Source organism: Callorhinchus milii, unplaced genomic scaffold (assembly GCF_018977255.1).
Source record: "Callorhinchus milii isolate IMCB2004 unplaced genomic scaffold, IMCB_Cmil_1.0 Scaffold1, whole genome shotgun sequence".
NCBI classification, from domain to species: domain Eukaryota; kingdom Metazoa; phylum Chordata; class Chondrichthyes; order Chimaeriformes; family Callorhinchidae; genus Callorhinchus; species Callorhinchus milii.
In genome coordinates, this window is record NW_024704742.1 from 33636518 (window position 1) to 33750479 (window position 113962).

The 113962-nt window shown below is 42.5% G+C and overlaps 3 protein-coding genes and 2 non-coding genes across 5 annotated transcripts; 3 read left to right on the plus strand and 2 right to left on the minus strand.

The window, feature by feature from the left end:
- Nucleotides 1–7485: 7485 nt before the first annotated feature.
- On the minus strand, nt 7486–42683 carry larp7 (La ribonucleoprotein 7, transcriptional regulator). Its single transcript, XM_007897010.2, has 14 exons — nt 42528–42683; nt 41251–41301; nt 38407–38630; nt 37883–37983; nt 36741–36824; nt 35675–35839; nt 33515–33623; nt 31888–32262; nt 30321–30459; nt 24407–24561; nt 15953–16077; nt 10722–10881; nt 8295–8386; nt 7486–7802 (listed from the first exon to the last, which is right to left on the minus strand). Exons 3-14 carry the CDS (start codon nt 38606–38608, stop codon nt 7722–7724), a joined length of 1788 nt encoding a protein of 595 aa, XP_007895201.2. The 5' UTR covers nt 38609–38630; nt 41251–41301; nt 42528–42683; the 3' UTR covers nt 7486–7721.
- Nucleotides 16488–16559, minus strand: trnat-ggu. Its single transcript has one exon. It is a non-coding gene; the product is annotated as a tRNA-Thr (tRNA).
- Nucleotides 42684–42724: 41 nt separating the features above from the next.
- On the plus strand, nt 42725–88989 carry LOC103180897 (protein ZGRF1). The gene is made up of 30 exons (XM_007897009.2): nt 42725–42799; nt 43784–43854; nt 44258–44338; nt 45207–45266; nt 47161–47346; nt 47477–49040; nt 49673–49752; nt 53041–53133; nt 54747–54846; nt 55659–55777; nt 56630–56780; nt 57199–57821; nt 58660–58798; nt 59496–59680; nt 60040–60239; nt 62498–62643; nt 63607–63753; nt 65080–65194; nt 67135–67379; nt 68127–68286; nt 69083–69160; nt 69898–70039; nt 74870–74997; nt 75391–75514; nt 76422–76598; nt 81685–81819; nt 82484–82748; nt 83722–83870; nt 85940–86028; nt 87297–88989. Exons 2-30 carry the CDS (start codon nt 43834–43836, stop codon nt 87541–87543), a joined length of 5949 nt encoding a protein of 1982 aa, XP_007895200.2. The 5' UTR covers nt 42725–42799; nt 43784–43833; the 3' UTR covers nt 87544–88989.
- On the plus strand, nt 53689–53760 carry trnap-ugg. The gene has a single exon. It is a non-coding gene; the product is annotated as a tRNA-Pro (tRNA).
- A 13934-nt stretch (nt 88990–102923) lies between the features above and the next one.
- On the plus strand, nt 102924–103532 carry LOC121850265 (neurogenin-2-like; the record flags this gene model as incomplete). Its single annotated transcript, XM_042341048.1, has 1 exon — nt 102924–103532. A coding segment is annotated over one exon (609 nt), but the record flags the coding sequence as incomplete, so codon positions are not given.
- Between the last annotated feature and the right edge of the window lie 10430 nt (nt 103533–113962).

Here is a 113962-nt window from a genome sequence, read left to right on the forward strand (position 1 = left end):
ATTTGTATAGCGCTTTTCACATCAGGAGGATGTCCCAAGGTGCTGGACAGACCTGAGCTGGGGGCTGGGGTTGGGGAGGGTGGAGGGTGGGGGAGAAGCAGGGAGATCGAAAGCATGGTCGAAGAGGAGGGTCTTGAAGGTGGCAAAAGAGGGGGCGAGGCGAGGGACCTCGGGATGGAGTTCCAAAGGGTGGGGGCAGAGTGGCGGAAGGCCCGCCTGCCAATAATGGGGCGGGTGAGGCAGGGGACATGAAGCAGGCTGGAGCTCGCTGAGCGGAGGGAGCGAGGAGGATGGTAGGGGGTTAGGAGGTTGCAGAGATAGTGGGGAGCAAAACTGTGGAGGGCTTTGAAAGTGAGGACCAGGATCTTGAACTCTATCCTCTGTGTGATAGGAAGCTAGTGGAGTTGGGCAAGGATGGGGGTGATAGGGTCACGAAGCCTAGTGCGGGAGAGGACACGGGCTGCAGAGTTCTGGATGATCTGCAGCCTGTGGAGGGAGGAGTTGCGAAGGCCAACAACCAATGAGTTTGCATAGTCGAACCTCGATGTAATGAAAGCGTGCATGAGGGTTTCGACGGCTTGTGGTGTGAGACAGTGTCGGAGCCGGGTGACGTTGCGGAGGTGGGGGAGGGCAGAGTGGGTCATGGTGCAGATGTGGGGTAGAAAGGGTTTAACACTAATAGGAACACTAACCTGAGATATTTTGTGTGTGTTTACTGGGATGAGATAGACAAGAAAGAGACAAAGGAAAAGCACATTAATGGACAGAAAGCAACTTTGCTGTTGTTTTTAATATTTTTTGATATAATCCCCACATCCCAGGATACTCTTCTATAAATCCTGGGATTTTGGGAGCATCATTAGCGTATGGGATCCCAGGATCTGGATTCTCAGGATTTCAACCCCTGGATAAAACATTAATCCGAGGCCTACTAAAAATTCCATGATACCATTCAAAAGAGAAGGGAGAGTTTATCCCAGTGTCTTGGCCAATAATCTGCCAGCTAAAATTGGTCATTTCATGGCTGTTTGTGCGAAATTGCTGTGCAGAAATTGGCTGCCACATTTGCCTACAATTGTTATGCTTTATAGTAAATCCTGTGAAGCTCTTTGAGCTATTTCAATGGAATGATAAAAGGCGGTGCATTTTCCAATGCATAGGTTCTTCTTATTATTTTTAAACTAAGGACCTGGCTATGTGTTCAGGTGGATGTTAAAGATTCCAAGACAATAGGTGGAAAGAGAAGGGAGTTTCTCCTGGTGTCCTGACAGGCAATACTCCAGATGAAATTAATCATTCTCTTCATGGCTGTCATGCCTGTTTGTGGGACAAATTGGCTCTTGTGTTCCCTACAAATGTAGCCACTACATGTACAGCAATTACCTTTGAGACATTATTGCACCAAAGAATGATTCTGGAGACTTGTAGTTTAGTGATTAGAGCGCTAGCCTCACAAGCAAGAGGACCTGGGTTCAATTTCCAGTAAAACAAAACATTGGGCAAGTTTCCTTACTCCACGCGCCTCTGTTTACCAAGCAGAAGGTAGGAACTCGGTTGTTAGTCGATTGGTGGATCGGTTTTCCGGGGATAATAATCCCTTCAAAAAAAATTACCTCTGAGTCAGAAAATTGTGGGTTCAAGCCCCACACCGGACTTGGAACTCATATCATCTAAGATGATGCTCACTAAATGGCTGTTGTGGGACATTGCTGTGCACAACTGGCTGCTGCATTTCACTCACAAAATACAAAGTATATTATTGTTATTATTATTGGAACCAAACTGACACTTTAACCTCAGCTCTGCTTAAAACCTTGATAACTGATATTTCTGTGCTTCCTTTATCAATTCATAGCCTAGGAATTTAGTTATCCCGAGGCCAAAGCAACTGACATACGACTATCTCGGTTTATGCATGTTTCATGTCAGGAATGTGTGGAATGCCTTTAAATTCAATTGACTTTGGCACAATGCACAATGCTAATTAGATTGAACTAATCCCATCTCTGGGTAGATGATGGACACTTAAGTCTCGCATACATCGTGCATTTTTCTAATGGGACTCAAATGGGTAAAGGAACTGCTTGTATGCATCCTCATTAACAAAACAGCAGTATCTTTCAGTGTCATCTCCTTTCTGCTGCCCTATATTTACTATGTAAATACCATTCTCTCCTACTTTTATATTAACTTGATTCAATTCAGTCTATCCAACAAGTCTAGGTTTTAACTTATTTATTACTCATTTGTCAACATATCTGAATGGATTAAATTCCAAAATTCCAAAGAGCAAGCTGGTGATATTGAGTCCAGAGTCCTCTCACATCACATAATTGGCCGGCCAAAATATGCAGATACCTCAATTTTATTTGGTTAGCTAGGTATCTGACACATGTGAAACCCATCACCAAGCTTAAGAGTATCTAAACCAGAGTTCTACATTTGTATACTACCTACAAGTGTCTAGAATGGAATACACTCTACTTACCTAATTCCAGAGGGCATCACACATTTTGTGTCCTGTATCTTAGTGGTGAGGGCACTCGCCTCGCAAGCGAGAGGAGCTGGGTTCGATTCCTGGCAGGACGAAACGTTGGGCAAGTTTCCTTACTCCGCACGCCTCTGTTTACCTAGCAGTTAGTAGGAACCCGCTTGTTTGTTGACTGGTGGATCGCTTTTCCGAGGGTAATAATCCGTTTTTAAAAAAAATGTGGTCACTCAATCAACGACTGTTTCTGGGACATTACTGTGTTGAATTGGTTGTAGCGTTTCACCCACAAAATGTAGCCAATTCACTTACAATATAGTCCGTGAAGTGCTTTGGAACGTCTCAAAGATATAAGGCGCTACATCAAATGAAATTATTATTATTATGTTGGCAAGAACCAAGGCAGGAGAACCCAGAGTGTGTATTGTGGTACCACTGAAATGTAACCAGCTAAAAGCACACAGCTTGTGATTGAGCATTGTCTGGCAAGTTTCCCACTGCTAGAACTATTCTATTAGTTAGGGCTTTGATGTTCAGGACTAACATTTGTCAAAAACCTTAAGCATGGCATTATGTTTCCACATGTGTCAGACATTCAGCGGTCAAAGAAAATGTAAGCAGTCAGAAACGTATTCTTAGAGTTTCTTTTTATTGAGAAACCTAGGTGATGGGCGATGGCCCATTCAATATGTAGGGCACCATCAAGGCTTAAAGGTAACAAATAACAAGGCGACTTTCACGTTCGGAGGACATAATAAAGTGTTGCATACAGTCTGAGTTGGCAGTGGGGAGCAGTGTAGCGAGAAGCGGGAGAAGAAAGGTGGCCGAAAGCAGTCAGAGAATTTTTATGGCAGGTTTTAAGTAGATGGGCAGGGAGTAAGATGGAAGCACTGTAAACCTCAATCTCTCCTCCTTGCACCCTATCTACCCTCTTTCAAGTTCTGCCTGTAGACTTTCCTGTTCAACCGTGCTTACAGCCACCTCCCCCCGGCTCGGAGTCAGGCTCTGCCACTGTTAAGCGCTCTGAGACGCTACCCTGCGTGGAGGGTGCTATATAAGTCCAAGTTGTTGTTGTTGTTGTAAAGAGTGGGGACAGAATGGCTTAAGCCTTGCTCACAAATGGGCACGGTGCAGATGGTGAATGCAAAGCAGATTTTTCGTAAGTGGAGGAAATTGCTGGAGTAGTCACTGATGGGTCAGTGATCTTGTTAAATACAATATATTGTAATATTATTATATAAATACAAGACTTGCCTGTGATATTTATTCACAAAGTTTCAAATGTGAAATGTCTGCATTCCCTCTTTAATTTTTTAAATTAATATAACATTCTCGGTTAACAACTCCCAGTTAGTTGATTGGTGGATCGCTTTTCCGGGGGTAATAATTCCTTCAGAAAAAAATTGGGCACTCAATCCACGACTGTTTGTGGGACACTGCTGTGCAAAATTGGCTGCCGCGTTTCACCCACAAAATATACAGTCAATTCACTTTACAGTATGTTCTGTAAAGGGCTTTGAGACGTCTCAAAGACGTGATAAGCCACTATATCAAATGCAAGGATTATTATTCATTGAATCTTGTAAAATTTGCAAATTACCACCTTCCACTACCCAATTCATCATAACTTGAATTATGAAATTGTGACTGTAATCTTTTTACAAAGGATGCTAAGAACGTGAAAAATCATTTTTTTAAAAAAATAACTCAATGGGCAGCAGTTTTATTAGGATTTTTCCTATTATTAGGATTTAACAACATAACAGTAACTCAAAAGAATGAACAAATATGGATCACAAATAGTATGCGAGGCAAATACAATTTTTCTTTTCTATAAAATTTGTCTCGTACATTGTTTTTCTCAAATCTGTGCTGCAGCGTTTAATTGAAGAACCAGTGTTCATTTTAATGGTCAAACTGAACCCTGACAGATGCCTAGTCAGACCCATGTAATTGGAACTCATTATAAAATGCACCCATCATCTGGGTAACCCAAGCACTGTATCAGTCTGCTCATTCGTACTTATTAAAGTATTTTTCTTTATCCCCAGGTAAGAGAATAGCCATAAATCATTTTTATTACTTTCAACTGTTAAGAATATTTTTGCAACGCAATGGAAAGTGTCCAAATTAAGAATGAATTTAAGACGATTTCATTTCCACAATTTTAAAACAATCCTGCAGGCTAAAACGAGGTGGAATGATTCGCCTTTTGATGGCTCAATAATCATAATATGGCCTCAGCTTCCCCCTCCACCTAAATCTGGAGGTCCAAGGACTACGGACATGAACTTTCACTCCACCAATACACAAACCAAACATTGCGAAACACCGAGGCGAGTACTCAAGATAGCTTCAGCAAGACTGAGAAAGCTAGAGATTGTCGTGGTGCCTGTGGTGCTTTCAGCTTTCTAAATTATGGTGAATAGTTTCTCAGCATTAATAACTAACAACATAACAACATAAACAACAACAACATAAAAACACTTTCGTGGAATTCTAAAAAAATCCTCATGTTAGTTACAAAATAAAATCAACTGTAAAAAAGCATATTTCAGCACCCACCTCTACCGCTATGGGTAAAGGTACAACCTGAGACAGCAAGACACACAAGCTAGCAGGTCATAGGCTTGAATTCCTCAGAATCTGTGCTGAGTTTATTCATTTTAGCTGAAGTGCCGCTACAATTGTCCACAGCGTTTTGTGATTTGGAAGGGAACATTAGTGAGGGCTCTCGTTCCGGAGAACTCTGCTGGAAGGAGCAAGTCTGAGGCTGTGGATGTGAACACGATTGGGCTCAGCTGTGATAATCCTGTGCTCAAAAAGCCTGACAACACTCATAGGCTTACACGTGAATAACGTCCATTTGGATGAGATAGCGGAGGGGAATTGGCTCCTATGAACCCATATTAGGTAGAAGGAAATATGATTCACTCAGTTTGGGAGGGGGGGGGGGGAAGTGAGTAGAGAATTAGAGCTGTACATAAAAATACATGAGAAAATGTTTATCGGGAGCAAAACTCAAGAGGTAATAATAATAATCCTTGCATTTGATATAGCGCGGTATCACGTCAATGAGACGTTTCAAAGCGCTTCACAGGACATATTGTAAAGTGAATTGACTGTATTTTGTGGGTAAAATGGTAGATGCACACTCATTCATGGAAGCCGCTATTTGTTCATCATTAAAAAAATACAATGTAAAATTTAGTTCTCAAAGTGTGTATTCTACAAGGTACTGTATTTTGGCTTTGCAGTGCCAAACATTTTGTGTGGGTGTGGAGTAAAGCAAAATGCAGTAATTTTATAATAATTATTCACAGCACCTGGTTATTCTTTCCTTGCGATTTACAACTTCAACCTGGCAAACGATTTCATGCAAAATATATATCTACCTTCAATGGTGGAAGCTGAAGGGGGGGGGGGGGGGTTTGGGGGTGGAAGTGGGGAAACTGAGGAAAAAAAGGAAGTACTCAACTGTGAATGACCCAGTGAATACTAAACACATTTACCCACCTCCTGAGGATCAGGAGAGAATGACATTCCAATAGATTTAAGAGTTAAGTATCCCTTGAAAGCAGATTCCTTTCTGTAGGAGCAGTGGTCTTCATTCATCAAATTAAGGCCCACCACATGCAGTGAGTCAATCCCTGCATATTAAAAGTCTCCACCACATGCAGTGTCAATCCTTGCATATTAAAAGCCCACAGGAAAGCACAGGAATCTACCTCCTTGAATGTCCATATCAGAACATCCCACCCCTTCATATGCAATAGATTCAGCTTCCCCTACTGTTCTCCCTCTCTCCACAGGCTCCATTCACCCTGAGCACTATTCAACCAGTTGCCTATTTCCCCTCCCCCATCACAAGATCTGGGGGTGGGGGGGAGAGAAGAGAAAGATTGTTGGCAGATGATTCCAACTTACTTTATCCAAGGGTTCTGTACTGAGTAGGAAAGTAAAGGCTGTAAATAAAAACCTCATCTGTAGAGGATCCAATGCTGTCCATAAACATAGGTAGATTGTTGAAGCTTGTGAAAATATGATGAATATGGGGGGGGAAATGTTCCACATGGAGTGACAATCAGCTCCAGGAGGGCAGTGTTGGCTAGTTTACATTCAGTCATTTCACAAACCATCAAGAAAATAAACAGAATTGGGTGTATTTTTTAATACATTTAAAAAATGTGTTAATTTTAACACTTAAAGGCACAAGTTCCCCACACAGACATCCGCAAAGACACCTGGAAATGGGGGAGAACTCAAAACAACACTCTGTATCAGCAGCACAGGCCTGTATGGTCTCAGTATCTAACAGGGAGGGAGGTTTTTACATCGCTTCAGTAGAGCATATACCATAGCCAGTTAAATATAAACAATGCATTTTTTTAAAAAAACACATGTTTATTAGGGTAATAATAAAACGTGTTTTTTAAAAAAAATCATATTCAACTCTCACCCCCATGAATTTCCTGTCAATGTGGCTCAATACTGAATCTAGAAAAAGATTCAGACCTGATTTTCTGAATATTTGTGTAGATCTATCACTGTTAACAAAGCAGCACACAAATGCAGTTATGCATGTTCTTCACACATGCCTGCTTGCAAACAGGCATTTACAATTAAACACTATTCAGCAAAGTGAATCTTAGGGGAATGGATTTAAATCACAAGTTTAAAATGATTATTTTAAGGCTGTGCCTTCAGCCACTATGCCCCAATGCTCTGGAACTCCCTTCCTCACTCCCTTCGCCTCGCCCCCTCTCTTCCTATTTTCAGGTCTCGGGTGAAGACTTTCTTTTCGACCACGCCTTTGGTCATCTTCCTCCCCCTCCCCCCGGCTCGGCCCCGGGATCCGTTACTATGAAGCGCTCTGAGACGCCGGTCCGGCGTGGAGGGTGCTATATAAATCCAAGTTGTTGTATTATTCAACCTAATTTTCCATTGTAACATGTCTAATATACCTACAGCTGTTTTAAAAAAAACGTAAACGATCATTGGAATCGATTTATGCCTTTATGTCAAAGAATGTACAACAGATCCAATCTCACACAACTCAGAGAAGTATAACAACTCAGTCAATTTTTTTTTCAAATGTGGCTGTGAACAGCTTCTGCACAACAATATTTGCATGTACAGTAACACGACAATCATTTAGAAACTCCCTGAAGTACAGTTTGCAAAGTAAAAAAATAATCATTTTGACTGAAAGAAGACATTAGAAACTGTGTGTTCAGTCTTCCTGGGAAAAACGAATATGTTTCCCAGTTTTCTGTGTCCTGGCAGCAATTATTTTTTCCGCCTTGACAATCAACTGCAACAGAAAAACATTTTAAAGTTTATTTTTTTCACCCCTACTTTTAAAAAAAAGTTTGAAAGCAAATGGCATATTCTTTATATTGAAGATTTTTCTTTCACAAGTTAAAAAGATTGATATTTGTGCAGCCAGATTGCCCTAGCTGTTCTTTTTTTTGGTTTGCAGGACTGAGGACAGGTCACCACCGACTTTACCATGGATTACTACTATGCATCTGTCTACCCTTGACAGGTAAGTTATAACGTGGGATGTACTTTCACGTGGGAGTTGCTATACAAATGTAATTTTGAATTGTATCTGATAGGGGGGAGCCTATCAACTCCTCCAAAGAGTAACTCTGTATGGATATGATACTCAACCTCAAAAGGGTGAAGCCGTGTGGACCTAGGGGATTCAAATCAAAACCTTCCACTCTCAAATCTGATGGATCTACCCAGCATGGTCAGGCCTTTGATAGCAACAATAATGCTGTAAATTCTTTACAACTACCTTCTCCATGCCTCTTTTTTTGTCCCGTGGTCGGTTTAGCTTTGCTTGTCTATCCACCAAAATCTTCTGCCAGTAACGTTGTTCCCCATCACCTAGTTAGACGAAACAAGACAATGAATAAAGCAAACAGAAGAGGCAGCATTCTTTTACCTTGCGGAAAATAAACCAAGTTTGATCCCTGGTTGTGGCAGGATGTTTTAATTCAGGACCAGATTTACTTATTTTATCTTATACTTTGCAAAATAAAATTCTACACCTATAGTTATTTGGATCACTGTGCAAACTGTGTTTGAACATAAGAAATAGGAGCAGGAGTAGGCCATTCGGCCCCTCGAACCTGCCTTGCCAGTTAATAAGATCATAGCTGATCTTCTAAGCTAAGTCCATTTACCCGCCCCATCCCAATTATGAAATATGAAATTTTTGTAAATATGAAAACCTTTAGCACACCAACCCATTATTTTGCTTGCCCTATTCTTTCTCTTTCGCTCTAGGTGCTTAACTCATTTGTTGTTCAGCTGGGATACAGTTCCACAGGGACTGGTCACCTCCTGATAACTCTTGACAACTCAAAGTGTCCACTATTCATAACTGAGCCTTGATCATGATCAGTGGCAGGCTATTGAACTGCAATAATGTCACAGCTGAAACTAGTCCTGTATTTCCTTAATCAATATCCACACATAAACATGCCATCAGCAGGGAGATGTGCATATAATAATCCTTACATTTGATATAATGCCTTTCGGGTCGGTATTTCACAGAATTTAAGAATAGTGACTGAGAATGCAGGTTCATATCCTATTCATAAGAACATAAGAATTTGCTCGTCAAAAAAAGACCAAGGTTCATTTAGTTTGCCCTCCACAATCCTGGCAGTCGCTTGACATTCTCAGCCACTGGGTTCCGTTTTGCTCGGAACATGACAAGAGACTGCAATGACTTCCACAAATGCTCTATTTCCTCTCAGCCTGCCTTATAGGGAGTTGTTGAACCTGCACCTGGCAACACACTGCAGTGGTCCTGCTAAGTGTGGTAAAAGTGAGCCCCCATCCCACAAGGCACCGAGAGGTGTTGGCGCTACAGTGCAATGCTTTATTCATTACATTTTTATCATTATGTAATTATAGAATGAGAAATTAGATATTTTACCACAGCTCTTCCAATGTACATGTGATAAATGAATTGCATCAGGGCCTAAACTAAATGATAATAATAATAATCCTTATATTTGATATAGTGCCTTTAATATGAGGAGGACACCTCAAAGCAGTTCACAGGAGTATATTATAAAGTACTATAAAGTGCTGTGAGTGTATTTAGTCCTGGATGAGAGCTAACTTTCTTCAGTTGAACGTCAACAAGACCGAGGCTCTCCTGATTGGCTCCCGTCAGCGCCTCCTCACCTCAGGCGCTGACAGCATCACCATCCATGGTTGCACACTCCACCTTACTAATCCAGTCCGGAACCTTGGGGTCTTGTTTGACCCTCAACTATCCTTTCTACCCCACATCCATGCCATGACCTGCTCTGCCTTCCCCCACCTCCACAACGTTGTCCGGCTCCGACACTGTCTCACACCGCAGGCCACCAAAACCCTCATACACGCCTTCATTACATCGAGGCTCGATTATGCAAACTCACTGCTTGTTGGTCTCCCCAACTCCTCTCTCCACAGGCTGCAGATCATCCAGAACTCTGCAACCCGTGTCCTCTCCCGCACCAGGCTCCATGACCCTCTCATCCCCATCCTCGCCCGACTCCACTGGCTTCTCATCACACAGAGAATACAGTTCAAGATCCTCCACGGTCTTGCTCCCACCTAACTCTCCGACTTCCTAATCCCCTATCACTCTGTTAGCTCCCTCTGCTCAGCAGGCTCCGCCTGCTTCACGTACCCCGTCTTGCTTGCCCCACTATCAGCGGGCGGCCTTCCGCCACTCTGCACCCACCCTCTGGAACTCCATCCCGCAGTCCCTCTATCTTGCCCCCTGCCTTGCTACCTTCAAGACCCCCACCTCAAGACCCTCCTCTTCAACTGTACTTTTGATCTCCCTGCTTCCCCACCTCTGCCCACCCCCCTCCCCCACCCTGACCCTCAGCTCGGGTCCGTAACTCTGTCTGTCCAGCGCCTTGGGATGTCCTCCCGATGTGAAAGGCGCTATACAAATGTAATTTTGTTGTCGTTTTTAAGTGATATCAATAAACACTACAAATAGCCTCAATATTGATGGACTAGGGAGAAGGGGTACAGCAATACAACAATTCTATGTATAACGCCAGATTTTTTGTAAGAAGTTCTATTCCTTAATTATAATAGAGTGGTTTGGAAAAAAACTTCTCATGGTCCAGACATACTGACATCCTCTCATACAACTTAAACCTTTGTTCACACTACAACAAATAGGATTTTGATATTTGCTGACCTGTGAGAAGCTCAAGTTTCCAGTGGTACTTGTCCTGAATCTGCCGGTGTGCAGCAAGCAGAGTCTGAGCATCTTCTGGACATTTGAACCGAACATGTCCTTCAGTATCTCCCTCCAGCAGGTCCACATACAAAACCTCTGATATCTCCATCAATGCGTCCTTCACAAAGAAAGTTAGTTTATTATAAAATGGAAAAGTGTTTCATTTCCCAGCGAAACACACTGAAAACAAAACCTAGAATGTTAACTGATGTTTCCTCCTATGGTACACTGGCGTAAAAGAAAATTGTAACAATATCAATAATTATTTTTACAAAACTGTACCAGGAAGAGTGGCTGAGGCCAGGACATCGGACTCATTTCAGAAAAAGTATAGTGCTGTAATAGAAGGGTGGTATGCTGAGTATTCTGGAAGAATGAGATTAAATAGGTGTTTTCTTCTTCCAAACCTCGCATGTGATCCCTGTAATACCTTATTTGTAATGAATTTTCCATACAAAAAGCTCGACACCTTCCAAGGTAAGGGGGTTCGCTTGATTTGAAGGTGAGGACGAGGATCTTAAAGATAATAATAATAATAATAATCCTTGCATTTGATATAGCGCTTTTCACGTCGGGAGGACGTCCCAAAGCGCTTCACAGAACACACTGTAAAGTGAATTGACTGTATATTTGTGGGCGAACGCGGCAGCCAATTGCGCACAGCAATGTCCCACAAACAGTCGTAGATTGAAAATGACCAATTTAATTATTGTTTTTGGTTTTTTGGAGGGATTATTATTAGGCGTGTGGAGTAAGGAAACTTGCCCAAGGTTTCGCCCTCTGCCTGGAATTGAACTCAGGTCTCTCACTTGCAAAGCGAGTGCTCTAACCACTGAGCTACAGGACTCCACAGATTGTTTGAGGGATAGAAAGCCAAGGGTGCTGGGCAAGGTTGGGGAATTGTTGGATCATGGAACCAAGTGGGGGAGAGGAAGTGGGCTGCATCGTTCTGGCTGTTGGTTGTTCTGTCACATTGAGTTTGGAGATGACAAAGGTGTGGATGAAGATTATAATAGGTTTCTGCTGTGTTAGGGTCCTCGTAATAATAATAATCCTTGCATTTGATGTAGCGCCTTATCACATCTTCCAGACGTCTCAAAGAGCTTCACAGAATATACTGGAAAGTGAAAATGTTCCCCAAAATCAGGCCATCCCTGGAGCTAGATATCACTGATTTGCTTTCAAACACCCTGAGACATTGTTTCATTTGTGGAGGAATAGCAGAATATGAATGTGATCAATGCCTTCTGGACCCTATTTTTAAACGAGGACTAATAAAACGGTACTGCGACATTTGCAATATGCAGGTTCATTCTCACATGAAGCGGAAGGAGCACCAGATCAGAAAGTTCCCAAGTCCAAATAACTTCTCGGTCAAACCTCCTTTTCCACGACATAAGATGGAACTGTTTGCAGTACTTTGCATCGAAACCAGCCACTATGTTTCATTTGTGAAATATGGGCCAGGGAAACGATCGGGGGTTTTCTTTGACAGCATGGCCAACCGAATTGATAATGAGAATATTCCAGAAATAACAGATTGTCCACAAGAGGGTGATTATTTAATGATACCAGAGGACGAGCTGCTTCATACAGACCTAAAGCAGCTTGATGGATTGGCCAAAAGACACTTCTGCGATGCCTATATGTGCATGTATCAGAGCCCCAAGATGTGCTTGTATAACTAATGTGCAACAGAAACTAACCTGATGGTAAACCAGCAGCTTCTAAGTAAATGGCAATGTGTTTTCAGAGTTTTATATTTTTGTGGAGCGTTGCATTTAAAGAAAAATTACACAGGAGTTCAAAGCTATATAGCCTTTCAGTTTTCACTCAAAAATGAATTTCATGGTTTTCACTAAATGTGTAGAAAATAGAATGTAATGTGCAAATATTAGAATGTGCAGAATAATTCTGCCATGTTCAATACGCAAAAGCAGATGCATTTAGCCATGGCAGTGTTGACTGTTTAAGCAACAGAACGACTTGGGTAACCGCTCCAACTGGAGTCCTGTAGCTCAGTGGTTAGAGCACTCGCTTTGCAAGCGAGAGACCTGAGTTCAATTCCAGGCAGAGAGAAACCTTGGGCAAGTTTCCTTACTCCACACAGAGCTCTAATAATAATCCCTCCAAAACCAAAAACAATAATAAATTGGCCATTTTCAATCTACGACTGTTTGTGGGACATTGCTGTGCGCAATTGGCTGCCGTGTTTGCCCACAAATATACAGTCAATTCACTTCAGTGTGTTCTGTGAAGCGCTTTGGGGCGTCCTCCTGACGTGAAAAGCGCTATATCAAATGCAAGGATTATTATTATTGTTATTAATTGACAGCATATTTTGTGGGCGAAACAAAAATGGTGGAGGCGAGCAATGGTGCAGAAAAGTGGACTTGTTCAGAATATGGATAAAAGTTTTGTAGGAGTGTTGCACAAGATGTGGAAGTTCCATATTGGCTGCAACGGAGTGAGCAACTGTTGAGGTCAACACAGTTCTGACGAAAGGTTATCGACCTGAAACGTTAACTCATTTTCCTCTCTCCATAGATGCTGCCTGACCTGCTGCGTGTTCCCAGCCACTTCTGTTTTTATTACGGTCTGTATTGAGGTTAGAAGCCGAATGGGATACATTTGCTTATACAGTGCAAGTTAATAATAGTAAAAGAAAAAAATCCATCTCAATTTACTGAACACCATAACATTAATAATCTTTGCATTTGATACAATGCCTTATTACATCGTCACGCCATCTCAAAGTGCTTCACCGGATATGCAGTAAAGTGGTGTGACTGTGTATTTTGTGGACATACGCAGCATACATGTCTACAGTTTTCAGCTAAACTTGATAAACAATTAATAAAACAGTTACTGAGTTTTGTTACTCCAGTTTGCTGAGCAACAACTAGGCTTAGCTATGGTGAGAGGCCGGTAGAATTATATTCCCTAGATCTCAGGAGGAAAATGATTTGAGACTTTTAAAATAAAAGAAAATTGACAATTTATGTAGTAAATGACTCATCTCAAGAGGAGGAAATCGAGAGAAAGGGATTGAAACTTAAAATTAGAGCTTTACCACCCAGAAGTAAATCTAGACAAGGACTATGAGAACGTGAACTTCACTGCCCCAGAAGGTCACAGATGCAGAATCAATTCAGGTGACGTGAGGGGGAGACAGATAGATACCTGAGAAGTAACGGTATAAAGGCATGTGAGGAAAAGGCAGGGAAACTGTATTAGATAGAAAGAGCTGCCATCTACGAATAAAATAAGACAAGGATACACAAGTTGAAAGGCTTATTTCACTTCCTAGGTTTCTCAAACTGACCAGGCTTTTTTTGGTCAGCTGGGTGTCTGACACATGAGCAAACCCATCACTGTGCTTAAGAGTATTCGAACCAAACCGAGAGTTCCATGTATCCCACCTACACATGGAAATGTCTGTGTTTCAGAATGGAATGCACTCTCTTTCCATAGACACATCCTGCTTACTTAATTCTAGAGAGAGTATTAGGCTCAGGGATGGCAAGGGCCAGGACTTGGGGACCCCCGAGTGTGAGTTGGGGCACTGCTGGAATTCAACCAGCAAAACTTCATAGCTTGCCATTGAAAGCACTGCCTGGAAAGCTTCTCACCTCTTGTTCACCTCGGGTCCCTACCCAATTAGGTCTGGCTTGTAAGGTTAACATGAACTGAGTGGGAAGAATCCCTCCCCAAGTCTGCCCCTCCAAGTCGTGCTGATGAGCCAGGCTGGTTGGTGTCTGAAAAGAGCATTCTCCTGCCATTGTGTATGGATGTTGATCAAGTATACGATCGGGCATGGGTAGGTTACCCTGCATGGTTTAACATAATGTGCAACACTTACTGTCTTGCCTCATGAATGAAAAACTGCCACTTAAGTGACAGTGGCACTGAAGGCAGCTGTTGAACAGCACCAGATCATCAACAGTTCAGGAGGAGGAGGAGGGGTGGAAAATGAAGAATCACTTTCATCTATGTACACAAAATAATGTCCTGCTGTGTTTACACTTGAGGCTTCAGCTCAAAGCCCAGTCTCACAATCCAGTGCAGTACTGGGAGAGCACTGAATTGTTGGAGGTGTAATCTTTCAGATGAGATGTTAAAGGCCTATGTGCCTGTTGTTCCTCAGGTGCCTGTTTTAAGATCCTGTGACAGTATTTGAAAAGATGAGGGGGTCTCTCCTGTTTTAACCAACAATCCTCCAAATTAAATTGGTCATTTGCCTCATAGCTGTTTTGGGGAGCTTGCTAACACAACAATTTGCCTAAAAAATACTGTGCGGCATTTTGCAACATGATAGGACGCAATTGCAAATACAAGGATTATTTATATATATTATTTATTGCAGTGCTGCTCATGGAATACATGCAATTTATACCAGCATTGCAATAAAGTGGCCCTATTATCTCTGGTGGTGATATCTCTCAACCTCTGAAAACAGCATTCCCTCTGCTGTTGTTCTGTTCTGGCTGGGAGTGACTAAAAAACAAATAGATTACCATTGAAAGCACCGTCTGGCAAGCTTTCCCACAGCTTGTCCAGGACCACCCTTACCCATCAGGGCTTTGGTTGCGGGCATAATGGGAGCTGAGTGAGAAGGGTCCCTGCCCCAGTGTTTGATCTACCCTTCAAGGCCTGCTGATGAGCCAGGCTGGCTGTGCTGTCAACAGTTGAGCCCTGGAGAACTGTGGACCCACTTAACTCAGGAACTGGACTACCGAGACCACCAGAGAGTGGACTTGATTCTGATATTCCATTGCCAAGCACGTCACCTTGCAGCCATTTCAGCTACAAGGAGATCCAGGTAACCTTCTCCCGGAGGAGGATAGCCCAGGCCTACAGGCTAGCACTGTGGTTCTGTGCACTGCTGCCTTATACAGACCTTCAATGTGGAGCAAAGTTCAGCAGCCAGACAACAAACAGAAGCAACAAGGAACAACTGCACTCATCGGTACGTTCTCAAACAGTTATTCCGACATTGGTGCCAATGCTTTAGATTTCCTCCAGGGTAAATAGGATTGAATTGAATTCTATTGGGAGGCAGACAAGGGCAGCTCTTTATTTAGTGTGTTTGAGATTGAAACATCCTGCAAGGTAAACATGGCATGACAGGGTTAAAGCTTTTTTCTGAGAACCAGTTCTAAGAGACTGGCCTGAGGGCACATATTTACCTTGATCTGTTTCCTGCCCAGCAGGGGTTCAGTGCTGGTGATCTTCACAATGACTCCACTCACAAACTGCGGCCCAAGGGTGTTAACCTTCACAGAGGGCTGGGCTCCTTCATCGTTAACCTTTCCTTCAATGGAAGAGAACAATATGGCCCATATCAATAGCTTTGAAATTCAGACACTTCACACTAATAAATTCATTCACAGAAATCCAGCATTTCTCTTCTCCATTTCCAACTACCTGAGGACATTTACAAAGCCTTGTTTTGTCCGTAAACTATTTGCGTGCTAATTAGACTTACATTGTGCAGCATCAGATTTGCGACTGTCCCACAAGACTGGGGAAGAAGTGTAATCAATGTAGTGATTAATAAAAATAATAATCCTTGCATTTGATATGGCGCTTTTCACGTCTTCTAAATGTCTCAAAACGCTTCACGAATATACTGTAAAGTGAATTGACTATATTTGTGGTGAAATGCGACAGCCAATTGCACACAGCAGTGTCCTACCAGAGTAAGGCAACTTGCCCAAGGTCTTGCCCTGCTGGGAATCAAACCCAGGTCTTTCGCTTACCAGGCGAGCGCTCTAACCACTGAGCTACAGGACTCCACATAATTTTGATGATAATTTCGTTAGGATCAAAGATAACCTCATCCCAATTTCAAAGATAAAAACTGACTGGAATGTAATTTAATTATCCAGTGTAAATAGGTGACAAGCATGTTGTCAGTTTAGCTCAGTCGGTAGAACTCTTGGCTTGGAGTCAAAAGGCTCTGAGTTCAAGCCCCATGGTGGGACTTTGAGCTCAAAGTCTAGCCTGACACTCCATTGCAATGATGGGGGAAGTGCTGGCCTTCAGCTGAGATCTTAAACTGAAATCCCATCTGCCTGTGCAGTTGGACATTAAAAATCCCGTTGCACTGTTCAAAAAGAGATGGGTCACCTGATGTCCTGGCCAATAATCCTCCAGATAAATTGGTCATTCACTTCATGATTGTTTGTGGGATATCACTGTGCATAAATTGGTTGACATACTTGACTACAAAATACAGTCACTACAATTCACAGTAAAAGCCTGTAAAGCACCTTGAGACACTTCAGTGAGAGATGCTTGATTATCAGGCAATATTGCTCCTGAGATTTTTCTGAGATTTCTGTTTATGTACCACTTTTGTTTGGTCATCTGGGTGTCTGGCACATACAGAAGTCCATCATCATGCTAAGAGAAGCCAAATCAGACAGAGTTCTATGCATCCCACCTACACATCAAAATTCCAGTGTGGAATGCACACTCTTCCACCGAGGAAGGGATCCTACTTAAATAATTTCAGGGAGTATCAGGCACATGTTGGCCTGGGCAAAGGTTTAGGGACCCCAGAGTGCATGTTAGTGTACTGCTGAAATCCGACTAGCTAAAATCGCAGAGATTGTTATTGAAGGCACAGTCTGGCAAGTCGTCCTGCTGCTTGTCCAGCTGGGACCACGCTACCAGTTAGGGCTTTGGCTTGTAGGGTTAACAGGAGCTGAGTGGGAAGAATCCCTGCTGATCACATCCTAAATGCAATTTCTTGTTGTCGTTGCTGTTAATGAGCCAGGCTGGTTAGTCTGTCATCAGCAATGTCCTGAAGTACTACAGACCGGCCTGCTCGGGCACTGGACTACCGAGACCACTGTAGAAGATTGACTCAATTACAATGTTTCATTACCTGTCACCCTGGCTAATAACCCTACCTGCATAAGAAATGAACTTCACGGTGTAGTTAGGATTTGGATCTGACACTACACTATGAACTCTAGATTATTATTTTCTCCTTTTCACCTTTTCTCAAGTCTGTGGGTCGTGGATATTGGAAAAGACATTGTGTGGGGTTCATCTGGTCAGTTTCAAATTTACAATAAACATATATAAAAAACAAAGTGCCAGACAGGTAACTTGGAATTATTGGAAAATCAAAGTATCCTACAATTCAATCAATATTCTACTCAATTCCTTCTAACGGGTTTTGCCCACAAATATACGGTCAATTCACTTTACAGCATATTCTGTGAAGCGCTTTGAGACGTCAAGAACATGTGAAAAGCGCTATATCAAATGCAAGGATTATTATTATATTATATACTATTATATATATTAACTCTCCCAGTAAAACATTTAATTTTTCCTGTCGTACTTATAGACTTTCTTTGATTTCTCTCCACCATTCCCCCACACCCTTCCCACCCGAGATGAGATCCCGTCTGCCTATTCAAGTGATGTTAAAGAACCCACGACATTATTCTAAAAAAGGGAGTTTTTCCATATATACAGTCCTCTAAACTGTAAAGTAATGCAAGGATTACTATATGATTTTTTCAAGTCTCTTCTCCAAAAGCAGTGATTGAAGTTAGGTATAGTTCCTTACTCTCTGGCTACGTTTACCAAATGGCTGTTCATAATGTATGAGCTTTGAAGGCAATTCAATTCAAGTGTGAAGAAAAAAAAGAGGAAAAAAATTGTACGCAAATCCGTTATGTTTTCTGCATTTGTACATTCCTACTTATTTTTCAGCATTCCTGTGTTCCTAAAAATAGTTGGTTATGGTACAAATGTCACATATGTCAAAGCTGTAGTCAGAGTGAATTCACAAGTGTAAATAAGGGATTGTAGACTTTGCCAAGATGCCATCAGTTAGATTAAGCAGAGAATGGAGACAATGAATGCAATTTTTCTTTAAATGGGGACAGAAAGGAAGGAAAACTGACTCTATAGTTGCATCTTAAACAGTGGAGCAAAGTCAGCTAACATAGTATGCCTTGAAGCATTTAAATAACAAGTTCAGATTGATATTCGGTGTTTACATGTATTAAATTCTGTTAGGTTCTCCATGATCTATACATCCAACTTCCTAAAAGATTACTTGACACTTGTCTCATCAGGTAATAACTCTAAATCCTTTTAATTTCCAGTAACTACAAATATATTCTACGGATGTCTAACATATTATAATACTTGCATTTGATTTAGCACCTTATCACATCATCGAGACATCTCAAAGGGCTTCACAGAATATACTGTAAAGTGAATTGCCTATATTTTGTGGCCGAAACGCAGCAGTGAATTGCGCACAGCAGTATCCCACAAACAGTCGTTGATTGAATGACCAATTTTTTTAAAGTAAGTATTACCTCCGTAAAAGTGATCCGTCAATCACTAACAACCGTATTCCTACTTACTGCTAGGCAAACAGAGGTGTGTGGTGTAAGGAAACTTGCCCAGCATTTCGCCTTACTGGGAATCAAACTCAGGTCTTGAGAGGCCCTTGCTCTTACCACCGAGCTACAGGACTCTACAATTCAGAAACACATCACGAACAGAACCTTGGTTTAACATTTTCTCTGAAGCACGACACCTCCAACAATTGCAGCACACCCCCAGTACTGAATTGGAGTATCAGCCAAGACTATATGAGTTGCAAGTTCCAACATCAGGATTGAACTCACAACCTTCTGATTCAGAGACAAGAGTACCACCAACTGAGCTAGGCTGACACACTATATTGGGTGCTATATAAATGTAAGTTGTTGTTCTTTCTGCCTACTTGGGTGCACATTAACAAACTCATGGCGCTATTCAAAAAAAGAGCATTTTTCCCAGTATCCATCAATCTCCTAAATAAAAAACATGCTCATTACTTTCATAGCGGTTTGTGGATCAATGGTGCGCACAAATTGGCTGCCACTTTCATCTACAAATGCATGGATTATGATTATTATAAGTGCCTTGTAGTACTGTGGACTTGCCTGGTACAGGACAACCAAGAACATTGACTTGATTCTAATATCCCATTGCAGTCATCTTGGCACAAAGGAGGCTCTGTTTACCTCCTGTCAAGGATCCAGAAACTTGTTTTATTTCTTTTTGAAATCCTTCAAGCTGGCTCCAAGGTGACACACTTGGCAATGGTATGTCAGAATCAAGTCAATTCTGTACGCCAGTCTCGGTAGTCCAATTCCTGAACCAGGCAGGTCTGCAGTACTCTTGGGGATTGCTGATGACAGACCAGCCAGACTCATCATTAAGCTCTAGAGGGTTCGATTTCCAGATACCTGGAGTCCACCTGGCAAGCCGGGGTTACTGTATGTGTAACTCAGTCTGGTTTAGATACTCTAGTCTAAAGCATGATAATAGGTTTCTACATGTCAGCTGATCAAGAACAATTTTTAATCATATATCTAGCACCCAAGTTTCACTCTTGATTCTGTGACCTTGAAGTGGCCACAGGATTCCCACAAAAGCGCCATTTTATTTATACTGCTTTCACTTTGTAATTTCCGAATTCAGAAACTGGCATGAAAAAGAGGTAGTTGTTTTTATATTGCATGAAGTCTCAGTACTTCTTCAGGCCACTCCAGTAAATTTTGTTTTGTGAATTCCACTAAGTAACATTATCAGAGGCTGCAAATTATACCCCTAAAGAAAATCACACAACTTTGCTCCAACCTTCCCCTCCTCACCACATTTTCACTTGCTTTGAGATTTGCGGAGATCTCCACTTTCTCCCACCTTGCCTTCTTCAAGTTTCATCTCAAGACTTTCCTCTTTGACCAAAACGTTAGTCATCTCCCCCCCACCGCCCTTGGAATCCACCCATCCGAAATGCAACCATCAGATCAGGTGCGAACCCTCAATTGTCCAGCACCTTGGGATGTCCTCCCAATGTGAAAGGCGCTATATAAATGCAATATGTGGTTGTCATAAATCCTGTGAAGTGCTTTGAGACAATCTCCTCAAGTGAAAGAAAGGCACTATATCAAATACAAGGATAATTATTATTCTCTTTTTTATGTGTGTCTGTGGGTGGGTGGGGGGGGGATGGTGGGGGGGCAGAGACATAAGGTCAGATCTTACACAATTTGAAGTCAGGAAATCCAGCCATTGTACCAGTTGCCTCTTGAGACAAATTCCTTGTATAAAAAGCAGCAATATGCAGCAGCAACAGCAGCACCACAACAGCAACAGAACATAAAAAGGGCCTTTTGTATTTGATATGTCACAGAGATAAGTCAGTACCACAACTACGTTAAACCAAATGTATCAAAAGTATTAGCTCCGTGATGACATCCCAGGAAATGACAGAAAGCAAAGATTTGGTGCTTTCATCAGCATAAGCTATTATGGTACTGAATTACGACCCACAGTTCTTTTAACACCTCTCTGCCTGTCTGGAGAGATAGCAGCACCTACCTCAAGATTCTTCACACTTTTAAATTACCTGCCATTACTTGTTGCTTCATTATGGTTGCATTTTGAATAAAGTTTTTCAACCCTCTCAGCAATTTGGTTGAAAATATTCACAGTGAAATGTGAAATAATGGACTCTGTTTCCCTCAAGTCAAAAATAATATAATTAGTTTTCTATGGAAATGTGGGTAGAAATTAACCCGAGTCTAGATTTACTCATGTAGCATTTTACCAAGCGTGTAGAATTTGGCAAATTGTTGAATTAGTCTTAACTTTGAAATTGGTTTTCTGAAGTTCTCAAAGGTGGCTTCAAAATTAAGGCTTTGTAAAGAATTTACCAACATTTGGGACTCTGAAATGCTAAGTAAATAGAATAAATTTAGAATAAATTTCTATTTACTCATGGAGTCCTGTAGCTTAGTGGTCAGAGCACTCGCAAGCGAGGCACTTGGGTTCGATTCCCGGCAGGGCAAAACCTTGGGCAAGTTTCCTTACTCCACATGCCTGATAATAATCCCTCAAGAAAAAAATAATAAATTGGTCACTTCAATCCACAGCTGTTTGTGGACACTTGCGCAATGGCTGCTCTGTTTTGCCCACAAGTATACAGTCAATTCACTTTACAGTATATTCTGTGAAGCGCTTTGAGACATCTAGAAGACTCGAAAAGCGCTATATCAAATGCAAGGCTTATTTATTATTATAAATCTAGATCTAGGTGTCAGCCTAGCTCAGTTGGTAGCCCTCGCACCTCCAAGTCAGAAGGTTGTGGGTTCAAGTGTCATGTCCAGACTTTGAACTCAGTCCAGACTAAAACTCTAATGCAGTGTTGTGAGTGCACTGCATTGTTGGATAATAATAATAATAATCCTTGCATTTGATATAGCGCTTTTCACGTCGGGAGGACGTCCCAAAGCGCTTCACAGAACACACTGTAAAGTGAATTAACTGTATATTTGTGGGCGAACGCGGCAGCCAATTGCGCACAGCAATGTCCCACAAACAGTCGTAGATTGAAAATGACCAATTTATTATTGTTTTATTTTGGAGGGATTATTATTAGGCTCTGTGTGGAGTAAGGAAACTTGCCCAAGGTTTCGCTCTGCCTGGAATTGAACTCAGGTCTCTCGCGTGCAAAGCGAGTGCTCCCCCATATGCTATCCTTTGGATAAGACTTTAAACCTAGGTTCCGTCTCCCTGTTCAGGTTAATGTTAAAGATCCTATGGCACTACTTAAAACGAAGAGGGAGGGAGTTGAAAAGGTCAGGGGCCTAGGATCTGAAAGCAGCCACTGATGGAGAGAGTGGGGGCCGCACAGCAAACCTGAGTTAGCCAAGCTGAGGAATAGGGATAAATGGAGATCAGTGTAATAGAGATGTGCTAAGATATGGAGGGATTTGTAGGCGAGGGCGATGATTTTGAAAATTAAGGCCAAAGAGCTAGGATACACATTGATAGTGACCACTTGTGTGAGGTGAGGGAGAGTGACTAGCATCTATAGAATTGTATCCCAGTAAATGAAAAGAAATAAGCACCTAAAGGAGAGGAGGGGAGAAGTGAAAACATAATTTAATGCACAATAAGAGTTCGGTCCTCTTGTACAAGGCTGGCAATGCAAAAACTTGCAGAATGGAGACGATGGATGGCCAAATCTAAAATCAGTTTGCTACTTTGGCAACAGTTGTTCTTGTTTTGTGTTTGCGTAAAAGTTAGTGTTCGCCCCATTGGCATGCATTCTTCCCTGCAGTGTAAGCAGATCAAATCCACAGCACTAGCAGCCAACTGCAAAATAGAGCTAATCCTTACTAATGTTTCACCTTGCAAGCTCATTGCACACTGGAAGCAAATGTGTGTATATCAGAATTAAATCAGAAGAGCATCCACAACCATATCTTGGGATTCACAATGCTGGCGTGCAGACATGTTGAGACACTACACATGCCTGGAATTCATTTCACTATGTACAGGGTCCGATGGCGGGAAATAATAATGATAATCCTTGCATTTGATGTAGCCCTTTATCATGTAATTGAGACGTCTCAAATCGCTTCACAGGATACAGAGTGAAGTCGATTGATTGTATATTTTGTGGATGAAACAAAGCAGTCAATTGTGCACAGCCGTGCCCCTCAAATCCTGCCCTTTGTTTCCCAATTTTTTCAGAGGGATTATTATCCCCAGAATGAAATCCGCCAATTGACTAACAACTGGGTTCCTACTTATCGCTAGGTAAACAGAAGTACGTGGACTAAGGAAACTTGCCTAAGTTTTCGCTCTAACGGGGAATCGAACCTGTGTCCTCTCGCTTGCAAGTATACTAAGTACTACACTATGGGACTCCACAGCCAGAGAGCCAGCAATGCTCTTACTGTTGCAATCCTGGCACAAACCAGGCAGAAAGATGTCCTCTCTAGGAAACCTGCTGTTCTGCACAAATATTTGTCCGCAGTCCACAGCCATTTTAACCCAAGCCAAGTCTCATGTTGTGCAGACTCAAAGCAAACGGACTTTAATGAAGTAAGGAGTGTTGATGATCACAGTAAATGACCTAACACTATTCACAAAAGATTGGTCTGAAGCTGCAAATGAAATATAAAATGGGACTAAAATGCACTCTGTGCAGCTCAGCAAAAAATTTATGTTCTCGAATTGTAATAATAATTTGATGTAGCACCTTTCACCTCAGGACGACATCTCAAAGCTCTTTGTTCAACAATTTCTCTCAGATGGCAAGGGGATAATCAGTAACTCACCACATGAAAAAGCATCCCATTGTTCTTTGGCACAATGCATGTACTGTTGCAAATACACATTGGAAAATCAGGTTTCTCATGAGATAAAGTGCTTGTTGGATAGGTTCCTCCATGGCTCCGTGAGTTTATTTAGCGAGTAGTTGACCTGCACAGAATGTGGAAGGTTCCAGGGTGCTACAATTCAAAAAAAATCAGCTAGACTATACATACACTGTTCGTTATCTAGTAACCCCTGCTGAGGGCAAGGATCAACCTTGGTTGGGACCCCCACTCCTGCTTTCATCAAAACACATACAAATATACATGGTCAAGCTCACATCTTGGGCAAGATAATGGAGCGTATTGATGGAATCAACCGTGGTAGTTGGGAGCGGTTTGTCAAATGCCTTCATGAGAGAGGTACAGAAAAAAAAGAGGAAAAAGAAATGGTTGCGAACAGTTTGGGTAAAACTCACAGGGGATGGATTCAAAGATACTGACCTTTACCATTTTCAAGTTCCTGTTTGACTTTGTCTGTCACCTCCATTGTTTCACCCTCATTTTGCTGTTTGATTTGTAACATTGTTTTCTTGAGATTGGACATGCTGGCCTTCTGTAGTTTTAAGTATTCCTGCTTCAAATCTATCCACTCTTTCCTGTGAAAAAAATACATAAAAAGGATTATTCGTATCATCACAAAAAATATCTATAATTCTATGTTGTGGTGTCAATAGATTGGCAGGAATTTTCAATTCTTCTGTGAAGTTTCTTCCCGTACACTTTTTCCCCCTGAAACGATGGTGGGATGTGGGAGAGTCAAAGGCCTTCAAGGAAGATATGGAAAAATTGGCACAAAGTATAACAAGATTAGAGCTTGTGAACACTTCACCCTGTGTTGGACTTTTCGACACTCCAGTGTAGTGATGTAATACAAAATTAGATTCATCTTTTTGTTCCACACCACAATGTGCTTAACACCTGTACAATATATATAAATGCAGGTTGTTGTTATTGCATTTAACGCTAACATGTGCAACTGAGAAGTTCAGACAGGATCATCCTCGAGTCATTTTAAAGCAGAGCATTTTCTACTGTTTTAGTTTCAGAATACAGCATTCCACACCAATAAACATTTTATCCAAAGTACACGAAACAACGATTTGTCAAATAATGGATTGCAACCGAGGAGTTTCTCTCTGAAACGTTTCAAACTAACGGTTTCTGGGAGGAAGCCAGTTTGCAAGTGAATTTTCACCCTTGAAAAACAGTTTAATAGTTAACTGGAAATGTTCAGAATAATAGCTAACTGTGCCACATTGTCTACAAAAAATTGTGTGTTAATGTATCATTGTGCAGACTATCTAATGCCATTGAACAAAAGCAGGAATTGAGAAAGGCCCTGGGTCTTCTTGTGATGGCTCTAAGTTCTGCCATTTACAGCTTGTTAACATGCTAGCACCACCCATTGAGGCAAACAGATTTAGATACACCAACTAGACAATGGAAATGCAAATGACCGTCCCCTTAAGAAAAGGTGCCTAATTAAAATCAGAGGATGAAAGATATATAAATATCAGTGACTGAGAAGTCACAGGGAACAGTAGCCTCGAAGACCAGATGGATCGACAAGGATGACGTAAGTGCAAGCATGTAGCAAGCGTTACTTGTATTTTTAGGTTGTGTGTTTACCTTGGGGTTTATACAGTTGGGAGTTTGTAACTGTGATCCATGGAACCAGAGTTTGGATTTCATCATTAACTAGAAGGAGCAAAATCTTTTTGTGTGTCGCCTGCTACGTCAACATAGAAGCCTTTCTGTGATATAATTGAGTAAGTGCTTTTATGTTGAAGTGGCAGTGGGTGCTTGATTCTTCATTTTAAAACCTTCGCTAGTGCCAACATGTGTTTCTTGTCTTGTTATTTTTCCACAAATTCTTGGGGGAAACTTTTAGCAAGCAAATGCCCTTGTGTATTTATTTCAGTGCTTTTCTTAAAGTAACATTAACATGGTGCTTAAAATTTCAGGTTTACGCCAATGCAGAAAAGGAGAAAAAAAGGATGTACTAAAAGTTGGACCACCGTTTTAGCCAGGCATTTCTGTTAAGCGAAATTTCAGCAAGTGTTTTATTTTATGCGATGCTGTGTTTCTATATTCTGCAATTTTAATTTTGAGGTATTTAATTCTAACTTGGATGCTTTTCCAAGTGGGGTGACTGCTTGGAAACCCAATGTGGAGTTAGAAGCAACAAGTAGATTGCTTATTCTGCTACATATATACTTTAAGAGCAAAAATATGAATTGTTCTTTCACCATAGCACCTATGGTGTACCACCACTGCGATCGTGCAATGCTGTTTCTCTGTTCTGGTATTGCACTTCAGCAATGGTGATGCACTGTACAGTACCTTCATTCTCCAATGCAACACTGGTGTGTCATTTTGTGAAAAATAATCTGGATTGTTGGTAAAGGAAATTGTACTATTTTCTCTGCTCCCTTTTTCCCTCCCAAACCTTAAAAAGCCACCTTTTACAACGTTATTGATGGCAAGTGGCTAGTTGCCATCAATAACGTTGTAAAAGGTACATGAGCATGTATAGAATACTGGAATTTTGCATGTAATATAATTTCTTCTAAATGTTCTCTTATTTTAATGAGCTTTCCAACCTTACTGCCTTGTTACGTATCGATACAGCAGTTTTAATGAGAATGTTTTTCACTGTAAATTTGAGAGCCTATTGATCTGGATGGTTTTAGTATGATGCATTTAACCAAAAGGTGTGATGGCCATAATGCAAAATTCAGTGCTGTTACTAGTTACTCTCAACAAATGAGACTTGCTGTTGAGTCACGTAAGTACTCGTATGTTCGGTTCTCTAGTTTACAGGTTTGGTATGCACACCCAAGAAATGTTTTGAATTTGTGTTCTCCAGCTCGCCTAACAGTAAAGCCTTCCTTTATAAGGATCTAGTAAGTGCTTTTCTGTTAGGGAAACTGTAGAATGCATTCTCATCCTGGGAAGCCTTTTCAAGTGTGTACAATACTCGGCAAGTTTAGCTTTTATTTTCTTAAAATCCTTTCGTAAGATGCAAGCGCTGTCCTGGTAAATTAGCCAAAGCACAATGCTCGGTTCAATGTTGGTGCTAATTTTAAACTCAATTCTGAGGTGGGATGCTTTCTGTTTATTCTCTGTAAATAATACTGACCTTTTATGTGTCTTTTCAGACGTTGACATTACTGGTGTTCCTACTGTGCAGATTTACTTCACGCAGAACCTGGTGTGTTCTGTGCACCTTTATACGAATTCCAGTATACAACTCTACTACAATTCTTCCTCAATTTTAACGTCAATGACCTGTGACCTAGTGATCCCGATATGCAAGTACTTGCTGTATCCAAGATGAAGTAAGTGCTTATCATATTGGGATTTCTATTGTAGAACAAATGACCCATTGGTAATTCAGAAAAATCCTGGATCGTGTTGCCGGATGTTTTGAGCTGTGCCAAGAGCTCCCAACATGCTAGCACATGCTGTGTATTGCTCTAGTAAGTGCTTTTATGTTGGGATTTCTGGAGTCAGATGAACTTATTGTGCACCATAAAACGCCGTTTTGTCACGTCCTGTGTTTTAGAGCCTCTAACATGTGAGTTCTTGCAACCTTACTAAGTAAGTGCTCCCATGTTGGGATTTCTAGAGCATAGACAAATTGTAAAACTTCTTCCCAACAGAATTTGTAAACTTGTACCTGGTTTGCTTCTTAAGCACTAAAACCTTGTTATTTAATGCTTTTTGCAATAAAATGTTCTTGTGCTCCAATATAGTTTCTAAATAAAGTCTTAATGCTGCAGAGCCTCTTGTGAAAACTTGCTGCTCTCAGGATTTCTCCTCTCAGGATTTCTACAGAAGAATCTACAGATGTACAAAGAATTTCATCTTAGGAGCAGCAATAGTGTAATTTGGAAGCACCAAGATGGAAGGCTTGCTGTTTTTATCTTCCAGTAAGTGCTTCATATTGGTGTTCTTAAATGCACAAATAAGAAGTTATTGGCAAGAAGCCAATCTTTTCATTCTTGTCCTGTAAACTGATGATGGAAAGCTGTTGCTTTGTTTCTTGTCGGATTTTAAAAATAAATGGATTTACAACTACGATTTTGTTTTTACTTGTCCACTTTTCACATCAGACACTTTTAAAACTTCCCAAGGCGCTTAAATTAGGGAGGTGTTTCAACCCTCTGCAACCAGCAGAGGCCATGCTGTAAATGGGTTCATACTTGTGGTGGGGTGGAGTGTGTTGGTGGGCGGGGGGGGGGGGAAGGAAAGTGAGGAAGTCAATTGTCCGAAGAGGCCAGGCCTCAGAAGGCACATGCGACAATATTGTCCGAAGGGAAGGTTCAGCACGAAAAAAGTTTGGGAGCTGCTTGAGCTGCTGGAGGATTGTTAAACCAGGTCTTTTGGATTCTGGTTCGCCATCTTATTTCTAGTTCTAATTGCACTTCAGCCTTCTACTTCTATGAACTCTTGCATTTTTACTTCTAGACTATATTCTTATAGATCTCGTGGGAGACGTACGGTGAGGTTTACTGCCCTGGAAATGATCTGGGGTCTGATAATAAAACACATGTAATCGGTTTTAAAAAATTACACTCACAATTGTTTTGCTGAAATTTTCACATTGCATCCAAAGCAATAAAAGGATTTACTGTAAAGTGATTCTGGCACAACGTCCCTCCGGCCTGCGGGCTGACCACCTAGCTCCCGGTCTCTGCGTGCGCATTGAACCCTGACCAGAAATGCGCCCTCCCACCCCCGCAGAAATGCTCCCCCTTCTCGGTCCTTCTCTCCCACCACCCTCCTCTCCTGAACCCCATCACTGGCCATCCTCTGCTCCGGCTTGGCCAATCCTCCACTAGGCCTTGGCACTCACTCTTCTCCCCTAGAGCCAGTTTCCCACTTGCTGACTTTCTCTTCAAAATGTCTTAAAGCCCTCCTGATCCATGACTCATCCTGAAGGGGAACATGGACATTCTTGGACTCACTGAGATCTGGCTGTCCCCCGGTGATTCTGTCCCTTGATTGAAGCCCCCACTCTGGATACACCTTTCACTTCCTCAACCTCTGCCCAAACTTCCCCTGGCTCTACTATTCCTCCGGCTCCTTCCCATCTTTTGAACACTTAACCCTGTACCATTCACCCCCTCTGCTTCAAAATCCTCATTTATTGTCTTCCCAAACCGCCTGGTTTCTTCATCTCTGACATTTTCTCCCTCTGCACTGAACTGAACCCCTGATCATAATGGGTGATTTCAACCTTTACCTAAACTCCCCTTGCCCCATTTCCTCTGACTGCCTATGATCACCTCCCCCCTCCCTGATGTTTGCTCAGCCACTGTCAGTGCTCTGGGACACTACCCTGCATGAGGGGCACTGTAGAGCTGCAAGTTGTTGCTGAAATGATTACCAATTTTTTTGCAGGATACTGGGAGAAACTCTTTTATGATCGAATAATGCAATGGGATCTTTAACTTCCACAGGCAGACAAGACAGTACCTTGGTTTAACGTCCCGTCCAAAGGATGAACATCTCTGACAACACAGCACAATGCAGCACCTCACTGGAGTGTCAGCCCAGACTGTATAAATTGAAAGTTCCGACATAGGGCGAGGAGTTCAAAACTACAATCATTTTTGTCCTTTCTGTCAATTTCCGACCTTGCAACCTCCCTACCCCCAGCCCTGCATTGTAGTGTCATCTTAGACGATGTGTTCCCATTCAATGAATCCATGATCCATGTAAATTCCCGAAATTCACCTTCTCTTCTAGAATTAAAATGAAGATTCAGCTAAACAAGGAACCCAAATTACCTACATCTGAAGGTTTGATTCTCTTGCCTGTGGGTCCGTTTGATTTACAGGAACTAGCAATGGCTCTGGGGAAAGCAACCATATGTGGTTCACTCAAACATGTTACCATTATCAAACACTATAAAAACCCCTGTATTCAGAAATTAAATGAAGATGAATGACATCATAAGCGACACCCAATTGTTCCCCCTACATTGTTCCACCCCGAGGTGGAAACAATCGTTTTATTGCCAGTAGATTAACACTGAATTTAGGAGGTTCCCTTTTCAACATTACAGGATAGCTGTAGACTTTACCGTTTCCCAAATAATACTAATTTAATTTAGTGCTACAATGGGATATATGAGACCTGTAAAGGTCAAATCTTGATTCCATCAAGTGATACCCTTTCTCCATGGTGAAAAATATGCATGTGGGCATCTAATGAAACAAAATTCTCAGGTCGACGATATTCATAGGTGAACAAATGATACATTAAAGCAGTTACCCTGCAGTCTGGGAGGGGTAATTACATTTGACTAAATTCCCCCCTTAATTGTATGATTAATTTAACTTACTTGGAAAATACTCTGAGAGGAATGACTTCTTCTTCCAGCTTGTGTCTATCCTTGTGTTTCTTCTTCCGCTTCCTCTTGCTCTTAGACATGGACTCGTCCTTCTTATCTCCAGAACCTCGCTCATCTTCTGTCGAAGCATCTTGGAAATAAAATGATCATTTCATTTCAAATTTGAGCATCTTCTTAGTTGGCTTAGCCAACAAGTGGTAGAACTGCCAACTTTCTGTTCCAGTAAAAACAACTCTCAGAACTAAACCTCATTCTTGATTTCGAGTGATTTCTAAACCCTCTCCATGGCTCTGACATCCTTCCTAAAATAGAGTGCGCAAAACGTAGAAATATCCAACAAGCCTAACAAAAATCCCAACAGGCCTAACCAATGATTTGTACACGTTTAGTACTTATCTCTTAATGAGGGAGATAAAAATAGAGGACTAAGGGGCAAGGATAAGAAGTGGAGGGGAAAAAAGGAGGACTGATACCTGACCGGGCATAAATACTTGCACAAACATAATAATCATCACATTTTGCAATAGCTGGGCCAAATTGCCTAGTTCAGTGCTGTGTGATATGAAATTCTTTGCTTCTGTGCACTCGTGCTTCGTTTATAAAATCTAAGACCCCAATTCAATCCACAACTGTTTGTGGGACACTGTTGTGCCAATTGGCTGCTGTGTTTCGCCCACAAAATATACAGTCAATTCACTTTACAGTATATTCTGTGAAGGACTTTAGAGATGTCTCGAAGACGTGATAAGGAGCTATATCAAATACAAGGATTGTTATAATAGATTTCTTAGTTTAGTCAACTTGCTGTCCCACATTTAAATATTTGAGCATCTGAGCCCCTAGATTTCTTCCAAATTTCCTATCATTCCAAAATATTTTTCTGCATTAAAACTTCATCTGCCATCTATCTGCTCTATGAATTGACTCGTCAGCAGCAACTTGCACTTATAGTGCTTTTCAGGTTGATCAGTATCTCAAAAGTACTTTACAGAACCAGGGGAAACTAGATTAAGTGGGGGTAAGGAAGGAGGTTGCCGAAGGCAAGGTTTAAGTGGTAAGTATTTAGAAAAGATTGAAAGCAGAGAGGGGAGGTGCAAGGCAAAGGGATTTGGGGAGAGATTTCCAAATTAGGGGAATAGTGGTTTCAAGCTTGGCCACGAATGGTGGTATTACACTGAAATCAGTTTGAGATGCTCCTTATTTCTGTGTCACCTACAAATATTCGTGTTGTGCCCCTACACCTCCACCTATAAAATTTTATGACGGATTTAGGACAAGTCTGAAATGGTCTTTGGATCTGTGATGCATCAAAAAATAATAATTGGGTCACTCGATCGATGACTGTTTGTGGGACACTGCTATGCACAATTCGCTGCTGCGTTTCGCCTACAAAATGCACAGTCACTACACTCCACAGTATACCCTGTGAAGGGCTTTGAAACATCTCTAAGATGTGATAAGGTGCTGTATCAAATGCAAGGAGTATTATTATTAGCAGAGATGCATCAGTCACCATTATCCATTAGCGATCCATACAGTTTAGAGAAAGAAAATTCACCTTTAGTCTCCTTTTCTCGTGCTGCTTTCTTTTCCTTTTCTCGGCGGGAGCTGCCCTTGTCACTTGTTTTCCTCACTTTTGCAGACACTCCGTCTTGTTTTTCAGGACTTCTCTTTCGCTTCCTCGCTCTGCTCTCTTCACAGGATTCGGTGCTTGCAGATTTATCCCTTTTCCTTGACTCCCCTTTTGACGAAATGTTCCTGTGCCCATCGGTTTCTGAGCAGTCTGAAGTGGCTCTGCTCCCTTTCCCTTTCTCCTTTTCCAAGACTTCGGTGCTTGTTTCTCTATGGGAATGTTCCATTGCCTCTGCTGCAGACCGGCTGGGGTTTTCAGTCTTGCTCCGTGATTTCTTTTTCTTTTTTTTCTTCTTCTCATCTGAAACGCAGATCAAAATGATACTTAAAAATAAGAACTCTGGCAAAGCAGTGATGTAATTGTTTCCTCAAATAATAAGATGGAAATAGAATGTGTCAGGCCAGGTGCAACACTTCTGCAGTGTTTGAAATCACAAAATGATTTATAAGGTGGATATTAATAGACTGTTTCACCTTGTTGGTGAATCCAAACCAAGGGGGGAGGGGATATAAATAATAAATAGCTAGTAGAAATTAAATAAATTAAATAGTCCACAAGAGTGAGCCTTGTGGCTCTTAAACTCGATCCTCTGGAGAAATGGGGAGCTAGCGAACCTGGGGAAGGTCATAGTGCGGGAGAGGACACGAGCTGCAGAATTCTGAATAATCTGCAGCTTGTGGAGGGAAGAGTTGAGAAGTCTGGTGAGCAGAGAGTTAGCATAGTCAAGCCTGGACATAATTAAAGCATGGATGAGAATTCACTTTACAGTGTGTTCTGTGAAGCGCTTTGGGACGTCCTCCTGACGTGAAAAGCGCTATATCAAATGCAAGGATTATTATTATTATTATTGGTAACCTAAGGGGAGAGGTGGTGGTGGAGGTGGACAATATTACGGAGGTGGGGGAACGCAGGACGGGTCATGCCATGGATATGAAAGGCATTTTAAGTGCAAATTGTTGCTGTTAATGGCTCTTTAGTGACCCCTGCTGGAATAACGTATGCCATTAAATGGATTTAAATTATAATAATAAATATAATCGTTGCATTTGATATAGCGCCTTATCTCAAAGCACTTCATAGAATATACTGTTAAGTGAATAGAGTGTATATTTTGTGGACGAAACGTGACAGCCAATTGCGCACAACAGTGTCCCACAAACAGTCGTGGATTGAGTGACCAAGTTATTAATATTTATTTATTTATTTTGAAGGGATTATTACCCCTGGAAAAGCGATCCGCTACTCGACTAACAACCGGGTTCCTAATTCCCTCTAGGTAAACAGAGGCGTGTGATGTAAGGAAGCTTCTCCAATGTTTCGCCCTGCCTGGTAATCCAACCCAGGTCCTCTCGCTTGTGAGGTAAGAGCTCTAACCACTAAACTACAGGAGTCCAAAATACTGTAGTTAAATTCACTTTACTTAACTATTTCACTCCTCTTTTATGCCAAAACAAATGTCATAGAAGGGAAAGAGTATAAAATAATTTTAAAATAGTGAGCAACTTAAAATACAATCAAGTTATTGGCTGCTATATCATCAGTTGGTACATACCATTAGCACTGCAATCACTGGAGCTGATTACAGTAACTGGTTTGTTCTTTACTGTCTTGGGGAAAATGCCAGGTTTCCTTGGTGCATCTTCTGGAGGATTATTCAACACCTTGGGAGACGATAATAATAGCTTGAGTTTGTGAATGACATAACCTGCAGGAATTTCCAGACCATTCCTCAACTAACTATTGCAGAAATATAATTTTCCTTGTTCCATCTCACGCTTGCCCCACTTCGAACAAGCCGATTCATTGAATGGACTCTTCAGCGATACTCTTAGAAACAGTTCACTTCCGCAAAGGATACCGGAAATTAAATGGAGGGTGAAATGAGCAACCAAAGTGGGAGTTTCAGTAGATATCCATAAATATAGCAAATGGATTTCTAGGTTTTATATATCTGGAGTTTGGGATACAGAACAAGGAGACAGTGTTACATTTGTACAAGCCTTTGTTGGTTGTTGTTGGGTGTATTGGGTTCAATTTCTGAGCAGGCATTATCCCATTCCAGAAAGGAAACCGCAACCACAAAGAGCATTTTCTTCGCTAAGAACATTGAATGCTTTGCTATAAATAGTTGTTGAAGCCAAGTCCATAAAAGTATTTAAAAGGGTATGGGATAAATAATTGAGTAAAGTAACATTGAAGGATATGGAAAAAGAATAAAGGAATTGAATCAAGAGTAAATAGCTCAAATGGGGGAAGCTAGCACCATCTCCCCCAACTTACATGATGTGCCAAATAGGCTTCTGGTAAACATTCTATGATTCGATGGAACAAGCTGAGCGAAGGCGCAGGATAGAGGTGTGGGGTGTGAAAAGATAGGGAAATGCTAGGGCATGAAATTATTTGAAAATGAGAGTGAAGACCTTGAAATCAATCCATTTTGTAAGAGGGAGCCAGTGGAAGGCAATGGAGTCTGGCAAGGAATGGGTTGATGGGGGTGCGGAGCCTGCTACGGGCAAAAACATGGGCGGCAGAATTTTGTATCATTCAAACCCTCTTTCTAATAATAATCCTTGCATTTGATATTGCGCTTTTCACGTCTTCTAGATGTTTCAAAGCGCTTCACAGAATATACTGTAAAGTGAATTGACTGTATATTTGTGGACAAAACGCGGCAGCCAATTGTGCACAGCAGTGTCCCACAAACAGTTGTGGATTGAGTGACCAAATTATTATTGTTTTTTTTTGAGGGATTATTATCCCCGGAAAAATGATCCACCAATCGACTAACAACCAGGTTCCTACTTACTGCTAGGTAGAGACGTGTGGAGTAAGGAAACTTGCCCAACATTTCACCCTGCAGGTAACAGTGGAACAGGGGAAACTGGCTAGGAGTGCAGTGGATAAAACATTTTTGGTGGGAGGTTCGAAAGTGTTGATGAGGGTTTCAGCAACAACAACTTGTATTGATAGACCACCCTTCACCCGTGTCACATCTCGGACAGCGTAACAGCAGCATGGCTTGATGTCAAACAGGAAACGGAAGTGAGATGACTGAAGGCACGGTTGAAGAGGAAAGTCTTCAGGTGTGATATGAAGATCGACAACAAGGAGGCAAGATGGAGGGATTGAGATGGATTCTAGCAATTCGGGGCATAGTGGCTGAAAGCACAGCAGCCAATTATGAAGCAGAGGGGACGAGGGACATACAGAATATTGGAGATAGCTGAGTGAAGGTGGTGGGTAGAGGAGTGGGTGCTAGCAGTGTTTGATGCAAAGTAGGGTTGAAGGTGGGTGATGTGGTGGAGGTGGAGGAAAGCAGTTCTGGTCAGGGACTGGATGTGGGTTAGGAAGGACAACTGGGGAACGAACCAGACGGCAGGGTTGTGTACAGGTTTGGAGATTCTGAGAGATAGGCAAGGATGGTTAAGGATTCCAGAAATGCAGGTGAGAAGATATTGACAGGAGAAAGGCTTCCATCTTGACCATGTTCAGTTGCAGAAAGTTGGCATTCATCCAACTTTCTGCAGCACTTGATTGCTTACTTTAGTTAAAAAAGGTCATTTAAGATTGTCTTAAAAAATTGTGCAGTTGTCCCTCCTCTTGCCCTGTAGAAGCCCTGTACCTCCCTAAAGTAAAAGTTTTTTTTAAAAAAAACACCTCCATCAATAAATAAAATGCATCATTACTGAATTTCAAAATGATTTTTTTTTACCTCTATGGCTTTCTGTGCTTGGGTTATAGTTTCGAATTCCACAAATGCAAATCCTTTTGGATCACCAGACGTTTTGTACCGAGGGATGCTGACATAGACCACGTTCCCACATTTACTGAATACTCGGTCTATCCAACCATGTGAGACGTTTTTGGGTAGCAACTCCTAAAATGTAAAAAATTAAACAAAAAATTAGGTTTTTAAATGTCATTTTTTTAAAAAATATATAAGACATCTTTGCATATGCCAGTTAAATACTGCTTGTCAAATTTCATTTTTTGGCCACATAATAAATTCATCGGAAACACACTCAAACTATTCTCGACAAACTCATTTGAAAACTAATTCCGACTTCTATTCAGTTCAACTTTAAGATAGCTATAATAGGATAATTTAAGGCAGAGGTTACTCTGCTAGAAGAATGATGTTGTAGCTATGTTGCTTTACTCTCAGTCCAACATAAACAGGGCAGTTCCACTGGTACAAGTGTTCGCTTTTGAAAACCCTTCATATTGCTTTCCAAACTGTTCATTTGCCAAAACCACAGCCCATTCTGAACCTGAATCACAAGTGCAATGCCTGGCCTGCGCTAGGTTAGTTGACTAAGACAGCAGCAGGAGCTTTCTTAGTAGGCCAGGAAGGGCAAAATCATCTGTAATTACTGCTCCTCATTTCCATTCAACATTGGAAAATTCATGCACAAATATGTAGTTGTCAACCGGCCTCAGTTGGCAGCACTCTCGCCTCTAAGTCAGAAGATTTGCGGTTTAAACCCCACATCAGGATTTTGAGCTCATTGTCTTGGCTGACACTCCAATGCAGTGCTGGGGGTGCGCAGATGGGAAAAATTGCACCATATTACAATTTGTACTATCAATCTGCTAAACATAAGCAAAACGTTAAATGGCCATTGTTGAAGGTGTCCGGGAACCTTTGAGCAACCAGTCATCATTTCTGTTAGAAACTATGCTAACTTGTGCGAGTTGTTCCTATCAACAGATTTTTAATACATTGATGAGGACAAAGTACTGAAAATAAGGGTAAAAAAAATTATGATCTTTCATACCACATAAACAGTGCGCTCCTCAACATCTTGCGGCCGATCTCCCAAGGCCTGACGTCTTCTTATTTTCGTTCCTTCTACATTCAACTGTAAACAACAACTTCTAAGTGTCATTTCAATCATAGAACTAGAGAATAGTACAGCAGAGACAGATCATTCAGCCCATTCATTGTGTGTCGGTGCTTTTCAAGACACAGGTCACTTAAGTCTAATGAGCACTTTCAGCAGAGGATGGGATGCGTGGGAAGAACATTACGTTGATGTATTAAGCTTTGTTTCTGCCATAAGTATGTCTACAAAATAGTCACTGCACTTCACAGTATAACCAATAAAGCACTTTGAGACATATTCTCGATGTGAAGGACGCTATAGCAAATTTAAGTTTTATCATGATCAATAACAAATGGCATTTATATAGTGTATTTCACATCGAGAGGACATCCCAAGCGTCGGAATATGAGCAGCGATCCTTATTATGATAACACAATCCTTATTGTAATAATAAGCAACAGCACTCCTTAGGATAACTGCATCATCTTAGCTCCTTTATAACCCTGTGGCTAAAGGCAATTCCCATTGCAGCATTAATGTGGTAAAGCAATGTATCAAATGAAAGGATTATATTAACCCAGAAGTTCACAGTTTCAAATTCAAAAGTGGGCTGAGTTAGCAGTTCTCAGCAGTGGGAGTGCTAAAATTGATCTGTTGGAGAGAGGAACATTAGCGATGGTTTCTACTTCCGATCATTATTCAGAGAACCCCCACACATACTGAAGATACATGGATGAGGGCAAGATTGGACTTGACTGAAATGTTTCCAGTGCTCAAACTACCATCAAAGCTCATACACAATTAATGGCAAGGTACCACAAGAAAGTACTTGTTTAATCACATCCCAGTGTAAGGAAGAAAATAAGTCAATTACCTTCAAGAAAGAAGGAAAGGAGAATATCGGAGAAGAAATGTTGGCAAGAAACAAAAAAAATTTCCAAGCATAAAAAGAGAAATGTAAATCCTTGTAAGTCGTTTTACCAAGAAAGACAGTACCAAGGATCAATAATGTGACCTTTCAAATTGTACAAAATTACATAAAGATATCCTTTGATTAAAAATTAAGACCATAAAAAGAAATGATTCATACTCACTTCAATAACTTCTGAGTTTTTTAATGCCCTAGCCATTAATTTAACATCTGTGGTCAGTTTTTTCATTTTGTTGAATGATGTCAGCACTGAAAGGTCAATATCTGTGGAGGGTTTTATTTAAAAACAAAGATTTATTAGACCAGGAACAATGCGGGTCCTAAACCTTCATAATGTTAAACTCTGAGAGATACGATACTACAGGGGTCTTGTAGCGTAGTGGTTAAAACGTTCGCCCCACAAGCGAGAGGACTCAGGTTCAATTCCCGGGCAGGGCAAACCATTATGCCTCTGTTTAACTAGCAATAAGTAGGAACCTAGTTGTTAGTCGACCGCTTTCCGGGAGTAATAATCCCTCCCCCCAAACAAAATTCAATCCACAATTGTTTGTGGGACATCGCTGTGCGCAATTGGCTGCCACGTTTCTCCCACAAAATACACAGTCAATCTACTTTATAAGCGCTTTGGGATGTCTCAACGACATGATAAAGCGATACATCAAATACAAGGAATATTATTATACTCACATCCATCCCTGGACTTCTGTAACTGTTCCTGAAGGAATCGGTCCTTGTGCAAGTTCACGTCACCAAACCAAAACTCAACCTGCTTCTTTATTTCTGAAAGCACCTTGTTGACCCTTGATCTCTTCTTTTTCTCCCTTTCTTTTTTTTGTATGCTGGATTCAGTCTGGGCTGCATCATTCGAGGCTTTATCCGTTTCCCCCATATTCAGACAGCAATCCGATCAACTAATGGGAGAAGAAAACACAAATATTTGAAAGCAGCTGTTGGAAGGAGCCAACTTTTCATATTTAGTACAATCAAAGAATTCCACAAAACTGCAATTTGCACTATTATGGCACGTTTCATGTAAGTAGAATGTCACAAAGTACTTTACAAGGTCGGAGTGGGAGCCCAATCTAAGAAAGAGATGGGGGAGGTTGTTGAAAGCAGTCAAAGGGACACATCCTTTGAGGCATTTTGAAGCAGAGAGCTTTGAAAAAGAGGATGAGGTGGAGGAATTTCATAAGAGAGTTCCAGAGGTCAGGGGAAAAGTTACTGATAGCTCGTCCACTAATGCACTTTCCCACAACTATTTTTTCTGTGCTTTTACCTGGGTGGCAGCAAACAAACCAATAATAATAATAATCCTTACATTTGATCTTAGGGAGGACATTTCGAAGTGCTTCACAGGTGATACTGTAAAGTGTAGTAAATGCAGCAGCCAATTTACGCACAACAATATTCCACAAACAGTTATGAAATAAATAACCAATTTTATTTGGGCGAGTGTTAATCAGGACACCACAAGAAACTCCACTGTCATCATATCCATCTCAACAGGCATACAAGCCGTACCTAGATAGCAGCATCTGACACATGACCCCGTGTAGTATCTAACATATTCCCTGGCACAATGTCAAACACATTACCCTGTGCAGTATATAACATATTACCACCTGGTGCAGAATGTAACACATTACCTTGCGCAGTCTCTCAGACTCCTTGTAGCTCAGACTCACTGGACCCATTCCACTAATTGCCCCATCTCCAACCTCCCTCTCCAAATCCTGGAATGAGTCGTTGCTTCCCAGCTTCGCCCCTTCCTCTCCCGCCACTCCCTTCACGAACCCCTCCAATTGGGCTTCAGTGCCACCCGCAGCACAGAAACAACTTTGGCCAAAGTGACAAATGACATTTTGTCCATCTACAACCAGGACTCCCTCTGCCTTCTTGTCCGCCTTAACCTCTCTGCTGCTTTCGACATCGTTGACCACTCTGCACTCCTCCACCATCTCTCCTCTCACCTCAACCTTTTTTCCGGCTCTGTCCTTGACTGGATCAGATCCTACACATCACACCATCTCCACTTCATCTCCACAAATGGCTTCTCCTCTAGCCCTCGCACCGTCTTGTGCGGTGTTCCTCAGGACTCTGTCCTTGGGGTCCCTCCTTTTCAATATCTATATGCTCCCTCTTGGTGACATCATCCACAGACATGGGGTCAACTTCCATATGTATGCGGATGACACCCAACACTATCTCTCTGCTCCACCCTCGACTCCAGGATCAGGTCCTGGATGAGAGCTAACTTTCTTCAGTTGAACATCAATAAGACCGAGGCCCTCCTGATTGACTCCTATCAGCACCTCCACACCTAAGGTACTGACAGCATCACCATCCACAGATGCACACTCCACCTACTAAGCCAGTCCGGAATCTTAGCATCTTGTTTGACCCTCAACTATACTTTCTACCCCATATCCTTGCCATGTACCACTCTGCCTTCCCTCACCTCCGCAACATCACCTGACTCCGCCATTGTTTCACGCTGCAGGCCGCCGAGACCCTCATACACACAATCATAACATCAAGGCTCGACTCTGCAAACTCCCTACTTATCAGCCTCCCCAACTCCTCCCTCCATAGGCCTTCTGCCACTCTGTCCCCACCCTCTGGAACTCCACCCTGCAGTCCCTCTGGTTGCCTCCCTCCCCTGACTCCTTCAAGACCCTTTTCTTCGACTGTGCCTTTGGTCACCCTCCTTTACCCTTGCCCTCCACTCTCCCTGATCTTGACCTGCAGCTCTGGTCCAAAACCCTGATTGTCCAGTGTCTTGGGATGTCCTCCTGATGTGAAAGGCGCTATACAAGTGTAATTTTTTTGTTGTTTTCATCTCAGGAAGGACCCAGTGGGGCCTTAGCTCAACAACACCACTGACTGTCAGCCCCACATACATAAAAAATGCAGGAAACTCAATAACAACCGTTTGTGGGGCACTGCTGTGCGCAATTGGTTGCCGGGTTTCGCCCACAAAATATACAGTCAATTCACTTTGCAGTATATTGTGTGATGCGCTTTGAGACGTCTTGAAGACATGATAAGGTGTGCAAATGCAAAGATTATTATTATTGTTATTAACACTGTTGCCAGTCACTGACTTGTGCACAGAAATACTGTACCGTAAACTTAGTAAGAGCACTGGATGTCAAGTCACTGACATACATAGAAACACTGTACAGTAAACTCAGCGATAACACTGGGTGTCAGCCACTGTTAACTTAATGATGACACCAGGCTGGACTCAGGGTCTCTCACAACAACAATAGCAACTTGGGATGTCCTCCCGACGTGAAAGACGCTTTACAAATGTAATTTTGTATTGTATTGCGCTTGTACCCGAATTTGGTTTTAAAAAATATAGTCACCCTATGTATATAAAAAGACTCCACTTACCTACGCTTTCAGCAGCACATTTCCTCTTCTTGTAATTATTTTATGTGTACAGTATATGTAAAAAAGATAATTTTGAGCTAATTTTTGAATTATTGTTTCCTACTTTATATATTTTTTGTTAAAAACTCTTACCTGCGCTATCAGCAGCACATTTCCTTTCTTGTAAGTTTTTTCAATGGGTAACTACAGCGAAGGTAAAAAACAAAACAACTTTGAGATCATTTTGAATTATTTTATGAATACCGTTATTACTTTCGCCCATAAATCATAGTCAATTAACTTTACAGCGAAGCATCATGAAGCGCTTTGAGACGTCTCAAAGACGTGATAAAGCATCGTATCAAATGACTGGTCAAGCGCCTTTCACGTCTGGAGGACGTCCCAGGGCGCTGGACAGACAGGGAGTGGGGGGCAGGGGTGGAGAAGGGTCAGGGGTGGAGAAGGGGCAGGGATGGAGGGTGGGGGGCAGGGATGGAGGGGGGGAGGAGGGATGGAGGGGGAGGGATGGAGGGGGGGAGGAGGGATGGAGGGGGAGGGATGGAGGAGGGGGAGGACGGATGGAGGGGGGGGAGGACGGATGGAGGGGGGGGAGGAGGGATGGAGGGGGGGAGGAAGGATGGAGGGGGGGGAGGAGGGATGGAGGGGGAGGATGGAGGAGGGGGAGGAGGGATGGAGGGGGGAGGAGGGGCAGGGATGGGGAGGGGGGGAGGAGGGGCAGGGATGGGGAGGGGGGGGATGGAGGGGGGGAGGAGGGGTAGGGATGGAGGGGGAGGGATGGAGGGGGGGGATGGAGGGGGGGAGGAGGGGTAGGGATGGAGGGGGAGGGATGGAGGAGGGGGAGGAGGGATGGAGGGGGAGGAGGAGGGGTAGGGATGGAGGGGGAGGGATGGAGGGGGAGGAGGAGGGATGGAGGGGGGGAGGAGGGGTAGGGATGGAGGGGGAGGGATGGAGGGGGGGGAGGAGGGGGAGGGATGGAGGGGGGAGGAGGGGGAGGGATGGAGGGGGGGAGGGGGGGGGAGGGATGGAGGGGGGGGAGGGATGGAGAGGGAGGGATGGAGGGGGAGGGATGGAGAGGGGGGGAGGAGGGGGAGGGATGGAGGAGGGGGAGGGATGGAGAGGGAGGGATGGAGGGGGAGGGATGGAGGGGGGAGGAGGGGGAGGGATGGAGGGGAGGGAGGAGGTGAGGGAGGGAGGGATGGAGGGGGGGGAGGAGGGGAGGGATGGAGGGGGAGGGATGGTGGAGGGGGGGAGAGGAGGGGGAGGGATGGTGGAGGGGGGGAGGAGGGGGAGGGATGGAGGGATGGAGGGGAGGGATGGAGGAGGAGGGGGTGGAGTGGAGGGGGAAGGCTCGGTGGAAGAGCGTCATTATCATTGTTATTGTTATTGCAGTAACAGTACGCGCCGCTCACGGGGCTCTCGGTGATCGGTAACGAGAGGCTCAGCGGCAGCTGCAGTCACACCGACTGGTGGTGGCGGCGGCGGCGGCGGTGTCCCTGTCTGTGTCTCACTGGGTGTCTGGTGCGCCTGCGCCGGGGCCGCCGCTTGGTTCGCTGACGCGCTTTGATGAGGCACTGTCCCGGCGGTCGCGCTCTGATGACGCGCGGCGGCAGTGGGGCGGGGGGAGGGGCTGCAGACTGTGCAGCAGAGAGGGGACCAGAGCCACAGCGTCAAAGTCGTTTGTGTGTGTGTTATCTGTATTTATAGATTATATTATTATATATACATATATATAATTTGGTATTTGCCCCAAAGAATTCAAAATTGTTACAAAATACACAGTCACTGGGACCTGACGGTGTCACCTGTGCAGCACTTTGGGACGTCGCCGCGACACGATTGAGGCGTTGCATCACCTGCAAGAAATATTATTATTATTATTATTATTATTATTATTATTATTATTTGCCCGAACTGGACTGGAGACAATGTCGCTTGTCAATTACCCGATTTGGGGCGTGTTTTTTGCTGTCCTGTGTGTGTGTTTTTAAAAAGCGCTTTGTCCGGGGCCTAATTTAAATCAAGACGATTTAAATTCAAACCCGCGAAACCTTCTCTCACAAGGTTTAACCCTAAATCGGCTTCTGTGTGTCTGTGTCAGATGAGGCTACTATTTTGGCGAGTGTTTGGTGGGGTTTTGGGCTGCAAACTGCATTTTAGTTTCTGGCAAACCTTTGCTCGGAGGTTGGTCAGGGGATGGTCAGCTTGAGATGTTTGTGAAAGTCCTCTTGGTTGTTTATTAAACAATAAATGATGGGCAGGTGCCCGGGTAAACGTGGCAGAGCTGCAGTCAGTTGCAGCCACTCTTTATTGGGCACTAACAATTGGTGATGCTTAACCTGACTTTAGAGAAGCTTGTTGACGTATGGGAGGCATGAATGCACTGATGGGGAGGGCAAATAAATATTTTTTCCAGAACTTTGTTTTTTGTTGAAAGAATTCTACTTAGATTCTCGATAATTACACATTATGATTGTCAGACGGAGGGGTATACAGTTACAACAGCTAAAAATTGTCTACTCTGTTACTGCACTTTGATTAAAAGTAAATCATTTGCTGTCACAGTTTGATGGGTGACAGAATAGCTTTAAAACCTGCGAATACACAGCATTCAATTAAACCACTGAAGGTGCACGTAAGCTAACAGGTTTGTTTTGTTCATTTTTAGCCAATGCAATTGAACAATGAGCTGAAGTGTATATTACGTGACCGAAAAAGATGTACTGCCGAGAGTTTGTTGTAAGTAAATCAGGACATGGTGGAAGGAGAAAAGGATTTATAATTGTTTATTATTTGTGATGACTGAAATGGCTTTGTGTATTTTTAAAAGTTTTTTCATGTTTAAATTGATTATTTTACTTAAGACTTGTTATATACCAGCCAAGATGTTTGTTTTTTTACACTCTAGTACTTTACAGATTTCAGGCCTCACACTTAACCCTAAGTTTTAATTGTAGTAGTGAAATTTACAGAAATGTCCGTTACATAAGTTAAAATATATGACCAACTAGTGACCATTTGGTGATGTTGGAATCGAGCCAATCCATCTGGCCATAACAAAAGGTAGATTATTATTATTTGTAAGATACAAAGGTCAATTGGAGTTTCAATTGTCAAAGTTTTGTTCTGATTTTGATTGCAGGTGTTATACACGCATCAAAAAACAAAAAAGGCTAAGACATGGCATGATGGGATTTTGAAGATCAGTTCTTCTGGAAGCAAGGTACAGTTATGAAATATTGGTAGAGACACCAAGTCATGAAATGTTATTTACCCGTGGGTTGCAATTTGTTTTGAAAATAAATTATTAAGGATAGAAGTGTTTGACTACAATAGTTTTGGATCCCTTTTAGGAACTTGGGTTGACTCCTACACAAAAATAGAATGAACATTTTTAGTCTGATAGCTGTTTAATCTTTGGAACATTTTAGAAGAATTCATTGGCAAAAGTGAAACAATAAGAGTTCAAACAAAATATACTGATTACACATTTGAAAAAGCCCAGTGTGAAAATGAGCCTCGCAGATCAGGAAGGTTTCAGGAAGGTCTCTGTCTGGGACTCGAGAGTTCACTTCGGTGTTCCCTGCGCTAGGGAGCGGCAATATACCAAGATTCGAGTCACCCAAACTATTTTGTGAGTGTCCTCATGCAGACAGCATCAACAGCAACAACAACAAGATTACATTTGTATATCGCCTTTCACGTCGGGAGGACATGAAAGGATCAACTTTGGCTGTGGTGCTTCATCTCCCCCCACCCCCCGCTCAACTTTTTGCTGTATAGAACAAGCAACAATGTCCTTTGTGTCCCACCCTTATTGATCACTTGGTTCTCTGATCCTATTCAATTTGTGGGATCAGATTGCAGTGACACATTTTAATTTGCTGCAGTTTGAACCCCAATGTTTTAAATGGATTACCTGAGAATTCACTGTGTAATTCATGTTGTAGTATTGTGTGACAGCTGTCACTGTACGTCAAAGTAACTCATCGTGTGAAATGCCTTGCGTTGTTTCAACATAAGAAAGATCTCAAAATAAAGTAGTATTATATTAAAAAAATACTCATTACTCATTAATCTGTTCTCTTCAGGCAACATTGTTTGACGAGAAAGGACTCTGCCTGGATTATGTACATGTCAAGCCTGAAGAGGTGCTGTATTATTGCATTCATTTCCTTCTGTGCAAAGTAGAAATGTTTTGTGTGTATATTGCTGACTCTAACAAAAATTCAAGAATACTGTATTTTGTGGGTGTGTGGTTGTGACCCTAAAAGAACTAACATATATTAGATTTGCCAATAATTTTTCAATCGTGTTATCTACAAATATGTTTGCTGACAAATACAGTTACTACATTTAACAGTACTACAACATCAACAACATGTAATTCTATAGTGCCCTTCACATAGGATAATGTCTCAAGAGCACTTTAAAATGTGGTGGGTTGGACACCAACTGGTGGTGGGGGGAGGGGGGGGAAGAGGAGGTGACAAACAGACGTGACAGCTTTTCCTCCACCCCCCGCACTGTCTCGTGTGGTGTCCCTCAGGGCTCTGTTCCCCTCCTCTTCACCCTCTATATGCTCCCCCTTGGTGACATCATCCGCAGACATGGAGTTAACTTCCACATGTATGCGGATGACACTCAACTCTACCTTTCCTCCTCTACCCTCAACTCCACGACCACCGATGTCCTGACAGCCTGCCTGTCCGACATCGAGTCCTGGACGAGAGATAACTTTCTTCAGCTCAACGTGCGCAAAACTGAGGCCCTCCTGATTGACTCGCGTCAGCGCCTCCGCACCTCAGGCGCTGACAGCATCAGCATCCAAGGCTGCACTCTCCACCTCTCAAAGCAGTCAGGAACCTCGGCGTTCTGTTCGACCCTGAGCTGTCCTTTCTTCCCCACATCCGCACCACAACTGGCACCGCCTTCCACCACCTCCGGAACATCGCCAGACTACGGCATTACCTCACCCCTCACGCTGCTGAAACCCTGGTTCACGCCTTTATCACCTCAAGGCTGGACTATGGGAACTCTCTCCTCGCCGGCCTTCACGGCACCTCCCTCCACAAGCTGCAGGTCATTCAGAACTCTACAGCTCGTGTACTGTCCCTCACCAGACTTCGCGACCACATCACTCCCACCCTCGCTCGCCTCCACTGGCTCCCCATCCCCCAGAGGATCGAATTCAAGATCCTCATCCTCGCCTACAAGGCCATTCACGGCCTTGCTCCCTCCTACCTCTCCGACCTACTATCCCCCTACTTACCCGCCCGTTCCCTCCGTTCCTCTGGCTCCGGTCTGCTCCACATCCCCCGCCCTAACCGCCCTACCATCGGTGGCCGGGCCTTCAGCCTCTCAGCCCCGAGGCTCTGGAACTCTATCCCCCAGTGCCTTCGCCGCCTCCTCCCTTCCCCCTTCAAGGCCGGTCTCAAGACCTTTCTCTTCAACCGTGCCTTCACCTCCCCTCTCGACTTTCTACACCCTCCTCGCTCCCTCCCTTCCCTCCCCTCACCCTGACCATTTCCCCCCAATGCTTGGGTCCTGACCCAACTGTCCAGTGCCTTGGGACGTCCTCCCGACGTGAAAGGCGCTCTGTAAATGGAATCTTGTTGTTGTTGTTGTGATCGCAGAGATAGGTTTTAAAACAGGACTTAAAGACAGATAGAGAGGTGGTGAGATAGAGGGTTAGAGGAAGGGATTTACAGAGGTTAAGGCATAGAATCTGAAAGCTCCGTCTCCAAAGGTGGTGGGGAGAGAATGAGGGACACTTAGCAAACATGAGTTAGCTGAGGGAGGGGGTGAACAGAGGAGTAGGATTGGAGAAACTCAGAGATAGGGAAGTGCTGGGACGTGAAGGAATTTATAGTTGAGGATGAAGTGAAGTTGATTTGCTGGGAGCCAGTGAAATGTGGCAAGAACGGAGGTAATGGAGAGTAAATTCTGTGTAGTGCTTTGAAATGTCTTTTCGACGTGAAAGCCATTATCAAATGCAACGATTGTTGTTATTGTTAGCTTCATTTATGTTTTCTGCATTCATAGATAAAATCGGGAGATGATTTGGAAAGTGACCGATATTTGATCACTGTAGAGGAGGAAAAAGCTCCCAAGAATGATCAGGCTGCTTGTCCTCACCAGAAGGAGGCCCCGAAGCTTGGTACCATCAGTAAAAGGCCTGCAATTCCCACTCGGTGTCACCTACCTGTGGGTCTGAAAAGGAAGTACACTGTATGTACTGATTTTAATAATGATTTTGTCGCAGTTATGTAATAGTTCATTGTGTTTTAGATGTGTTTATAATTTTACAAAGGATTGCAATGATTTTGCATTCACTGTGCTTCATTTCCTCCTCTTATAGGGTTTTCAGGGTCCTCGGGAAATACAGTCACAAAAGAAAGTCACAGTAGAAGAAAAAGACATAGTGGGTGTAGTGATGAAGTCCCAAGAGCATAGCCTTTCTCTTCCTCCTCAGTTTTATGCTACCTCTCCCCTCTTTTCTACTTCATACATGAAGGAAAGGATGACTTCAGTTTCTGGAGTTTCGGCACTTCCATCTGTGAAAGACAGCACAGCTAATTTATCAAGGGAAGTTGCATCCATCTCGTCCTTACCCACTGCACCTTATTCAAATTCTATTCAGAAATCGAATCCCAAGGAAGAAATCCATGCTTTTTATTCAACGGCAGGCCCCAGGATACCCCAGACAAGTTCCATCAAAGGGCTATGCCAAAAACTTCAGTTTACTGTAGCAAATAGCCGCCCTGGAGCACATCCCCATCCTGAGGGAGTGCAGGAAAACAGAAGGAGCAAAGCACAGATTTTAGCACTTATTGACTTAAGTGCATTGCCGAGTCCTGACGTTTTGGAAACCTTCAACACTAAGCAGCAGAAGTCTTTGCCTCGTGGCAGAAGCACCACGTGCACAGTAGAAAATGCTACTAGCCATCCGGGGGTAAGTTGTTTTGATCGTTCTTGCAGTGTTATTGAAAATGAGAGTCCAAGATTGGAAGAGACTCGAGATGCAATGGAATCTCACGACTCCAGTGATAGCTTAATGATGGATTTATCTGTGGACATGGGTGGGTCGTATTCTTACCAGAATAGACCAGAAGTGGAACATCAATGTGAGGAAGACAACCTGTATTCTAGTAATGCAATAGCAGGGGAAGAGTCTACAGATCAGCAGATTGATGTCACTGCTGATTCGAGGGAAACATCAACAACTGAAGCATCAGAAAAGCCTGTGAAAGCACCATTTGTAGAGGTGTTTTCCGATGCTGGTTTCTCATTACCCTCGTCTGGTAAGAACGCTGAAGAAACCGTTGTACCAAATGAACCAGACTCAGGAGGCAGTAAACCTTTTGCTGACATAAGCTTTGACCTGCTGGATGACTTTATCCTGGATGAAATGAGAAGTACTGATTTGTGCACAAACAATGCTGAAAAGTTATTGCAACCAACATCCAACAGCTGCACCTCCTATAAGAAACTTGGAAGGTATACTTCAGCTGAAGAAAAGAAGTTTGGAAATGATTTAGAAGCTAGTTGGACTGAAGGTGAGGAAATGGAAATGAGATTTCCTGTTGCTGCTGAGGAAGAGAACATTTCTCAGCTAATGCGGGAGGAATGCTGTGACAACATTAAACCAGGAGCTCTCCTAAAGACTGAATCTTCAATGGAAGCACAGCCTTCACCGAGTCGAGAAATACCTGTTCTTGAAGCAGAGGAAAGCAGAACGAGTGCTGATGTGTACCCTTCTCTACCCGAACAGGAAGGTAGCATTTTGTTACTAAAATCTTTATCGGAACATGTCACTGCATTAGAAAGCTTGAAAAAATTAACAGAGTCCAAACATTTTGAAGACTCAGTAATTAAGGGAGGCTCAACATCAGCACTTCTGATGCAGGAAGAGATTCCTGGAGGTAAGATTTTCTTATCATTACTTTGCATTACTAATGTTAACATCCTGACCTCTCGGGGCACGTTTACTTACGATAGATTTTGCAACCTGTGGGTTCTAAGTGGATCCTTGTAAGCTCAAGTCTAGATAGTGGGTGTTAACAGCATATTTGATCATGGAGAGCATTTGAGTCCTGATATTCATAAGCACATGTACACTTTCCAGTAGGGAATGGTAGTAGCCCTTGCAGATTCCCCACACCATGGCTCTTGGGCATTAGAATCTTTTTATTAAAAATCCACATTTGTAACACAGGTTATTTGACATTATAGAGGAAGACTTATGTAATCATTTTACTTATTTTTTAAAAAACAAACTGCTGTGGTGCAGATGTGCAAGTAGTTTTATTCTAAATGTTCACACATACTTTTGTAACTATTTCAGATTTAGCCGTTTTACCACCAGGTTAAGTGGATTCTTTGGATCCAATATCATTGCAAGCTGGTGTTTTATTTATGTGCCTGTAACCTGCAATACAGTTGTTCACGTTCAACTTTTGACAGATTTATTTTCAAATTCGTGAACACATATTTATTTACGCCTGGAATGACCTGTGGATCTGAGTAATCATTGACATCTTATTTTGTTTCCCAGCTCTGAGCGTATTTGAGTCTGACTGTCCTGTGCTTGCTGTGAAGAGTTTGCCTGCAGGTTATAGCTGGGCTCCAGCTGAGGTACAGTAGCTTAGTTTGAAGTTGAGTTTTGTTGTTTCCTTTCTCTGCAGTGTTAAACCAACGAAAAGCAAATTATTTCTCTACAGCTCTCTTTGTCAGGTTTAATGCTTCCCCCTTATTATAATCTTGATATAGAATCATGAGCATGTAAATTGCTTCTATTGCTTGTAAAATGGCTCTGTGATACAGTATAATTAGATTTTACAGCCGAAAGGATGATGGGAACAAGAGGAACCTATGGGAAAACATTTATCAAAATTCAATTAAAAAAAACGAACATAATATTAGTGAATATCCTGATTGCTGTCCAAAGCCCTTTGCTGAAGGGTCCATGCCAGCGGATGGTTGTTGGCGACTACAGGATCATGCTCCACAATGGTGCCCCCAGTGGCCAGATGTCTAGCTTCACACATGAATAATGGCCACTTTGACAAGGTTTCAAGAGAGCAGCTGGTACCTATTGAGTCGTAGCCCACAAAATCATCAACGCCTTCAAGAGAGGAAGGAATGGCGAAAAGTAGAAAGAAAATCCACTGAATGGAGGGCTTAAAGTCACTGAGTCAAGGTGTACATAAAAGAATCTGGGCTGAACCAATTCTTAGGACATACATATTCCCAGCCTGTCTGCTGAACTACATTAATTTCATGGTCATTTTTAAAAAAAGATAAAGTTATGGTGCCTTTACATTGTGTTTCATGTACAGATACATTTTATTTTTGAAAAGCAATTGAAGCTATTAAAGTTTGTTTTGTGAACTTTTTCTCTCCCAATTCGTATTCCCTTGTTTTTCTTGGAGTCCTGTAGCTTAGTGGTTAGAGCACTCACCTTGCAAGCGAAAGGACTTGGGTTTGATTCCCAGGCTGGGTGAAACGTTGGGCAAGTTTCCTTACTCCACATGCCTCTGTTTGTTTAGCAGTAAGTAGGAACCCAGTTGTTAGTCGATTGGTGCATCACTTTTCTGGGGGTAATAATCCCATCAAAAAAAATAAAATTAATAATAATTTGGTCACTCACTCCACGACTGTTTGTGGGACATTGTTGTGTGCAATTGGTTGCCGTGTTTAGCCCACAAAATATACAGTCAATTCACTTTGCAGTATATTCTGTGAAGCATTTTAAGACATCTAGAAGACATGATAAGGCGCTGTATCAAATGCCAGAATATTTACACTAAAATGCAGGTCTGAGAAAGGGAGATCTTACTTTAATAGTCAAGATCCTAAGGAGTATTGGCAAACTGAACCCTAATAATATGTTTAACACAGTCAATACACTAGAACAAGGGGATTCAAAACTCTGCTATTTTCAAGATTCATGGGAACCTGAATTTATGCAGTAATTAGTAAAAGACAAACCCAGGGAGCAGGGTGAAAGCAAATTGTGTCAGCAAATTCAAAAGGGAATTTGATAATTATTTGAATACTTCAATTAAGGGGTATAAGAGAGAAAGAAATGTTTCATTGTGTTTTGCTTTAGTACTTTTTCCAGTACTGTAGTTTTCTCTCTACTGCTCTGACACCGTGTCAAAGTAGTTTATATTTAGCACAGATTTAAACATGCAGGGTGAATCAGATATCCTTACTCATAAAATGTTTTTAATTATGTGTTTTTTTTAAGACAACATTTGTAGAGAATATGCAGCTATGACAGGAAATGTCTTTCATCGCTTTTGTGAAAGTTTTTTTTCACTGAGTTGATACGTGTGAACATCTACATCACTTCAATCCGTGACTGTTTGTGGGACACTGCTGTGCGCAATTGGCTGCCGGGTTTTGCCCACAAATATACAGTCATTTCACTTTACAATATATTCTGTGAAGCGCTTTGAGACGTCTAGAAGACATGAAAAGCGCTATATCAAATGCAAGGATTATTATTACATGGCCTGCAGTTTGAACATCTCATGTAGACCTATGAGTAAGGACTTTTGACTCCCCCTGTATGTGTGTGTATAATATATATATGAAATATAATCAAGGAGGTAGTTTTAGGAAGAGCTGTTCTGTGTTTACTGAACTTTTGCCAATAAATGCACAGTTAATAGGCATTTACATTATAGCACCCGGGGGTTAATATGTTGAAACAGAAAGTCGTTCCGCTAATGACAGTGTTTTGACTGCAAGTTATGGCAGCCAGTGAGAGCCCTCTGCTGGTCAGTCGGCAGAGCTGTGAAGGGAATTAAACTAAATGGTGCAATTTTTGCAAGAGGTTCGTTATGAAGAAGCTCCGGTCTATTTGATTTCACCTGATAAATACGGAATCACCACATTTTACAATAACATCTTCTGAAGCACTTACAGACATCCTCCTCATGTGAAAGGTGCTATTTCAAATGCGAGGATTATCATCTCATCTTTCTAGAATACCCACTCCACCTTCCTCCCATCACGGCATCAAGCTGTTAAACCACTCTTCCTGGTAACATTGTTTCAATTGTTAATTACCCTCTGGGCAAAGAAATATCATGAGGATCATCAGTTCTGGTGCCCATTCTTGGTACCATAGAAGCAGCCACGTTTATATTGTGCATCAGCTTCTTGTGATAGTTACAGTGTGGAGATTAAATCACTATTATTTGTCGTTATTTAGTCAGGGGTACTGTGGAATGCAAGTAACAACATGAGCTGCTTCTTAAAAAAAAAATCCTTATATTTGGTATGGCACCATTCACATTGGGAGGATGGCCCAAAGCATTTTACAGGATATATTATGAATGGAGTGACAATGTGTTTGTGGGCAAATGTGGGAGCCATTTTGCACACATCAATATCTCACAAACAGCCATGAAATGAATGACCAATTTTATCTGGAGGTTTGTTGGCCAGGAACACTGGGAGAAACTCTTTATTCTTTTTGAATAGTGCCATAAGAACTTTAAAATTCACCTGAACAGGTAGACCATTTCCCCCCTGCTCGTGTCCCGACCCAACTGTCCAGCGCCTTGGGATGTCCTCCCAACGTGAAAGGCGCTTTATAAATGCAATCTTGTTGTTGTTGTTGTAGACAGTTTAACATCTCATCTGAAGGATGGCACCTCCAGCAATGCACCCCCACCCCCCTACACCCCAGCACTGCATTGGAGTGTCAGCATGGACTATGAGTACAGGTCCCAAAGTGGGGCTTGAACCCACAACCTTCCAACACAGAGGCGAGAGTGCGACCACTGATCCCAGGGTCTGTGTGTGTTTGTGTGTATGCATGTATAATTGAGGCTTTAAAAATATAGCTTCTTATAGCTTTGTTTTCTTCATCTTGTCTTTCTCAATGGTACATATGTATTATTTTAGGCGACAGGAAGTAGACAAATACTGCAAGAACATGTGGATGACTATTGGCCGGAAGCTATTACAACAACCAACAGACTACTCAGACCTCCAAAGGTAGCAAGACGCTATATTACATAAAAGTCATTTAACAGTTCAGAAATCTTTACATCTGCTGAAATATTTAGCTGCAACTTGTTTGAGTTTCATTAATTTTCCACATTGTTCAACTCTGCTCTGGTAAGCATCTCGGCAAAGGGAAATTCTGGAGAGATATAGTCCAGTGCCTTAGAGGAGCTACAGTTCAATGTCAGTGCTTTCAAGATTAGAACCTCTCTTCACCTATGTTACAGATGTGGGCTGCCTGTCCTGTGATGGATTTTATTTCTTTTCAAATTTTCTCTTACCAATTTCGGACCCTTTTCATACACTGGAGTATATGTCCAAGTGGCCATTATTCAAGTGTGAACTTTTACAGTGACCGGTGGAAAAAGATTCAACTTGGGGTGGGGGGGGGGAGGGGCGTCATAGTCGAGACAGATTGTGCCGTAACCAACTCCTTCATACGTTCACCTTCCACCAGTATAGTTTCTATGAATGGTCAACAGAAGCAGGAACCCCAGCTGCTTTTTCCCCCTCCTCTCCCTAGCTTGAGTGCATTCTCTCCAGTGGAGTCCTGTAGCTCAGTGGTTACAGCACTCGCTTTGGAAGCGAGAGGCCTGGGTTCGATTCCCGGCAGGGCGAAATGTTAGGCAAGTTTCCTTACTCCACACGCCTCTGTTTACCTAGCAGTAAGTAGGAACCTGGTTGTTGGTCGATTGGAGGATTGCTTTCCGGGAGTAATAATTCCTTAAAACAATAATAAATTGGTCACTCAATCCATGACTGTTTGTGGGACACTACTGTGCGCAATTGGCTGCCGCGTTTCTTATTGAGGTCACTTTTAGTGTCTTACTGCCATTCTAGCTGCGATCAGCAAACTCAACCGGCAACTAACCAACTCAGCTGTCTGGTTTTGTCCTACCAACCCCAGACAACCTACTGTTACCAACTTATAAAAGTTCTAAAATGCATTCTTAACCAAGCAAAATGATATGACTGGAGTTTTTCTTAGTAAACCACATTAGCTTCCGTACAAAATGCCTTGTCTGTCAAAGCTAAATTAGGTCATATTGTATGCAATGTGAGGTTTGGGTAGATTAGGTAAGAGAGTGAATAGATGAGGTAAAGTGACAATAATCATTGCACTTGATATAGTGCCTTAGTGATGGTCTTGCTCTGGCATGCTTTCCATGTACAATAAGTTTTACATTTGCAATGGTTGCCAGGGTCCAAGAGGTCAGTTTCCTTATAGTTTAAGTTTGAATAGGATCAGACAAAAATATTTGTAGATTCAGTATTTTACTTTGGTGTCTGGCAAGTTAATGAAAACAGTTTTGGTGTATTTTTACAGGCTGCTGAGTTTAGAGGGCACCAAGTGAAGGGCTCTGCCACCAGTGACCTGGTAATTAGGGTACCGCAGAAAAAGTTTGAATACCAGAAATGCTTTGATAATTTGTATATGCTTCAGGGAAGGCTTAGTGCAGACTCTTTTGGCTATGTAATGCCTCCATCGCCAACAAATTCTACACTTTTTCAGGTAAAGCAAACACAAAAGCAGGTGTAATCTCACTGGAAACGTGTGCACAATTACACAGATTTTATACATACTATATACATTTTTATTAAAGCTTTCAGAACCAATTGTACCACCAATTGGTGCTCCAAGTTTCCATGAACAGAATTTAGAAGCTAGTGAAGACATCTGTCTCTGGGATGAAGATGATCATGGTACGTGCTTTTCTTCTTTAATTGAAACGGACGTGTGTTGGAATATATCTATGATCAATCATATTCCTGTGTGTCTGTTAAATTCCCCACCCCGGGAAATACCTCATTGTGCTGTTTCAATGATTTATCAGGAATCGGCCTGGCTCATTTGGTACCCTAACTCTAACCCTAACCCTAACTCTAACACTCCTGGTTCTGAGTCAGAAGGGTGTGGGTTCAAGGCCCACTTTGGGACTTTTGAACTCATGGTCCAATTGATATTCTATTGCAGTTACTGCTGCATTATTGGAGGTGCCATCCTTGGATTAGATGTCAAACTAAGGTCCTGTCTGCCTGTTCAGGTGGACATTTTAAATTCTCTGGTACTATTCCAGTGGTGGCCCAAGCTTTATGGTTGCCTAACAAAATACATTTTCTTAATTGAATATTTCTTGATTTATTCCATAAATATATGGGGTGCTTCTTGACTGTCCCACAGGCCACTTCCGGCCTGCAGGCCACAGGTTGGCCACCATTGCGCTATAAAAGGAGAATGGTGTTTCTCTCAGTGTCCTGGCCAACAATTCCACAAATAAAATTCGTCATTAACTTTGTGGTTGTTTGTGGGACATTCCCTTGTGCAAATTAGTAGCTGTGTTGGCCCACAAATGCACAGTCACTACATTTCACAGAAACATCTTTGAGATGTCCTCAACATTTAAGCGCTCCTGGACGCTACGCCGTGTGACGGGTGCTGTATAAATGCAAGTTGTTTTTGTTTTATTAAAGGCATTAAACCAAATTCAAAAATATATATTTTTATTCTATCCTAGAGCCCATCTTATCATCAAAGATCCCTGCCTGGTTGAGTTCACCTTCTGCTTCAGAATCTGACTTTGGATTGACGCAATGGCCATCATGGGATTCTCACAAGGTTAATCTATACGGACAGGTGCTGTTTGTTGTAATTAGTGAATTCCCTGCACCTTGTTTTGTTTGGCAAAACTATTTATACAAAATTAATGGCACAAGCCTGCATTGAATATGAATGCGTTATTTGCGTTGCATTATTTCTGAGAGCAGTGTGTTCTGTCAGGATTTGCCACTTTAAATGCATTGAAGATTTGCAAATATACCGCTGAAGAGAAAATAACACTTACCCCTTTTGAAATTGAATTTGATGTTTGTGTATCTAGGAGTTTTTCTAAAGAAATATAAAAATCAACACATAAGTTGTACGTATTGGATAATGGTCAGTGATCTGAGACCCTACTCTATATGATGGACGATATATAAATGCTAGTTGTTGTGGTTGACCACGAGCTAGAGTTCTGTAGAAGACACGGCTGGATTTGTGTCCACTGGTCATATGCTGCATTATGTGATTTAACAAGTTTGGTACAAATACAAATACATTGTTTATTGCTGTGTTTCAAGGATTGTAAGATAAGGCACATAATGAGGTTAAACAAAAACTGATCCTTCAATACCTTGTGCATTTTATTATGCAACACCAAATCCATCTACAATGTTTACACGTTTTGTGCCCCTTCGCCTCATTAGTACCACATAGCTCATTTCTTATGCAGAATTATACAATAAACATTTAAGATTCAGAGTTAAATAACCTTTTTGAACAAATATACAATCAATTCGCTTTACAGTATAATCTGTGAAGCGCTTTGAGATGTCTCAAAGACGTAATTGGCACTATATCAAATGCAAGGATCGTTATTATTATAAATAAGGCAAATTAATTTGATTACATCTAGCTCAACATATTCTCCCCCCCATTTATTGCAAGGTAAATTCTCCGGTACAGCAGGTGCCTTCAGTGATCCCGGCCATGAGCAGCATCATCAGACATTCTAGGGATAATCTGCTCAATAACGTGGAGGAAGAACTTGAGTTTTCAGTGCCAAGCCACCGATCCGTTACCAGTGGACCCCTCTTTGGTATGTGACATATTATTAAATAAATTCAATTTTTTTTAAACAATTTTGAATATGTGATATATTCAACTTTTAAAGCGTCACATATTTGTGGTGTTTTCCGGTCAACAATCCCATATTTAAAAGTGGTCATTCGCTTAATACTATGCACAAAATTGGCTATCATGTTTGCCTTCGAATACACAGTCACTGTACTCTACAGTAAAATACTGTGAAATGCTCTGATGTTTCAACTAAAAGACTCTATATGAAAAATAATGATAATTATTATAGAATATCCTCCCTACATTATCCTCCACCATTCCAGAGTTCCATCTACAATTTCTGAGCTCTTCATCCTGAATGTGGGTCCCGCTGCCTTGGCTTATCTGAAAGTAAATATGTTTTGTATAAATTTATGCAAAATTCTTGTCTTTCACAGGAAAAGAAGAGTTGAAGGCCAGAGAACCTAGAATCCGACCAGCTTTGAGACTAAGATCTCCACTTGTTACTGTGCCATTAGCCACTGGTGTTGACTGGCCTGCTCCTAGTTTTGTGGACAGTTTTTCAGATGCAAATTGCGCCGATCATCTTGAGCAGAGCTCAACTGTTTACTCACTGCACAGCATACAAGGGTGTTCACGTGGCATTGATGCTTCCTATAATAATACTGATGTATTGGTCCAAGAGCTTGAACAATCAGTGAATCCTCAAGTGACGTTTGAGAGTCAGGGTAGTAAATGGCTGAAGTATGAAAATTCGGCACAGCCCAGTGGAGTGTCTCAAAGAGGTGATGGCCTTGCTGAAGGAGATCACAACTTTAGTGGAGATGTTATGTTTGAAATGCCGACCTTTGAGGAAAGGAACAGAAAGTTTCTTGAGATGCAGAAACATTCAAGTGATTCACTTTGTGCACAGCTGATAAAAGAGAAACTGGTCAACCAACACGGAATTTCAAGCAGAGTAAACTTATCGGAAAGGACCACTTTGTTAAATGCCATACCTACAAATATGGGGCACGGTTTATCAAACCAATCAAATAATCTCAGCCCAAAAGGATTGCAGGTAAAACTGACTGTTTTGAGTCTGACTTAATATTTGTCATGCTATTGTGCGGTAAAATGTGACAAAAATAGTTTCGTGAAACATTGCTCCCCAAATGAATATATTCTTCATTTACCAACCTCTTTTTTNGGTCAGCTGGTTGTCTTGACACATGCAGAAACCCATCACCATGCTTAAGAGTATCCAAACCGAACTAAGAATTCCATGCATCCCACCTACATGGAAATTCCAGAGATATGTTTTTGGACTGGAATGCGACCTCTCTCCCTGGAGGGATGATTCTGTTTACCTAACTCCAGAAAGTATTAGGTGCAGGTTTGCTTAATCTGCTGGATTTAAGGCTTAAATTGCTGGTAGAAACAGTGTTCAAATGACCATTGTCTGTCAGAAAATTAATATTTTACATGCCTGCTCTATTTGTGTAAGTTCAGGGATAAATGATGTTGCTTATGAAAGGATGGTATAAAATTGATCAATAAAACCCTGAGTTTTTTCAGGCTTTTGGGGGTCTATTCTTTCGTTTGAAAAACAGGCAAAAATTAAGAGTGGGGGAAATGATGCACAAAAAGCGTAAAAAAACAGTGAAGTGAAATTTAGTATTTTTGAATATCAACAACTCAAGAAATCAAGCCAGATATTAATAAAATGTTAACTTTTATTTAGAAGAAAAGCAACTTCATAAATCAGATTAATTTTTTTTGCTCCTGTGCAATGTGATGCTTGTACTTACCTGCCTCTGCAATATGATGCAATGTAATAAAAGCTGTTTTAGTATCTCTGATAAAGATGGCCTTTCAGCAATAATATTCAATGATTGGTACTTTTGCTTCTATTGCAGAATCTCTTGGTGTCAGAGTTGTCTTTTCCCAGAGCACAGGTTTTGCAAGGGACTATGGTTCCTAAGAGACAAGTCACCATTCCAGTCACCTTCCTCAGTCCTGCCCATTACAGGCAGGTTTTCACCGCAGCGTTAACAGGTATTACATAGAATTACATAGAACGTTGCAGCAGGGAATCAGGCCAATTGGCCCAACTCATCTGTGCCAGTGTTTATACTCCACAAGAGCCCCGACCCCTCCTCATCCCCTAAGACCTATATCCCTCTTCTTCCTTATGATTGCATTAATTTTCCCCATTATGTCTTCAAACATTATGTTTCTTCAAGTATTATCCAACTCCTAACTTCAGTAGGTAAATGTGATTATGGAAGTGCTTTTAAATGTTCACTCCACAATATATCTCTGTGGTTGATCCTGAGAATTACTGACCATGATTAATTCGCATGCTGAGGTAGCTAACCTTAGTTGAGGTGGCAATGGAGTATCTATAGGCCCCGCTTGACTACAAAATACACAGTGACTGCATTTAACACTGTTTCAATATTATAGGGTCTATATCAATTTCAAAAGTTATTACAACAAAATAGAATGTACTATATAATGCATTTCATGTTGGGAAGTCATCACAAAGCCCATTCACAGTGCTGGATCGGCACCCAAACTAAGGATGGGAGCTGAGGGGAGTGGGGACAGGAAAGATGGCTAAAAGAGGTACATTTTGAGACATTGCCTTGAAAGGAGAATGGAGGGAGCAAACCCATTTATGTGCCAGGAACACTCTGAACGATTCAGTGTATGATCAGTTTCACAGCGTGCTTATGATTTGTTTTTTCAGAACATCTCAACATTTTGCTATATGAATTGTCTTTAAAACTTCACCGAGTACTGTCAAATGTCGATCTAACCCAGTATTCTTCAGAAAAATCAGGAGGCGCTGATATTAAGCAAAGCTTTATCCCCCTTTGCCAACATCAGCAGCCTGCAAAACTTGTCATGGTTAAAAAGGAAGGTCCAAATAAGGTAATGTTTGCAGCAAGCTTTCATTATCTAGATATCTCAAGATTTTAATAGAGGTTTGGAAAGCTATGGAACAGTGGAAACTTGCTTTATATTGACAGAATGTGTTCTTTGGTACATGGAATTATCAAATGCAAGGATGATTATATTATTATTATTATTACTTGCTGTAATCTCATTCCTCATGTTTTCCTCTGTACCTTTTAACAGTATTTTTCCTCAAGTAATTTATCCAACTCCTAGCTTAGAGTATCTAGGTTTTTTTTTGTTTTGCTTTCGGACTGTTTGATTTATTGGGGTGGGTGTATTTAGCTTTAAGGAACTTAATTCTTAGAACTGAGTCTTGTTTGCTTTACTTGCAGGGTCGTTTGTTCTACACTTGTGATGCCTCAAAGTCTGACCAGTGTAAGTTCTTCAAATGGTTAGACAATGTGAAGCCCATTGACTCAAAGCAGGAAACTGGGCCTCAGTCAAAACTGATGCTAGCTGATGCAAAGAGCATATCTGCTTTCATCAGAAGTCAGCATATACATTTTTATGGTGAATGCCAGCTGCACGTAAGGTGAGATCATTATTGCTTGTCTATTTTGGAGGAGAGATTCCTTAACAGCCAGCCGCTGTGATTGGGTTACTTAACACATGTGGAAATCACATACATGGTTGCTCTTCCAAATGACGCTCAGTGTCATTATTTTTTAATGCTCTTGGTTGTGATGGCCTGCACGATTGATTAGTATCAACTAGCCTGCCGACAATGTCTGAGATTGCTCCTTACATCCGTGCTATGAACCACTCTGTCTTCCCCCACTTCTGCAACATTGCCCGACTCCGCCACTGCCTCAAACCTCAGGCCGCTGAAACCCTCATACATGCCTTCATTGCAACCAGGCTCGACTATACCAACAACTTCCTTATCAGCCTTACCAACTCTTCCCTCCACAAGCTGTGAATCATCCAGAACTCTGCAGCTCATGTACTCTCCCACACCAGGCTCCATGACTCCATCACACCCACCCTCGCCCAGCTCCACTGGTTCCCCATCCCTCAGAGGAACGAGTTCAAAATTCTCGACCTCACCTTCAAGACCCTCCATGGCCTTGGCTCCTCCTTCCTCTCCGACCTGCTAACCCCTTATCAACCTGTCCGCTCCCTCCTCTTAGCAAGCTCCGGCCTGCTCCATGTCCCCTGCCCGCTCCGCTCCACCATTGTCGGGCCTTCTGCCATTCTGACCCCACCCTCTGGAACTCCATCACACATTCCCTTTGCCTCGCTCCCTCCCTTGCATCGTTCAAGGCATGCCTCAAGATCCTCCTCTTCGACCATGCCTTCATCCACCCTCTCTGCCCTCCACCCCTCCTAATTTCACTTCCCCCCACCGCCACCCCCCTCCGACCCCCACTTGGGAGCTAATCCTCACTGTTCAACACCTTAGGATGTCCTCCCGACGTGAAAGGCACTTTGCAAATGTAATTTTGTATTGTATTATATTTTGTGTTGCACATCAGGCAGGGACTGAAGCAGTCAGATCCTGGAGGAGGGCATCTGTGAAGCTGTACACCAGCAAAGAGGCCATTCCTTTGAAGGGCAGGATAGGAAAAGGACTCAAAACTGTTACCTTCACCCGAATCCTAACATTTTAGCAAATTGAATTTATCTCCCTTTACCATCCATTTGTGCTGTTGATTTTATACTATTCAAGAATAAGTAAAATTCCAATGAATAGCTATTATTGGAATTATAACAATAATAGTCCTTACGTTTAATATTGTCTACTTTGGGAGGACAGCTGAAATGCTTCACAGGATTTGCTGTGAGGTATAATGCATCTTTGAACTCTCAAGTCTTGGCGGACGCTTCAAAGCCATGCTAGATATGCGATGGATTGTTTGGAGGTGCCATCCTGTACATTTTTTGCAGGCTAGTGTGGCAGGAAGTTTGCACATTTTCCTTATTTGCTTTGGCTCTGAAATTTCTGATTTTCCTTCACACCTCAGGCACTGACAGCATCACCATCCATGGTTGCACACTTCACCTTACTAAGCCAGTCCGGAACCTTGGCGTCTTGTTTGACCCTCAAATATCTTTTCTACCCCACATCTGTGCCATGACCCGCTCTGCCTTCCCCCACCTTCACAACATTGCCTGACTCCTCCACTGTCTCACACCACAGGCCGCCAAAACCCTCATATATGCTTTCATTAGATCGAGGTTTGATTATATAAACTTCTTGATTGGCGGCCTCCCCAACTTCTCCCTCCATAAGCTGCAGATCATCCAGAACTCTGCAGCCCGTGTCCTCTCCGCACCAAGGCTCCGCGACCCTATCATCCCCATCCTCGCCCAACACCAATGACTTCCCATTCCACAGAGGATACAGTTCAAGATCCCGGTCATCACCTTCAAAGCCCTCCATGGTCTTGCTCCCCTCTACCTCAGTGGGCTCCGGCCTGCTTCATGTCCCCCGTCTCGCTCGTCCCACTATTGGCGGGCGGGCCTTCAGCCACTCTGCCCCACCCTCTGGAACTCCATCCCGTAGTTCCTCCACCTCGCCCCTTCCCTTGCCTCCTTCAAGACCCATCTCAAGACCCTCCTCTTCAACCGTGCTTTCAATCACTCTCATTCCCTCACTGCCCTCCACCCTCCCCAATCCTGACCCCCAGCTCGGGTCCAAAATTCTGTCTGTTCAGCACCTTGGGACGTCCTCCCGACATGAAAAGTCTGTACAAATGTAATTTTGTTGTTGTTGTTCCTTTAAAAAAAATTAAATTAAACCCTCTGGGCATGGACTGTAAGAACTTTTTCTACCTCTGCTGTTTACAGGAGAAGAACATTTAATTTTCACAATAGGAAGTTTTGTCGTGGCAAATTGAAGGAACTCAGAAATGATGAAGATTTGGAAAACACCTGTCAACCAAAACTGTACCTTCGACTGAGCAGGAAAGAGAACTCCTCGGTCTACAGTAGAGGTATTATAATAATAATAATAATCCTTGCATTTGATATAGCGCTTTTTCACATCTAGACGTCTCAAAGCGCTTCACAGAATATGCTGTAAAGTGAATTGACTGTATATTTGTGGGTGAAACATATTTGTATACAAGCTCTTTAGTACAACTTAGAGAAGTGATATGTAAGCTCGTTTGGCTTGCTTGCTGGACTTCCCAACTCTTTCCTCCACAAGCTGCAGATTATTCAGAACTCTGCAGCTCGTGTCCTCTCCCGCACCAGGCTCCGCGAACCAATCCCCCCCGTTCTTGGCGGTTTCACTGGTACCCTAACCCTCAGAAGATCGAGTACAAAACCCTTATTCTTACCTTCAAAGCACTCCACGGTCTTGCTCCTCCCTACCTCTCCAACCTCCTAACCCTATATTAGCCTTTATGCTCCCTCTGCTTGGTGGACACTGGTCTGCTGCACTTACCCCGCACTTCCCATGGCACCATTGCCGGTCGAGCATTCAGCCTCTCTGTCCCCACAATCTGGAACTCTATCTCGCAATCCCTCTTGCCTCCTTCAAGTCCTGTCTAAAAATCTTCCTTTTCGACCATGCCTTTGGCCACCCTCCCACCAACCTCCTACCTCCACCCCCCCCTGCCCTCCACTTCTCCTGATGCCAATTCCCAGCTCGGGTCCAAAAACCCTGGACTGTCCAGCGCCCTGGGACGTTTTTCTGACTTGAAGGGTGCTCTATAAGTGTAATTTGTTGTTGTAGTTGCAATAGTAAATGCTTGACTACTGGATGTCTCTTATGCCAACTCTCCAGAACTGATCCAGGAGGCTCTACTCTCCATAATCCCATTTCAAATCACTGCGCATGGGCACAGAAAGTCTGTCATTTCCCAGGCTAGCAGTGAGGCCATTAACGTTGCTGTTTTTTAGTTGTCCTTCTCTTATTTTTTCTTCTTTTAAACAATATTTAATTTTGGCAGATGATCTCTGGATAGTATCAAAAACCTTGGCATTTGACCCGTTGGATACCTTCATCGCATGTAGTGTTTTCTTTGGACCATCTTCAGCCAATGAAGTGGAGATTTTACCATTGAAAGGATATTCTCCATCAAACTGGCCTTCAGACAGTAAGATTTTTCTTTGTTGATGTAAGAAATTCCATCTTTGTAAAGTGTTCATTGGGGCACTGAGAGTACTGCAGTTAATACAATGGCAGATTGACTCAGTTGGTAGGATTCTCACCTCTAGATTCTGGGTTCAAGCCCCACTTTGGATCTTGAACTCAGAGTCGAAGCTGATTAGAATATAAGGATTTGTGACGTATAGATAATTCTTCAAAAAAAATGTGGTCACTCAATCCATGACTGTTTGTGGGACACTACTGTGCGCAATTGGCTGCCACGTTTCGCCCGCAAAATATACAGTCAATTCACTTTACAGTACATTCTGTGAAACGCTTTGAGACTATATCAAATGCAAGGATTATAATTATTATTATTATCTGCCTGTTCTTCAGATGCATATTAAAGATCCCACTAAAGACACTATTTGAAAAGAGAAAGCACTTTCTGATAAACTGAATATAATTTACCAACAGATAAAATTGTTTATTTACAGTCTGACTATTTGTGGGGCCTTGCTACGTTCAAAATGTTTGTGTTTATGTTGGTAGAACATCTCAAATTGCTTCAGATAGCTGACTGGAAGTCCAAGCTTGGGGAGGGTGGAGAGGAGGTGGAGTGGGAGGGGGGAACAGTTGAAGAGGGAAGAAAGTTGACCAAAGTGCTGAGAAAAGGATAGATTAAAGTGGGTTTTGAAGGTGGGAGGGAGAGGGTGGGTTGGAGGGACTAATGAATGGAGTTCCAGAGTCAGGGCAGAATAACTGAAAGCTCTCCTACCAATGATGGGGTTGGGTGAATTGGATGGGGAACATGAAGCAGGTCAGTGTTTGCTGAACAGAGGGAGTGGCTGGGCTACTAGGACAGCAGGAGGTCATAGAGTTGGGGTGAATTGAGGCCGTTTTGCCATTCGAACGTGAGGAATGAGGATCTTGAATTCAAACAACTAGGTGATGGGGAAATCACTGGAGCTGAGCAAGAATGGGGTGGAAGATGGGCTTGTGGGGTCTTGTGCAGGAGAGAAATTATAGTGTAGGATTTTGCTCTTTCCTTCCTTGCTGCCACCCCCACCCATTTTCCTATTTCCACCCTCCTGTTTCTCTCTGGGCCCACTGTGGACATCTGAGCAATATTATTAGAATATACTTATTTCCTATTACTGTATGTGCTTCCTTCATTATTTTAAATATCAAGTTGAAGTTGAATCCACATGCTTATGGCTGTAAACAAAATTTATCAAAATAGTTTTTGACGTTATTGCCATTTAAGCATTGTCATTTACATGATCTAGGATTTGAACAAAACTAATCTTCAGAATTTTCTCTGTTCTGCTAGTGATCGTTCATGCCTTGTTCGTTGGCAATGCCAGCACTGAATTTACATCGCTGAGGAATCTGCAGGAGCATGTCAATCCAGCCTCACTTCCTTTGATGCCATATTTACTCAAAATGTAAGCCATTCACTTATGTATACTGTACTGGTACATGGAACCCCTGCTTAATTTTAGTCTCCTTGCTGTAGAATCAAAGTTCTTTTTTAAAAGAAACCAATTCAATGATGTGATTATACAAGGAAGTACAAATTAATTGTCTTTTACAATAATATAATAAAATAAATAATATATATTTTTAATACAATACAAATTTACGGAAGTACGACCCAAGGTGCTTTACAATCCATGCTTGGCACTCAAGGTGGGTGTGGGAGTAGAGAGGGGAAAGGTGACCAAAGGCGTGGTCACCAAGAAAGGTCTTGAGATGGACCTTGAGCGAGGTGAGCGAGGGAGCACCTCTTTTTATCAAAAGGTGATAAACAGTTCAAATAAAATAGTGAAATATAATCAAATAATTGGCCTGTGGTGAACTAAAATTTGTTTCATGGGGTCATTCCAGCAGTTGTCTTCTTTTTGGTCATCTGGGTGTCTATGAGATGTTTATTAGAATGAAGTGGGTGCTCTCTCCCTGGAGGGGCCCACCCTGCCTACCTAATTCCAGAAAGTAATAGGCGCAGGTTGTCAAGAGCCAAGGCTTGGGCCCCCAGGGTGTGCATTGGGATATTGCTAGAATTTAACTAGCTAAAACTGCATAGTTTGCCATTGAAAACACTGTCTGGCAAGCTTCTGCTGCTTGTCCAGGTAGGACCACCTTACCCTATTAGGGCTTGGCTTGTAGGATTGACAGAGATGAGTGGGAAGAATCCCTGCGCCCAGATTGCCTCTTCAAATCCTGCTAACATGCTAGGCTGGCCGATCTGTCATAATCAGTGCCATGGAGTACTGCAGACCCACCTGGCTCAGGAACCGGACAACCAAGACTGTGACAGAGAGTCTATTTGATTCTTATGTTCCATTGACAGGCATATCACAAACAAGCCAGTTCAGCCTTAAACAAATCCCATTTATTTCTTGTTCCCTAACCCCCAACGTGGAAAATGCTATGATAAAGGATAATCGGGAAAGGAGTTGAGGGGAAACAAGATTTTAATTTATCGAGTTGGGTTCTGGAGATCGATGTTGAGGCACTTAACAAGATTAGTCTTTTGTTTGATGGAGACATTTTAAAAGGGAGGGTAAAAATCCACAATCGTATTTCACGTGCGTTTGTAACGTTAGACAGTGATATCTTAGCAAATTAATTCTCTCCCACACCATAACACCATGAAGTGCAGGAGTGTTGGCCATAAATCCTTAAATCTAGGGAAGTTAAATGCATTTGCATCTTCTTGGTTAACGTTCCTCACTAAACTAGCAGCTGTGCCACACATCAGATGAGCCTGGAAGCTGATTCAGAACAACTTATCCCAACTCCCCAATAAACCTAGTCGGACGACTCCAGCTTGACTGGCAGGGCTGTTCAAAATGCAGAAGGCTAGGAGTGAATAGAGGCATTTCAGGACATTCTCCTGATGTGAAAGGCACTATACCAAATGTAAGGATTATTATTATTAGAGGAAGGGAATTGGCAGGAGGGAAGTCTCTAGGGTCGTTGTTAGCTCTGTATATGTGTGGCCATTATGAAGGAGAAATATTTCTAATAGAAAGTACTCTGACTTTCCATTTCCGATAATGTATCACATGATAATGTGAGCTGAATATTTTCAGTTTTTTTAACATTAGGAAGAACAAGTTTGAGTTTTGTTTCTGCATTTTCAAAGGCTGTTTAAGTAAATAAATTAAAATAACCCCAAATAATAACCAGAGCCTTATTACCTCGTCAAAACATTTCAAAACACCTAACAGTGTTTTACTGTAAATTATTGACTGCCTATTTATAGGTGAACGAGGTAGCCAATTTGAGCACAGCAATGTCCCACAAAATTGTGCTTTGTTTGTCTTGTGATCTGGTGATGTTCCTGCAGAAAAATAAAACTTGTATTTATTTCAATCTGCAGGTCTTATACTGGTGAGGAGGCAGTGAACAGATCTGCACGAGGAAGATTTAATTCTCCTGCCTTAAAAAGGCCAATGCCACAGACGAGGCTGTTGTGCCCAGAGACAACCCTTGTGATGGCCATGGAGATGATGCATGTGTTTCACCTGAATCCAGATCAGGCGGCTGCTTTGAGACAAATCGCTATAATGATGGCGAGCAGCAAGAGCCCACAGGAGTCTGTTCTGCCTATCACAGTCATACATGGTAAAGAGGAGTGCTCAGAAGGTTTTTTCTGCTTTTGTCCCCTCTGCTTTAATTTAACCTTCATTTTTGTTCTTTCATTGAACCTCTCATACCACAGCTGATCCTGCTCAGTGAAATCTCCAGGCAGGCAGCTGCTCCTTTTGAGAGACCTTTGGAATGGAAGCATCTGATTCTCCCCTCTCTGCATCATGTACAGGTGCACTGCCCCCAAGTGGGCAGCTTGAGTTAGTTTTCTTTTACCTAAAGAAGGTAAAAGAAAGGCATTTGATAGGCATTTGATTTGGCTTGTGTGTGGAGGGATTGGGTTCACATTCTATCCCATCCCAAATTTCATGAACCTGGATCTTCTAGTATGGGCCACTGGATATTGTAATGATCAGGAGCAATAATATCTGACTGATTTTTCTCCATCCCTCCCTAACCCCAGTTGTGACCAATTGAAAGACCTGAGGTGCAGCCCAGCATTCAACCCCGTAACATATCTCTGGCTCTGGACTTGGTGACAGCTTGTTAGTGCAACTTTAGATCATCAGATATAATACATTTTACTGGTGCTTTTAACAAGAATGATAATCTACTCACTCCACCAGATCAAGATATTTAATTTTGACATTTTCAAACTTCAATCCTTCAACTGTAGAAATTGCACATTCAACTTTTAGTATTTTAAAATTGTGGATAAATTTATTTCCAAATACAACCAAACAAGGAGTCCCTTTATTTCTGTGATCTCTGTCTACCTCTCAGGTGTGTATGGAGCTGGGAAGAGCTACCTGTTGGCTGTTGTGGTTTTATTTCTTAGTCAACTTTTTGAAGAAAGTGAATGTGTGGAGGGTCCCAGGCAGGTCCCGTGGAAACTTCTCATTTCTTCATCCACCAACGTCGCTGTGGATAGAGTGCTACTTGGGTGAGTGATACTACAGTGTGGCCAATGTGGTCTCTCAAAAGGCCTAATCTTCTGTTCCCTTCAAACCTTTTACAGATACCATTATATAAGGCGCGTGTAGAGGTTGGAAAAAATTGGGCTAACTCCCTTCACTCAAATAAGCAGGATTGACAGGAGCTGAGTAGGAAGAATACTGTCCTCCCCATTGGTTGTTTGCCTCTCCAAGGCCTGCCAAGCTGGCTGGTCCGTCATCAACAGTATCTTGTTCCCACTCAGCTCATGTTAAATCTGCAAGCCAAATCCCTGAAGAAAGGGTGGTTAGTCACAGCTGGAAAAGTAGCAGAAAGCTTGCCACACAATGTTTCTGATGGCAAGCTATGTGGTTTAGCTTATTAAACTCCAACACTTCACCAACATACACTTGTGTCCTCAAGCCTTCTTTTTTTGCCAATCAGAGCAAAAAATACTTTATGGAATTAGGTAAGCAGGAGCTGTTTCTCCAGAAAGAGAGAGAGAGTACACATAGCATTCTAGACATCAATTTCAATGTGAGTGGCATACACGTGGAACTCTGTTTGGTTTGAATACTCTTATGGTTGGAGATAGGTTTCATGGTGACCTGGTTGACCCCAAAGAAACAGTCTGGGGCTCCACCTTTTGGGCAATGCTTTCACCCACTGCACCAATGCTTTCACTCACTGCACCTGTTGTTTTGCTTTTTAATTTTAAAACACTTCTTACAGCGCCAGCCATATTGTTGATTACCAAATACAGGAATTATTTGGCATGGAAAAAAATGTTTTTTTGTTGTGTTTAGGCTTCTGAATTTAGGATTTGATCGATTTATCAGAGTTGGAAGTATTCGTAAAATAGCCAAACCCATCTTGCCATACAGGTAAGCACAAAATCTAGGGTCATTTGTGCATTACATTACAATGAATCCCTTTTCCGTAGCAAAACATTACTATATCAGAATCTGGCTAATTGAGTGTTACCTACTGACAAGCTGCTTAACTATAACTGAGAAAGTAGTTTACCTACAGTCAGCATTATTTTTGAAGCCTTATTTTTTGCAGTTCATTTAGGTTGCAACTGAAAATACAGTCACTAAACTTTACAGTGAATCCTGTAACGCGCTTTGAGACGTCCTCCCAACATGAAAGGTCCTATACCAAATGCTAGGATTGTTATTATTTAGTAAATTATAATTGAGCCAGAAATTCCACACAGTTCTTGACCCAGACTACTTTGTTAACTTTTCGCACAGTGCAAGTTTTGGTCAATTTTTAAATTCAGTCCTATCTCAGGAAGTGATTTTTCAGTTGCAACCTAAATGAACTGCAAAAAATAAGGCTTCAAAAATAATGCTGAATTTAAGGTTTTTGCATGCTTCAAAATGTTGAAATAATCTAGGTGTAGAACTAAATTGAATTTCTGCTCCTGATGGTAGATCAATGAAGGAGAGTTCCCAGATGACTGAGGCCCTCAATTTTTCTGCTTTCTTTCTCTCTGGGATGAACCCAGCCCCGTCCCATGCAGATTGAGGTTGAGATGTGAACTCGCTAGATTGTCATTGCTCACAGGCTTGAAAGATATTCCGTGCAGAACTACAGCTAATATTTGTTTTATTAGTCTGCACGCAGGCAGTGATAATGAAGAATTGCGAGAGCTGCAGGCACTTCTCAAAGAGGATTTGACGCCCGTGGAGAAAGTGCACGTGAGAAAGAGCATTGAGCAGCACAAACTGGGCAGGAACAAAGCAATGCTCAGAGAGGTGAGAGCTGCGTAGTTGTGTTCAATCAAACTAATCCTTTCAATAGCAAAGGCTTTCATCAACTCGAAGTAGCGCTTGAGTCTCCCGAAGCCACGTTCTTAGTGGAGTTACTAACAAATTGCTGAGGTTCTGAGGCAATCTGGTTTGGGGGATTATTGCTGCTGCTATATTTTCAGACACCACTACGTCTGTCTATGGATTAACTCTTCGAGTTCCAGCAGGCTTGCAGCGACTCCCAGATCTGAATGATTTCAGCACATGCATTGAAAATAAAACAACCAATGATATTACAGTCATGAAACTAATTGAACATTGTGAAAGCTTTATTACTATACTATTAATCCTAATGCCAAGTACTCTGGGAAGCTACCCTGCATGAGAGGCGGTTTATAAATGTAAGTTGTTGTTGTCATTGACCGTAAGTTGTTGTTCTCTTTGACCGTGCCTTCAGCTCCCCTCTCGACTCTCTTCCCCCTCCTCGCTCCCTCCCTTCCCTCCCCCTGACCATTTCCCCCTCCTTGCTCCCTCCCTTCCCTCACCCTGACCATTTCCCCCCTCCTCGCTCCCTCCCTTCCCTCCCCTCACCCTGACCATTTCCCCCCTGCTCGGGTCATGATTATTGACCAACTGTGCAGCGCCTTGGGACGTCCTCCTGACGTGAAAGGCGCTTTATAAATGGAATCTTGTTGTTGTTGTTGTTGTTGTCATTGTAACCCACTATTTGAAAAACATCTTTCACTGGAAATAACACTTTAATAACTTTACTTATGTTTGCTAGGTCATGCCTTTTTTCTTTTATTTTGTGTTTTCTCTCTCTTCGTTCCTTTTTTTCCAGCCAACTTCTTATTCTCCTCGATGTGTTTTGAATCATTTTCTCTTCTGTTGGGTACAATTTATGGCTTCCTCCAGTACCTCATCCAGGTGGCCATTATTTATGTGTGAGCCTCGACAAAAAGTGTCAACATGCTTTTCAGTCAAGGGAACCATCTCAATCTCAGTGGAATCAAATTCTACCCTCATTGACTTCCATATTCACACCTTTGGGAGTGGGGTGTCTGGTTAGTGATCAGGAATAGGAACAACAACAACAACAAGATTACATTTGTATAGCGCCTTTCACGTCGGGAGGACATCACAAGGTGCTGGACAGAGTACAGCATTTCAGACCCGAACTGGGGTTGCGGGGGGTAAGGGAGGGTAAGGGGGTTGGCCGATGGCATGGTCGTAGTGGAGGGTCTTGAGGCGGGACTTGAAGGAGGCTAAAGAGGGGGCGAGATGGAGTGACTGGAGGATGGAATTCCAGAGACTGGGGACAGAGTGGCTGAAGGCTCTCCCGCCAATGGTGGGGCGGGTGGGTCGGAGGGACATGGAGCAGGCCAGAGTGGAGGGAACGGGCGGGTTGGTAGGGGGTTAGGAGGTCGCAGAGGTAGGATGGGGCGAGGCCATGGAGGGCTTTGTATGTGAGGACCAGGATCTTGAACTGGATCCTCTGAAGGATAGGGAGCCAGTGGAGTCGGGTGAGAGTGGGGGAGATGGGGTCACGGAGTTTGGTGCGGGAGAGGACACGGGCTGCAGAGTTCTGGATTATCTGCAGTTTGTAGAGGGAGGAGTTGGGAAGGCCGACAAGCAGTGCGTTTGCATAGTGGAGCCTGGAGGTGATGAAGGCATGAACAAGAGTTTCAGCGGCCTGAGGGGTGAGGTAGTGGCGGAGTCAGGCGATGTTACGGAGGTGAAGGAAGGCAGAGGGGTCATGACTTGAATGTTGCGGAGAAAATACAGTTGAGGGTTGAAAAAGACACCCAGGTTCCTGACTGGTTTGGTGAGTTGCAATGTGCATCCTTGGAGGTTGATGCTGCCAGAGTCTGAGGTGCTGAGGCGCTGGCGTGAGCCAATCAGGAGGGCCTCAGTCTTGTTCACATTCAACTGTAAGAAATTTGCCCTCATCCAGGACTTGATGTCCGACAGACAGTCTGTCAGGACAGCAGTGGTCCTGGGGTTGAGGGTGGAGGCAGAAAGATAGAGTTGGGGTCATCCATATGAAAGTTGACCTCATGTCTGCGGAAGATAATAATAATAATAATCCTTGCATTTGATATAGCGCTTTGCACGTCGGGAGGACATCCCAAAGCGCTTCACAGAACACACTGTAAAGTGAATTGACTGTATATTTGTGGGCGAACGCGGCAGCCAATTGCGCACAGCAATGTCCCCCAAACAGTCGTAGATTGAAAATGACGTCACCAAAGGGGAGCATGTGGATATAAAAAAGGAGAGGGCCAAGGACAGAGCCCTGGAGACGCCAGATGTGACAGTGCAGGGGCTGGAGGAGAAACCGTTGGAGGCAACTAAGTGGAGACGTGAGAGAGATAGGAATCGAACCAGGCAAGGGCAGGTCCGTGAAGATTGAGTAAAGCGGAGAGGCGGTGTGGGCAGCACGGAAGCCGGATTGGAGGGGTTCAAAGAGGGAATGGCGAGAGAGAAAGGAGCGGAGCTGGGACACACCGACTCATTCCAGGACCTTGGAGAGGAATGGGAGGTTAGAGATGGGGCGGTAACTGGAGAGGAGGGATGGATCCAGGGAAGGTTTCTTCAGGATGGGGGTGATGACAGCTGTTTTTAGGGCGGTGGGAACTGAACCAGTGGACAGGGAGAGGTTGATGACATCGGACAGGAGGGGGGCCACAAGGTGTAGCTGGGAGACAAGGAGAGAGGTGGGGATGGGATCAAGGGAGCAGGTGGTGGGTTTGAGTTTGCGGACAGTTGTGGTGAGGAAGGAGGGAGAGATAGGGTCGAAGGAGTATAGGGGGGGATGGGTGGGGGGTGGGTCATGAGGGAGAGGTGATGTGGGGGTGGCTGTGGACGGGGCTGAGGTGGCTGAATGTATCCCCTCGATTTTAGATTCAAGTAAGTCCAGCATCTCCTCACAGTTGGAGTTTGAGGAGAGGATGGACAAGGTATGGGAAGGTGGATGGAGGAGATGGTTAGTGGTGGAAAAGAGAAGCCTGGGGTTGTCCTTTGCCTCCAAGATAACCTTGGAATAGAAGGAGGATTCGGCAGAGGCAAGAGCGCAGCGGTAGATCTTGGTGTGGTGAAGCCAAATCTGCCGATGGACCGTTAGTTTGGATTTGGTCCAGGCGTGTTCGGCAGCTCGCACTTGTGCCTTGAGGGAACAGAGATGGCTGGTGTACAGGGGTACTTATGAGGCAGTTCGGGAGGTGAGGGGGACAAGGGAGTCCAGAATGGAGGAGAGGGAGTTGTGGAGAAAGGAGAGTGAGGAGGGGAGATCGGTCAGTGAGGGCCAGAGGTGTAGGAGTTCAGATGACTCCAGGGCAGTGGAGAGGGAGAGGGAGGAATTTTTTTTCCATGGAGGGTATGTAATAGTGGAGGATTGGGAAGGGGGAAGGGGTACTGAGGTGTTGAGGGAGATGAAGTGGTGGTCCGAGATGGCTTTATCGACAATGGTGATGTCCGAGACAGTGAGGCCCCGGGTGATCACCAGGTCAAGGGGGTGGCCACGGACGTGGGTGGGGGAGTGGATGAGGAGGGAGAGGTTGAGGGAAGAGAGGAGGGAGGAGAAGACAGCAGAGGTAGAGCAGGAGGGGTGAAGTGGAGGTTGAAGTCACCTAAGATAAGGAGGCGTTCAAAGCAGAGGGAGAGGGAAGATAGGAGGGTGGAGGTGTCTGAGAGGAAAGTGAGGGAAGGCTTGGGGGGACGGTAAACAAGGAGGATTTTGAAGAAAAGTCTGGAGGGGTGATAGAGGGTAAGGTATTCAAAGGAGGGGAAGGTTCCAGAGGAGTAAAAGGAAAGGCTAAGGGGGGACCGGGAGATGAGAGCCACACCACCGCCACGGCGATTAGGCCGTGGGGTTTGGTGAAAGGTGTAACCTGGAGGTGTGGCCTCAACCAGTGGGAAGGTGTCGCCTGGAGTAACCCAGTTTTCGGTGAGGGCGAGGATGTCGATATTTTCCTTGACCATGAGGTCATGAATTGTAAGGGACAGTCCGATGCGGAGGGACAGTTAGTGGTGGGAGCGTGGGGGGGATGAGGGGTGGGAGTGGGTGGGCAGGTGGGTTGGATGGGGATGTGAGTGAGGGAGGAAAGGTTGGCTCCCGTGAGTGAGGGCCGGTGGGCCTTGGGGCGAGAGTGGGGGAAGGGACAGTCAGGATGGGTGCTGTAGGACAGCCGACAGCGTCTACCACGGTAGGCATGACGAAGAATGTGAAGGGAGGAGCAGAGGAAGACCTGGGGGAGTCGAGGAGGCATAGGAGTCGGGGGAGGCGGAGGGAGAGGAGGGTTGAGTATGAGTAGTGGAGGGAAGGGGACAGGGTCGGGAACATCTTGGGGAAACAGCTCGGGTCAATTGCGGCAGCCAACGTGCGCATGCTGAGACTCGGAGCAGACAGGAGTGTTCAGCGAGCCATGGTTAGCCCGCTGGGCCGGTGAGGCTCAGTGAGGAGATGGGGGCAGTGATGTCTTCCCAGGAACCATGAGCATGAGCCCGTGAGCACAGCACAACTGTAGAAGCCTATTGCTACTTTACGTAGATTGAACACGGATTAGGAATTGAACCTGATATGCAAAATTTAGATTTGTATAGCTGAATCTGTTGATATCTTTGCAAAGATTTACAGCACAGAAACAGGCCACTCGCCTCAAACAGTCTGTGTTGGTGTTTATACTCCACATGAATCTCCACCCACTCCTTACTCCCTCCCTTACCCTTCTATTCCCCTCTGCCTCATGTGAAGGTTTTAACTTCCTATTGAATGCATCCCCTCTTATCACATTATCATTGGCAGACCCATATACTCTTGTTTTCATTTACATGCAGGTGCGAGTGGTAGGAGTAACCTGCGCTGCCTGTCCTTTCCAGTGTTTGAACAACCTGAGCTTTCCTATGGTGGTGCTTGATGAGTGCAGTCAGATGACGGAGCCATCTTCCCTTCTTCCTATTGCCAGGTATTTTGCAGGACATAAAGATAATTGCCCACAATGTCCCACAAGCAGCTATGAAGTAAAATACCAATTTTATTTGGGGGATTGTTGGCCAAGACAACTTGCTTGATTCACTTTTTGAACAGCGCCATGAGATCTTTAATGTTTTCCTGAACAGGCAGCCGCGAGCTCAAGTTTAGTGTCTTACCTGAAGGATATCACCTTCGACAGCACACCTCCAGCACTGCATTGGATTGCCTGTCTAGACTATGAGTTCAAAATCCCAAGTGGGGCTTGAACTACAACTTTCTACCTCAGAGGTGAAATTGTTGCCAAATGAGCCAGGCTGCCACACTTGGGCCTAATAACCTTCTGCACTATAATTTTTATGAATCATACCAAAGTTTCTGTTTGTAGGTTTGGATGTGAAAAACTGATCCTTGTTGGAGATCCTAAACAATTGCAACCCACGATCCAAGGCTCTGATAGTGCTCACGAAGCTGGACTGGAACAAACCCTCTTTGACAGAATGTGCTTGATGGTACAGGAGTTACTTTAACTTTAATATATATGTAATTGTGATTAGCCTTTGCTCGAAGGAGTTTTTTTTTCTAAATTTTCTTTCCCCCTCAATGTGTTTGACTTTTTTTCCTTCTACTGAGGTTTGGTGTTATGAACTATAGCACTGACCATAACAACTGAGATCAGCCAACTCAGCACAAAATGAGATTCACACCTGCATTTTCTAGTCCATGTACCCTAGAACTATGCCACTATAGGAGGAGGATATATTTTTTACTGCATTGAAATTCAATGATCTGTCAGTTTTGATAAATATATTGCTGTGTGAAAGTTCTCCCATTTATTTAAAGTTACATTTCTGTATTAATGTAGTGCAGGTACTGAAGTGTAGGATGTTGCAAATCTCTTGTATTTTTGCATATTAGCTGCTGTGTGCCAACTGCACAAGTCATGATTACTATGTGTCCTCCAGCCAGCCAAACCATCTGTGCAAACTGTCCCAAGTGTGCCTACAATCCCAATTATGTTTCCTGTGCAATTTGCAGCATCTCCTATCTGGGTTCACACGGTTTTATCTGTGAAGTCTGCTGTCTGTGCCATACTGTATCGGCTGTGGAATCTGCACACTGCAATGCCAGCTGCCACCATCCTTGAGTTTGTGATGTGTGCTGCTCCTGCCAATCGCACATGACCTCTCCAGGGAATGAGTGAACTCTTGTTTAGATGATGTGTAGCTGCTTGAGCAATGATTATCACTGCTCTCAAGTATTTGTTTATCTCTGGTTCGATTTTTAAAAAAAAGATTAGCTCCATCTTAACATACACACCAGAAAGCCAGTGTTCAGGCAGAAATGTTTAGTATTTTTATAATGCAACTACGTCCTGTGTTTATTTTAGAATTTTTATGTTTTTCACCCCTTCCTTAGGGACATACGCCCATCCTGCTTAGAACTCAATACAGATGTCATCCTTCTATAAGTGCGATAACCAATGAACTTTTCTATGATGGACTGCTTATGGATGGTGTTTCTGCTTCAGATCGAACTCCTCTGCTGGATTGGTTACCTACTCTGTGCTTTTACAGTGTTAAGGGACGTGAGCAGGTAAATGTTCTGTTGAGCCCAGCAGCAATTTTAATGTGTAAAAGCATGTGGGGTTTTTGCATAGATTTCACACACACAGGAGTAAATTATCCAATCGAACGCTGCACCAAAAAATACGCCGAATCTCTAATAACTTTTAAAAAGGAGTTAGTTAATCATCTGAAAAGGAAAAACAAAAGAATAGGGGAGGAAAAGGCAGAGAGCACAGGCATAATGGGGTGAATGATCTTCTGTTCTGAAAATTCTTACGACTCTTTAAGAATGTCCAGAATTTTGGAAAAGTCATAAATTGAGAGTTTTTTGGTGCTGATTTTCTGTAGTTTCATTTTAAGAATTACAGAAAGCAGATTTCAAAATTAAGACTGTGCTCGAGAATTTTCTGAAATTCTCCAATCTTAATTGTTAGGGATAAGGCCATGAAGATTTTAAACCCTCTGCTTCAATTGATGAGGTTTGTTCCCTTCCCTTGAGAGGTGGTGTTTTTTGATTTCATTCCTTTAATTTGGGTGGGGTGAGGGGGGTGGGGGTGCAGTTTTGAATCTTAACTGAAAGCTCAGCACCAAAGCTATGTATTGTGTTATTGGTCTGAGTCAGAATTGCTTGTGAGCGTATTCTCCTGAAAGGATATGGAATGAGGCCGGGCCGAGGGGGGGGTGTGGTTTGAGGAGGCAAAATATTTCTCCTGGAATCTGAGCTTGGAGCCACTTCTGCTGCTGACCATACTCATTCTTTCTATTGCAGAACAAGCTGTTTACTGCATGATTTTTTTTTAAAAAATGTGTCCAGAAGGCATTTTGCTGGATGTGGTTTGGTTAAACAATTTTTGGAAGCAGTTAGCAGGTGGATGGCAGTGGAATAGGTGACAGAAGCGAGGAGCCTCAGCAGAGCGCAATGTCAATCTGACCATCTGTCGATCATTTAATATTTAAATTTGCCATTCGTGGGACCAGCAGCTTTTCTGAACTCCTGCCAGAATCCCCAACACTCCTTAAGAGTCTATACCACCACCCCACGCAAACGTTTACACCTGATATTCATTCTCGTGCACTTCATGTACTGAGTTTTTATATATAAAGTAGCTTCATTTAATTAGCATTCTTGCAGTTTGCTTCTCAGAACGATACAGTCTACAAACCTGGCAAATGTGACGGATCGGCCGTCGTACCTATTATGCTTGAACTGAAGCGTGTTTCGCTGCAGAATACAAAGCTAATCAAGGCCATTTCAATACCTGTTGGGAAATCAATAGTTAACAGTCCTAATGTCTTTGATGCTGTCTGACATGCTGAAATTAAACGTTCACCCATTATCCTCCACATCATTCACACTCCTGACCTTTCCATCACACCTCTGAGCTTTCCCATCACACCTCAGGGCTTTGTGGCTCTGCTAATTGAGCAGGAAGGATGTCTGCAAGTGCCATTATGTTTTGAATTGTCCCGGGCGTGTTGTGTGCCAGCTCAAGGGTATTACTGAGGAAATTAAATGAAAATGCCTTTCCCGAGACAGTCAGCTGCATTGAAGAAAAACCCACAGGGGTGTGGAGGAGGTCCCTAAGAGAGAATCTAGCATTTAAGTAAAATAAGGGCATGTCATTTTGAAAATATTGCGCTGTTATTGCGCCGTTGATTGACAGCCCAACACACTGGGGTCTATTTCACGCTGATCGCTAAAAATAGCAATCCTTTTGCTGTGTCTTTATTCCCTTTATTACAACGACCCAGTGGAAAGAACACTGATTTTAGTCATCATTGTAAGGTAAACCTACTGTGCAGTGGGGTGGTAGAACGCAGGTTTCTGACTGCAATTTCACACTATATGACTTAAAAAGAGCAATCCAAATGTTTCCATTTACCTGCTTTTTCAACAGATCTTGCATTTATATGGCACCCTTCATGTGGGATAATGTCTTGGAACTCTGTACAAAGACCGTGTCAGATACAGCAAGACAGAGGGGGGAAGGAGGAGGGGACAAAGATGAGGCCATAGAAGTAAATTGTAAGGCGGGACTTAGTTAGAGAGAAACCAAGACAGACAGAAGGGTAGAGGGAGGGAGTTCCCCAATGCAAGAGCATAGAGTCTGAAGACATGCAGCGAGCCTGAGGTAGCTGAGTGGAAAAGGTGATCAGAGAGATGTGGAAGTGCTAGTAAATGAAATGATTTATAGATGATGGTGACCTTCAAATTGATCCGCTGGGAGTTGGGAAATCAGTGGAGCTTGGAGAGGATTCAGGTGTGTGCAGGGTTACTAAGGGTAAGGATACAATGGGGGAGTTTTAGATGAATTGGAGCTTATGGATGGTGGAGCTAGGGAGACCAGCAAGGAGTGCATTAGAAAAGTCTTAAGCAGCAGGCAATGAAGGCAAGAATAAGTCTTTCAGCGGCATTTGATGTGAGATAGGGATCGAAGTGGGTGATGTAGCAGAGGTGAGGAAAACAGCCTAGGTCAGAGTATAAGGGAGAAAGGAGAGCCAAGGATTAAACCAGATGCCAAGGTTGCTCACTTGTTCATTTGTGATTTTGAGAGCGAGACCAGAGAGGGCTTAATATGGAAAATGCATTTATTAAACTATAAACCATAACTGATTTTCATGTCAAATATAGAGAAGTTGCTTTGCTTCTGGTATTTTGATCCCTTACTGAGAGGAGAGAGGGGGAAATGTCTCTTGCTGATCATTTCAGTGTTTTTGACAATACTGTGATGAAATGAATGCCAATTTCTTTTAATCTAGAGGACTGTTGACAAGGACACTTGGAGAAGCTTCCTTTTCTTTCTGTAATAGTGGGAAATTTAACATCCACCTGAACAGGCAGCGATCCCACTTTGCTTCCTCTCAGTTATGACAGCTTAGAGTTTAAAAACACTAAAAATGCTTTTTTAAAAAAAGCAATTCCAACGGAAAGTTACAAACTGTTCAGTGAGCAGCACAAGAGGAGAACAAAAGTTCTGGCACATTCACCTCAGATTGTTTCTTCTACTACTTGTCTTGTAGTAATTAGTCGTTCATGCAGCCTGTCTGAAAACCCAATAAATTGCCTCTTAACTATTTTTTTTATCAGGGTTTGTGTTTCAAAGAAATGCATTGTTTTTCCTCCCACTTTTTTTTAGTCTCTTCTTCCCCCCCCCCCCCCCTCCCTCCTGTGCTAAGATCTGTGTGCTGAGCAGGAAGAAATGCAAAAACGTGCTTTCGATCTCCCTGCTTCCCCCCATGTCCTCCACCATCCCCCAACCCGACCCCCAGCTCGGGTCCGTAACTCCGTCCAGCATCTTGGGACGTCCTCCCGACGCGAAAGGTGCTGTACAAATGTAATTTTGTTGTTGTTGTTGTTAATGCCCAAACCAGCTGCGAGAAGGCTTGCATGAGTGGCTGGGGTTGATCTACAGCCCTTCCTCCTCCCTGTGGGAGTTCACTTGACAGTCGTTTGCCTCTGCCCACACTTTCATAAATTGAGATTGGAAACTTGCCATGTGAGGAAATGGGCACAAAGCCACGCACACTATGGCACCGCACAGCACAGACACACCACTTGGCAATAAAGCATACAAAACTACTGCGAGACATTCTTCCTTTCAGAGGTCAGAAGTTCAGCCTTTGAATTACCCAGCTGAAACCTTTCGTGACTAAAAGATGACCAAATCTGGCATTTTTAACATGAATAGAGATGTTAGAAAAGTGTTTGGGTGCTATAATGTGGCTACTCAACCGAGACACCTCTTGGTACAGTATGTTTGTTTGACCTGAAACCACATGAGGATTTTGTGAAGACAACCCTTTTCTTTAGTAGTGCACTTTGTTAAAATAAATACACGCTATTGTAAAAGCACAAAGAGGCTACATGTGTGAAATTCAGAACAAACAATAAATGAAAGCAACATTTCTGTTAACAGTAGAAATGATGGATTGCTCCAATTTAAGAGCTGAATAGTAAATTTGCACTCTGTTGTTTCATTATTGTTTGAATCTGATTTCACTCTTTCTCTGTGTCAACTGTAAGTATCTGATGCAAAATGCATCAGGCAGTCTCGACTTCATTGCTTGTGGCCTTGAGCACAAAACTGCTCATGATTGGCAGTCTCACCAAAAAAGTCACAGGATGGCTGAAGTAAGCACTAGAAATACACTGTATTACACTTATACTCTTGGGGGAAACAAAATATTTAGCTCATTCATTTGAGCTGGTAGGTTCTGTGTTTAAATCAACCGTTCACCCTTTTGAGGTTGATAAGATGAGTACAAATATCTTTAAAACAAATCTTCATTGGGGAGAGGGGAGGCAAAGTGGGGTCTCCCTGGAGCTGAACAAGATTTGAGAAGGTATGCCGGGGAAACCAGGCAGGTGCAGAGTAATCCAAAGCAGATTTAGAGATGTAGATATATCTTGAATCCTGCAAGTAAAAGACCTATTGGGTAAAACAGTCCAATCTGGACAAGTACTGTGCTGCACAGTTATACATTTCAAGATTGGGATCAAGGCATGTTGTTTGGTAGAAAGGCAGAAGCTTTACTCTGTATTTCGCCCCCAACAAAAAATACAGTCACACCACTTTCCAGTCAATCCTGTGAAGTGCTTTGAGACACCATCTCGACATGAAAGGTACTATATCAAATGTAATTATTAGAATTATTTAACCAATGTTTGATGCAGATTCGAAAACCTGCTGAACACGCTGGTTCAGTCAGGAACCTTTTCTCCATGGTTGGATTGAAGCACCCATTTCACATTCATTTATTTAATGATTTATTTTTAATTATTTAATAATTTTATGTATTTATTATTTATTTAACAGTCAATCCACTTTACTGTATATCTTGTGAAGAGCTTTGAGATGTCTCAACGATGTGATAAACTGCTATATCGAATGCAATATTGTTATTATTATTGGTCGCACAAAATCTTCATAGTATTATTCCAAAAATATTTTCTCTATCACATACTGACGTCAGTGATCAGACTATATTCCTTTTGGTAAATTTTCATTTTAAAAAAAGAATAAACTGCAAAAATGTAACATTGAAAGAGATTCTCACAAGTACTAGCAGTGCCAGTGCAAATTTTAAATGTTTTATAACTTCATTCCCTCTAGGTGGAACGAGATAGTAGCTTTCACAATTCTGAGGAAGCAGCATTCACTGTGAAACTTATCCAGTCCCTGATAGCTAGTGGGATTGAAGGATCTATGATTGGGGTGATAACACTGTACAAATCTCAGATGCATAAGGTAAGAAATGTCATTTTTTTGTTTTGTGTTTGTACTGTAGAAAACTACAGCATTTGAATTGTTCCTCTATTGTCTTGTCCTGTGTGAGGACACATCAGGTTGGGTTTATAGACCCCATTAAAAAATAATTGAGCACTTGCCTATACTCTATGCAAACGGCGGCGGGGGTGAGGGTGGAAAGAAAATAACTCCTCAGAGATGATCCTACTTTAATGTGTACTGAAGATCAACTATATACAAAGATCAACGACTATCGTATTCTGGGTGGATAATCTTTCTCATATCCTATTAACTCCATTTATTAAAATGGGTTTTGTGCATACTATAATTTTTTAGTTTTTGTTTCTACTGTCAATCTCTTATTGCAGCAGTCAAAAGGTTAAGCAAAGTGCTCATGTGTTCATTCTGACCCTTACATTCTGATTTTCAGGATATGGTTATAATAAGGCTACAAAGGTTTGGTTTGAAGTCAAAATGTAACTAGCTTTGTTAATCATATGTACCTGTGTGTATGTGTGTGTGTTTATATATATATTTACTAAAAATGCAGTCAAGTATTACAATAATTGTCATTGACCTTAAAACCTTCACACTCACTCACAAGTTCCAATAAACACCACTTGTTTCAGCAGTTTAATTTCCAATTCTTGTTTTATACACACAGTTGTGTGCATTACTCAACAATTCTGCAGATTGTGAGCCGGCTGAGATGAAAGCTATTCAGGTATCAACAGTGGATGCTTTTCAGGGAGCGGAGAAGGAGATTATTGTCTTGTCCTGTGTAAGGACACATCAGGTTGGGTTTATAGACTCCGAGAAGCGTATGAACGTTGCACTTACTAGAGGGAAGAGACACTTGCAGATAGTGGGCAACCTGAACTGCCTTAGGAGCAACAAACTATGGGAAAGAGTTATTCATCACTGTGAAGGTAAGCGGTTTCATAGACACAGATATATTGTGGGTTTTGCAAACTAGTTTTATGCTTTTTAATCCTCCCCCCATCCATTTTTTTTCTATAATGTTTCAATTCAACTGCTTGTAGTTGGCATTAGTGATGACATGAGTGTATGCAGCTTTCTTCAGTCCTTGCACTGACAAGATTCACTTAGTGCAGATTACCAATAGGGACTTTATTGTACAACATCAACATTGCACACTTATACACATACTTCTACGCCTACCCTCACTGCCCTCCACCTGATCCGAATCCCCAGCTTAGGTCCAAATCCTTGATTGTCCAGCACCTTGCGACATCCTCCTAATGTGAAAGGTGCTATGGAATGTAGTTACCTAGGAACATGGGAACAGGAGTAGCCCATTTAACCCCTCAAGCTTGTTCCGTCATTCTATAAGATCACGGCTGATCTGTACCTCAATTCCAATTACCCGCCCTTGCCCCATATCCCTTAATACCCTGACCTAACAAATACCTATACACCTCAGTCTCGAAAATCTGAATGAAAGTTGTTGTTATACAACATCTTTCATGTTGATTGAAACCTCAACCTAAGGCGTAAGGTTAGGTCTTCAGGTAGGATTTGAAAACCGAGAGAGGAGGGAAGGTGAAGGGATTACGAAGCTTAAAAGAAGAGTTGTCTTGTCATTTCCTTTTTATTAGGATAAATATCTTTAGATTACGTTATTTTAAAATGCTTTATAGCTGGTTAAAATCTACTTCTGGTCTGAGATGTCATTTGGATTCACTTTACCATTTGTTTGGAACGCTGACCTTAACCTCTGGAGATGATGTATTATATCTCAGCTCAGCCGCACGTAATGGTTGCATACTGGTACTTTTAAAAGCGCTTTCATTAAATGATGCTTTCAAAGAAAGTGTTAAGGATTCAGATCTGGTCTGTAACGAGTATACTAAGATTAGTAAAATGAACATTTTTTCCCAGTGAAAGAAAATGGCTTGAAGCATGCATACCAATGCGAGCAGGAGCTGGACATGATCTTAAAATCCTATGGTGACAAGAGGATTGATGAGAAGACCCGAAGAGGACAGAAAAAATTGAAATCTAGAAGCAAATCTCGAGAGCACATTGAAGTCAGTATTTTATTATGGATACTTGTCTTTGTTTTGATGAATTAACTAGTTATTTAATTCATTTAGGAAACCTGTGTCCCTCAAGTGCACTTTATTGGGTTTTGCATTCAGAAAAACATTGATCTTTGATCCTTGGTGCTCTTCAAGCTCCAGACCTGCGGTATCAATTTGCTGAGTTGACACTGCAATGATGTTCGGCACAACGATGGGGAAAGGTGTTCTTGAGCTTCGGGTGATGCATGCCAGCTTAAACATTTAATATGAATTTCAAGCATCAGACTGCATTCAGACTTTTCATTTCATTTTTCATTTCTGTTAACAACAACTTCAGCAACAACTTATATTTATATATCACCCCTCACGCAGGGTAGCGTCCCAGAGCGCTCGAGTGCTTGTTCATGGGGATAAAAGAAAGCTTGCATTTCAAAGTGCCTTATCTCATTGCTTTGAATTATATCCTGTGAAGGGCTTTGATTTGTCCTTCTGATGTGAAAGAGACGTCGAGAAGACGTGAAAAGCGCTATATCAAATGCAAGAATTATTATTATTACCAAATGCAAGGATTATTATTATTATCAAAGTCTCAAAGAAGCCACTCTACAGTAATTCCTGTCCAGTGTGGTGCTGACTGCTTTTGTAGCCAAATAGGAAACTGCTGACTGTTCCACTCTACTTTTCATCATTAGATTGTTTTCCAATTGGAGCCAGTGAATAGAACTCTGGGCAATGATGACCTGGGAGTAATATGAAAACAGGAGAAGAAAGTAACTGGATGTTGCAGACAGCACCACAGTAGAGCATTTAATAATAAAAATAATTTGATATAGTGCTTTTCACATTGGAAGGACACGCCAATGTACTTCACAGGATTTACTGTGAATTTTAATGACTGTATTTGTAGACAAGGTTTTCGCCATAATGTAGTTTCATAGCTTTTACACACATCCCCTCTTCTGTAAGTTGCACCTGTTGGTAATGAAATGAAATTGGAAAGTATAGTGGCTGAGTGAATATATTTTTTAATTTGCACTGATTAAAAAAAAAGATGCTGTACCAATTGAGCAAGTTTGGATGCAGGACTTAGTTTTACAAGGTTTATAAGATGTCTTTGTACAGTACAGTAATATGTACAATACACATAATATGTATTGAAAATGTCTTTTGTACAGTACAGTAATATGTACAATACACAATGATTGACACTTTGAAAATAACTGCAGTACTTGTGTATTCCTGCTAGTGGCGCTGCAGGCTCTTACAAGGCTCTTACCCAGAGGTGAAGTAAATAAATGGATTTGGTCCAGGAGACCCTTGAATATTTACTCCAATCCCTTTATGTCAGCTGATGTAATGTTACATGTCAAGTAAATCGAATTGTAGTCCAGCTAAGAGTCCAACACACCAAGACACTTAGAAATAGTTACTTTTAGATTATATGTGGAGTCCTGTAGCTTAGTGGTTAGAGCGCTCGCTTCGCAAGTGAGAGGACCTGGGCTTGATTCCCGGGCAGGGCGAAACCTAAGGCAAGTTCCTTACTCCACAAGGCTATGTTTACCGAGCAGTAAATCGGCATCCGGTTGTTAGGTTAGGGTATTAAGGGATAGATTGCAAGGGCTTGAGGTACACAGCCATGATCTTAAAGATTGGGGAACAAGCTTGAGTGACTGAATGGCCTACTCCTGTTTCTATGTTTCTAGGTTGTTAGTTGATTGACGGATTGCTTTTCCGGAGGGTAATAAACATTTTTTTTAAAAATAATAAATTTTGGTTACTCATTCCATGATTGATTGTGAGACACTGCTGTGCACAATTGGTGGCCATGTTTAGCCACAAGAAATACAGTCAATTCACTTTACAGTATATTCTGTGAAGCGCTTTCACATGTCTCGAAGATGTTATAAACCGCTATATCGAATGCAAGGATTATTATTATTATCTGCAAGAAATTACAATGCATCTGTTTATTCATAGTGTCATTATTCATAACATCATTACTATGAAGTAATCAGTTGTTAAGATTAGGTGAAATCGAATGTCTGTTTCAGTAAGATATCTTTTCCACTTTACAGGATGTTAAAAGCACAGAGAATGCTGAAGAAAGTACAGCACCTGAGGTGCAGCATCATGGATATTGCCCAATAACGGAGGTTGCTGCAGAGTAAGAAAAAAAATCCTCTAATTGTCTCCCTTCATCTAAACTATTGATTTGAGTTCAGCTCCATAATCCTTCACTGTGGTATTGTTTTAATACCTCACCCAAAGGACCATTATTCATGTGCAAGTTTTGACGATGAGTGTGAGCAGGTTATTCAATGGAAAACATCATAGAGGAGTCATGTCCTCACCCGACATCCAACCTATGTAATATTTGTTTGAGTGTTAATCCAGACAAAATGTCACCCTGGTCACCGCTGGATCACCTGATGCACCACGAGTGGCTCCAGGATGGAGATGGGAAGAGTCAAATTGCGATTGATTGACAGTTGGAGCCACTTGTGAATGGGTGAAGTTCCCATCCATTCATAAGGGGCTTTAGGCTGTCGATCACCTCAGAACCACTGCTAACTGAACCGCTTCCCACTCAGTGAGAGGGAGGCACCTCGCTGCTGCTGCTCTGCTGGGTGGAAAGAGGTAAGGGAACTTTGGTTAAGCTTGGACCCCGATTAAGCCGGACAAACCACTCAGCCCCGGTGTGTCTGGTTTAAGCGGCTTCCACTGTATTCGGTTCTTCTCTTCAGGCTAGTATTGGCATCAGGTGTATCTACCAAAGTGACATTCTATGTTGAAGTTTCTTTATAGCTACATCTCCACTACTCTCACACATTCTTGGCTTAACAGAGCTTTCTTACTAAAGTCCTTTCCAAGGACTTTTCTAATGCGTTATCGTGACTCAGTTGGTAGCACTCCTACCTCTGAAACAGAAGTTGTGGTTTGAAGCCCCATATCAGATTCTGAGCTTGCAGTCTAGACTGATACGTCAATGCAGTGCTGGAGCAGTATTACATTATCAGAGGTGCTATCCTTCGGATTAGATATTAAACCTAGGTTACATCTAACTGTTCAGCTGGATGTTAAAGACCCCATTGCACTCTTCAAAAAGAGAAGGGAGTTTCTCCCAGTGTCCTGTCAAAATTTGCTGCTGCATCCACCCACACTTTACAGTAAATTCTGTGAAGCTCTTTGAGATGTTTTGACAATGTCATAAGGCACTATTTCAAATGCAAGGATTATTATGACTAGAAGAATACTTTGGATGATAATCTTATGAAATCTTTGTGACCAAATTCACTGACCATCTGTAAGAGCAATGGTGATTTTCAACTTTTGGTTTACATGAATGTACCGAAGAGAACGTCCTTTGCCTTCAAAAACATGAAATTAAGTACAAAAACAGATTAAATTTAAACTTATTGTATATTACTTTAGGAGAGAAGAGCAGCCGGGCACTGGAAGTCCACAACAGGAATTCTGTGCTGAATGGCAGGACAAAAAGAGCTGGAACAAAGACCCCAGGACTGCTCCCTCACCTTGTAGTTGGTCTGAGAACAAAACAGTGCTTGATATTGAGACACAGGATGGAATAATAGACATTAATCAAATGGAGGAGCCAGAAGTTATGGACGAAATGTGGGAAAATGATGCAGATGACTTGTTACCTCCTTTCCCACTATAGATAGCACTTTTAAAACATTGTCTATCCAGATTGTATTCTTTTTACATATTTCCTGATGCAATAATATAATGGTAATAATAAATAGTTGTATTTAATATATTTCATTTTAATGGCTACATTATATAAATTGATAACTGCAGTCCCACTTTTGTCAAAAAAAATGTTTAGTTAAATCTTCTCAAATAATTGTAAGTGGTTCCCCAAGCTCCTCCAGCCCACCCCTTGTCTATTGGCTCCGCACAGTGCTCTTAGTTGACTGAATTGCATAGCTGTCTGACTGCTACAGATTCTACAGCATAACCAGGTAGGTGTGAAGCACCGTGTCCGACCATATGTGTTTTGTGACAGTGTTGATTATTTTATTTTTGAAAGAGGAGTATGGTTTTTGGGGAAGTCAGAGTAATAATCAAGAGCTGTCACACAGGTCAAGGGCAGCATAGGTCAGATCCAGAGTAAGGCTTCCACTACTTTGCTGCAAAAGGTGAGACCGCTCTTATTTTTCATCCCATTGTTTTGCATTTTGTTTGAACCCATGGTTGAAGAGGTGAAAATACAATCTACTTGCTACTGCTGTTTTAATCAGTCATGTGGCTCCCCAATTACTACAGTCACCAAGAATTGATGAGCAATTTTATATATGGCAATTGTTCACTTCAGATTATTACATTTTGGAGAAATAATGATCGTTTGCTTCCCTTCTTCTTCCCAGGTAATGAAAACAATAAATGAAGCTGTTTAAATCTCATAGAAACATTGTCTTATCTGTCAAGGAAATTGTATTAACTTACTTTGTAATAAACCTGATTGATGGATCCTGACAACAAATTAAATTATACAGCTGTGGTACCAATGTTATTGCCAAATCATATGAAATGTACATATAAAAAATGTTAAATGTGTTCTGATAGCCAACTACTTTAATTCAGTTGATTTCTAAAAGTCAGCTTGTCTTGGTTGGTAGCATTGTCATCTTTATGTCAGAAAGTCATGGATCGAAGCCCCACATAAGGAGCTAACACTCCAGGCAATACTAGAGAAGTGCTGCTTTTTCAGAACTGCTGTTCTTTGGATGCTTGTTCAGGTGAACGTTAAAGATCCCATGATACCATTTTTTTTTAAAAAGTGTGTTGTCCTGGTCAATTCTCATAAATTAGTCATCATTCACTTTATGTCTGTTAGTAGACCCCTGTGTGCAAATTGGTTGCTATGATTGCCTATAAATACACAGTCACTACACTTGACGGAATTTGGCTGTGAAGCGCTTTGAGATGATTTGATGTTAAAGGAGCCATATCAGATGAAAGGATTATACTAAACAGAAATACTTTTGTGTTGTAAATGACTTCCAGTAAACAAGGTAATATACACCATCTTTCATTGCTACTTGAAATGTATGTACTTTGGAAAAATATGTAAGTGATTCTTTTAATAAATTTAATATATATTTCTCTTAGATTGTGTGATTTATAAATTATTCAAAGAAATGTCCAATTACCGCTCTTTGTGCAGAGTCCTTGAAGTGGACCATCCTCAGTTAGCAATTTGAAATCCACCTACAATAGATAACATTTAGTCTATAGAAGTATTCCATGTCTGTGTTCACGTAGTGAAAGTTAAGACTAGGAAAGTTCCAAGTTTGATCTATTCCTGTGTTCCTAACCCGGGAACTACAACAACAACAAATTACATTTGTAAAGCGCATTTCACGTCGGGTGGACGTCCCATGGGAACTGCCACTGAAATGATGGCCCTTCAACGCCAGACATGGGCTGACTTTCGGTGCAACCCTCATGCCAAAGTAGGGGAGGGAGGGGCGGGGATGATGGAGAGGAGTTTGTAGACTCAGCATCCCTGAAGAATTGGAGGAGAATCACGAATAATAATAATAATCCTTGGATTTGATATAGCGCTTTTCACTTCTTCTAGACGTCTCAAAGCGCTTCACAGAATATGCTGTAAAGTGAATTGACCGTATATTTGTGGGCGAAACGCGACAGCCAATTGCGCACAGCAGTGTCCCACAAACAGTCATGGATTGAAAATGACCAATTTATTATTGTTTTGTTTTGGAGGGATTATTATTAGGTGTGTGGAGTAAGGAAACTTGCCCAAGGTTTCGCCCTGCCTGTTGACTACCTGGAAGAGATGCCAGAAGGTTACTGAACACATAGAAATGCCTCTCAAGGAGAAAATATTGGGGGAAAATAAATATTCTAGTAATTGATTCACTCACTGCGATAATGAAAACAGACTGTACACTAGTAAACTGGAAAATGAGCAATGATGCTTAGCCACACGTTTGAAGCGCAAATCTTTTGCATTTTGATAAGATTCTAGGAAAGGTTTAGAAATTTACATTCTATTACATTTGATGAAATTTCATATTTTCAGCCTCTATGTACTTTTGGCTATATTTACATATGTCCTGTGAAGTTAACCCTGGCTGCCAATTGTCTGCATATTATAAACATTACGCACACAGTACTCAAACATTGAGAACCCGTTTCGGTCACATCCCCAATACTTGGGGATCAATGATCAGTTTGATGCTGGAGCTTTTTATTAGAGAATCATGAATCCTATAACACAGAAGGAGGCCATTCGGCCCATCGTCCCTGTGCCAGTTCTTCGAAAGAGCTGTCCAATTAGTCCTATCTTTCCTCATAGCTTTAGATTTTTTTCTTTTCAAGTGTATATCCAATTCCCTTTTGAAAGTTATTATTGAATCTGCTTCCATCAACCTTTCAGGCAGTGCATTCCAGATCATAAAAACTCACTGTTTAAAAAGAAAGTTCTCCTCATCTCCCCTCTGGTTCTTTGCTAATTATCTTGAATCTATGTCCTGTGGTTACCAACCCACCCACCAGTGGAAACAGTTTCTCCTTATTTATTCTATCTACACCCCTCATCATTTTGAACACCTCTATTAAATCTCCCCTTACCCTTCTGTGCTCTAAGGAGAACATTCCCAGCTTCGCCCGTCTCTCCACATAACCGAAGTCCCTCATCCCTTAGAGGATCATTTAAAAAAAACTATTTCACTGCTTCTCTTGAGAAATCCCTAAAAAAACGAAGCATTTGATTTCCTTGTAACATACTGGACACAGTACAATACAAAAATAATACTGTTCCTCATCTTCAACAGATGTCTCCATCCGAAACATCAGTCAACAAGATGAACCCTCATATTTTTGGTCAGAAATCAAAAGTACTTCTGGATGGATGGATGGATGGATGGGTGGATGGGTGGGTGGGTGGATGGATGGATGGGTGGGTGGGTGGGTGGATGGATGGATACTCATTTTTGTCTCTCAAAATTGGACTGAATCTTGTGGCACATCAACTTGTTTGAAGCCAATGTGAGTAGATGTGAGTGACTTCCTCTGTAGTTTCACTAGATGTCGCTCTCTTTCTCTTCCCTGCGAAACGAACTGTAAAAAGAAATGTAAAACTTCCCATATCATTTATGAATGTCAGAGTATTAGAATCAGCAATATCATGACTGCAGTAACAGTTTTTTTTTGCGGCTCTACAAACGACGTGAAAAGCGCTATATCAAATGCACGGATTATTATTATTATTATTATTATAATTATTATTATTATATTATTATTATTATTATTAGCACAAACACTGCTCGGCTGCGGTCATAACTCCCACGTTCAGTCTCCCAACCCGGTGAACATCCCGTCTGTGTGTGCACAGAGTTACCATTCAAAAGGCATCTTCATTAAATCGACCTTCAAATTATATTTCGCTGCATTGACCTTGGGGGCGAGTGTGACTGTCTCCTGTGCTCTGCTCGGAAAGTCCGCACTTAAAATACTTCACAGCGATGTGTATGTGGATGTGGATAAATGCACCCCCCCCTCCTCCAAAAAAAAAAGACTATTCAGATCACTGGGACTCAATGCTTTGACAAATCCAGACATCAGCTCGTCGTTGTTCTTCCTAAAATCTCAATCAACGATCGATGAGCGCCTGACGGCAGCAAATGCTGCCAAATCCTCATTCAAAGTGCATTTATCCGAATTTTTTTCCCCCACTTCTCTCTCTCTCTTTTCTTTTCAAATGCAAAGTCTATCTCGCATATGCGCCCCCCCCCCCCCCCCCCCCCACCTCCCCCCCCACACCCCCTCTTCCTCTCCGCAGAGACCTGCCCGCCCTTGCACACTTGGGGTAAATATGAAAGATTTTAATCGTATGACATCTCACGTCCCCAGCCTGAGTGGGGGAATAAAGCCTCCAGACCTGGGATCATTGGCTCCAGACAACAGCTTCATCAGCCGGAAAAAAAAAGAGAGGACTTTGCTGCCTTCCTCCAGCTCCTCAATCCCCTTCTTTGTTTGGCAAACATGGCCAGCTCGAGTCACCCTGGCCATATGGTTCACTCCAGAGTCTTTCCTTGCAAATGCTGCAACAGATTCATCACAATTTACCCCACACACACACCCCCCCCCAAAAAAAAAACAACCCCAAGCAGATGCGTTTTGTAACCATGGATCAGCGCACAGCAACTAAACCCGCAATAGGTTTTATTGTAACGCTGCAATCGCAGCACCTTCGATGATTCTACCTCCATACCTTTTTTTTTTCCCCACCACCTCCACCCACCCCCCCCCCCCCCAAAAAAAAAAAAGAAGCTGTAAAATGGGATTTCGAGACACCGAAAGAGATGATGAAAAACTCTGCTGTCGGAAGGCACCGGAGTGCAGCAAATAAGAGCAGTTCGGAGTTGAGATGCTGTCTGGATATTGCAGATCTTTTGGTCCACGAGGAGGAAAAGAGATTAGTTACAATGCGCCTGGTTTTAGCAGCTGACTTTGCCAAGCTATCATGCTCACTCCACTCCCCCCCCCCCCCAAAAGGCTTTCAACAAATCATTAAATTCTACTGAGGTGGCCAAGCTGGAAGGCTTTCACGAATTAATAAAAAAAAAGCAAAAGAGAGAGAGAGAGAGAGAGAGAGGGAGGGAGAAAATCAGAAGCCCCTTGAAGTGGAAGATGTCCAAGAAAAACTCTTGAATGACATCAAAAGAACGAGTTTCCATAGCTGTTGAAGCACGAGAGCTGTGTCTTTGGACAAAGATAGAGAGCCATAGGCACTGTCCACTCCTCTATACCAGCACAATTGGGTCACAGAAATAAGGAATTAATTACCATCCAAGAGTAAGGGTCCTATTCAGCCCAGGCTGAGTTTTATTAAACGCCAATATAAATAACAAAACAACTCTTGTGGCTGCAGTATTTCTACACGGCAAAGGAAGGATTACGTTGAGGATTAACATCTTAAAGTCTATGAGACTTTCTGACTCAAGACTCTCTGCTAGTAATCGTATTTGTCTCCCGGCTCAGCGATTAGTGGCTCCATCATTCACTGGGCGCAGGGAATGTCTGTGTTTATATATATCATATATATATATAATATATATAAAGAACCTGCCAAGATTTAAATTCGAGTTCTTTCTCGGGCTCTATATTAGGGGGAATATAAAGTGAAATGGTAAAATGTTGTGGCAGACTTTGCAGTTTCCAGGATTCCTGACCCACATCAGATCAAACGCAGTACTTTTCTTTGATGGGGGTGTGTTTCTTCACTTCTGAGTGCTTTAGCTCTTATTAAGCTTTCTTCCCCCCCCCCCCCCCCCACACACACACACACCCCTCCAAAAAGAAAACAACAGAGATGATATGACTCTGGCACCTGTCATGCAAATTGGAGAGAGAGAAAAAATGCACCAAACTTTAAGACGGCCACATGACTGCTTACTGCACACAGTAAGGTAGTGTGTGCTGAGTGCAGGCAAATCCCATTCCAGGCTAAAAGGGGGAAAAGAAAGATTTTGGAAACTTCACTGAGTGACTCAATCACTGAGCGCCACAGGTTTCTGAACCCCCTCTCACCGACTGTAAACTAACTAACGCGCTGCGTAAAACAAGGTCCCCTGAGATAGTTTCACCCTCTTCCTCGACTCACTGAACAATAATTAGAAGCAGAAGAAACGCTGGAAATCCACCGCAGGCGAGTCAGCATCCGAAAGAGAGAGACGGGTTAATATTTCGGGCACGACTTCTGGGCAGAACTTGGTGGAAAAAAAACACATCGGATTTGCCCACTTTATTGATCATTTGCACATGGCCTGTCTCGTTCGCCTTCAAATACACTTTCACTGTGAAGCGTGTTGAGACTATCTCAAATAGCAAACATTATTATTATTATTATTTATTTTGCACATCAGCAGAAACAAACCTCACTGCAAATCGTTTGCAGATCTCCTTGGCAGAGCTTATTCGCACAGATTCAAGTCAGAGTCTGGGCACACAGCAACCCTTTTACGAGGTGAATGCAACTTCAGTCAGACTGGTCAGGGTGTTTGGGTCGTTAAGAGTTCTGGTACAGTCGTTACTTGGGGCACCTGTTCTTTACAGCACTTTTTTCTTTAAAAAAAGCCTTTCGTATTGTATGTAGGTGTTTGAGAGATACTCGCTGAGTCGCCCCCAAATCGCTTCGCAGAATATACTGCAAAGTGCAATGAAGCCAGAAGACGCAGGAGGTCAGGCAGCATCTATGGAGAGAGGAAAGTGAGTTAACCTTTCAGGTCTATGGCCCTTCGTCAAAACTCACACGGCACAGACCTGGACTGGAACGAGATTGGGTATTATCAGAATCGAAGCCAAGTATACAAAAACAGTGACTGGGAGCCACACAGTAATGTTGATCTTGTGTTCTGTTCTGCAAACCCTGTGCGTTTATCCAACCACCACCCCCACCCCCCCCCCCCCCCCCCCCCCAAAAAAAAAGAAGCAACGAAGCAACTCAAAACGATTTGAAGGGACATGAATATCCCAGAATCAATTGTCATATAAAATGATTTGGCGATGATTTTACGTTTCTCTCTCCCTCTCTGCATAATAAATATCACAGCCACACAGTCCCCTTTCTCTCTCTCTCTCTCTCTCTCCCACTTTTTTTTTAAAAAAATCTAAATAGTTTAAAAGGCGGCGATTTCTCAGCATAGCAGAGATCCCAGAGTGTATGTTTATGCTTTACACTTTGAAGTTGCATCGCCCCCCCTGTCCCACTCTTGCATTTGCTCTCCCTTTTCACCTGCACCAGGAACATTAATGCGCCATCACAACTTGTGGGGTCGAAAGCATAAGACCTAATCTCATCCCAGGTTTCGTAGCAACATCTTCCACCAAAGTTTTAGGGCTTTTCGGGTCACCTTAGGGTTCAAGCTACTTACAGAACAAAGCATCTCTTCAGCTCCTGGTTTCTAGGGAAAACGCACTGAATTTTCTGATGAGGTCAGACCGTTGATTTTTTAAAATCTTACCATTTATCTTGCCACAGAATTGGGTACTTAAAGGCTGTAGTGAAACCGTTTGACCCTTTAGGACAGTTCATGCACTGGACACTGGCTGGACTCTTTAACCCCCTGTTGCTGTGCAACCTGTGGTTTTTTTTTTGCACAACATTTCAACTGGGATCACTCTCGCACAGTCCAACCCCTTGGACAGACCTTTCACAGCGTATACGACGCCTGTGACCAAATTTCCAAGTAACACATTTATAATTTGTGTACAACACATGACATGACTTACAATGCAACGGTTACATGATTAGTTAGAAAAAAAAGTTATACGTTTTCAATCCATTTGTGCGATGTGTATATCTAAAGATACCTCGTCCAAGTCTTACTGCAAACCTTCATAGATTTGTTCCAGCAATGTTTAATACTGCAGTGAACACTTTTTTTTTGCTTTATTGTCCAGCAGTAATTTCTCGAGGCAAGGAACTAAATTGCAAGACACCTCCAAAATGATGTCTTCTAATTCATACTTAAATATATAACCGTAGCCATAAAATATTAAGATGCGACCATAACCACAGCAGAAGTCTTTTGTCGATTTTGCTTCCGGTGAAGGGAACTTAAATGGTATCATACATATTTGTGAACACCACTTTGGCTGACGGGTCACTATAAATTTGTCTTGATCTAATAATTGCGATTCAATTTTCCCTTGCTTTTAAAGTCTTAATGCGATCGTATGGATATTGTACTCTCAATGACATTTTACTCTATAATAGAAAAAAAAACCACCTCTCGTCTTCACATTAGAGATGGTTTTCTGGAGACCGTGAATTTCCAGGGCATTGAAAATACAATATATCTGGTCCACGATTACCATTATTATTATACATGTATATATAAACAGACAGACAGACAGACAGGTTAGATCAAACCATTTCAAGCGATTTTAACAATCAATTAAGGCAAATCATCAGTGAATGCCATTTAATACCTGCTGTTTAAATATGCAATGATCCTGCACTTACACAGGAGTGACTCTATTTCCCTTACAACTGTGCCTCTTGTTGTCACTACACCTGCACCACTTCTTGCCAGACAAACATCAGTGCAGAATTTCAGATGCCATCGCCAGTGAGAATGAAAACTAAACAGTGCATAAAAAATAAAAAAANGTCTGTGGCGAAGCATCAACTTAAATGACCTGTCCTCAAAGAATACAGATGTGGCGCTCGGGCTGTGTTTACCAAACACCAACCCCTTTACACTGGGCGCCACTTAAGGTGCAAATACGCTTCTCCGGTGATACCAGTGTCTTGAGCTTTAATAATCCACTGACCATCAATGTGACACAGTCTCGTGCGATTAACCTTCGACTTGAATTGAAAAACGCTGCAACTTTTTTTTGAAAAAAATGAGTTCAACACCTCGCAAAACTCGCCCGTGCCTATTAGTTTGGAAACCTTTTCTTTTAAAGAAAAAAAACGCAGCAAGTTGCTTCTCCCAGATCTTCTACAGATCACGGAAAGAGTGATTTCTTCGTGTTTTCCCCACCTCGACTTATCGTGCAATGTTTTGGTTTCTGTTGGAAGAAACAACCGGATAAAATAATAATAAATATAATAATAAATAATAATAATAACAATAATAATAAAATGTTTGCAGTGGGCTCGTTCCTGTCGAGGGGTCTTTCTCTTGACTGTGTTGACGATACTTCAGATAAAGTTAAGAAGCAGATATCTTTGGGGAGAGTGGGTCACTTGGTTAGTTGCAATATCCGAGTGGTTGCTCCTGAATGCCTCTCCCTCTTTACTGGGTTAGAAATTACAAATACAGTAATATAGTTTGGGTTCCCAAACTCTGGCTGTTACTTTGCGCTGTTCAGTTTATTTTTATTTTTTTTGGAGGTGGGGTGGTGGGTGGGGGTGACATTGAAGCAAGGAGCAAGGAGGCGCCCTAAACATTATAAGCATTTATTTGGGTTCCTCGTTCCTCTCTATCCCACTCCTCTCTCCCTTTCTTTGGTATTTCTCCAATCCCCACCCCCCCCCCCCCCTTTTTTCCCCTTTGCATAGGACTCTGTTGCCTCGACGTGCTATTTACTGAGGGATTTGGTTATTGTGTGCTGAGCGGTGGAGGTAACTTCTATCGTTCAACAAATTGGCTGTTCGTGTTGAGAGCTGAGAGCCACCGCCTCTCCTGCACTCACTGATCCAGTAGCTGTGTTTAAGCAATCGTTGTACTTTTCACTCAGCGTCTGTCTGTTTGCTGCTCAAGGCTTTATGCTGACTTTTATTTACCCTCACGTAGATCTGGCATACAGGGTGTCTGAAACAGCACCCTTTCCCTTTTACTTGTTCAGGCTTCCTCACACCAATCCTCAGGCTCTTCATCCAAATCTATCGAATCCCACTGAGGCAGAACAATATTTGATCATTCTGGTTACAAATAATATCTGTCTGCCTCACTGAAACCTGACACCGTGCAGTTTCTAGCTTTATAATAATAATAATAATAATAATAATAATAATAATAATAATGTTTCGGAGGTTTCAATGACCTTAGAATCTATCTCATTCTTTGTGCTCACAGAATACCTTTGTACTATCTTGGGACATTTTTTCGCACAGACTTTTAACACTCAGAGTAACTGCACACTATATTTGTTCTATTTTCTCTGTAACTTTTTGGCAGTCCATTTTACTTTCCATCTCTATCTTCTTACCCTGTATCTCTGTATGTATCAAATCTCTGTATTTCTCATTCTCGGCACATTTCTCTTATTGCCTTTATTTTCCTGCCCTGTTTTATTATCAAAAATGCAAGAATTATTATTATTATTATCTGAACTTATATGTCTCTCTATTTTTGCACTGCATTTCACTTCCTCTTCCTCTCACTTTCCTCGCTTTCTTTGTTGATATCTCAATTCTCTGTTCTTTTTCTTCACCTCCATTGCCTGTTTTTCTAATCATTCCCTCCATTGTTTCTGCTTCAAGTATCAGCTTGACTCAATTGGTAATAGTCTTGAGAAAGTTGTGGATTCAAGCCCCACGTCGGGACTTGAGCTCACAATACAGGTTGACACTCCAATGTTGTCCTGGGTATTGATCCCTGCATTGTCAGAGGTATTGTTCTTCAGATAAAACATTAAATGGAAGTCCCCTCTGCCTGTTCAAGTGGTTGTTAAAGATCCCATTCGACTATTAGAAAAGAGGAGGCGGTTTCTCCTGGTGACTGGGCAACAATCCTCCAGATAAGTTGGTCATTCACCTCTTGGCTCTTTGTGGGACCTTGTTGGGAGCAAATTGGTTGCAGTTTTTGCCTAGAAAAACGGCTACTACACTTGATAGTAATTATTGTAAAATACTATATGATGTTTTGATGTGATAAGGCATTTATAAAAATCAATTTATTTCTATAATCTATCTTTGTCACCCTTCGGTATTTGAGTTTCTATTTCTCTTTCAATTTATTCTCCCTCGCCCTGAATCCCTATGTGTATCTGTCTCTATTCCTTTTCTATATCAATCTCAATTTTCTCTCTTCCTCTCCTGACTTTGCTGACTCTGCTGGAGTACATTTCCACTGGTTTTAATCACTCTCTATTCTGCCTTTTTCTTTCTTTCTTTCTTTCTTTCTTTCTTTCTTTTCTTTCTTTTTCTTTTTCTTTCTATTTGTTTATTCTATTTTCTGCAACAGTAGCCATATCTTTTCCCACAATATTTTTAATTTCTCTCTTCCACCTTTCTTTCTGTACATCAGTCTTCCTCTCTTTTTCTACTTTGTGTTAGACTCCCTGCTATGCATTAGTCTACCTCTCTCTTTGTGTTTTATCTCGCTCTGTAAGTGTCTAAAGTCTATCAGTCTCCATACTTTCTCTTTATCAGACTATGCTTTCACTTGTCAGTCTATCTCTGTATCCTTGCATTTGATATAGGGTCTTTCATGTCAGGAGGACATCTCAATGTGTTTCACAGCAATACTGCAAAATGTAGTAACTGTGTATTTTGTTGGTGAACATGGCACCCGATTTGAACACAAGAATGTCCCACAAACAGCCATGAAGTGAATAACCAATTTTATCTGGGGGATTGTTGATGCTTCCTTTCTTTGTGTACCCCTGACTGTCCAGCACCTTGGAACGTCCTCCCGACGTGAAAGGCACTCTATAAATGTAATTTTGTTGTTGTTGTTGTATCTGTTTCTATATGTTTTTTTATCACTCTGTGCATTTGTTCCTATATGTTTTCTTACTCTGTGTCTCACTCCCTATATTCTATCTGTCTATTAATCACTTTGCTTCCGTATTCTCTGCATCATTCTTTATGCTTTATTATTCACTTTGGTTTCCCTCTTATGCACAGGTCCCTATCCTGTCTCCCTCTTTTCCTCTCACACTTTGTAACAATCCCTATCATCTCTTTTGCTGAGGCCTTCATTCACGCTTTCATCACGTTCAGGCTTGACTATGACAACCCTCTGCTTGTGGGACTCCCCTGCTTGTCCCTACACAAGCTGCAGACCATCTAAAACCCTGTAGCCCATATTCTCTCCTAAACCAGACTCTGTGAGCTTATGGTCACCATTCTCACTTGGCCCCCATTTATCCTCTCCCCTCATCCCGATTGAATTTAAGATCCTCGCTCTCACCTTTGAATTCCTCCACGACCACACCACACACAATTTCTGTAACCTCCTACAACCCTATCAGCTGCTCCCTTCACTTGTTGAACACTGACTTGCTTCATGTTCCCCCATTCTATCCACCCCACCATTGGTGAAAGAGCAGCCATTCTAACCTCCACTCCTCTCTGAAACTCCATCCCGGAGTTCCTCCAATTCACCCCCCTCCCCCCCCCCCACATTCAAAGCCCACCTCTAAACTTACCTATTTGACCATATTATCTCTACCCTCCCCATTCTACCCCACTCTACCCTCTTCAACTCCCACTCCCTGGCTCGGGTGCCCAACCAGCAGTGTGAAGTGCTCTGAGACTTCCTCTCAATGTGAATATAAATGTAAATTGAATTATATTTCTCTGTACTTCTATTAGTCGTGTTTTGTCTCTATTTTGCTCTTTATATCAGCTCTATCATTTTATATCAGTACCTGGGTTTGCTCTTTCTACCATTTATTTTCACTCTCACTAGAAGCACTATTCTCTCCCTGTCTATCTATATAATTTCCCATGCTTTCTCTCTTTCATTACCTCTATATCGACCCTTATGTTATTATATCTTTATGTGACCCTATACTTCCTATATCTTCTCTGTCACTGTGTTGTTTTCTATGCCTTTCTCTGTCTCTTTCTGTCACTCTCTCTCTGTCACTCTCTGTATTAGTGGCTGTACTTTCTCTGTCTCTCTCTCTGTCACTCTGTATTAGTGGTTGTATTTTCTCTGTCTCTCTCTCTGTCACTCTCTGTATTAGTGGCTGTACTTTCTCTGTCACTCTCTGTATTAGTGGCTGTACTTTCTCTGTCACTCTCTATATTAGTGGCTGTACTTTGTCTCTGGTGCCTTTTGTTTTCCCTCTGCACGAGATGCTGTTTTCTCTCTTGTCACCGTATCTATACCAATGCCTGTGCTTTTTCTCTCTCTCTGTCTCCATCACTTTTTCTGTATTAGCCCGTGTGCTCTTTACTCTCAAGCGCTTTGAGGCACATCTTCCAACGTGATAAGGCGTGATAACAAATGCAAGGGTGATACGCGCTCTCTGTATCAACACCACCAAATTGGATTTATATAGCTCCTATCACGTCGGGAGGACACCCAAAGGCCATATAACATATATATAATAGTTTAATATATATCAGTGCCCATCCTACCCCATGCCTCTCTCTCTCTCTCTCTCTCTCTAACCTGCAATGCTCTCTCTCTCTAACATTCAATGCTCTCTCTCTCTAACATGCAATGCTCTCTCTCTCTAACATGCAATGCTCTCTCTCTCTCTAACATGCAATGCTCTCTCTCTCTAACATGCAATGCTCTCTCTAACATGCAATGCTCTCTCTCTCTAACATGCAATGCTCTCTCTCTCTCTAACATGCAATGCTCTCTCTCTCTCTAACATGCAATGCTCTCTCTCTAACATGCAATGCTCTCTCTCTCTAACATGCAATGCTCTCTCTCTCTCTAACATGCAATGCTCTCTCTCTCTCTGTAACATGCAATGCTCTCTCTCTCTCTGTAACATGCAATGCTCTCTCTCTCTCTGTAACATGCAATGCTCTCTCTCTCTCTCTGTAACATGCAATGCTCTCTCTCTCTCTGTAACATGCAATTCTCTCTCTCTCTCTCTCTCTTTAACATGCAATGCTCTCTCTCTCTAACATGCAATGCTCTCTCTCTCTGTAACATGCAATGCTCTCTCTCTCTAACATGCAATGCTCTCTCTCTCTGTAACATGCAATGCTCTCTCTCTCTAACATGCAATGCTCTCTCTCTCTCTCTCTCTGCACGAGTGGCTCTGATTTCTCTCTATCAGTGCCCACCCTGCCTGCCTGCCTGCCTGCCCGCCCGCCCCGCTCTAATGACCCTGTGATGAGGGGAGGCCGGCTCCCGCGCGCGTGGCAGGCGGTGCTCGGCGCCCTGTGATTGGCGGCTCGGCCCCGCGGCAGTAATGAGCGGCACGTTCCTGGTGCCGGGGCCCGGAGCGCGAGCCCCAATGGCAGGCGCTGCCTGACTGGCCGGCGGCGCCCAGCCTGCGGCCCCCGCTGAGTGTCTGCACAGCCCTATATAAAGCCCTTTGGTGGCAGTGAGGGGCAGGCGGGCGTGTGCCAGACACACAGCCCACTTTAACGACAGGCAGCGCTTCTCCATCAGCACCGGGTCGCGTGCCAGTCAGCCAGACAGGCACCAGGGCAGCCAGACAGGCACCAGGGCAGTCAGACAGGCACCAGGGCAGTCAGACAGGCACCAGGGCAGCCAGGCAACAGGCACCAGGCACAGGCAGTCAGGCTGGTGTGCACCGCCTCTCAATAACCCATCGCATCTCTTTTATTTTGACATACAGGAAAACAGCGGTGCTTTTTTTTTTTCTCTCTCTTTCTCTCTCTCTCCTTAAATGCGCCCCAAACCCCGAGAATAAAGAGAAAGGGGAACCCAGTTAAGGTGCAGAAAAGCAGCGAGAAAGTGTTTCCAGCGGCCAGAGGGAGGACCGGCCGCTCCGGGACAGTTATTTAACCAGACATTGAGCAGTTTGGGGGGACTCTTCCGCGTCCCAAGTTGTTTTGAAAGTAAGTTTGTCCATAATGTCTTTATTCCTTATATATTATATTGCATATGTGTAGTACAGACCTGTGCATCATGTACACAGTGCGTGTATATAGTATATGGATATCATCTGTAGTATATATATGGTATATGAGAAAATCTTATTTAAAGAGATCTGCATCCTTTTGCCCTTGGACTAACTGTTGTCTTTTCCTCCCCCAATGTGTGTGTGTTGTGTGTGTGGTGTTGTGTGTGTGTGGTGTTGTGTGTGTGTGGTGTTGTGTGTGTGGTGTGGTGTGTGTGTGTGTGTGGGTGTGTGTGGTGTTGTGTGTGTGTGTGGTGTGTGTGTGGGTGTGGTGTTGTGTGGTGGTGTGTGTGTGGTGTGTGTGTGTGTGGTGGTGTTTGTGTGGTGGTGTGTGTGTGTGTGTGGTGTGTGGGTGTGTGGTGTGTGTGTGTGTGTGGTGTGTGTGTGGTGTGTGTGTGGTGTGTGTGTGTGTGTGTGGTGGTGTGTGTGTGTGTGGTGGTGTGTGTGGTGTTGTGTGTGTGTGTGGTGTTGTGTGGTGTGTGTGGTGTGTGTGTGGGTGTGTGTGTGTGTGTGTGGTGGTGTGTGGTGGTGTGTGTGTGGTGGGTGTGTGTGTGTGGTGTGTGTGTGTGTGTGTGTGGGTGTGTGTTGAACAGCATGTCTCCCCAGTCTGCGAGATGCGATTACAAAGAGCAGGACAGCGGCGAGTTCTTCACCTGCCCCCCTGTATGTTGCACCATGAGCTCGGGCGAGATGTCCATCCCATCGGCGGCGGAGGAGGGGGAGGAGGGGGAGGGGGAGGAGGGGGAGGAGGAACGGGAGGGAGAGGGGGAGGATGGAGAGCGGGAGGAGGAGAACATCTCGGATACCCCGGCAGCCCACAAGCCGGGATGCAAGCGGCGATCCCGAGGTCGGGGCAAACCCAGGAGCCAAGTGTTGGTCCAGAAGATCAAGAAGACGCGCCGCATCAAAGCCAACAACAGGGAGAGGAACAGGATGCACAACCTGAACGGCGCCCTGGACGCGCTCCGGGAGGTGCTGCCCGCCTTCCCCGAGGACGCCAAACTCACCAAGATCGAGACCCTCCGCTTCGCCCACAACTACATCTGGGCTCTGACCGAGGCGCTGAGACTCGCCGACCCCGCCAGCGGCTCCGGGGACTCGGGCTACGGGGGGCCCGAGCAGCAGTACCTGGACTCGGGGGTTTGCAGCCCCAACCCCAGCCCCGGGTCATCCGGCAACTCGTGGAGCTGCTCCAGTTCCCCTTCCCCTTCCCCTTCCTCCTCCTCCTCCTCCTCCTACACATGCACTTTATCACCCGCCAGTCCTGCCCGATCGGAAGACCTGTATTTCGGGCAATCGGAGAACATTTACGCAGCTCCTAAGCGCCTCTCCGACTTGCTCCGGGGCTCGTCCCCGTTTCACGAATTCATCTGACACTCCTCACCCCCCCCCCCCCCCCCCCCCCCCCCCCCCACCCACCACCACCCATCCCTCCAAAAAAAAAACCCAACCACCAAAGCGCTACACCTGCGCGAGTGTGAGCTTCTGCTCTTTTATATCGTATTTTTTTATTAAAAAAATAAGAGAGAGAGACCCCCACCCCCCACCCCCCCACCCCCACCCCCCCGCGTTGCATTCTGCAACAGTTGGACACTGTTTGCACATTGCCAGACGAACAACAACGGGAGTTGGGAGAGATTTTTTTTGGGGGGTACTGTGCGATTTCATGTATGGGTTTTTTTTTTAGGGAAGAAATGTGTAATTTTCCCCACTGCTTTCGCGTTAGCATCCGCTCCTGCACACTTTTGCATCTGCCTGTCTTCCCGGGGAGGGACTCTGTTTGAAGGCTGTGGGAATTTGAACTGTCAAACCAAACTTTCCTCCTTGCACTTTGTCCATTTTCCCAGGTCCCTCCACAATGCCTTTTGTTCCCTTGTTTTTTTTTTCCTCTTTTTTTCTCTCTCTCTCTCCCTCTCTCCCTCTCTCTCTCTCTCTCTCTCTCTCTCTCTCTCTCGCCTCTCTTGTCATCTCAAGAATGAGACCGACTTTAGCAGCTGTCTGGTATGATTTACGGAAAAAGATGTTCTGCTACAGGGCGAGGTTAGAAGTCATTGCATAATTTGTAGACTTTTTAATGAATGAAAACGAGCGTGTAAATTTAGGTTGAGGGCTCTATCAAAGGCAGAGAGAGAGAGGAGAAGGGAAGCACAAGGAGGAAGACTTCATGCATTATTTATCTCGACCTCCGGGGATGAGGAATTGCCTCCCCCCCCCACCCACCCCCCAACCGAAAGGAATCAGCCGAATAAAACGACCCGACACGGAGCATTAAAGCGATCATCTACACATGTGTTCACTTTTATTTATTATAAAGGAAAGATTTCATGCACCGAATGTATATTTTGTATATTCTAAGAGTTTATTGTTTTCTATGTACTCGCCTCCAAGTCAGAAGGGAAACGTGTTTTGAAATGGAAACAAACGTTTTCGATTTTTTTAAATTAAAAAAAATAAAAAAAAGTTCTAACTTTCATATAAGTAAAGCTGGCAATTGTGTGTTTCATTGAATGGTGTGGAAAGTGAGCAGCTGTACATTCTGGTAACGCAGACAACTTATTATTTGGTTATAAACTGCATAACATGCATTTAATTTGGGGAATCTATTCACGTCAGATTGAAGGCTGGATCCAGACGGGAAACTTTAGGGCGACATAAGCCATACAATAAAAGCCAGGAATACAATTTTTTTTTCTCTTACCACGAATGTTACGGACTGTAAAGATTGTTGTGAAAAAAAATCAAATGTTGGTGGTGCATATTAAATATGAAAAACAGAGATTGGAGAAAGGCGACCAAAGAAAAGCAGATTTTTCAAACAAATACAAAAGAACACACACACCACGTCGATTTCTTTAAACGTTTGCAAAAAATGTCTAATTCTTTATATATATCTATGTATATAATATGAATACATACAGACACGAGGTGAAAACGAAAAGCAAAAAAAAAACACGACAAATAATGAAACGAGGATGGGGGTAGAAGACAGAGAGAGAGAGAGAGAGAGAGGGGGGAAAAAATCCTCAAATCGTTTTCCTGTTTGTGTTGATCCGAGTCACGCACGAGTTGCAATTTTTCGTGTCCTGTTGAATATGGATCAGAGGCAACAACACCTCCTCTCGATCCCCCCCTTTCTTGTTAGTTGGCACGGCTCTGGGCCGGATTATGGATGATCGCCTTGCATTTGCACGTGTCAGTCCAGGACCCAAGAGGGGCGACGTTTCACTGTTACCGGGTATCAATCTTCTTACTGCAGGAGGGGGGCCGAGCGCCACAGCCACAGATCACGAGAGTTCAGAGCATTAGCTGCACCCGAAACCCCGGGACCGTCAGGGAAGTGGCATTCGTGGAAAGCCCGGGTACACCCACCGTTTGGAGAACTCCAGTGGGGGCTGCGACTGCTCAACTCGAATTGACGACGGGGACGACACAACAGTGAAACACATCTGAAATATAACGCAGACAATGGGGGAAAAAAATCTAACAGATGGGCATCATATCAGTACCCACTGAAGTCTGCAGTTTATTGTCATACACAAACGCGCCTCTCAATGGTCCAAATGGCTCGGATGAGCCGACGACGTGTGCACTACTCTTGATAGTAAATCTTAATCATCGTGTTTTCTCAAATAAAAGAATGGTTTGATCGAAATATACAACGCGCAATATTTTGCTTAATAGACGGTATGTATTTCGGTCCCAGGGCAACGTTGTGAAGCTTGGACACTAAAGACCAACTCGCTCTGCTTGACCGAGATACTTTAACGTGAGGCGGAGCTGTTACCTGGATTGGCGTTTCAAGAAAATAATGCTAACGATTTCCTGAAAGAAAGACCACGGCTCTACGTGTTTAATATTCCCAATAGACCTATTGATTTCAGGCTGAGTTTGGTCGACTGCATTACATGTAACCCTTATTTTGATATAAAGAAGCCAATTAATACTCGAATACTGGGAGATACATTTCTATTTACATTGCACAGACCTTTAGGTAAGGCGTTCGGAGAAATTCATCCAACTTTGCAATCATTTAATAAGAGATTTCACTTGCTTTTGCATTCTTCATCCGTATTGGTGAAAAAAAAGTTTGCTCAGGTCTCCATTGCTACAGGCAATAGACACTGTTTATTGTGCTCTCGCATAACTAATGGTAAATAACATATACCTCGTCTCTCTTTTGAAAGACGTTTATGAACCCGCAATCTTTGGAACAATCGCATCTACATAATGGATCAATGGGACCCAATACACACTTTCTCCACTGAGATCACCTCTTCTCAGTTTGCTGTTGGGTTTGAAGTCCCCTTTGTCAGAACATCTCAAAGTACATTTTGCAGAAGGAGCGAGAGTTACAGAACCCTCATTAAATAGTTGGATCAAAGGTCCCCTGGACCTATTTTCTAAATAACGATCTGTATCGCAGGCAAGTAGAGGGGGGGGGGGGTTCCAAAAAAAAAGTCGAGCAATGAAATAATATGTGTGAAAATAGAATTAGTAAAATTAGGTTACGGAAATAAAACGTAAGGATTTCAGCCCTGGGCGAGCACTGCGAGATAGTCTGATCTATTGTTCTCCAACTTGGCAGGAGGTTTATTATGTGCTAAATAATTCCCCCAAAAGGTATTTGCATAATCACTCCTTTGATGTGACTCGAGTGTCAAAAATCAGCCATTGCCCGCGAGTGTGTGTGTGTGAGTGTGTGAGTGTGAGTGTGGGGGTGTGGGTGTGGGGGTGTAAGTGTGGGGTTGCGCGAGAAAAAAAAAAGCACCCGAAGCTTTTACGAAATTGACAGTGTGTGGCAAACGTTATGAAACAAGGTTCAACCCACGGCTTTCTCCAGTCCCTTTAATGATTGCACACACATAATGACAAAGGCTGAGCCTCTTAAGTCCTGGGTGTGATTGATCCGACTGTCCCTCCTCTGATACCCTGTCCAACACGTGCGTGAATGCGCATAAAATACACTCCACAGGGTTTTGACGAGAAACCTTCAGAGCCGCCCATACATCAAGTGATGTTATCATTCCGGGCATTTAGATGTAAAAGCCTCAATTATCCCTTACGCTCCCGAGGAACGAGGCTGAGACTGCATTAACCCCAATTTTCTGCACATAATGTTTGCAGATTCATTTCTGTCAGAAACCCCCCCTCCCCACCCCCTGTCCTGGACAGAAACACCCATTCGACTGCCGAAAAAACAAATAGCAGCCATCCGGTGGGAATACTGTTGTAGTCGAAAATGATAACCTGAAAAATATCGAGTATTTTAACCATTGAAAAAGTAGGTAAGCTGCGATAGTGATGCATCCATGCATTAAAATTACCTAATGAAATATCAATTTTGATTCTATGATGATAACAATAATCCTTGCATTTGAGATAGCGCCTTATCAGGCCGTTGAGACGTCTCAGAGGGCTTCACAGAATATGTTGTAAAGTGGATCGATTGTGTATTTTCTGACGAAATGCAAATCCAATTGCGCACTGCGGCGTCCCACAAACGGTCATGGATTGAGTGACCAAATTTTTTTTGTTTTTTTTTGGAGGAATCATCTGTACGTCACAAATCCTCGTATTCTGATTTTGACATCTTTTAAAACTGATTGACCATACTTCTGCACAATGTGGGATAAGCACCCAACACTCCTGCAATACACAATCCATCAGATAAACACAAAAACAAGAGGTGCTTATAAAACAACATGAGCGCTCAGTCTTACAAACCCAACCTGAATTTGTGCATTTAAAAGCGCTAGACATACATAGAGTAGATGAAAATTCCTCTGACAATGTTCATGATAGAGGAAGAAATACATGGGGTAAAATTCCACCTGGATCTAGATTTGCTCTATGAGTGGAGCAGCATTTCAGAGTGCGCTGAATTTGGCAAATTGTTGAATTCAGTTTTGACTTTGAAGCTCATTTTTTGTAGTTCTCAAAAGAATTTACTGAAAACTGACTTCAAAATTAATCTTCAAATCATGTATGACTCTTTTACGAAAATCTGTATTGGGTGTCCTTCAATATTGTTATATGTGGAATCAGTTGTTGTCTATTAATAAATTTTAAGTTTGATTTTGTATTAACTCTGGAATTCTCTGCCTCAGTTCCTCCTCCTTGCCCCTCACTCCCCACCTTCAAATCCCACCTAAAGACCATCCTTTTTGATCGTGCTTACGGTCACACGCTCTCTCCCCTTGACTCGTTGTCAGATGCCACCATTGTTAAATGCTCCGCGACACTACCCCGCGTGAAGGGCGCTATATAAATGCAAGTTTTTATTTATATTTGCAGTGCAATTTATTGGATTAAGTTTCACCGCAATTAACTGGGTACAGGTAGAACCGGGATGAATGCATCATTTTCTGCTTAGAGCTGTATTCCTATTTCTTGGACCTTTCCGTAATTGTGCTTTTGTATATTTATAATGCAGCTGAAAGATGGAGAATTCCTGTCTCTCAGATTTACTTTGTTCTGCTTTTCCTTTGTTTAAATCAATGGGGTTTGGCAGTGTAACACTATAGTGCTATAGAAGTGGTCGGCACACAGTTAAGTGGTCTCTGAAGCTCTTAGGGCAAAATATTCTTGCCACGATTTGCAGCAACCTCAATGAAATCATAATGCAAGCGAGAGACCTGGGTTCTATTCTCAGCATGAACCCGGTTGTTAGTCAATTAGCGTATTGCTTTTCTGGGGATAATAATCCTTAAAAAAAATTTGGTCACTCAATCCACGACTGTGGGACACTGCTGTGTGCAATTGGCTGCCATGTTTTGCCCACAAATATACAGTCAATTCACTTTACAGTAAATTCTGTGAAGCACTTTGAGACATCTCGAAGTCATGAAAAGTGCTATATCAAACGCAAGGATTATTATAATGTTATAAGTTGTTATTATTAATAAAATACTGTAATATGTGATGATTTCGTCTTTCTTCAATTCTCTTTTACCTGTCCATTTACCTGAAGATTGTGGTGGCGAATCTACACAAATGTGAATGTCTTCATACATTTCTGGTAATTATTTTAGGTTCATGAATTTGAAAATGTCAGCACTGGGCAATCAAACTGTCTTTGTAAAGTTTATGTGCAGCAGTTGAATTCAGTACTCTTGAACAAAATTATATTTTCTTCAATTTATCAGATGAGATAACTTCTTGTTTGGATGGATGTTAAAAATCCCATGCCACCATTCAAAAAGAGAAGGGAGTTTCTCCTGGTGTTTTAGCCAATAACATCTCCGATAAATTTGATCATTCAAGCTGTGTCCTGCTGCATTCTTTCCAGGATGCTACTCAACGTAAAGGACGCTATATAAATGCAAGTTGTTGTTATTGTTGTGTTGCATTATCTACAAAAACACGGTCACCATGCTTTACAGTAGATCCCACGAAGAGCTTTGAAATATTTCATTCATGTGATAAGGTGCTATATCAAATGCAAGGATTACATTATAATATTATTATTTTTTTCACGCTTTTAAGGTTTAGAACCTCCATCGTATTTTGACTATTTTGTTTGGGAGAAAGGTAAGCGGGTCTCCTTGCAGCTGGGCTGGCTCCAAGATGACATGCTTGGCAACAGAATGTCGGGCTTGAGAGAATCCGCTGTGGCAGACTCCTTGGTCTGGTTCTGTAATACTCTATGTATTGCCGATGACAGACCAGCCAGCCTGGCTCATCGGCAGGACTGAGAGGGGCAGACCGATCATTGGGAGCAGGGATTCTCAGGTCTTATCTGCCAATCTATGTGTCTATGTGTGTCTGTCTATGTGTCTGTGTGTCTGTCCTTTTTAACACTTCTTGCAGTCAGGGTGCAGTTTTCATGATCCACCCTCCCCCAAGTTTTATCCCATTTCTTGACAATCTACGACCAGAGGCTGTGTTGCTGTGTTGACACACGGTTGAATGAAGGTCTCTCTTCTACAGCTATATTTATGGCTCTGAACAATCAAAGATTAAAAATGACGGAATCATTTTTGCGAATTAATTAAGTTCCCTTTATCCGTCCAATTGATTCCTGCAAGCACCTTCATTAATTTCAGTCGTTGGTGCTAATGGATGCTTTTTTTGGGGGGGGGGGGTGTGGGGGTGGGGGGTGGTGTGCTTGTTTGAATGAGGCATCTGTGCGATTGAAGAGAGAAAAAAGAGAAAAGGGGGACTCTGTTTACAAATCAAAAGTAATTAAAATGATGGGATCATATTCTTCTAATTACCTCGTGGAGGGGACTCAGAGTAATGTAAACCTTTTTTACATATTTATTTTCCCGAATATTTAAATAGTATTCTCTCCGTACTTAAAAGAACAGATGTGGGAGACAGCGGTTATGAGGTTAAAGTTTAGAAGCTGCAGTTGAAGTGGCTCCTTTTGGTGACTTCCACATGCAAGCAGTAAGTGCAGGACTCAAAGTCTGGAGCTTGTGCAGGTCAGCTGTCCCGCATTAAGCTGGGACGCCCAATTGCTTGTGACAGCTGAGTGTTGTGTTGGTGAGCATGTCTGAGCATCCCTCGCTTTGCAGATGGGCAACAGAAGATTTCATTCTCTACAATCTCACTCACTGGCTGGCGTCTCCACTCACTCGCACTGTTTCAGACGGCTTGTCCCAAACACTGGGCCATGTTATACAGCTTCATGCCTTCATTAAGAGGAAGAGATGGAGCAGTTTATGAAATATAATAGCTGATTGAGGGCCCCGGCAGACAATTCGTGAACAATGTGTATCTGTAAACATGTCCATTGTGTCAATGTTCTGCTTCTATTCAGCACAGCTTCACTGGCTGTAGAACGCTTGCAGAGTTCAGAGGCTTCATTTAGCCGAGAGAAATAACTTATACACAATTTGATTGACGTATTTATCCTGAGGTCAACTGTTCATTTAGTCGATTTTAGCCTCCAGAGAAATTCAATGCATTAAATGCTATAGCAAAGATTAGTAAACCCTATTTAACACATTGTTCATATTTGAACGGTGACTTCACGCATTTAACTTAACATTCAACGTATGAAATTGTTCAACGTTGTTTTTCAAAAAATACATATCTCGAAGTGAGTTCTGCTTCTCGCTGTGTATATTATTCATAGAATTAATAATTCACTTTCCAAACTAAATAATGTTTAGTGAAAATAATTCAGAATATTTACAGGTCCAGTGTGCCAGCATTTTCTTCACATATTAGTATAAATGTGGCCATGCTTCAGGAGAATACTTAACTGCAGGCAAAATACACAAATGATACTTATGATGTTGATATAAATTCACTTGCAACTCAGCATCATGTATTACTGCTACTTACTATTTCACGTTGCATAATGTTACAGTAAATCCTGCAAAAGACTTTGGGACGTCTTCCTGAAGTGAAAGACTCTATATCAAATGTGAGGATTATTATAATTGTTGAATAACTTTCAAGAAATTTCTCAATAGTATTAATGTCTAGCCTCTGCGGACAGGAAGATGGTGGCGATGCTCTCACGCATTTCATGCTGAACTGTGTTGTTCACCAGGAAGCTTGCAGGGAGTACCTGCGAGTGGTACCTATCATTAACCTAGAGATGGCTCAAACCCATGCTTGTCGGATGTCAAACGACCAATCAGTGGCTATCCTCCGGTGGAGGGGGTGGGGGGTAAACGGGATCTCAGTGGAGCTGGACTGGCTTCAAGGTGACATGTATGGCAACAGAATGTCGGAATCGAGCCAGCACTCGGTGGAGGTCTCAGGAGTCCGGTTCCTGAGCCAGGCAGGTCCGCAGTACTCCATCCTGTGCTGATGACACCACAGCCACCCTGGTTCATCGGATGGACTTGGTAGGGCAGGTGAGTCACTGGGATAGGAACTCTTCCCATTCAGCTCTTGTTAACCCTGTAAGCAAAAGCCCTAATGGGTAGGGTGGTCTAGCTGGACAAACAGAGGGAAAGCTTGGCAGACAGTCAATGGTAAGCTATGTGGATTTAACTGGTTAGACTCCAGCAGTACCCCAACACACACTCTGGGGTACCCAACCTTTGCCTAATACGTTCCAGATTTAGGTAAGTAGGAAGTGTCCCTCCAGAGAGAGTGCACATTCCATTCCAATAAACATCTCTGGAATTTCCGTGTGTTCCAGGTGGAATGCATGGAACTCTGTTTGGTTTGGATACTCTTAAGCATAGCAAAGGATTTCCGCATGTGTCAGACACCTGGCTGACCAAAAAAAAAGAGAAACAGAGGTGTTTGAGTTAGATACTACCGATGTATATTGAAAATAAGTTGGACAAGGAGAGTGGCTGGCAATTAGCATAAAAAATAAATAATGCATTTGATCTCGTTGAGAAACACTGTATATGGTGAGCATGCTATTTGGAATCACACAGAAAATAATAGCAATTATTACTGCCTGTAAAAGTTGGCCACAAAAGAAGTAAGCAGAAAAGAATGTGGATAGATTGTATGATTGAATGGCCTGGTGTGACATCTGGGGCTGATGTAGTTCATCTGTGTAGTGACTGGAATACATGGAGTGTAATGGTCTCCAACTCTAGAGCAGAGAAGATACATAACAAGGTGAGAACCCAGTTCCTGTTTAGCAGGGTAACCCATGTCTGAGAAATTAAATAATACGATTAAGCAATGCAAAGCTGAAACATGTATACGAACTATAAGGCATAGACATATTAGAGGAGAAGAAAGAGAATAAAATGCTAAAGCAAGTAGAGCAAGAAAGAGATTTAGGCACTACCTAAATCATGGAATATAAAGCTTAATTGACACAACAAACTATTTAATTTCAGACAGTCCAAAGAATGCCATAATAACTGCACTAATCTAACAATGTGTTACAGTATCATTCCGATTAAATTTCATCTGAACAGTTCTAGAGGAGTCAAGTGTGTGGCAGGCAATTTATACAGTAGTTATTCAGCCATTCAAATTTAATGGAGAGATTGAGCTTGTTAAGCATTTGAGCATCAGCAGACTGGAAGGCACCCAGGATTAGCAGCATGCAGACACAAGCTAGGAATTAATTTCCATAAGAACTAATGTCATCACCAGTTAGAGAGTACTGAGACTTAATTGAGTTTCAACTACATTCGTGAAGATGGATGATCTCCAGACCAGTATGTTATGAGTCCTATGATCGAAGAAACCTGCTCTATTTAAGATCATCACAGATGGGTGAGTGCCAGGTGGCAGGGGTCATGTAGTAAGGTGAAGGAGTGGCCATTTGAGATATCAGCTCTTTCTCACATGTTTAAATTCACTTTGCACTGAAGTGAAAACAGGTGCTCCTTGCAGATCAAGTAGGGAATCTCTGAGTGGTCAATGAATGGAACAGATAATTCCATCTCAAAACGTATTTCCTTCACCCTAATAGCTCTGGTTAAAAATCCACAAAGATCGATCTGAAGCAATGTTGAATGACAAACAATTATCCTCTCCTCAGCACCATCTTGCAAGAATGGAAGGTAAGTAATTTCAGCACAGAAATATACAATTGCTTCACATCTGTCAACCTTGGCATAGTGGTGTGGTGGGACCACTTCAGGAGTAGTTTGGCAATGGGTATGTTAATTGGTGATGAGTGAAGTTGGATGAAAGGAATAAGACTGCCCAATTTAGAGGCTAATAGGTCTCATGGTCTTAGTCTTTATAGAATGTGGGGGGTCAATACTGCTGTTCCTAAATCAAGAAATAGTACAGAAATTGTGGTTTAAAAATGTGCTTTAAAATTCTTCCTTAGTGAAAGGTGTGGGGCTGAACACCCCGCTTTCCCTAACTTATCTCAGAATGGAAATGCCACCATCTTATTAATGTACCAGGAAATC

Excerpts from the sequence above, each read along its gene's own strand:
- larp7 (XM_007897010.2), bottom strand. The coding sequence starts at position 38,608 with ATGGGGGAAACGGATAAAGCCTCGAATGATGCAGCCCAGACTGAATCC. Across the intron at positions 32,263-33,514 it reads CAGTGATTGCAGTGCTAATG|ATGAGAAGAAGAAAAAAAAG; the intron begins GTATGTACCAAC and ends TCTGCGTTTCAG. Across the intron at positions 16,078-24,406 it reads GGAACTTGAAAATGGTAAAG|GAAAGGTTAACGATGAAGGA; the intron begins GTCAGTATCTTT and ends CTTCCATTGAAG.
- LOC103180897 (XM_007897009.2), top strand. The coding sequence starts at position 43,834 with ATGTACTGCCGAGAGTTTGTT. Across the intron at positions 54,847-55,658 it reads CTGGGATGAAGATGATCATG|AGCCCATCTTATCATCAAAG; the intron begins GTACGTGCTTTT and ends ATTCTATCCTAG. Across the intron at positions 82,749-83,721 it reads AGTTATTCATCACTGTGAAG|TGAAAGAAAATGGCTTGAAG; the intron begins GTAAGCGGTTTC and ends ATTTTTTCCCAG.